At 39.1% G+C, this 144,179-nt stretch overlaps 5 protein-coding genes and 1 pseudogene across 13 annotated transcripts in view; 4 read left to right on the top strand and 2 right to left on the bottom strand.

Moving 5' to 3' along the window:
- Nucleotides 1-23,588, top strand: part of ubp1 (upstream binding protein 1) — a 27,735-nt gene extending 4,147 nt beyond the window's left edge. For 2 of the 4 annotated variants that reach the window (XM_088328501.1, XM_088328499.1), the window contains exons 2-16: nt 1-129; nt 3,586-3,662; nt 4,962-5,067; nt 5,135-5,241; nt 10,234-10,386; nt 10,483-10,593; nt 10,651-10,758; nt 13,360-13,481; nt 13,546-13,600; nt 13,660-13,753; nt 15,171-15,261; nt 15,339-15,457; nt 16,739-16,881; nt 20,392-20,443; nt 20,503-23,588. The exon at nt 1-129 is cut by the window's left edge and continues 23 nt beyond it. In XM_088328501.1, coding sequence (XP_088184627.1) covers nt 1-129; nt 3,586-3,662; nt 4,962-5,067; nt 5,135-5,241; nt 10,234-10,386; nt 10,483-10,593; nt 10,651-10,758; nt 13,360-13,481; nt 13,546-13,600; nt 13,660-13,753; nt 15,171-15,261; nt 15,339-15,457; nt 16,739-16,881; nt 20,392-20,443; nt 20,503-20,540 — 1,505 coding nt within the window. In that variant the 3' untranslated portion in view covers nt 20,541-23,588. Of the gene's footprint in view, nt 130-3,585; nt 3,663-4,961; nt 5,068-5,134; nt 5,242-10,233; nt 10,387-10,482; nt 10,594-10,650; nt 10,759-13,359; nt 13,482-13,545; nt 13,601-13,659; nt 13,754-15,170; nt 15,262-15,338; nt 15,458-16,738; nt 16,882-20,372; nt 20,444-20,502 lie in introns of all 4 variants that reach the window. The other 2 variants (XM_088328500.1, XM_088328502.1) reach the window with 2 other exon arrangements.
- On the top strand, nt 19,736-19,819 carry LOC148370755 (U2 spliceosomal RNA; annotated as a pseudogene).
- Nucleotides 23,589-24,591: 1,003 nt separating the features above from the next.
- pdcd6ip (programmed cell death 6 interacting protein) lies at nt 24,592-44,977 on the top strand. Of its 3 annotated transcripts, none has more exons than XM_088328493.1 (17): nt 24,592-24,940; nt 28,208-28,262; nt 28,347-28,416; nt 28,626-28,753; nt 30,811-30,964; nt 31,232-31,332; nt 32,702-32,833; nt 32,905-33,127; nt 33,981-34,104; nt 34,172-34,349; nt 36,936-37,047; nt 39,054-39,472; nt 40,903-41,037; nt 41,110-41,204; nt 41,278-41,395; nt 44,239-44,351; nt 44,422-44,977. In XM_088328493.1, exons 1-17 carry the CDS (start codon nt 24,735-24,737, stop codon nt 44,600-44,602), a joined length of 2,544 nt encoding a protein of 847 aa, XP_088184619.1. In that variant the 5' UTR covers nt 24,592-24,734; the 3' UTR covers nt 44,603-44,977. The 3 variants fall into 3 exon arrangements, with proteins under 3 accessions (XP_088184619.1, XP_088184617.1, XP_088184618.1); XM_088328491.1 differs by having other exon boundaries at nt 44,128-44,351; XM_088328492.1 differs by having other exon boundaries at nt 24,593-24,940; nt 32,717-32,833; nt 44,128-44,351.
- A 22,672-nt stretch (nt 44,978-67,649) lies between these two features.
- arpp21 (cAMP regulated phosphoprotein 21) lies at nt 67,650-92,442 on the top strand. 3 transcript variants are annotated; one of them, XM_088328494.1, is made up of 19 exons: nt 67,650-67,840; nt 73,686-73,775; nt 73,845-73,971; nt 75,276-75,338; nt 75,398-75,458; nt 75,826-75,964; nt 80,531-80,668; nt 80,746-80,845; nt 82,434-82,529; nt 82,606-82,643; nt 82,714-82,773; nt 84,167-84,354; nt 85,569-85,688; nt 85,775-85,875; nt 86,269-86,337; nt 86,413-86,589; nt 89,257-89,317; nt 90,864-90,943; nt 92,101-92,442. In XM_088328494.1, the coding sequence occupies exons 3-19, from the start codon at nt 73,852-73,854 to the stop codon at nt 92,200-92,202; spliced, it is 1,713 nt and encodes a 570-aa protein (XP_088184620.1). In that variant the 5' UTR covers nt 67,650-67,840; nt 73,686-73,775; nt 73,845-73,851; the 3' UTR covers nt 92,203-92,442. The 3 variants fall into 3 exon arrangements, with proteins under 3 accessions (XP_088184620.1, XP_088184622.1, XP_088184621.1); XM_088328496.1 differs by having other exon boundaries at nt 67,656-67,840; nt 90,867-90,943; XM_088328495.1 differs by having other exon boundaries at nt 67,657-67,840; nt 73,689-73,775.
- Nucleotides 92,443-96,049: 3,607 nt separating this feature from the next.
- On the bottom strand, nt 96,050-112,038 carry zftraf1 (zinc finger TRAF-type and ring finger containing 1). Its single transcript, XM_088328497.1, has 6 exons — nt 111,134-112,038; nt 106,471-106,565; nt 106,232-106,375; nt 105,952-106,163; nt 99,202-99,380; nt 96,050-97,442 (listed from the first exon to the last, which is right to left on the bottom strand). The coding sequence occupies exons 1-6, from the start codon at nt 111,374-111,376 to the stop codon at nt 97,233-97,235; spliced, it is 1,083 nt and encodes a 360-aa protein (XP_088184623.1). The 5' UTR covers nt 111,377-112,038; the 3' UTR covers nt 96,050-97,232.
- Nucleotides 112,039-114,189: 2,151 nt separating this feature from the next.
- dclk3 (doublecortin-like kinase 3) lies at nt 114,190-128,138 on the bottom strand. 2 transcript variants are annotated; one of them, XM_088328489.1, is made up of 8 exons: nt 128,014-128,138; nt 126,053-126,183; nt 125,849-125,980; nt 123,738-124,167; nt 122,059-122,543; nt 117,608-117,740; nt 117,382-117,549; nt 114,190-114,558 (listed from the first exon to the last, which is right to left on the bottom strand). In XM_088328489.1, exons 1-8 carry the CDS (start codon nt 128,072-128,074, stop codon nt 114,284-114,286), a joined length of 1,815 nt encoding a protein of 604 aa, XP_088184615.1. In that variant the 5' UTR covers nt 128,075-128,138; the 3' UTR covers nt 114,190-114,283. The 2 variants fall into 2 exon arrangements, with proteins under 2 accessions (XP_088184615.1, XP_088184616.1); XM_088328490.1 differs by having other exon boundaries at nt 122,404-122,543.
- Between the last annotated feature and the right edge of the window lie 16,041 nt (nt 128,139-144,179).

The raw sequence follows: 144,179 nt of genomic DNA, 5'->3' as shown, positions 1-144,179 counted from the left end.
TCAAGCAGGAAGACTCCAGCCTCCCCTCAGAGAGCGAGAGCAAGAACCCACCTTTCCAATATGTGCTGTGCGCTGCAACCTCGCCAGCTGTCAAGCTGCACGACGAGACACTCACGTACCTCAACCAAGGTCTCATACTATTTATGTTTAACAATTTTCTGTGTAAACGAAATGGGAGGGACAAAATTAGGCATGGAGGATAGCTGGTTCTTCAACTGTCGAGTCTATAAAGATATAAACCCATGGCTGACCAAAGAATTCAGGCAGAGGCAGGAATTGAAGTTTAAAAAGACTACTGCAGTAGGAGAACGATTCGCCAGCCGGAGCAACGTGGCCCGTTCGGCTGACCGGATCTTTCTGACCACTTCCGGTTTCAGTAGCTGCATTTATTGAAAAGTCACGCATGCGCATTACATCACATACCATAGAAAAAGACTGAAAAACGTGTGTGTGTGTGTGTGTGTGTGTGTGTGTGTGTGTGTGTGTGTGTGTGTGTGATTACTTGTGTATTAAAAAAATAGAAAAACAGGTTAAAAAAGTTAATTTCATAGCAAGTTAATTTGTAACATACAGGGATGTGATTTTTCCGCTAATTCGCGAAATTCCGCTTTTTTTATCTCCAAAAATAAAATTTTAAAATTTCCGATTTTTTAAGTGGTAAAAAATCCGATTTCGTCTCTACAGCATTCCATTTTAGTGTTTCCGTAACTGAAATGAAACGTATTTGCGATTGGTTGAAGTCTTCGTGTTGACCAATAAACGCGCTTGTTATAAAGGCATAGGAGTATGCCAATGTTCATTTCTCACACGTTTTTGCCGGGTGTTTAAAGAAAGATGTCCGTGACCGAACGCAAAGATGCTCCGCGAGTTAAAGAAATTGATAAGATCGTAAAAAACAAGTTTCGATGGGACTGGTTAGAGAAGGAATTATCTACAAATGTTGGAAAGAAGACTGTGACAAATTTGTTCAGCGACTTTATTCGGAAGATCGATCGTGCCGGGAAAGCGCTTTGCATTTGGTGCCATGATACCGTTGACTATGGTGGGAGAGGTTTCAAAGCTCTTGAAAGTCACGCAAAGAGCAAAAAACACGTGAAAGAACTCCAGTCAAGAACAACAAATTATTCCATCGCTGGAAGTTTCGGTGCCCAAACGAAAACTCCAAAACTTTACGGCCTCCATCCCTTATTGACATCACAATCGGAAGCGGTAATAGAGAGACGTGATCCACCCCAACAACCTGTACCAGTTGCTGATAGAGTCGTGAATTTTGAGGTAGGTGGTAAACTTTTCAAATTTATTTGACAGTTTTCCCCTTTTTTCGAAAATATTATAACGTAATAAAAATGGCCATAAATATTTAACAATTACAATAATAGATTTTCATGTGTACATTACACCAACACTTTACTGTAGGACAGACCTGGGCACTCCGGTCCTGGAGGGCCGCATGTTCTGCTTGATTTTTGAGGTTTCTCTGATCCAATACAGGTGATTCCAATCACCAGTATCGTTAACGAGCACTTGCTAGCTTGCTAACGAGGTTATAAGGCGCCCGCTTTGAGACTGGGAGGTCGGTGGTTCGCGCCCCGGCCGAGTCATTCCTAAGACTTAAAAAAAGTGGTCGGCGGCGCCCTCTGTTGGCTGCGGCTGCATCGGCTCGCTACAACGGGTCAGGTGCAATCGACATTTCGTTCTGTGTACATTGTTACACAGAATGACAATACAAGGAAATTATTATTATTATTATTATTATTATTATAATTTGTATCACCTGAGTTAAAGAAGAGCAAACTTCAAAATCTGGCAGGACGTGCGGCCCTCCAGGACCGGAGTGCCCAGGTCTGCTGAAGGGCCTATAATTATTGTATTTTCATTTATAGATAACATTTTCTGCTATAACAAAGACATTTGTGGTATGTTCTAATATGAGTTACTTTTCATTTGGTCATGATACAATTATTTGTTCATGAAATTTGAACTCTTCAACATGATTTATGTGTTAACTTAGTAATCACATTAGTTAGATATGATGATATTCTCAGTGATAGTTTTTAAAAGCAAAGGCAGTCCAATGTTTTTTAATGTGACTGATTTTGAGTTGACTTAAACTGTAATTTTATATGGGATAGTTCAATATACATTGAAAATTTATGCTGTTGTTTTGTCTATTTCTTTGTCATCTGAGTGCATTGAAAGTACTTAAAAACACGGAAAACCCATGAGCTCCGGGGGGCTTCGCCCCACTTGTCCCCCCACCAGGGCACTGCCCTGGACCTAGCTGGGTGCCCGCGGCCCCCAGACCCCCGGCTAATTTTCAGATAATTTCACTTTGGTCAAATCACATCCCTGAACATAGGAGCTTACTTTACACCCACCAATGACTGATAAAATCCGCCTTCTTAGTTATACAAATGCATCTATACTTATTATCACATGCCTTGGCTAAGAAAAAGATTCCACTCATTCTTATTAAGTATCAGTATCTTATCTGTTACATTAGTAGCAATTATTTCTATTGGGCCGATTGTCGTGATGGAATCATAGGCTATTGTCGCTTCGATAACTATCAGCCTGGTATTATTGTGTACAATGTTGTAAATCGTCTTCTGCGTGCTTGTTTGATTCATGATAGTAAAGTAAGTCCAAACAAAGAATGGGACGATGAGCAGATCCTTCTAAGGTTTTGATTACAGAATATTCCTGGTACGAATGGGTCACAGACAATGTCTGCAGACAGTGCAAGTAAAAAATTACTCACAATCATTCTTATTATAACAAGGCTGTCCATGAGCTTTAATAGGGTTCCCACTGATCCTTGAAAAGTCTTAAAAGGCGTTAATTTCATTTTTCTAAAAAAGGGCCTCAATTAGCATTAAAATGTCTAAATCCAATTTTCGAAAGTCTTAAAAATATGAGTAGATTATTAAGATTTCTGTTTTTTTTTTAACTAAAAAGAGTTACTAATATTTATCAATTGTCCGTTTTAATAGTTCAGTGATTTACTTTCGTGGCATTATCGCGTGACCACAATAACGGAACCATCAAAACAGTGTTGTGTTTTCAGTCTGGCCTTTCAGAGCAGACGCATGTCTTAGGTCTACCCACAATACACTTAGCAACTTTGGACCATGGGAAAATGTACATTTTTTCGCCATGCTAAAAACCGTGCCAAGTACTGTGTATGAGGCACGATGTATTGTGTGCAAGAAATATTTGTGTGTGGGTTTTTTTTTTTTTTTTTTGTCTACTATTTAAGAAGGCATTCAAAAACTCATTAACAGGGTTCCTACAGCTTAAGGTAAGTTAAACAAAACCTAAACTTCAAGGAAAAAGAAACTTGAGGTACTGCGATGTTGATGACCCTTTGTATAAAACCAGTCCTAGCAAGCATGATATGATAACATTCAAGGCCACTTCTGGCTACAATATAAAGCAAAACAGATAAAATGACAGTTGTATAAATGTAATTGAATATGATTACAACTAGGTAAAAAAATGACTGAAATAATTATAATAAAGTTATAAATGAATAAATTATACAATAATGACTAAATTGCCTGCATTTTTTTCCCCATTTTCCAGGCCAATCTTACGAGGTACGCATGCTGGACAACCGTAAACCTAGCGAGTTGCCCGAACTCACCAACAAGATGGTGAAGGTGAGGTCACGCCATTACTGTGGGCCCCTTTACATACAAGAATAATTTGTTCCCGGTCGCACTTGTATCCTGAATTTTCCCCATAAGAAATAACACAAAAGCAATTAATCTGTTGCCAACTGCCCAAATTGATGGTAAAGGTTCTGCATTTATATAGAGCTTTTTAAGTCACTGAAGACCTCGCAAAGCGCTTTACACTTACTCAGTCACACACATGCCCACACTCCAATTGCCAAGAGGCAGCCTTGCGAGGTGCCTACCTGCCTGTCGGGGGCATTAGGAGTTCAGTGTCTTGCCCAAGGACTCTTGGACGTTTAACTCTGAGGAATCAACACAGAAGTGCGATAAAGCAGCAAAATAATTATAGTTTCTTTTAATTTAATTTGACAGTACAGTTATTAAAAAATCCCATGATAAAGCACAGTACTTGTATTTGTTAAACAAATGCTTGAGCCTGTCAATTTTGATTTGTTGTTTGTTTTCAGTTTATGCAGCAATGAAGTATATAATAAATAAATAATTAAAGGTTTCGAATTTGCGGGTTTTGAGTATCACTCAACCTTTTTCTGAGACAACCTCGCAAAAAATGAGGCATTAGTGTAAAATCATGCTCAATACCAGTTGCATTTAAATTAAACTTTTATGTATGGATCTGACCATAAGAGTGACTGAGTAAATTTTTGTGATACAAACCATATGTATGTTTTAAAAAGGTTTAATGAGAATATATATTTAGCAGTTTTATCATGAAAGCTCCAAAATTGAATTTTTGGTATAAACACAAGCAAAATTCACATTTCCACAGAGGCGGAAAATATTCATTATACTTGCCATGAAAAAAATCAAAGTTAACTCTTGAACATAAAATACACCAATAAAATAGATAAGATGATAATAACAAAAAAGCGAGTTCAATATGAGCACTGCTAAGGAAGGTGTTTGTTGAGGGACTGAAGGCACTTACTGTACACTTGAAATTAAAGTTACTTTAACTTTAAAAGCCACAAAGACCAGATTTGGTGTGATTGAAAAAACAACAACACTAGAGAGCTCAGAATCGGGTCTGTATGGCAGGAAACCCATGTGCTAACCTGGACGAGCTGATCCTGGCAGTGAGCGGTCTCAAGCACTTGGCCCTTTAGTGATAACGTCTGAAAATTTTTGTTATTTGGATTTTCTCTCATGTGTCGGGCAAGATTTTTGCTCAGGAGACATTTCAAATTGATTGTATCTTGGGTAGCTCGTATATAGAGGGGCCACTGTGTTTTGTTTTATCAGTTTACAAGTGTTTGTGTTTAGAGCACAGTTCGAGTGGTGTTCCACGACCGACGGCTTCAGTACACCGAGCACCAGCAGCTGGAAGGTTGGAAATGGAATCGCCCCGGCGACCGTTTATTGGATATCGGTAAGATTGTCCTACTTGAGGAGCAACATGGCAGAAGTATGATTTTTTTTCATGTGTGTGCGGACAGACATTCCCATGTCGGTGGGCATCGTGGAGCCCAAGACGCACCCCTCCCAGCTCAACGCCGCAGAGTTCCTGTGGGACTTGAACAAGAGGGCGTCCGTATTTGTGCAGGTGAGTATTAGAGACCAATCCTGCCATATTTAGAAATACCGTATTTTCCGCACTATAGGGCGCACCGGGTTATAGGGCGCACCCCCAAAAAATAGTTTTTGGTCCTATATCTTCCATAGATAAGGCGCACCAGATTATAAGGCGCTACAATGGGAACGTCGACAAAACAGTCAGATGATTCAGTCCGACTGATTACCCCCTTAACATTCCCAAAGCTTGCAAAGAAGCAAATACGTGTCGTAGACACGTGCAGATGCGGTGTCCGTACGATGTCACTCAAATGCATCATTTCAAATATCATTCGGAAGGTTAAAGTCTTGGGATTCAAGAAATGCCAAACATTTTTTAGTTTCTATTTTCTTTTTCGCTCGCAACTTTACTGTGCATATGACAATAAACACTTGGAATTGAGTTTAATTCACTCAACTCATCACAGCAACATCAAGATCGTTCTAAAACAAGATACCGGGAAAATATAAAGCCGCATAGCTCACCTAAGTTCTCACGTTCAATAATGATACGCAATCATGGTCTTCTTACAACCGTGAGTGAAGTAAATCCAGGAGAGTAAATATTTTGCAAATACAGACTAATAAAACATGTTACTTTATGGAGTACTTTAGCAAGCTTGCTACGTCATTGCTAAACTCGGCCAATTGCAGGGTTTGTTTTGGCCATCTAGCCAATCCGAGGCTCCGAATAACTTCAGCCAATAGCGATCGATTTAACGGATGATTGACACATCTTTTTTCGGCCAATTGCAGGGTTTGTTTTGGCCCTCTAGCCAATCCGAGACTCTGAATAACTTCAGCCAATAGCGATCGATTCAACGGATGATTGATACATCTTTTTCGGCCAATTGCAGGATTTGTTTTGGCGCTCTAGCCAATCCGAGGCTCCGAATAACTTCAGCCAATAGTGATCGATTCAAATGATGATTGACACATTGGTTAGCCAATGAAACGCCGGTATATAAATCCCAGCATACACCGCGGACTACTCCACGTTCGGGGGAGAATCGAGTCGGCGGCTGTTGCGTAAGTTGCGAGACCTTGTGATTTAATGTTGATCCATAAATAAGACGCACTGTATTATAAGGCGCATGGTCAGCTTTTGAAAAAAATTAAGACTTTTAGGTGCGCCTTATAGTGCGGAAAATACGGTGATTGTAGATATAAATAAATAACTACACATATATGCCACTATAAAAAAATTATGTAATTCGTAAATACTAAAGGTTGAATATCGGACAGGCCGATTAGCGGGCGGTCCAATTGTCTGCACTGATATTTGGGCATTGAACGGATATCACTATCGCCATCCTTTTATTTATTCGACGGGCGGATTATTTAGGCTCAGATAGAGCTGAGCCTTTCTCTCGCTCTTTCCTGCCTTCTGTCTCACATGCTACCCACCCTGCGCCTTCTGATTGGATAGGTGACCGGGGGGGAGCCACTGAAGTAGGAAAAATAACATTAAAGCGGAGTAAATAAAGGCCGACATGCCTGTTAGTCAAGATCAATGCTAATATTGAAATTTTAAAAAGTCTTTGAAAACCGCATGTGTGATTACAAGATAGGGTAAAAAGTGTATTTAACTGGTTTTTATTGAAGCACGTTCAGGTGGAGACTGATATATTAGCTCTTATTATAACATTAGTTCATCAATTTAGCGTGTGTGTTTGTGATTGAGCAAGAGCATAAAAAGCACTCTATAGTGGAAGGCTGTGTGATTAGCTGTTACCACGACATTAGTTTGTCAATAGGGCTCTAAAACAGGAGTGCCCAAACTTTCTAATTGGCAAACTCCGATGAAATTTTGTTGCACTTTTTGTCTCAATACTAATAATCGGTATAGACCTCAGTAAAGCTTTACTAAATACATGACATAAAAGCTTCCTATTCATTTATTTATGCATTATGTATTTCATTGTTTTCTGTTTTTATTTTGTTTTGTATTTTGTCACCACAAAATGTTACTCAATTGAAAGATACGGTTCAAACTGGCTGATCTTTTCACCTAACGGTAAAACAACAAAAATAACCAAATAAAAAATGACAAAATATACATCAAAATGCACACACAAAAATGTAAATATGTAACAAAATAAATACCAAAATAAATAAATAATAAAATACATGACAAATTTCACGTCAAAATACACAACAAAATAAATACTGAAATAAAGAACAAACTACACATCAATATAAATGACAAAATCCATGACAAAATGAATAAAAAATGACAAAATATACAACAAATTACCATCATGGCAAACTTTCATGGTCTCATCGCCTAGGCGTATTTGTCGATGATCAATTTACAGGTGATTACTCATCCTGCGTCACTTCAAATTCTTGTTTTTGGTCCTTTGAGTTTGATTGTGTTTGCTAACTTTGTAGCAAGCATGAGTTGCAGAGCCCACTTTGATGTAATCTTTTGATGCTAAATCTATTGCACCCTGGTCATCTTAGAAGGGGAATTACTTACCTGTGTGGTCGCTTTTCAAGGTTTCTTATTTTCCTAATGCTAAGGTTTTTGAGTTTTTCCTTGCCTGCGTGTTTGTTTAGGATTAGGGGATGGTGTAATTGTAACCTGTGCAGTCCTTTTCAGACATTTTGTCATTAAGGGCTATACAAATAGATGTGACTTGACTTTACAAAATACACAGCAAAAAAATGCCAAAGTAAACACGAAAAAATAAATTACAAAATACACATCAAGATACACGAGGAACTTAAAATACTATACGTAGCCATAATACAATACAACTTTTACTTATATCTGTACATTCGAGGAAACTGTGCGGGTCAGATGTATCGACATTTCGTTCTGTATACACGTGTACTAGAATGACAATAAAGTAGATCTGAATCTGAATCTGAATCTGAATTAGAGCTAAGATTCATGGCCCGAGCCCGAACCCGAACCCGAGGCAATTTCGGGCCGGGTCGGGCCTGAAATGTCAGTCATACGGTCGGGTCGGGTCGGGTTCGGTCCTGCTTTTTTTTTTTTTTTTTTTTTTTTTTTTTTTTTTTTAATTAATTAATAATTATAAATATATGTTCATTAAAAATATATACTTAAACTATATATGGATACTAGACCAAGGAATACTTGTTATAAAATAAATAATTTGGATAAAACGGAGAAGGAGCTGTAATTGCTTTTAACGGAGCCAGAGCATGCTCTGTGCACGTGACGTGACGTGAATGCTGTCCTCTTAATAATCTTCCCCTCCGCAAATTCGCGTGATTTTGGCCTGGTATCCCCGATATGGAGTCGGACCAACAAGAAGTTAAGGATAAACTCAAGAGAGGAGAACTGACGAGGAAAACGCACTCTGGTAAGAGTTTTAATAAGCGTTTTATATAGAATACGATCGCTTTTGTCGGAAGTGTACATTGACGTTGGTGACATTTTCATCCGCGTTAAAAAACGCAATTTGCAGAATAAAATCACGCTTTATTGTTTAAATAAACGCGTTATATAGACTAGGATCTCCCAATTATTATAATTAGCTCGCTTTATTGTTTTAATAAGCGTTTTATATAGAATACGATCAGGGGGGGGGGGGGATTTGCATAGGAGTCGGAAAAGGGCACAACACGTCAACACCCCCTCAATGATAGTGCCGCGCTAAAATCTTAAGGACGTACTACTACTGCTGCTGTGGATTATGGCCCAATGATCAAGTCGTCAAAATGACGGACGCCCTTAAATGTTTTCGCTACCTCAAAAAAAAAAAACGTCAATGACAGATTGTCGCTTAATGTAACATCTGCAGTGCAGACACAGAAATATAAAAGATGTAAATGTTTATACAGTTTTATTTAACTTAGGCCTGGATGTTGTAACAAAAGGCAGAGTTTAATTTGTTATCATAAATCACCCCTCCTTATAAATAAAATATGTAATTTCGGGCCCCCTCGGGCCGGGCCAGCAAATCCAGTTAATTAGTCGGGCTCGGTCCGGGTCGGGTTTAATACCCCTCGGGCCTGCGTCGGGCTCGGGTGCTTTTTTTGGGCCCGATCTTACCTCTAATCTGAATCTTAATGAGAGAATACACACCTAAATAAATACTGAAATAAACAAACTACAAAATACAACACAAATAAATACAGAAAGAAAGAAATGACAAAATACACAGAAAAATGCATGATGAATCCTCAACTAAATAGACAACAAATCAATACTGAAATAAATGACAATAAATACCGAAATCAAAAAATTACAAACGGTAACACAAATTGCACAACTAAATTCACAACTAAATAATTACCAAAATAAATTAATGCCACATACACAACAAAATGCACCACAAAATACACAACTGATTAAATCCATCCATCCATTATGTGCACCGCTTATCCTCAGTAGGGTCGCGGGGCTGCTGGAGCCCATCCCAGCCGTCTTCGGGCAGTGGGCAGGAGACACCCTTAACTGGTTGCCAGCCAGTCCCAGGGCACACAGAGAAAGACAACACACTCGCTCATTCACACCTAGGTACAATTTGGACCTGTCTATTAACCTGACATGCATGTTTTTGGGAATGTGGCAGGAAACCCACGCAGGAGAACACGCAAACTCCACATGGGAAGGCTACGGTAGCTGGATTTGAACCCTGAACCTCCGCACCGTGGGGCTACGCGCTAACCACCCAGCCGCTGTGCCGCTATACAATTGAATAAATACGGAAATAAATAAGTAAATGCACAGCAGAATCCACCCAAAAATAAATCCTTAAATAGATAAATGACAAAATAAATACCAAAATAAATGACAAAATATATGACACAAGGCATAAACAAAGAATAAATGGCATTTTTGTTATATATGTATCTATTGTATTACATGATTTATTTCTGTGTCGATGGCATAGATTTGTGTATATTTTTCTATTTCTACAAATGGCACTATTGGTCCTCCATAGGTAAGAGCTATAGTGCATCAATTTCAACGGAGAGATGACGGACCGTTTTCTTTTGACAGGTTCACTGCATCAGCACTGAGTTCACGCCGCGCAAGCACGGCGGCGAGAAGGGTGTCCCCTTCAGGATCCAGATAGACACTTTTGCGCCGGGGGAGGCAGGCGACTACGCTGAGCACTTGCACTCGGCCTCCTGTCAAATCAAAGTTTTCAAGGTAGCGCCGCAAAAAAGTCTAGATGAGTGCTTGACTTTTGGCTGTTTTCGCTTTGATAATTCTTGTGCATCCTTAATCCTAAACAATTTATTTTAGCCTAAAGGTGCAGATCGCAAGCAGAAGACAGACCGTGAGAAGATGGAGAAGCGCAGCGCTCAAGAGAAGGAGAAGTACCAGCCTTCCTACGATACCACTATCCTGTCAGAGGTGAGACGGCGTCGTCGTAAGGCGCTGCGGCACCGGCTCACTTTCCGTTTCGTGCAGACGAGACTGGAGCCCATCATCGAGGAGGCCGGCGACCACGAGCTGAAAAAGTCCAGCAAGCGCACGCTGCCATCCGACTGTGGCGACTCTTTGGCCAAGAGAGGCAGCGTAAGTCCTTTTGATTGTTTGATATATTTATTGGATCTTGTTTTAGGCGCAGGAAACATAAAAACACGTGAAGGGTCCCAGCTTGGAGACCGGGTGGAAACATTAGTTGGCCTGGAGATGGGTGTGCGCCACTAGGATATACTTGCCCAAGACACACCACAGGAAATGGAACCAGCACACAAAAAACAGCATCAACAAATTACCAAACCGAAATAACAAAAACGAAAAACAGAGAATGATACAATAATATATAAATAAACATGTGACCAAAGGGAGTAGGCTGATGCCAAGCTTTTAAAGGCCTACCCCTATTCCATTTTTTTTCTCCCAGGGAAGACATAATCAAATCATAGCCATAACACAGCACCATTCCCCATAAGGGAATTTTGAAAAACAAATACAGTATTTGTATAAGTCGCATCAGCCAGAAAATGCATGAATACGAAAAAAAAGAAAAATAGTCGCATTTTGGCGGAATTTGTTTGAACCAAACCAACACCAAAGACATTCATGTCATCTTGAAAGGGAAAAAAGAAGCGCAACTGGCTGAATAAGTTCGTACCATATTAAAATACATCGTTACATGATTGACAAGCCTGTTAATATAGTAACGACGTAACATATAATCCAGATAACTCTAGCACAGAGGTGTGGAAACTTTTTGCCTCAAAAAGCCATAAAAGTGTGTGTGTGCGTGTCTGTGTGTTTGTTACAAAAGTCAATAAAAAACCTCTAACACGCTCTCCAGACAAAAGGTAATTCCTCAGCACATTTTATTTCAATGGGTTATGTTTGATCTGATCAAATCCATGAAATAATCATAATGCCAGGGCCTGTGTCCCATATGCATATAAATATACTACTTAAAATGGACTCAATTATATTCCTGGTTACGCTATGAGGAGAATGATAATGGAGGCTATATGTTCTGTGATGCGTGCACCCAGCGTGACAAAAAACTGGATTGCATGAATCATTTCGCAATACGAACTTTCAGAAAAACACATTGGATCGGCACAACGACAAGGAAAACTACAAATTAGCTATGGAAATTCCGTTGCTGCAATTGGACCTTGAGAAGGCATTACAACTGTGGCGGGACAGCAAACCACGAAGAGTATATGAACCGAAAAATCTGAAGTGATTAAAACTACATGAATATATAGACTAATATTTCAGCAATATTACTTTGTATAATGTACAATATTTTTGTGAACTGAAAAATCTAAAGTGATAACTACTTTGTATTACCAATTAAGTGTGATGATTAAAACTGAATAAATATATAGATTTATATATATTTATTTATATATTTGTCACCGATATACAATTTCAACCTCGATAACACTACATTTTGGGGACCCATAGATCTCTGTTGGGACCCATAGATTTTTGAGCATGCGAGTCCCCGGGACCCATCACTTTTCAGAGGTAAAATGAACACTGCAGATAAGTAGTATCTGGAGTATTAGTCGCACCCCTGGCCAAACAATGAAAAAAACTGTGACTTATAGTCTGGAAAAAACGGTAAATGACAAGGACTCACATTGGTCAGGACAAAATGCCAACAATGTTAAGGACAGAATAAAAAGATCGAGTTACCAAAAATGGTAAGGACTAAATACCAACAACGGCAAGTGAACAGACATAGATTACAGAGGCAACTAAAACCCTTGCAGTGCATACTGTGACCAGACCAGCTGTTTTTAGAGTAGTTTAAACCTTTGAATATTTTTGCTTTGTTTTAGTTGTAAATTCGGACTGTTCCAGAGTTTCACACCATGAACAAAGCCAGACATACAAAATCCTTAGTGCGTTGTACGAATACTGGGTATTTTAATAAGCTTTGAATAAGATTATAGCTGTATTATATTTGACAAGGTCCTGAAATTTCAACACCTTAGACTGCAGAAACAGCTCTTGGCATGATCCAGGAAACAATTCTTCCATTATAACTTTGTATTAAAAGGGCAGTATTATTTATTGCCTCTTAGTGGTGAAAAAAAAACCTTCATAAATTAAATTGTGAAAAAAAAATTCACATTTACATTTTTTGGAACTTACCTGAACCTCATTCAGGGGGTGTATTTTTGCTACGGGTAACCAAAAAGCTTGCTAACGGTTTGGCCCCCAAAAAAACAAGAACATAATTGTATTTATTTATTTATTTTTCATTAAATATTGATCGCCAGTGCATTTATTTGAAATCTACATTTTCAACTGGAGAAATATTTTATTCAAATTGTATTTTTATGCAGAAAATGTTCTTTTTTGGATAACTGTGGAAATATTAATATTAATTATTTTTTTGGTATTTACCAGGATTCTTGTAAAATTATTTCCCAAATGAATTAAATCAAACACAAACATTGGTTTAAGATTCCTAATTTTACAGTTAAAATTTATTTTAATCATTTTTCCCCAAAATTGGGTTCATTGCTTTTATTTTCTACTATTTATAAAGAAATGGGGACCATAGGAACATCCGTTTGAATTTTTTTCCAATTTTATACTTTTATACTAGTTTAAAAAAAGAAGTACATTATTTGGGAGTAGTCCTTTCTGACAAACACATGTTGGGATTGATTTGTGGGCCCCCAGTGTTCCCCATGGCCAGACAGCGCCTATGTGGCCCCCAACCCGGCAGCTACCCCTTCCTTTACATCCACGCCTCTCTCCACCTACGCCACCACAACCACTACCACCTCCTCGCTACCTGACAGGTAAGAAGCACCACCCACTTCCCCGCCGTGCATGAATGCACTCACGCTTTTGTCCCGCCCCCAGCGACTCGTCCTCGCCCAATCACCAGGCGGAATCCAGCGCCCACGTCAGTACAGAGGTTTGTCCGGCCATAAAATTTGTGTGTGAATGCGATTTTACATCGAGTCTTCCTTGCAGCAGCTGAGTCCTGCCGCGTCCATTCAGGACACCCAAAAATGGCTGCTGAAAAACCGATTCAACTCGTATGCTCGACTCTTCACTCACTTCTCAGGTAAGTATTAGAATTAGAATTGTTTTTCTTGTCAGTGAACATTGTTAATCATCAGATATTTTTTTACTACGCCCGTGTTTGTAAGTAGATGTAGGTTTACAAGCACAAACAGATGATGTAAGCTTATGATCTACAAGCAGTCACATTTATTTGAAAGTTTTGCTTGTAAGTCAAAAGACGCCAATAGTTTGCAAGCTTAAGAGCGCAACAGGAACTTTACTAATTATGGAGATAAAAAAAACCTTGCTCCTTATGCAATATATGCTCACGTTGCCTTAAACTACAACTTGACGATATTCATAGCTCAAAACACTTACCCTACATCATATAATAGATGGAAATATAATTCTCTTTATTGTCATTGATAACAACGTAGTGATCATTTTTTACAACGGGATTTTCACCACAGCTGTGCTTATAAGAAGATGTCAATTACAACCCCAAATAGATGATGTAAACTCATGAGCACAACTGCATGACGTACAAGCATTCTCTTTTTAGTTGGAAGACAGGAAGTTGTGCAGATGGCTATACAGATAAACATGACTTGACTTGAATTTAAAGTCAAAAGACGCTGGTGGTTTGCGAACTCCAACATAACAGGAACTTGACTAATTATGGAGATTAAAACATTGCTCCTAATACATTATATGTTTACGTCGCCTTGCGTTAAAAAAACTGATTTTTGTGATGACGCTCGTAACTCAAAACACTTGCTTGACATCATCCAATAGAATAAAATAGAATTATGTTGTTTGTCATGGTTTTCAATATAGTGTACATTGTTAACAAGAATTGGCATGGTCAAGGAGGTGTTGGCCAGGGTGAGAGGAGTCCGCAGTAATATTGTAAGCAATGTTATTATTAATGTCCTCTAGACTGGGCAGAGAAAAGCCTGTGACTTTTTAGGCTGTTTTGATGACTATCTGTAGGGTGGTCCTTGTAGACGGCCCTAAGCTGTATGTACCGTAGAAAATGGTGCAATGACATTAGCAGTAACTTTGTGCAAAAATAAGAAACGGCAATGTTCTCTGACAGGGCAGGGCTTAAGTTGTATGTACTTCAGAAAATGAGAAAAGAATGCCCTCACAGCAACGTTGTGCAAAAACAACAGCCATTAATGTTCTTCCAGTGTGGACAGAGGGCATCGATGACTTACTGTGTTTTGTTGATGACTCTGTATGGGGATACTTGTAGATTGAGTTATATGAACCTCAGAAAATAGTGGAATGACCTTAGCAGCAACGTTGTGCAAAACTAAGAGTCCTCTAGAGTGGGAATAGAGCAGCCTATCGTTTTATGGGCTGTGTTGAGGTCTTTTTCTGTTTGCACCGGTTACATGCAGAGCTCAGGAAGATGTTTCCGAAACATGTGGAAAGAAATGACTTATTTGTTATTTTGTTTCTGTTTTCTTTAGGTTCTGATTTGTTAAAGCTAACCCGGGACGACTTGGTCCAGATTTGTGGCCCCGCTGACGGGATTCGACTCTTCAACGCGCTCAAATCAAAGTGTGTCCTCTCATCCCACAGAGCTTCCTTCAAATTCTTTGAGTCTGATTAAGTAGTGAACTAATGCGTTTGTAAAGGTCGGTGCGTCCCCGGCTGACTGTGTACGTGTGCCAGGAGTCGCCTCAGCACAGCCCTCTGCTGGAGAGACATGCCAGAAGCGAAAACGGCGAACAGGGCAGCTCGCCCGCCTTGCACGGTAAGTTATTTTTTTGGAGCAATCTAACATTGTCCCAAAAAAAATATGTCAGAGAGATGAGCCGAAACAGGGATTTTAAAACTGGTGTAATGTGATCCTAACCTCTGGTTCCTGTTAACACAGGTGGCTGCTGAATTGTGTTACAGCTTGGCTTGCAATGTTCTTCTATGGAATACTGAGAGCAAGGAATTACAATAATAACGAGAGTAGATAAAAGCATGCCTCAGTACCTATGTGTTTGAGTCCGTCTATATTCTTTACCTGTTAAAAACCAATTGCTTGCAACATTCGTTTTGGGGAATCCGGAGAGCATGGAATTACAATCATCACAAAAGGGGAAAAAGCATGCATCAGCACCTACGTGTTTGTCCAAAAGAGAAATGGGCAGGGTCTGACTATTTTCTTCAACTGTTATGAACCAATCGCTTGCAGCATTTGTTTTGACGAATCCGAGAGCAAAGAATTACAACCATCTCGTGAAGATAAAATCATCCAACACCTCTGGATTTGCCTGGGAGAGAAATGATTGACTCTTGACTGTATTTTTCAAATGATAAAACTATGAATCCTCTGTAGTTTGCAATGCCAATTTTTAGCTATTCATGAAATACACATTTTTTTATGACAACTACTTAAAACTGAACAGACTCAGGTTGTATGCTCATTTTTGTATTGACAATGTTGAATGTTCTTTTGTTATTGAAGGTGCATTTGTGCCATTTGCAGAAAACCTGCAATAACAGCGTGTTTTTACATGTGTTTTCTTTTTAAGTGAAATTGTCTAAAAAACACTTTGGATGTAAAAATGGCGCTCATAAATGTTCTCAAAATCTCAAGATTCTCTATCCAATTTCAGAAATTCTGTTCAATGTTTGGCAGCTATGATAAAAAAATAATGATAATAATTAAAGACAAGCTCGTAGAAGTAGTCCAAAGGGCAAGGAATGGCATTAACTGAAACGAGAACAAACAAAAGCATGCATCAGCACCTCTGTGTTTAGCTGTCGATATTATTCAACTGATGAAATAAATTACTTACAACATTCTTTTTTGAGAATTAGGAAAACAGGGAATTATAATCATCTTAATAAAAGAAAAAAAGCATGAATCAGCACCTCCCTATCTGCCTGGGATATAAACGGATCATCTGTGGCTATATTTATCAGATGATAATAATCATAGTAAGATGGAAGCACATAAGAATGCCCAAGTTCTTGTAAAATTTTCCAATCCTTGTAATTCAGGCCAGATGATCAACACCTATTTTTTTTCCTCCCCCAGTATACCACGCTCTGTACCTCGAGGAGCTAACAGCAGCCGAGTTGATACGTAAGGTGGCCGGCGTTTGCGGCCTCCCTCTGGGGACCGTCAATCAGGTGTACAAGCAAGGACCTACCGGCATCCATATCCTGCTCAGCGACCAGGTACGTGTGGCGAAAAATGAAAGCTTGTGTTTGCTTTGTTTAGCCTGACACCTATTGGTAGATTTTATTCACCTCTACAGTGTTCTCCAGATTATAAAATTAAGTTCCCCTCTATGCAATAATTTAATTTGAAGTGTCCATCCATCCATCCATTTTCTGCTCTGGTTATCCTCCGTAGGGTCGCGGGGGTGCTGGAGCCAACCCATGAAATATGATTTATTATAATGTGATGAAAGATAAACAAAAAGAAATGTAAAAATTATATTTTTAAATGAATTCATATTAATACTGACGTTCCCTGACTTACGAACGAGATACGTTTCGGAGGCTCGTTTGTAAGTTGAATTTGCTCGTAAGTCGCACAAGTGCTATATTTTGCATGGAATTTTTTTTTTTGAGGCTTATAAAAATATGTTTAAGGGTACGAGAAGATGAGGGCTGCTCTGAATCTCCCTTGGAGGGTGTGGTGGAAGGTGGCCAAGAAAAGCGATCCAACGATGACTGCACGCTTTTTTTCTTCTTCTCGTCATAAATGATGCGGTAGCTCTGCATGGCATCATTCATTCGATTTGCGACCTTTGTGCAACGTTCAACATTTGGGTCTTGCTGCCCGAAGAGTGCGATAGCACTATCTATGAGCGAAAACCCCTCGGCCAAGAGTTTCGTGTCATCCAACATTTTCACTGCCGCATCAATTTTCCTTATAATCGTCACTTCCATCCTTACCATTTGTCAAAGCATTTCGCTTTTCACCGACCGTATTTGGATGGATACAAGAGATTCTATATTCAAAACGCTGACGTTCATAGCGAAGATACAGTACAGTATGATGAACTGGTAAGAGGAAGCGGATTTCTTCTTCGGGGTGGATGCTGGGTGACCTCTCACAGCGCCATCACACGCCAGTAGCGGCGGAAAGAAGTACTACAGTAATGTCCTGTACTCTGAAAAGGGTGCACACAATACAAAATCTAACTTGCACTAATGTCCGGATATTTTTTGACATCCTGAAAAAAAAATATCGTATCTGCTGGAATCCGTAAGTAGAATGTTTGTAAGTCGGGGAGCGTCTGTATTTCGTAGTGACAGTGTGTAATAATTCACCACTTGAGGTTGTTTTAGCTTAGAATTGAGCCAAAGCATGTGCATTGAAAAAGGAAACAGATCGGAAACCCGAAGAATACCACTAGGCAAAATCCGGAAACCTACTTCCATATTTTCTTATGTGAACAGGGACAGATTTAATCAAAGGTGCCGTTAAACCCCGCCAACAACGACAAAATATTGAGCACACCGGATTCAACCAGAGCAGCTGAAAAGAGCCGATAGCTGGAGTTGATCAGAGCTGATGTAAATGGGCAACTTTAGCAGATAGCGGAAAAGATACTATAAAGGCCAGTAAAAAAATTGCAAAAGCAAGCTAAAAAAATAGCGGCTAAAGGTAAGCCATCGCCTGTAGCCAATGAGCAAAGATCAGTGGCTAGTCTAAGACGCCTAAATTGTTGAACTCGGCGATGTCCTTCTGCATCGGCAGTTATGGAAGAAGAGTGACACTAGAGGACAAAGCAGGACCTGCAAACAATAACATTAGTGGCTAGCTGCGAACTTTAGCCTGCAGCAATGTAAGAGTTGCAAGAGAAGATGCCGGAAATCAGGATTCGGCGACTTTTGCTTGCTAGATCAGCTGTTGAAGGCAAGTAACACTGAAGGACAAACCAGGAGCAGCTAAAAGGGGTGGTTAATATGAGTGGCTAGAGAATGAAACTGAAACAAGTGGAAGATTTCTGAAAGACTGTACTCACCAACCATCATATTTTGGACTTAACTGTGTGCTAATGGCTGCTAAGTGCTTAAAGAATTACAAGGACAAGCTAGCTTTGCAAAATCCTCTTCTGGGCTTCTGTTGTTGCTATTTAGCTGCCTAACATGTCAGCTTCTTCAAGTGGTATGATATTACTATCTTTAAACCTTAATTCTTGTTTCTTTGATTCTACATGTTTTTTTGCTCATGATTTGAATTAAGTGTTTTATTTCAATTAATTACGTATTTCTACACCTCGAGGGGTCGTTATATAATACACACTGTCACTTTAAAAAAACAAATACCATAAATTCCAGACTGTAGAGCGCACCTGATTATAAGCCACACCCACCACTTTTTAGGTGTGTTGCCACTTTTGTACTTACACAAGCCGCACCTATGTATAAGCTGCTTGCGCCCGTATGAGAACTCATGACACAATCACAAGTTTAACCCAGATCATCATCATGAAAGTTCCACGATTGTAACTTCATAGATAGTGCACAAACCTAGAATATCAGTCGTCGTCATGAATGGAAAATGATACCCGTAATTAAGGTATGATGCAAACTTGTAAAGTCCGGGTCCCGTTGAAACTAATCCAAGGAAACAAAATGTATATTTCCAAAGTTAAGGGTGGGAAAATATATATCCACTATTGTCGGCTGCGACAACAGACAGATCTACCGGTAACTCAGCTTTACTCCAATTCCCATCAGCCTGCGTTTGATCCGCCCCTTCTTTTTCATTCGTCCGTAGAACACATAACAGAATAAATCTCTAAAATAAATACATTACAAAAATATACAGTTGCAAATACATATTATACATGGTTACACATATTTACGAAGAAAGATGGTACACCGAGAGAGTTTTCAAAGCTTTAATAATAATAATATAACTTTCATCCCAAACCGTGCTTTTGAAAGGTACCAACACGCTAGTTAGGATCACGCTCGCAATTTATCAAACGTACCTGTTAAATAAAAAAAAGCATCCCTAATTGTGAAATCCAAAAGCTGTACTGCAATTGCAAAATGCTAGGTCCTTAGCTTTTGCATTCCGGAGATGGAATAAGAGCTTGCTCTGTCCACTCCACGCATCGGCCCGGTATTGCAGTACCTCCGGGAACGGTGCATTCGCAATGATCGCAGCAAGGCTTTAGGGCTAGGACCTTAGCTTGGCCTTTTGGCTGAGAGTAAGTGTCCCGGCTCCTAGGCTTTGTAGCGTATTATGAACTGACCGATAACGGATAATGGATAATGAATAACGAAGATAGATCAATAACCCTTAAAAACCCCCAAAACCCCATTGTAGGTCGTTCTCAACTTCCTCCTCATAACTATAGCCATATAGGGCGTCTTCCTCTTTATCGGAACATACCTTAACTTTACAATGTATGCTTAAACGTAGAGGTTGCAGTTTTTCTTGGTGCACATATTCTACTGGTCTTAATCTTATATTTTAAACTCCAGCACCGCTGGTGGGCGCTAGAAAAATTCCATAAATTGGCCGCTTCACGGATCAAGTCGCAGGGCTGAACATTTGGGAAAAAAGTAGCGGCTTATAGTCCGAAATTTACGGTATGTAAAATGCGATTTTAAGTAAAAATTCTTATTTTCACTTAGTTTACAGATTTGAAAATACTTTTTTTCCCCCCAAGTATTAATATATCAACACAATTACTTAGAGTGCCGCTATGTCGATAGATGGTGTACAACTTGACGGATGAGAGCAGCTTCGTCATCAGCACCGTCAAAGGTGAGTTGTCCGTAGCTGTTGGCGAACAAGTGCTGACCCTCCATCTTCTCCAATCGCAGACGAGCAGGGCGAAGGACTCCACCTCGTCCTCAAGTAAGGCCAGGACCGCCCAACCTCCGTCTCCGCCCGCACTTTCTTTTTATTCGCTCCCCCCATCCTCACTGCTCTCAACCAGATGGACGGCCAAGAGAAGCGGCGTGTAAAAATGTTAGAATCTGACATGCGGGGGATGTGTCCACTGTTTCATATTGAAAACACAGAAAGGGGAAGAGAAAGAAAAGCTGGCTGGTTGGAGAGCTTTTTGTTTTTGTTTTTTTTAATGTATTTTGAGCAGGCCAGTATCAGACCCCGTTTTGATTGACGAGTGTGCAGGGGGGGGGGGTGTCTTAATGTTATCGACCAGCTGATTACGCCTGTTACCCGCCGCCCGCTTTGAGTTTTTTGTTTTCGACTGGGTAAATCCCAGAAAAAGGACCAAAAAAAATGCTTTTGGATAATGTCACCATTTATTTTGTTTGGTTTGTCGGTGGCGTCCTATGGACATCATGGCAGCTTCACGTCCATTCTTGTAGTGTTGTCCTTTAGTTATAATTTTTTAGCGAGAAAGCGCAAGCTTGAGTTGTTTGGAGAAGGAAATGATCATGTTGGCAAGGGGGGAGGACTAAAGTCTGATGATTATTTAAGTAGAAAAAAGATTTTCATCTCAAAGATAAAGAAGAGTAAGGACAAATATTCCATTTTATTTTCCCCAAATGGCTTTTTTTTGCCCTCCAACAAATATTTATATACAGGACTGTCTTGAAAATGCGAGAAAATCATGATAAAGTTGTTTATTTTCGCAATGCAAAAACACAAAAATCGTACTTTCTGGCTTCATTACATAGCCACTGAAATATTGTATACTGAATGTTCTGGACTATAAGGCACACAGAAAAATTATCATCTGCAAGAAATTAGAAATCTGGTAAGCCTTATAGACTGAAAATGCAGAAAATTAAATCTGAAACGCATATTTACAATAAAATGCTTCGACATACATATGGTAGCCATTTATGAATTAATCAAGTGTTTTAGTTGAGAAACCTGATTTCTTCATCCTTGCTCTTACTGAAGTTTTAATTTCACAAGAACTATTGTGCAGTGCGCCTTATACATGAAAAAAAATATATTTTAAAGGATTATTTTTAGGGGCACTTTATAGTCTGGGAAAATACAGTAAGTCTGATTATTTTATTATTGCTCATAGTCTACTAGTTTACTTTTTCCTAATATTTCAATATTTTCAGATTGGATATTTGGTATCCATTTCCTCTCGTTTATCGTAATTCCTTTCTCTCTGGACTTCCCCAAAAGTTTCATGATTGATTTTAAGGCTCATAATCTCACTCGAGTATTAAAATTGGATATCCAATCAAACCTTTCCCTTTGAAAATGTGTGAACAGTTTGAGTTATTTAACCTTAATAGCCACAAATACTCATCATTTACCCTGCTTTCACTAACTTTATAAGTATATATATTTATAAAATTAAAAATCTGTACTTCATAAACTCACTTGTTGAGTTTTGAATTTGTTTTTTTTTCTTTACAAGTGTGACAATTCTAAGACATTTAACCTTAAAGGTCCAAAATTTGAGTTTAACACTCCTTTCACTAAATAACTGTACTTTCTGGACTGTAAGGCGCATCAAATAGAACACCTTCAAAAATGGCCTCTTTTCAAACATTTATACATATATAAAACTCACCAGATTATGGTATAAGGCTTACTTTTTTCCGGGCATTTTTGTGGGTGTGCTATACAGTCCTAAAAGTACCGTATATATATATACGGATGGAAGTTCTTTAACCCAGCTTTATTACTAGATTACTGTATTTTCTGGACTAAAATGTGCAGTGGATTATAAAGCTCACCTTCAAAAATATTTTTCATATTTTAAGGCGCACTGGATTTCTGGCATAAATGTTTTTTTTTTTTTAGGTGCACCCCTACAGTTGGAAAAATACGAGTTATTTAACCCTAAGAGTAAAAAAGATGAGTTCTTTAACCCTGCTTTAATACTAAATTACTATATTTTCTCAATGTTAAAGCGCACCGAATTATAACACTTGGAATTTTAATAGCATTTTTTGGAGGTTTTGGGGGCGCCATACAGTCTGAATAATATCATATATAATATAATATATTTTGAGTTATTCGACCCTAAAATCCCAAATTTGGAATTCTTTAATCCTGCTTTAACACTAAATTTCTGTGTTTTCTGGACTATAAGGCGCAGCCGATTATAAAGCGCTCCTTTAAAAATATTCTCAAGAAATATTTTTCATAATATAAAGCTCCCTCGATTGTAAGGCGCACTTGAAAAATGTTATGGCTATTTTATGCTTTGTTTTAGTGTATTTTTCAAACTAAAGCGCACCTATCAAAAATTCGAGCTATCTAACCCTTCTTTCACACTAAAATCTGTATTTTCTGGACTTTATATCGCACCCGGTTGTAAGGCTTAACTTGGAATTTTTCTGGCATGTTTTTGGGGTGTTTTAGCCTTACAGTCTGGAAAATGCGATATATGAAAAAAATGTGAGTTATCTAACCCTTAAAGTCCTAAATTTAGTTGTTTAACCCTGCTTTCACTAACTTTTTCTCCAGTTTATTTTTTATCAACGCCCCTCTGTATAATAATTCAGTGTGAGCTTAAAACTCCTTGCACAAAGAAGAACTATTTTGTGTTTTTTGGGGGGAGCTCTTGAAATGTGTTAATGTGCATGTGTTGTTGTCCCACTTGTGTTCATTATATCATGTGGCGATGACGAACATTTTGCATGTGGAAGTTTGGAGTAGACTTCAGACATCCTGTCCTGTCCTACTTTTTTGAAGATGAGACCAAGCCTGCACTAAAAACTCAAACTGTGCGTGTAGTCTAGTGCTTCACATCCCCCCCCTTTTTTATTTGCCTTCTCTCATCCATCACAAAAGAAAAAAAAATAGTTATAATATTGGGAAAATAAGAGGAGATTGTGTTTGTGTGTTCAAGCCAGCAAGGTAACCACTTTTCATGTTCAGCCGAAACGTCTTTTGATTCTGATTGTGCTGGAGATGCGCACGACGTGCACACGTGCTGGGAATAAATGATTTCAGAATTGTTCGAGCTTCTCTTTTTTTTAACTTGTAGAACTAAAGGTCATAGACTGGACCCAGCTGGATTTTGAAGGTTCTATGATAAGATGCGGGACAGATGTATCAAACATTCAGAACACTACTTGGAAACATTGCTGGTAAATTACCGAATGAATGATACATTGAAACTCCAACTGAACACAAGAAGTGAATACTTTTCAATTATGTGGATAAGAATGAGATGCATTTATAACAGCTAAATGAATAATGTAATTATCAAAGCAATGGTGGAATGATAAAACTAATAATATCTGAAAAGGTATGCGATAGTAACAACACACTCAGTGACACATTTTATTAATCTTAACACTACTATAAAGTTTTTTTTCCCCCTTGGGACAAAATTATACCCAAAATACTTTACCAGTAATAAAATAATACTCATAGTCATAAATAGTACTGATGATTAGAATTGTATTTGTTTTTGATATCAGAACATTTATAGCTTTCAAAAATCGTCTCCAATCAAAACATTTGGAATACGTAATCATTATATATCTACAGTAGACATGAAATAAAATTCATAAAAAAACATATGCTCAAAAAGGGAGAACAACGTAAAAATCCCACTCCTTTTTCACATTAACAATAATAGTGATGTACAGTATACATTTACACAGCTTCCACAAATATTAAAAATGAAACATTTTCCAAACTAAATATTAAAAAACCTTAAGGGGATGAAATGTCCAAAGTTTAGACATGATATTAAAAATTGGAAGGAAAAAAAAAACATTTTAACGTAAAATCCGTCATACAGTATGTCTCTTTATATATATTTTCTCTATAACATAATGTAAGAGTACACCAAAGAAAAAAGCAGATACGGTTCAATAACTAGCTATGTGTATATTTTTATTCTCTCTAGTTTTTTTAAAACTTATTTTTTTGTCCACATAAACACCGCTATAATTTCCGTCCCACGCACTGAGTTTGCGCAGTGCGAGCCTCCCCCATCTTTATTACGTCACTCGTCGGAGCACCTAATCCCGGAAGTGACTCCGCTGGCTTGTTTTCTCGCGTTCAGTGGTCGCTCGGCGGAGCTCAACTCTCCTGTCCCCCCCCTTGAAATACAAATATATATATATATATATATATATATAACACCCATAAAATGGCAACTTTTATTTCTGTGCCGATGAAAAAGTCTTCGGAAGTGGACTTGGTCAAACCGCTGTCCAAATACGTGACGTCCACTTACCCGGCGGGCGAAGAGCAGGCGGAGTACATCCGAGCCGTGGAGGAACTCAATAAACTGCGGCGGAACGCGCTTGGAAGGCCGCTGGATAAACACGAGAGCTCCCTGGAGTGTTTATTAAGGTAAAACAAAAAATAACTGAGAATTTTTTGTCAGTTGTAAAGAAACATCCTCCATTTTCAACACTGTAATAATTAATCGCCGCACCCAGATGCATTAGCATTGTTAGCTTAGCTGGCTAAGCTAATTTAGCTAATGGCCCATAACTAATATCCGAATCAATCAATAATTTTTTCTGTGGAATAAAACTTTTTTTGTGTATACATACAAAAGAAAAGCGACTTAATATATATTACGGTCGTGTTGACTGCTTGCTGACCTCACGTGACCATAAATTTCACCAGTGGAAAAATTGAGTTCACCTGATTCAGATTACATGGTCAAGTCATGTTTATTTGTGACGCCCTTAATCACAAAGAGTCTCAAAGGGCTGCACAGACCACACATTTTTGCAAACCACAGAGTAATATTACACCATCCCCTGATTTTAAACCTACATGAGGGAAAGGAAAAACTCAAAAATCTCAACATGAGGAAAATGAAGAAACCTTGAGAAGGGACAGCGCATGAGGTAATCCCTCTTCCACGATAACCAGGCTGCAATGCAACATAAACATTTTTTATATAAGATAAAACCGGACTATTCTCTAATGGATAAATAATGATACCTGACGCATACAACTTTGTATCCAAGGGATACAATGATTTATTATTGAATATATGATAATTTAAAATAACATTGTATTTTTCTTAATTCAAAATATAGATCTTAAACAGAATTTTAATGGCATTTCAATTTTAAAAAATACAAATTACTTTTGAAGAAATAAAGCTCGTTCGTATTTTACCTTATTTAAAATGTGTATTTAAAGGCTGATGAAATCATAAATGCAAACACTTTTGAACCAGTTTTATAATTTCTCATTGACTATTTAATTTTATTTCATTCAAAATGGGAAAAACATAAACCTTTCAGTTATTGCTAATGAGATACATTTTATTTCAAAATAAAAGTATTTCACCTTCTCTTAAATAAAGTTTTTTAATTACATATTTTTATCATTTTCAGGATGAACTCATAAAATCATTGTTTTCTTTCAAAAGCACTATATTGTTACATTGTTAAAATCGACATTTTAATTGATTAAGAATAATAAATGTAAGCATTTATTTATATGACTGTATTTTTTTAAACTTTATATTATTGCTAACAATATGTGTATTTATAAATCCAAAATTTAAAAAAAAATCATCCTCTTCAATTAAATAATTAAATTACAAATTTCTAATTTTGGTGTTTTTCTTCAAGATAACAATATCATATCTATGTAAAAAACTTTCAGGAGTATTTGGTTTTTACATAAGCAATATTAATCAAGTAGAAAAGAAACGAGAAAAAGTTGTAATTGCATCAGAAAATAACGGCAATTAGAACATTAACATGTTGTCATCAACACAGCACAGGAAATCATCAACTGCGTTTTGACTAGTCACTGCTTAGTAATTGATGATAGAAGCACAATTGTTCCATAAATAAAGAATACATTTTTGGACATGTCAGTGGGTAAATTTCAGGTTCTAAAAGTATTTACTTCTTTCACTATACTTATCCTCTCACGTGTTATCATTCCTGTCCTACGGCTTAAAAATTCCGGGCTATGTCGTGCGACTTGTTATATGGATTCCTCTGACATGACTTGACAAGCTTATTTTTTAGCTTTAGGGGCTTTTTCTGTCTGTCATTTTTTTATTTGGATTAAAACCTACTTTAGCACAATGGGTATACAAAGTTAAGGAAAGGCTGTAAATGAGTTGCCATTGTGGATTGGGTCAGACTGCACGGTCCACAAAGTCAACTCATTACTGCAGAGTGTACTTTTACTCCTCTATATCACCGTGGCAACAAGAACCAGGAAGTGTGAGGGGCAGATAAGGAGGGTAGAGCATTTGTTTATATCACCATGGCAACCACTGTGCCACTCACTCCAGTTATTGTTTGCTCAGTCACACCTCATCTCACCCTCTCCTCTTTACAAGAAAGCAGAGATTTTATCTTGTTCTATCACAATTGCCGTAACCGCATCCTCAAATCAAATCCGCTCATCTCAATCTATTATCTCTGATTTATTTCCTATTCTTTTATTTGTGCACCGTTTTCGAAATAGTTATTTTTAGGTACATTTGAATAAGTATATAGATTCCAGTTATCAAAAAGTTCGGGTTGTACACATGCAGCTAGCTTTTTCAGCCGCTCTAGATCAGTGTTTTTCAACTAGTGTGCTGTGGAGAATTGTCCAATTTTATTATTGCAAAAAAAGCATGCCATTGGTCACTATATTTGCTTTCTTTTTGCTGGGTAATTCATTCATATCACTAGGTGGCAGCAGATTACTATTTTTCTTTTTATATCTTCAATATCTCCTCATGAAAGAGTACGTGGAAAATATATTTAATAGCTTGCCTTGTTAGATAAAGTTGCACTGTGTAAAAGTTATAAAGTATATCAAATAATGTAAGTCTTTCATACAATATTGTTGATTTTTATTATTTTCTTGTTTTGCTTTAAACATAATTCATAGTTAAATGTGTTGGTTTCACAAGCAGATAACTTTGCTAATTTTAAGCATTGTATTTCAGATAATTTAGAAAAAAAATATAATGAATATCGCAAAACTGCGAAAAACAGGTTTAAATGATGTAAAGTCCTAATTTACAGCAAAATCATTAACAAAAATGAATAACCTTTTTTTACCTCCTTAGTCATGGTGAGAACAAATTATTCAAAAAATATAATGTAAATCTAGATAATGGGGTAATCTAAGCTATGAAAAACAAACGTGGAAGTGAAATGAAAAAAAGTTTCCTTTGGCTCAAAGAAGTTTGAAAAACACTGTTCTAAATTATGATAGAAATATTCATATCTTTATCCCTATTTTTCATGATTTTGCTACTAAATGTTATTGCACTATTGTTCTGATGCACTTACAATGTTGCTTATAGGCCAGTCTACAAGCACTTTCTTGTAAACATTGCCTATCCATGCTGGTACCCTCTTGCTGCTGGTATCTTTTTTTTTTGTTTGTTTTTGTTTTTTGTCTTTTATTACATGATTATCCTGGAATTCCTTGCCTAATTTGGTTAAAATCAGTGACAAGACAAACAATTATAATTGGCAATTTATCACTTAACATAACATAAGCTGATTCCATTTCATAGCTCAACACAAGTCTATAATTGCAATTAAAAATGAAACATAAAATAAAAAATGCCGCGAGTAAGTTAGTATGAATCCTTTATAAGTTTAAACGTCACATTTTCTCTCTGTGCAGATATTACGACCAACTCTGTGCTGTTGAGCCCAAATTCCCTTTCAGTGAAAACCAGGTAATGGATATCTCTTCTTATTCCTCCCCCCTAATCAAACAATTAGTCATTTGTGAGTATGCATTTGCTATCCTTGTTCCTCAGCTCTGCTTAACCTTCACATGGAAAGACGCCTTCGATAAAGGCTCGCTGTTCGGCGGCTCCGTCAAGCTGGGTAAGCCCTTGACCACTATGATCTATCCTTTCTGTAACACAGTAAAAAGATGGAGAGACCTGGTCCAACAGGTCAGACGAGGTGGATTATTCATGTTTTTTGTCTGAACAGCAGGGTGTGTTTGTGTGTTTTATCACTGACACTTGTCAACAATGTATACATTTAGCAAGCAGAAAACTTAATGTTAACGCTAATGTCACATTTCGAAGCGTTGGCCAGCCTGGGATATGAGAAGACGTGCGTCCTGTTTAACGCGGCGGCGCTGGCCAGCCAAATCGCCGCCGAGCAGAATCTGGACAGCGACGAGGGACTTAAAAACGCCGCTAAATATTATCAGGTGATGTCACGGACTCCGCCCAACTTTGTTCAGTGAATACTTTGATACAATTAACTGCATCTATCAACGGGCAGAAAATGTAAATTGCTTGTCTGAAATAAATTACCTTAAAAATAAAATCATTTGCAATCACTAATGTAAATTGATAAATAACTGCCTGGCATATTACTAGCAGCGGATTTTAAATACTTTTATTAAATTATGGACCCAAAAAGGAATTTATGTGCTTTAAAGATTCCTGACTGGTTACGGATTATTCTCAAATTTGGTTTACCGTAATCCCTCGTTTGTTTCAAATTGTATCCGTGGCGGGCGAAATCCGTAATTTAGGAACCTTTTTGGGTTATTATACACTAAAATTATCATACGCTTAAATCAAAGAATGAACCCTTTTCACAGGCTCAAGTATCTGTTTACCAAATACGAGTATTGTATAGAAGTTTTTTCCTTGTTATAAAAATAGGTTCTGTACAGTCAAACAATAATAAGCAAGGGTGACTGTTCGCCCAATCAGAATGCAGAACACAATGCATTATACAAATCTGGGAACTAGAAAAACACTGAAAAGTAAAATGTGTTACTGCATGAGATATCCGTAAATACACATTTTGGTTGCATGTTTCCTTTTAATTGACAGGACAAGAAAATAGTGCCAAGAACACTACTAGCTGATGAGCTTAAATACTTTTGTTAAATCCTCACCCAAAAAAGGAATTTGAGTGCTTCAAACATTTATTTTTGGACAACAAAGTGTGACAGGTGAAGTCAAACTGTTAAGAAGCTAAAATACAAACTATGGTAAGCTCATTGTCCTTTGGCATCTTAGTTTTTCAGAACAAGCGACAACTAAACAGGAGTCGGGGGAACTGATGATTATGATAATGCAACAAACAAGTCACAATTGCATATTTCCCAAAGTAAAACAGCATTAGTAAATCAAATTCTCCTAGCACATTGTTTTTCTCTAGCCACTCAACTTCAGTGATAAGCGTACTGTAGAGTTAGCATGAAAATTTTAGCCAAATTCCAGCTAGCGGCTAAAAACATTGCAGCAATCACGCATAACAATGATGTATGTTGTCAGGGAAATCGAAAATTCAAAATATATATTAAACGACTATATTTATTCAGTGTTAAAGTTTTTCTTTTCACTTCACTTGTTCTTGATTTACATTTTCAAAATGGCTGAATGTTCACACAAGTATTAGTACAATTGGCATGTAACATATTACTGTGAATGCAATTCCCTTTTCTCACGGCAGAGGGCAATTGTAACGCTGAGGAGTCTCATTTCGGCCCCAAATCATCGAATTAGTGATAGTATTGGCAAGCTATCTGCTAGCCTAGATGGTAAGGCGCCCGCTTTGAGACTGGGAGGTCGGTGGTTCGCGCCCCGGCCGAGTCATTCCTAAGACTTAAAAAGTGGTCGGCGGCGCCCTCTGTTGGCTGCGGCTGCATCGGCTCGCTACAACGGGTCAGGTGCAATCGACATTTCGTTCTGTGTACATTGTTACACAGAATGACAATACAAGGAAATTATTATTATTAATTATTAGTCAAGCCATCCAGTCATTCTATTTTTTCCTTGCATGTAATTTTTTTCACAATTTATCGATGCTTTTATTCCAAAGGAGAAGCCCATAAACTTGATTTATAAGTTAAAACAAAAATGTTTTGTTTTATGTTACAGTATATGCATTGCTTCAAGTCAAGTCATTTTTATTTGTATAGCCCTTAATCACAATTAGTCTCTAAGGGCTTCACAAGGTATTACATTTAAGAAGTTTAGGTTATTCGTATGCTATAGAGTAGAAGTGAGTTTAAGCCTAGATTTAAACATTCCTATTCAAATATTGAACAAGATGATAAGATATAGCTTATTGTATTTTCGACACCGACTTCATCGCACGTCATGGGTACACCAACTCACCCCCATGTGACTACACCTCACCTTAAATGTGACTCTTTCAAAACGTCTTTCTGAAGCCTTTATTCGGTTTCTAATTCTGGTACCTTAAAATGTTTGCATCCTTACTAAATGACATTTTGCCTCACAGATGGCCAGCGGCGCCTTTGCCCACATCAAAGACACGGTTCTGTCGGCCCTCAACCGCGAACCCACCATGGACATCGCACCCGAAACAGTGGGAACCCTCAGCGTCATCATGCTGGCCCAGGCCCAGGAGGTTTTCTTCCTCAAAGCTACCACAGGTAAAACCCAATCAAGTAATTTGTCACTAGCGCCCATCAGGAAAACCACAAGCTCAGTGTCTTAATTTGCGCCGGCGTTTTTAATGAGCCTCTAGGGGACGTTTGTCATCACAATAAACAGCTTGGAGCCAGCTTGCGGCCCAGTTATGTCATCGGAGTTGCGCGTGATCGTATTTTCTCAAGACAGTGGCTAGCAGGGGGGATGTAGCAAGAATAGGTTCATTCCGGGACAGATGCGGCAATTAATGAGGCTCTCCTCGTTTTCAGACCGGATGAAAGACGCCATCATCGCCAAGCTTTCCAATCAGGCAGCGGACTTTTACGGCGATGCCTTCAAGCAGTGTCAGTACAAAGACAATCTGCCTAAGGTATGATCAACGTGCTCAGCCTGACCGCTAATGATAGACCAGAACAATTCCAATTGTTTTTTGGGTAAGAATTGGCTCAGTTTACTGCTGTGCTTAGCAAATCCTATGTTAATCAATTTTTCTATGGAAAGGCCGCTTTTATTTATTCTGAGGCCATCTGTGTTTTTTTTCTTCGTACTTATTAGGATTATGGAGTGTTATTTGACAAATTTAAATCAAACGAATATTCTCACATGTAAAAAATACGTTCATATTATTTTCAACAATTTCATACCCAATTTTGTTCATATTTTGTAATGTAACATTTAATGACTCAAAAATTGAAGCCTGCCCTCCATGACTGGAAAGTTCCCTCCATAGCTTAAATCTGTCAATCTAGCAGGACGTTGACAGCCTGGCCAATATTAATTACTTTAATCCCTTACTACTTTGTACTAGGTACCTCAAATATTCCGCGATCCATTATCCCAGATTGTAAATTACTGCGACCAATGGCCGGAGAGCCCATCTTTGTCGGGCTTTGACACTCCTTTTGCCGTTCTATCCACCAAAAAGTGAACTGTACTATTGGAGCCACAATAACAGAAGTATTAAAACGGTGAAGTGGTTTCAGTCGGGTCTTCAGAGCAAACGCATGTTTTAGGTCTACCCACAATACACATCACAACTTTGTAAGGAGATTTTTATTTTGGACCATGGGAAAGGGTACATTTAATGAGTGGTGGGTGGCTCTCGGACAAATGTTTTTCGCCCTGGCTAAAAGCTGTGCCAGGTAATGTGTACGTGGCACGATGTATTGTGTGCAAGAAATATTTAGTTTTTTTTGTTGTTTGTTTCAACTGTGTGGCTTTTTTGCCGGCTTTGTCTTAAATTTGATTTGCAAAGGCATTAAAAAGTCTTTAAAAGTCTTGAATTTACCTAGCCTTAAGCTGCAGAAACCCTGATTGGAATGTGTGACACTGCACTTTTCTAGCCTCTCTGGAAACATTTGTTTTTGGCTATCGCATCACCTTTTTTTAACTGGGTGTTTACCAGCTTTTGATCCATTTAACACAATGTGTTTATTTTTTTAAGCAAATGATAGAGTGATTCTAAAAGGAGCATGTATGTTTGGGCATCTTTGGGTCAGGTTTTGGCACCTCCTGCCAAAGGGTCAACCACTCACGGCTTGTTCTGTTTTCTCTCTCATTGTCTTCCTCTTCTTTCTGTACCCCTCGTAATGATGGCGTGTTCCCTTCCTCCCATCCTCCTTATTTCCTTCGTGTTTTAATTTTTTGCATCCCCTTGGCTGCTTTTGTTGTTTCGAATTGCTTTGGTACCGTGCATGTGTGTGTTTGTCCCGCTCTGTGGTTGCCATCTCCCTGGTCAGTATTTTTACTTTCAGGAAGTGCTGCCAGTGCTGGCGGCCAAGCACTGCATCATGCAGGCTAACGCCGAGCTCCACCAGAGCGTCCTGGCCAAGCAAAAGAAGCATTTTGGCGAGGAGATCGCTCGCTTGCAGGTAGAACGGGCGGCCTCTTTGAAATAAGACATTGTGAAGGATTTGAGTTTCACACTGTGTCTTCGTATCAGCATGCAGCCGAGATGGTGAAGACTGTGGCGGCGCGCTACGATGAGTACGTGAGCGTCAAGGACCTGACTGAGAAGATCAACCGATTGCTTACGGCCGCTAAGAAGGACAATGATTTTATCTACCACGACCGTGTCCCCGAAGTCAAGGACTTAGAGCCCATTGGGAAGGCCACGCTGGTTAAGGCCACCGCCATCGCGCCGCCGCTCAGCCAAAAGTTTGCAGGTACGACATGCACCAGACAATGGGGTTCTCTAGAACAGTTGCTCTCAATTAGTCTCACTTCAGGACCTACAAACCAAAGAACGGACAGAAATGTATTCCTCCAAAAAATGGATTAAAGGAAAGTGCAGTTGAAATCAAAGATGTTTATTTATGAAGAAAAAAATGACCAGCATAACAAAAACAACTGCAAGTTATTCCTTTCTCTTGTTATGAAATCCAAAATACTTCACTTCAGACTCAACATGTGATAACATTCAAAAAGAGGGCATCTATTGAGATGTACATATTCTGTGATTAAGGGCTATACAAAAAACATGACTTGACTATAATTTGAAAACAACTCCCAACTATTTTCTTTTAGCAGAGAAACATACCTCACTGAACCCAAACAATCAACACTGCACTTGGAGAGAAACATGTTTTTCTTCTGTTGCAGTTTTTATCTAAAAACTCAAAATAAATTCAACAAAAAGTGCAATTCAAGCACAGAAAAAGTAAGACACTTTTGTGATGTCCTCAGGTTTTGAAGTCATCTTCTGAAGGTTTTATCTGTGATAGAATGGTGTTTTGCTTTTTTATGTCACTTCGGGAGTGTGAAATTGGGTGGGTGAACTAATATTTGCAGAGCCTTATCACCCTGTTTTTTTCCCCTGAACATTCTTTTGTACTTGCAAAGGCCCGAGACCCACTGAAAACGGGTCCAAGACTCAATTTAGGGTTGCAACCGACTAGTTGAAAAACACTCCTTAGACCTAATGAAAACTGGTCCAAGACCCACTTGAGGGTTGCAACCCACCAGTTGACAAACACTGTCTGAGAACACTCTCCAAATGGATGTCATTGTGATTTTCAGACTTGTTTGAGAAGATGGTTCCTATGGCAGTCCAGCAATCTATGACCTTCTACAACCAGCGCAAATCGGACACGGTCAACAGAATGGTGGGAACCATGCGGGAGGCCACCAACCTCTGCAACGGGTAACAATTCTTATCACAGGGAACACATCACCGGAGACGCCCAGTTTCATAGTCAATGTTCCGTCAGGGTTCTCGCCTCCCTTAATCTGCCTGCTGCTTTGGAGGATCTCTCTGGTGATTCTGTCCCACCATCCATCGCCGAGAAGGCCCGTTCGATTGTGCAGCAGGGGGGGCTGCAGAGCATCGAGAAGCTCATCAAGGACTTGCCTGAGCTGCTCACTCGTAACAGGGAGATTCTGGACGAAGTAAGAAAGGAGGGGAAAGGAAAAATGTGTGAGCATCATTGCAAAGCATTGTTTACATCAGGGGTCTCCAACGTGGTGCCCGAAGGCACCAGGGTGCCCCTAAGGACAGTTGAGGTTCCTGCGGACCTGTTCTGATATATGAAATAGCTCATCAGTACTGGATCATTGTGATTTTCTAGTAAAACGATTTTTTTTTGTTAACAGTCTATTTGACCCTATTTTAAATAATTAACCGCGTAATAACATAGTCACAACATAGTAATAACATGAAATGTCGTTATTTTAGAAATTCAAATGAATAAATCCTAGTTCATGAGAAGTGTATTCATGTATTGATAATATTTTTAAGCAAATGACAGAGGAGAATTAAAATTTATTTATGTATTAAACAAATATATTAGTTCATTTTTTGATATATTTTATAGGAAATACAACAAACTAAATTCCAATTAATTTGGGTCATTTAAAACTGAAGCCTGTGTAAACATGGGAGGTGCAAGAGGCAGTGAAAGAAATGAAAGTGGGGAAGGCGCCTGGGTTCGATGGTTGTACTGCTGAATGCTTGAAAAAAGGTGGCATGGCTATGATTGACTGGTTAGTACGCTTGTTGAATGTATGCTTTTTAAGTGGTGTGGTTACTTTTGATTGGTGTAGTGCATTGTATAAGGCTAAAGGTAATAAGTATTACTGTAGCAATTCAATAGGTATCAGTTTGTTGTCTGTAAGCTGTATGGACGAGTCTTGATTAATAGAGTGAGAGGAAGTACGGATGAGGAGGTGGTGATGGAGGAGCAGAGTGGTTTCAGGAAAGGAAGAGGCTGTGTGGATCAGGCTTGACAGTACAGCAGGTGTGAGAGAAATATTTTCTAAAAGGTAAGGATGTTTATTTGGCTTCCATGGACTTGAAAAAGGCGTATGACAGAGTTGATAGAGAGGGGTTGCGGCAAGTGATGGTAATGTATGGAGTGGGTGGAAAGTTGTTGGAAGCATTGAAGAGTATGAGTATCTATGTTAAGAGGGGACTGTATGAGAGTGTTACTGTGTCGACTGTGTTGGATGGTGCAGACACTTGGATCCTGAACTCAGATTTGAGAAGGAAATTAAATGTTTTTGAGATGAAGTGTTTGAGGAGTATGTTAGAAGTGACATGATTAGATAGATTGAGAAATGAAATTGTGAGAGCCAGAACTGGAGTAGGAGTGGAACTGAGCAAACGTTTGGATAAGAGAGTCATCGGTTGGTTTGGACACATGGAGAGGATGGATGAGGAGCGAATGTTGAAGAGGAGCTACAGAGTAGAAGTAAATGGAAGGAGACCAAGAGGAAGGCCACGATTGACGTGTATGGATGGTGTTATGAGTGCACTGCAAGAAAGTGGTCTCAATGTAGTGGAAGCTCGAGCTCTTGTTGGTGATAGGAATGAGTGGAGAGGTGTTGTAAAAGGATAGTGGGATGTTTAGACATATTCTAAGGGATGGGCAGGGTACCTGTATGATTCGGTAGGGGTAGACCAATGAAAGTTGTCGGGCCCTGCTGTTGAAGAGTGTGTTGTGTCACCCTGACTTGCGTGACATGGCCGCTTTCTTGTGTCCCGTTTTATCTGGAGGGACGAACGCATGACCAACTTGGGTGCTGAGGTGCTTAACTTGTTTGGGCATTTGGGTTGGCCATGGTCCAAACATTTTTGTGTGTTTTTTTTTTTTTTTTTGCTTATTTCCCCCCCCCCCCCCTCTTTTTTAATTTTTGTATTTTTTTGTCTTGCTGTCGGTCACCCCTCTCGAGGGACATGACCAGGGTTGATAGAAATTCCAATCTAGGGGCAAACCAATGCATTTTTCTTTTTCAGCTTACTATCTGGCTAACCTTTTTTTCCGTTTTTTGGGTCAAATGATAAAATTAGCAAACCTATGTGAAAAAGTTTAACTTTTTTTTTTTTTTTTTTTTTTCCATCTTGCTTGACCTAGAAAAATAACTAAATTGGTATTTGAAATTGGGACCCTTGTGGAAGTGGAAGAATATGACGTGTGGAACATGGCTTCATGAAGTTAAGCTTCCGAGTGAAGGGACGATAAAACGCAAGAGTGAAGCAGCGCAGCAAAATGATCTCTACTTCAAATGCACGGCGACAGCTTGTTTGTCATTTTGTATGTATCCTGGCTCGGACAGATCACCGTGACCACGCATGTGCAAATCTTAGAAAGCTGTAATAATGCCAAATGGCGGAAATCCCCAGATCAGGATCTTCATTAAAAAACAGAAAACACTGATCTTTGGGCCAAGGACTGCGCGTCCGTCATCTCCGCCGCCAAGTCGCCATGCACACAAATCTGCAAACAGACGGCGGGATCCACTTGAAACGTGCTTCCAAGTTTGTCATCAAACTGGGAAAACGTCCAGCCTGGGAAATTTTTCCCAAAAAGCAGACGCCACTTTTGGATGCTGGGGAAAAAAGATAAAGCTGTCAAGTGCATTTAAAAAAGTTTTTAGCCGGGTACATGGGCAGAAATCTTCGCGTGAGTCTTGATGGTTTTGAAGAGTCTGTTGTAAATTCCCCATAAACTGGAAGCTTTTTGTATTATTTTCAAGGCGCTGAAAATGCTGGATGACGAGGAGACGACGGACAACGAATTGAGGGCCAAATTCAACCAACGCTGGAACCGCACCTCCTCTGGGGACCTCTACAAGCCTCTTCGCTCAGGTAAGACTGCTGCTTTAAATCTCTTCAAAGGGACATTGATTATTATTTAGCACCGTCTAAAGGTAAAAAGAAAAACTTAACTCATTAAAAGTATGCATTTTATTTTGAATTGTAACCCAAAAAAATAAATAACCTTTATACAAACATCTATTTTTTTTAAATTGGCTGAGAGATTTGTATTTTTGTTGGATCTGGCGATCGGATCTCTCTAAACGCATATTGCTGCGAGCGGGGGCGGTCAGAGCGCACTTTTGTTGGTCCTTATGGTTTTTGGTTTTGTTTGTTGTTGCTTTCGCTGTTATTCCCCCCGAAAATCAGCTGCACTCACATGACAGCGATCCATTGTCCCCAATCCCATATTGCTACAAGTGTGGAATGTGCTGCGTGGGGTGGCTGTTGTAGCGTGCCTAAAAATGAAATGTGATCCATTATGGGTATATCTGAGAGCAGACTGGCGGAGCTTATTTTTTCTTCCATTCGCTAAAGTGTGACATTATGCCTCACCTCTGTGGCGGATTTTTGCATATCCTCTGGTTTTGTGGTCCCCATTAGCCGCGATAAAAAAGGACAACAGTAGAGCTGCAACAACAAATCAATAAAATCAATTATTAAACGCGTTGGCAACGAGTTGCATCATCGAGTTCTGACGTGGCCCTGATGCTTGTAGTACTACTTTGGTCTGACGATGGGTGCCTCAAGACCAACAATGAACATATTCAACTTTTAAACAACACATTCAGCCACACTTTCACCATCCTATCAATCTATATAACGAAGCCATTATCCCCTAGTCCAGGGGTATCCAAACTTTTCAGAAAGCGAGCCAGATTTGATTAGCTGAAAATGTGTGAGGGCCAATCACATTTTCTCGACCATTTTTATTACAGTCCATTTTTAATAGTCTTTAATAAATGTACCTTTTGTGAAAGGTTTGTGGTGCTTAGCGATCAGTGTCACGACCTCGTAGTTTGCTTTTGTTGCATTTTCATTTGACTTGCAGGGTTGTTGTTTCTTTTTTTGTTATTTCTTCCTACCGATGCCAAGGAAGCCTTTAGTGTTACAACTCTTGCTGTTTTTTAATTTCCTTTATTGAATACCCCCCAGCATTCAGTCATTCAGAGACAGTCAGGTAGGTTCTAAACCTACAAAACAATAACATAATTTCTTTTAATTTCAAGTACCAAATAAAAAAGCAATTAAATGATATATACTTTAAAGCAACATTCACTATCCTCACTCCCCACAAACGTTTAACAGAACAACTACAAAATCCATAAATCACTGCACTGCGAAAGCGTGGTCATGCGACTGTACCGAGTCTTAACTATTGCGAATCGCAAAACTCATCTAAAACAGCGATCTCAAAGACTGCTGTATTAAAAGGCTTGAATAAAAAAAAAAACGCATGCTCACAAATATAATAACAGTCAAACTGGACCTTTCAAGAGCAGCAAGACCCAACAGCATAGACTGGTTTCCCCCACCCCCCTCATATGGTGCAATCTCAAGTTTTAACCTTGACATTTCAAGTTTCGGACAAGACCAAAACATATAAGACTGACTGGTTGCATCTGTTTCAAAAGTCTGTCCTTTAGTGTCTATTGTTAAGCTACTATACATACAAATAGACTTTTTTTATTGTTTTGTATTATAGAATGTTCTGTTGCCTTGTGTGCTATTTTTCTTTCAGTCCAAAATTTTTTTATTTTCACAAAGAGGATTTTTTTTAACAAGAGAATTAAAAATGCGATTTATAGATTAATCATAAGAGTAATCGACTGATTAATCGATGATTAAAATAATCGTTAGTTGCAGACCTTGATTACAGTATTCTTTTGGCAGTTGTAGTCATGTGAAAACTGGCATCTTGTCTTTTATTGAATGACCACTTCTTTAGCGGTTCCTTGCAGATTAGGGTTTTTCTTTTAACCCAAAACGGCAAAATAGAAACTTATTTATTGGAGCAAGCAGCCCTCACATTTGACTTCATCACTCTTCTTTGGCAGAGGGCGGCAATTTCCGCAACATCCTGGACAAGGCGGTGCAGGCGGACCAGGTGGTGAAAGACCGCTTCAACGCCCACTGCGTCATGATCGCACTTCTGTGCAAGCCAGAGAGCGAGCTGTGTGCTGCGCTGCCCTCCGCCAACCCCACCAAGACGCTGCAGGGCAGCGAAGTTGTGAACGTATTGCGCTCGCTGCTGGCCCAGCTGGAGCAGGTGAAGCGAGAGCGCGCGGCCCTGGAGTCGGACATCAAGAGCGTCACCTTCGACATGTCCTCCACCTTCCTCACGGCACTCGCCAAGGACGGCGCCATCAACGAGGAGCAATTGTCGGCAAGCCAGCTCGACCAACTCTACAGCGAGCACAACCGCAGCGTGATGGCCAGCCTCCGCCAGCAGGAAGAGCTTCTGGCGCAGATTCAGGTAATGCAAGCGTAGTTGGGAAGCTGTGGCTTGCTGTGCACATAAAGCTTTTCAATGCAGCTCGCCAAACCAAAATGGTTAAAAATATTGATTTAAAGAAAAAAAAAAACCTTTATCCCCATTATCAGAAGCACCGAAGTATTTGTAATATATAAAGCATATTATCTGAGGCGCACTGGATTATATGGCGCATAGAATTAAAACTACGGTAAAGAGCTACCTTATTTATTTGGGAATAATTGTTAAACATTTTACACACATACGATATATTGGTGCACTGATCGATCAGCAGAGTCTCTCGCATACTTCACAATCGATAAATTAGAAAAAAAAGAAAATTGGTCTCTCAGCTTAATTTGTTGAGAAATGCTTGATTCCACTTTGTTTTCTTTAGAGTGATGCCTGTTGGAGTACTTGAGAAATCGCAGATGCCAATACCGATACTGGTAGTACCATAGGTTTCCAATCAAAAGTGATTAATTTAAGGGGCTTGGCTGCACAATGGCATACGGCAAATACTTATGAGTTCTTTGTTTACTTGTGTCCAACAGGTTTAAACACAAGGTATTACTGTATTTGTGCAACAATTAATCAGACAAAAAGTATCTCTGCCCAAAATCGTGAAACAGGAACCCAACCAAGGTTTCAGCGGTGAGTGCGCCAAAACCTAACTACTAGCCCACTAGTGGCAAAGATAAATACAAAAAGGCATTCGATTACATCACATTATCACACTATTTCTACTCACGGTGCCAAAAATTAATGTTAAATAATAGAAATAAACAGTCGTCCTGAAAGATATAGACACAAATGTATTTCTTTGATGATGAATCAGACTTTGCGTTTATTTATATCTTCTAGGACACCATTGCCTAAAGGTAAACAGTTGGAAATCTTTTTATTTTTATTTTAACAGTTTAAAAAGCTTTATTAGCTACAAATTTAAATAATTTTCTTAAGGTATTTCTTTTAGTATGTGGCTATTTTAAAGCAGTTTTAAGGGGTCCGCTCATATGCAGGTTAGGTTTATATGCGATTATATGTGATACTTATAAACAAATATCAAACAACTGTATATATTCATAGATACATCCATAGATTTTTTTCTCTTGCATTGCCAAACTATTAAATCAAATCAACCTCGTGATCAGCTTTTTATTTTCCTCCTGGTTCGGCCCCTCTTGTAGATAATTTAACCCAAAGCGGCCTGCCACTCAAAAAGTTGACCCCCAAAAAGGTGAAAGCGTTAATATTCGCCACACTTGTACTTGTGACTTCTCGTCGTGGGTCTTGAAGCGTATTGCCGTTAAATCTGTCATCATAAACGTGAGCTTCCATTCTACAATTCATCACGTAGTTGATAGAGCATGAAAATAAATGCACGAGAAAGGTGACTTTGATCCACCTCTGTTTTTATGTATTTTTCTTAGACGTCGCATCAAGAGTTTAGCAGCCTGAAGCAGTCCAACACCGAGGCCAACCAGCGGGATGACGTCCTCAAGAAGCTGGCCTCAGCCCACGACAGTTACGTGGAGATCAGCGGCAACCTGCGAGAAGGCACCAAGGTTTTCCTGTCCCTCCCCATCCGTTTTTTCGGGTTACTGTGCAGCCTCCTTCATCCCTTCTCTCCTCCGCAGTTCTACAACGACCTGACTGAGATCCTACTCAAGTTCCAAAACAAGTGTTGCGACATCGTCTTTGCTCGCAAGACGGAGCGTGATGAGCTCCTCAAGTGAGTCGCTACGACATACTTTCAAGGCCATTCCGGTTCTTGATAACTTTTTTTTTTCTTCTTTTTTTATTAGGGAGCTGCAGCTGAGTATCGCCAGTGAGCCCAGCGCCCCCAACTTTAACGTCCCCTCTTACCAGAGTCAACCGCCAGCCACCGCTGGTGGTCCCACCCCTGCTCCCAGGACCATATTTGTAAGCTTGATGCTCTTTAGTCGCTTGCACGTCAGATATCAGGACGATTACGAAAACTTTTTCAAAAGTTGATGCACTCACTTTCTGAGGAAACACTGTACCTAACAAAGCTGATTATTTCTGCCTTCTTTTCCAACAGCCTTTTGCTAAAGTTTGAAGCTATGCATCTCTCTTTTCAACTGGTTTGGTGCACCCCTTTCTCTGAATACCATCATTTACACATCTTGGCTCCTTTTATACTCTTCTTCTTTTTCTCTTGCCTTGTAACCGATAGTTTAAGCCATTTTAGCAAAACAAACCAAGCCACAGAGATTTAACTCATTCAATGCCAGAAGTTAAATATGAAGTGGGGGGGTTAGCCAATTTGACATGTTGGCTCCTTTTTGAAGGCCTACAGCTATATAGCTATATAGGCATATCAAAAGAAAGCGCGTATACTCATCTTTTATTACAAAAATGTATGTTTCTAGCTTTTACTATTGTTTAGTAAACGCTATTTGCAAACTCATAGGTTTCTTGAAAATACTTGTTTCCAAGAAAACCCCTGAGAAAAAGGGCTTTTTGTCAAACGGATAGACGGACAGACCTTTATTGACCTCAGGGGCAAAATTGTTTTCACAGGACCTGCAAGATAAACAAAAAACGAGGACAAATATGAACAATACACAGAACATCACACATGCACATGGCTGAAAGGTGATTACAAACAGTTAAGTGCAACAATAGCAGAAGGGACAAAGCTTTTACTGAAACATACCCGATTCCCCCTTCGAGTTCTGTACCTGCGACCCGGGGGCAACAGGCAGAAGTGACTATATAGCAGATGATCTGAGTCCCGAGTAATTGTCCTGGCCATACATGTGATGGCTCTACTGCTAAGGTGTGAGAGGTCGGTGATGAATATATGTAATGACTGTATATATATATGTAATAACTTGTGAAGCCCTTTGAGACTATTTGTGATTAAGGGCTATACAAATAAAAATGACTTGACTTGACGGTCAGATTCATGTTTTTTGTCGTCTGTACGGGTAATCTTAGTGATTTTGTTTCTGTTGGTAATCGAGAGCACTTTGAAATAACCGAGGCTGCATTAGAGAAGGATGGTTTGAATGATACTTGTGTATAACTAAGAGAAGATGTGGAGTGACAGAGAGAGCACAGAGTTTGCGAAGGATGTGGAGTCTTTGCTGGGAGTGCTTATGGACATCGTTGACATGTTGTTTGAAAGTGAGTTTATTGTCCAATGTGAGTCCTAAATATTTTAAGTGTATATGTTCACTGGTATGTTGTTTATAGTAGTAAGTGCCAGGTCTAGGGAATGTTGTTGGGTGTTCTAGAGTAATTCATTTATCTTGTCTACATTCAGATTAAGAAAGTTGTCAGTGCACTGCATGGTGAAATGGGTGACGGGTTGTAAGTTATGGAGTTACTGTCCTTGAGGGGTGAAAGAATGTCAGTGTCGTCAGAGTATTTTAAGTATATAGGTAGGATAGAGTGAAGAATGAGTTTTTCCAGGCACATCATGATAATGGACTTCCATCACAGCAGCAGAACTACTACCCCCAGCAATAAAATCCCCTGTTATTATCATGATGTGCAATTGGTCTGTAGTGATTCAAGTCAGATGGGCGAGGCTTTTTGGGAACTGGCATTATTATAGAGGTTTTCCAGGCTTTTGAGAATGGATGCGGTCCTGATAGAGTCCTGAAAGATGTAGTGCAGGATTCCTGACAGCTCCAAGGCACATAGTTTCAGCACTCAGGCTTGGATGCCCTCAGGATGCATTTCAAGCAGAACTTTCACTTTGGTGCTTTTTTTGCATTTGTGATACCTCCAATATCTTATCAATGCATTTAATAAAAAAAATAGGTCTGTTACTTGCAAAATAACATTTTATAGCAAGAGCCTATGCATGAACTTTTCAGCGCCTAAAGTTTCTGGTGACGTGATCACACATGGTCACTCAGGGGCCGCCCACAAACTCAATCACCGGATAGAGGAAACAACACAAAGAAGTGGGGGCTCCTCAATGTGTGGACAAAGATCTGATCATAGCCATTCCTGACACATTTAGTTGTGATTTATCATACTGAAATTATTCCCAGAGACTTGGTACTTATTTATTAGCAGAGCCAAAGCCTTTACAGTAGTTTATTAAAATAAAATAGAAAACGTATTTTTCCTTTTTGGCACTTGGGGCCAATGCTTCTGTAAACATATTTTTATGTTATGGCACTGAATAAGTTAATAACACCTTATTTTCTGTACTATGAATATAGCACCTGATTTAATGGCACACTCTCAAAATATTCCTTAAACATTTATCATACAGCATAGCTATGTAACTATGCATTTCTGATTTTGTTTCTAGTTTTTCTGGTCTATAAGAACGACCTGATTACAAGGCACACGTATCAATTTCTGGCAAATATAATGTTTTCTTAGGTGCGCCTTAAAGGCCAGAGAAAATAGTATGTATACATACTATTTTTTGATAGGCAGGCAGATGAGAAGAAAACAGGAGTAGGGGGGAATTTATGATTATGGTGCTGTAGTCCGTGCAATCTAATGCCACAAATAGATACAGTTGTATATATTGAAGTGCACCTTTTAGTCCGGTGTGCCTTATAGTCCAGAACGCACAGTAATAATCATAAATGATGGAACTCTCATCTCTAATATTTTCTAAAACCAAACGATCAGTACCTCACCTGTCTCTGTTTTTGCAGAACCCGGCACCTCCGCCGACCCCTCAGACCCCCCAGCAGGGCCCAGCCAAATCCCAGCCTCCCGCTCGGCCCCCACCACCTGTGTTGACTCCCCCTGTCTTGACTCCGCAGGCCGCCCCAGCAGCCACACCCCCAGCTAGCGCTTCTATCAACAACCCGCCACCAGTGGCGCCACCCTCCGCAGCGCAGGGACCCCCTTACCCGGCCTACCAGGGCTACCCGCAGTAAGTTCTCCTTGATCGACCCCTCCTCCTTGTTTTTTTTTGCCCCCTTAAGACTGGCGTTTCCTCTTAGGTACTTCCAGATGCCGATGGGCTACAACCCGTACGCTTACGGCCAGTACAACGTGCCCTACATGCCCTACCAGGCGGCCCCCGGTCAGCCTGGCTACCCAGTTGCCCCCCCGACGGCACAGGGCTACCCGGGCTACCCCCAGCAGCCCTCACAGCAGCAGAACTACTACCCCCAGCAATAAAATCCCCTGTTATCCCCGGCAATAGCGGCTTACACTGTACTCCTCCGTTTCAGGAACTTTTTCTACATATTTTCTTTTCCTCCGAGCACTTTTCCTGACTCGCTTTGATTGACTTGCTAACCCGACTGCGCTGGAGGACTCTCGGGCGAGGCTTTGTGTACACACCCACAAGATTCTCTTTTCTTTATCAGCTTTTTTTGTAATTAATCCGTAGCCACCTTGCACATGCCGTTTTTGTTGTTGTTTTCTAATCCCTCTCAAATGCAGGCAACATTAACGTTGTTAGCCTTCACCTACAAGCTGTATCACCCGAGAGGGGGCACTGTTATTATTCGAGATGAATATATGTATAAATCAATATGACTGGCTCACTGAGGGAAAGTCCTGGTCTTTGAATGAGGAAAAAAACGTACATGCAAATTTGATTGGTTGGTTTAAGATACCACATGGTGGCAGTGTTTTCAACTATGCCTTTTGCCATCCTTTTTTAATTTTTTTTAAGCCTCTGAGTGCCTGGCAGGAAGGTAGAGGGGAGCTTCAAAATGGCATGCAAATTTGCGTTCCTGTGAGGTCTCAATCACATTACGCCCGGCGCCGCAGGTTATCTTCACATATTCAATTACTGTCAAGGAAGGCTAATGATGCTCTCCTATCTCACAGGGTGTGTATGTGTGTTTTGATTGAGTGAGGATTCAGTGTTTCCCATAAAATGTTGTGAGACCCTGCTCGGTGGACAGTCTAGGTAAGGGGTTATTACCCAGATTATTGGCAGTAGGGTTAAATTGATAGTCAACCACTGGAAAAAATTACTGTGCTAAAAAAAAAAAAAATCACAATACCCCGCTACAGTGATTTATTTTCAATCAAGTCCACGGACACCGGGTTGGAGACCCCTGGTTTAGGGGGCATGCTTCCCGAAACAAAATTTTGTACATTTTCCGTTTTGGTGCATTTTTAGTGCAAACGAAGCTAGATCTATGATTGAATCATTAATACACTAGTTATGAAAGGCAATGACACAGCAAACAATTCACACCCACAAAGCATGGTAAACGCGACAGAAAAAACTCATCCAATTAGACTAGAAATAACTAGTGTTGTTCGGATTCAGATCCTGTTCTATATTAAGATATGTCCGTGTGTAACCAAAACCAATCACCAATATGAGTTTTAAATTTGATTCAATTTAATACTTTTATTGGTGTTGTGGTGAATTAAAGTATAAAAACAATCAGTATGGCTGCTTTTCCGATTGCTGTAATGACAGGATGCTGGTTCTTCAATTGTATACAATACGATGATGTAAAGCTCAAAGTATGAGCTACAGTTTGGGACCGTGTCCACTAAAAGCATTTTCTTGCACTCAGCGATGAATTCCAATTCCTTGCAATGGCAGCGCCACAGTTTTATGCTCTGTTGAAAACGCTTGCGACGAGGTGCTGGGCAGGATTTCTGTGGAGTGCACTTTGCGTTAAACTTTTGAGGCCGCCGAGAGTTAAAAATGTTCAACTTGACTCAGCTGTCTAACCAGAGTGCAGGTGGGGCTGGACAAACACTGCATCATCCACTGGGGGTGCTTTTGCACGGGGGAAGGGCCAGACTGAGATATGTAGCACAAATGCTACACCTTGGCGTTTCTGATCAGTCTAAAAGTCAATTTCATTAATTTTGCATTTGTATACATTTTTAAATGTTTTTATTTTTCATATCAGAAATTCATGACACTTTTTCAGCCTGCTAGAATCTTCCTATCTCTGGGGAAACACTGGATGATGGTTCTCTAAGTTTGTTTTTATATTTTATATAATCACCTTTTGGGCAGCACGTGGATGAGTGGATTGCCCGTTTGTGGCACAGTTCTGAGGTCATGGGATCAAATTCAGCTACCAGCCTTCCTGTACGGAGTTTGTATGTTCTCCCCGTGCTTGCGTGGGTATCCTCCCACATTCCAAAAAAATGAATGTCATGTTAATTGGCCGGTCTAAATTGTCCCTAGATGTGACTGAGCGAGTAAGTTGTCTGTGTGTGCCCTGCGACTGGGTGGCAACCAGTTCGGGGTGTCCCCTGGCCACTGCCCGAGGACGGCTGGGATGGGCTCAAGCACCTTCGCGACCCTACTGAGGATAAGTGGTGCAGATAATGGATGGATAATCACCTTTTGTGAGAGCAAGTGTGTGTGTTTTGCTCAGCGATGGCAGCCATTTTTAGGCAAGCGAATGTGGCAGATGGCCTTGCAGCAGGACGTCTGGATAGATGTGTCGCCGTGCTGGCAGGGAGCTGCTGCTGGTCGCTTGCCCGTAACCACACTCACTTATTTTGGTCTTTCTCCCTCGCATGTTTTTATTTTTCTGCCTCGTTTTTCACACCACTTTCTACTCATCTACTCTGCACATTTTTTGGTCTTCGTCAGGTTGTCCTTAGTCTGAGGACTTCTAGCGATGCTGTACATATCCAAACTTATAGGTTTTATTTCTGTCCAGGATCCACCAACATTTTGGTACTAAGAAATTCTTTGCCCAAAATTACGTAATTTTAATTCCAGTTCCAGGTGAATAAAAAAATAAAACAAGGGAAATAAATACTCCAAAGGAATAATATTCTCTTGGTGCGAGCTGTGTGAAGCTGGCTTTCACTCGGGAACGAGCACATGAGAAGCAGGTGGAGGTCAGTAAAAGAGCTTTGTTTAAGCTTAACCTACAAGAATTTTTCTCAAGTTGTTGTTTCTTGTACATTTCTAATTAACCGCTAGCTGGAGTTTAGCTATTGTTTACATTCTTAGACATCTATGTCGTGACTTATAGTTTATGTTACGGATGTACTGAATATTTGGCACTGAAAGACAAAAATACAAGCACCTTGAACTACATTGTGATGTCATGTCAAAAGTGAGGCGAGCTCTGGGAACCTAGCTTTCACTTGGGGGTGAGTTTGAGCAGGACACCGATTTTTCATTTTGCAAACAAAAGGAGACGGTCCAAACAAGAGCTTTCTCAAACGTTTATTGGAATTTTCTCCCAATTTAATGTGACCCTTCACTCCTATATCATGTCAACCGCTAGCCAATTTTTGGCTAATGTCTAACGGTCTACTTCTAAAGTGTTAACATACTACAGTCGATTGGCCAGGGCATAGCTACCTGCGAAAAGAATTTAATACTATGATCCTTTTACTCAAGCTAATATGCTAGTGTGACTTGTTTGTTGCATTAGACTGCACCATCTCACACAACACTCATCATCAGTTCCTTTCTATTCCTGTTTTCCTGTCCCTATTCTTTCTTCTGCCATTTCAAAGCTTAAGTACCCCTAAAATGTGTCATTTTAAAAGAGGAGTGTTTACTTTATCACTGTTTTTTTGCATTAGACTGCAGCAACTACCGCACCACCAACATCATCAGTTCCCTCCTACTTCAGTTTTCCAATTACTTCTTATGTCCATTAAAAGCTAAAATTTCACCAAAATATGTTCTTGGGAAAAAAGTAAAGGGTTTTTTAAAACATTTAGTTTGGTATTCGTTGGTCCATCCTGTCTCCTTTCAGGTCCACCTTTACCCGATTTATTTATTTATTTATTTATTTATTTTTGGTTTGAACAAATTTATTGACACTAAAAACAGAAAACAATCATGACAATCTCAACAGCAATTAAGCACATTCACAATATTATCAATTAAGCACATTCACAATATTATATTGCGTTCTTCCGTCTCCATGACAACGATGGATTGAAATCATTCCGCCGCTGACGCTGCGTTTTAACAAGACGTTCTACCTACACCGGTGCAGGTGTCACATTTTAATTGCTAGCAAAAGCCGCCGACAGCTATTAATTAGCCGCCGCTTAACGGCTCACAGAAGCGCCGCCGCTGCCTTGTTGGCGCCTTTTCAAAGCGGGTTTTTTTTTACTTTGCCGTGTAAAAAAACAAAAGTTGGTTTCTTACTTTGCTTTTCATAGAAAGTGTCTTCTAAGCTACTAGCACAATCCCACTAATTTGAAGCCTAAAACAACAAAGTAGAAATCAGGGTTCGTATGGGTGCTAGAAAGCCTTGAAAATTATTGTATTTGAGTGTTGTGTTTTGAAGTTTAAAAGTCTGAATCAATAAACAATCCATAAATGAAGAAAAATTAAAGTAAATTAAAAACAAGTGTACTTTAAAATGACGCCAACATGCTAGCTCATGTGGCTTTGCTTGGCTATAGAGTGCTTCGAGGTCCTAAGATTACCCACAATGCATTGCTGGCGCCCATTTTGGAAGTCCACAAAGCTTTTCACTTCATTGTTATTGTTCAGCGAACCAGTTAGATTCTACATTGTAATGCCGAATACGTGCGTTATTGTTGGCCGTTGTAGCCGAGGGGAAAAGGGTGGGAAGGGCTTCTTTAGACTTCCGAAGTGTGTTTACGATCAGGGAATTGAAGCTCAGGAGAAAAGTGAACGGCGAAGACGAATGTGGCTGGCAGCTATCAACCGGTCGAATTTGCCAAAGCTTGACTGTGTTCGTGTTTGTTCTGATCACTTTCTGACAGGTAAATTGAATTATTTATGATGTAGAAATAAATTTTAAAAAGGTTATGGGACATGTGTACTTCATGACAACAGCTCGACGACCCCAAACTACTTTTATAACATATATGTGAGGTATTTCGCCGAAAACGACATTTAAAAACCGAACAAAACTCCGTTTCTCATTCGTACACTATTTTGGTGGAGACATTCAACGCGGTTTCAGGGAAAGAGAGTCTCCTTTCCTCAGTCAACTCGCGTCAATAGAGTATTTAAAGCCCCCGAAAGCTAAGCTAACTTAGCCACCGGTGCGCCGTTCGGAGAAGCGTTGCCTTTCCCGGGTTGTTCAACATAGAACAAAAGGGAAGCAACATGAGAACAACATTCCCCTAAACCTGCAACACAGTTGCAATGGGCACACAGAATCAATGATGACTTGTCAACAATGATCCATGGTTGTAAACTTGTAAACTTGACTGAGACAAACTCTGAGAATGTAGAACTTTCCCTTTCACAATCTTGTTTTCATCACCTTCGCTTGTGTGCACAGACACATCCCGAACCCAACCAGACACAAATCTGTCGTAGGCTTCCATACTTTTGTAATTTTGAAAATCCTTCAGTTCACAAAAGGGACTTGGGTGGAAAATGAGATAGTTAACAAGTTCGATGTAAGTCACACACTGCAACAAATCGGGATCAAACTTCCAGTCCTTGTTTTTAATTTTGTAGGGATCCAATTTTCCAATAAAATGCAACTTCGCAGCGTACCGCTCGCGTGCTTGCTTGTCTAAACTCTCCGCGTAGTTTTCCATAGTGTTGATGGACAAAATCCGTACACAAACGAAGCTAGTTGAGTAAATAAATAGACAAACTGAGTAAATATTTGCTCCTCTCGCTATCACCGCTTGTAATCGACAGACTTCCAAGATGGCGGCACGAAGCCGTGTTACTATTTTTAGCACAAAGCGCGGAGCCCTCTATTGCATTTCTTTTTCCTGTGTGATTAACAGCAGCGGGCATTTGTTTGTATGTCATGTGGGGACCCCCAAGTGGACAAGCTCAAAGATGCTGAGAGACTTCAGTTCTATTGAACGATGGCTAGAAAACAGAAAATACAAACTACGGCTACAATATGGAACAAATCCATGCATAGCATGCTGCAAGGTATGGTAGAAAAACAATTCTTACAGGGGCTGGACTAGTAGAGAACGACAGGGGGTGAAAGAGAACAAAAAAGAGAAGTTGAAGAAAAAGAGAGAGAGGGAAAGATAAATAAAGAGAACTACAGCTTCAGTATCTTTGTGAGTGATGACAAGTGAATGTATTTTAAACTCCATCTCATTTTTCTCTTGTGCTTTTCTCGGCGTTGTCTGGATCAAATCCCTTCTCTGGCTTGATCCGGCCCACAGGCCCCAACGTTTACATCCTTGTAGGAAGGCTTTGTAAAAAAATTGCATTAGGGGATAGAAAATGTAATTCTGTAAAATCGCACCGTTTCACAAAAAAGTGACATCACCCCAACAAGTGGAGGTGTGTCAAGTAAAGGAACAAAAACATTCTTAGACTGGCAAAAAATACTTGGATATCTTTTTAATTACTGGATGCAAATCTCGATATTTTTTTTGTTTGTTTGTTTGTTTGTTTGTTTTTGTCTTAGTCTATAGACCCTTTTAATTGTTTGTAAGCGTTGTGATGTAACCAGTGGGCAGGGCTTGGGCTGGAGCCAAAACAATACTTGCGCTGGTCAGAAGACTGAAAAAAGGCTCTTGTAGCTCCTAGTTCTTGTCATTTTATGTATTTGTGTGCCAGAACCGGAAAAAAAAAACGTTAACGATTGTGAATTGAAGTTCTACAGGATTCCAGTGGACGCTCCTGATCAAAGTAAAGTAAAAGTTGTGGTTAAATGCATTCAAGCGAAAAGATTGGTATGAAGCACTCCTCAAAAATGCTTGCGTTTGCAGCACACATGAAGTAAGCTAAGACAAATTCAACATTTATGATTGTGCCTTTCAAGTCCAAAATGCTTATTACACTGTCAAAATATCTTATTTTCTTAGCTTTAGCTAACTATTAGCGTGTAGCCTAAATGCCAATGGTAAGCTTGTAAACACTGCTTGGTTTGAGAATAGAAACAGGCATGTATCACAATCGGAAACACAATCATTTATTGGATACATTTGATTATTCATGAAATTTTTGTTTTTATTTTAATGAGAAGCATCTCTTGATGGCATTTAGAGCATTTTTGATGAGTGCCTCGGTCCAACCTTTTCCCTAAAATGGATTTAACCACATCTCTCTTTCTTTGAACTGGGATGTCCGCTGGGACCCTGCAAAACTTCATTTTACGACCACAAACGTTTTTTCTCAGATTCTGGCACACAATTCAAGTCGTGTTTATTTGTGACACCCTTAATCACAAGGAGTCTCAAAGGGCTGCACAGACTACACACAAACCACAGACTATGATTACACCATACCCTGATCCAAAACCTACATGAGGGCAAGGAAAAACTCACAAACCTCAACATGAGGAAAATTAAGAAACTTTGAGAAGGGACCGCACATGAGGTAATCCCCCACACAACATGATGACAATAGGCAACTATAACAGGATTCTTTTCCTCGGTCTTCTGACCAACACAAATTTACAAACAAATGAAAGGGTCTATTATCAAACCACTTAGCCCACTACTGTCCCCCTCTGTTGACTCATTGAACAGCTAATTTCTGAACGCTGGATACTGATCACAGGGAAGCACCCACTTCAAAATATATATTTTTTCTCACAATTTTAAAGCAATATGAACTAGTGTTGTCTACTTATGTTATATTTCATAGTAGAGCCGCCCAAGGCATGAGCGAGCTAAGCAGCTGCTTAGGGCCCCAAACAGCGGTTGACTAATTTGGTGCCATATTTGTCTGCCTTGACACTTTTGTGTATCTACAACAAAAATACTACAAAATAACTGAAACTAAATATATTTACAGTGCTTGAAAACAGAGACTCCATAAATTATTTTGCCTTAATTCTGACAAGAAAAAAATTGTATAGAAATACTACCAAAATACTTCTGCAGTAATACAACCAAAATTACTTTCTAAATAGAATAAAACTTCGAAAATACTACTATGGCAATACGACAAAAAAGAACTAAAGTAATACTAAACTCATATAACTTCTGCAATTCAACAAAAATACTACAGAAAAACTGAGAAAAATACTGGTATGGAAATACTAAAAAATAAAACTAAAGTTATACTAAAAAATACTACAGATATGCAACAAAAATATCAAAATACAACAAAAAATACTACAGAAATACTACAAAAAAACTACTGCAGAAATACTACCAAACTAAAACAACAATAATACCACATAAATACTAAAATCATAAAGCTTCTGGAATACTACAAGAATACTATGGATGTACAACAACAAAAATCTACTGTTGAAATACAACAAAAATACTTAAAAAGAACTACTGCAGAAATACTACAAAACTGAATATCAAGTTTAGTGCTTAAAACAGGAACCCAATTGCTTCAATATTGATCGTTTTGAATCCAAATTGATGAGACATAGCTATTACAAAGAAATATAACATGTGAATGTCAGTATGTATATTTATTCCCAGGTAAAAAAAACATGGATCTTTTTCCAAGATCCGCTTTTTGGCCACATTTTTGCTCACAGTGCGGCTCCAAATAGTTGCCCATCCCTGAAAGAACGTGGAATGTGTTATAGTAGATATGTAAATGATCAAGTCATAAGGCGCCCCAAAGTCTGATTTAGCTTCGGTACCCATGATGGCTCGATCCGGGCCCGTTTCCTTGCAAGTTCAACACAATCGAAAAGTCTTTGGCCCTGTAAGTTATTTTCTACGAAGCAGGATCGTCACATCATTTGAAGCGAAACCCTTCTGGCCGTAATCGCAAAAATCACCCCGTCTTCACACACCAAAGCGCGAAAAAGTGGTGTTAATTTACAGCGCGTTATCATTTACTTCCCCACCGAAAGCAGCCCCCTGGGCGCGCCCTCACAGGACCCACCCGCCGGAAATAGCTTTGATTGACAGGTACAGAAACGCAGTTACTATAACAACTACCTCCCGGCTCTCATGAGCGCGCACCCCCTTCCTAGCATCTTACCACCTCGCCCTTTTTTTCATTCTCCCTGCGCACCCCCTCCTCTCCTCTCCATCCTTACTCAAAGTGTGTGTGGGTGTCGGGGGAGGGAAGAGATTATGGAGAAGAGGAGAAAAAATATAGATGGATCTATTCTTTTCATTTGGCACCTCCCGTTGAATCTAACCTGTGTGGGTGAGCTGAGAAAAGGGGTGCGCGAGGAAGGAGAGTGGGAAGATGAAACGAGCGCTTACACAACGAGAAGGAAAAAAAAACCTTTTGTGTGTTGCCTTTTTTTGTCAGGTGTCAAGTGGATCCCAATTGTGTAAGCACTTCCACGATTACCTATTTGTGGTTTCCTTGTTTTTTTTGTGGAAATGCTTTGTGAATTGGCTTTTTAATTGGGTAACTGCACTGGCGAGACTCCGCGGACAATGACGCACCCCCACTTTTGGGAGTGACCTGTATCTTCTCCCTGGAATCATCATTTCCTAGGTGATAAGAGTGCACCCCCAACCTTAATTGCATAACCCCACTGCCGCACCTTCATTTTTTTGGGAGTATCCATTCAAGGGCACCCCTCTCTCCCACGTGAATTAGTCCTTTCCTTGACACACCTCCACTTTTGGGGTGATGGTTCAAGCGCACTTCCTCTCCCTCCTAAAACCATCATTTCCCAGATAATGAGAGCGCACCCCCGACCTTATTTGCGTAACCACAATGGCGCACAACTATTTTTTGGAGTGACCAAATAACACGAGCCCCCTCCCGACTGGAATAAGCACACCATCACATTTTGAATTAGAATTGTCTTTATTGTCATTGATATCAACGATGTGAAACATTGTATGCAACAAATTTTGCCTTGGCACTCTGCAGGGTAAAACGTCATATAAAGATCCATCCATCCATCCATCCATCCATCCATCCATCCATTATCTGCACCGCTTATCCTCAGTCGGGTCGCGGGGTGCTGGAGCCCATCCCAGCCATCTTCAGGCAGTGGGCAGGGACACCCTGAACTGGTTGCCAGCCAGTCACAGGGTACATAGAGACAGCCAACCATTCGCTCGCTCATTCACACCTAGGGACAATTTGAACCGGCCAATTAACCTGAAATGCATGTTTTTCGGAATGTGGGAGGAAACCGGAGTGCCCAGAGGAAACCCATGCGAGCACGGGGAGAACATGCAAACTCCACACAGGAGGTTCGATCTCATGACCTTAGAACTGTGCTGCACACGCACTAACCACTGTGCCGCCGTGCTGCCACACATTTTAACAGTAAGATAACTTTAGCAGCAGTCATTTTGAAAATAAAAAAAAATATATATATATACAGTATATATATATATATATATATATATATATATATATATATATGTATATATATATATATAATTCACAAAGAATATATATAGGGTAGGGCAGGTGAGTTGTTAGCACGTCCGCGGCATAGTTATGAGTTCATGGCTTCAAATCCAGCTTTAGCGGCCTTCCTGTGCGGAGTTTGCATATTCTCCCCGCACTTGCGTGGTTTTCATCCCCTCCCGGAACTCCGGTTTCCTCCCATGGTCCAATGTCAGGTTCATTGGCCAGTCCAAAATGTCCCTAGGTGTGACTGAGCGAGTGATTTGTACACTGTATGTCTCTGTGTGCCCTGCACCTGGCTGGCAAGCAGTTCAGGGTGTCCCCTGCCCACTGCAGGAAGTCAGCTGGGATGGGCTCCAGCACCCCCGCAACCCTACTGATTATTTTTCACAGTTTAATTTGGCAACATCAAAAAGAGAAATAAACCCAAAATTGTTGCAAGATATGTTTTCGCAGTTTTGTGCGTTCGTTTATTATTGTGATGGCCCTGAGGAAAAAGCAGGTCCCTGAGCCTGTTTGTCCAAGCTTCTAGGGACCTGTAGCGCCTACCAAAGGGCAACAGGTTAAATAAATGGTAGACGGAGGATGGGAATCGTCTTTTATAATGTTAATGGTTTTGCTACAGTATCGCAAGCCAGCATTGTCTTCTAGACTGGGCAGAGAGCAGCTGACAATTGTTTGAGCTGTGTTGATTACTCTGTTTTTTTATTTCCACTTCCGTGCTCCCAGCATACCATACAGTAATGCTGTTTGCCAGGATGCTCTCCAGAGCGGCTATGTAGAAGGACACCAGCAACATCTGTTCCAGGTTATTCCTCCTAAGGACCTAAGTAGGTGAAGTCGCTGCTGGGCCTATTGAAGCGCATCCCCACTCTTACCTGGAATACTGACATCCTTGAAGTTTTTTTTAGGTGACTCACTGCTTTAAAAACTTCCCGTCACACTTCAGGTCAATGATAATAAGAGTGCAGCCCCAACTTTAACTGCGTAACCATACTGGCGACTGTCAAAGCGCATCCTCTCTCTCAATGAGAATTATATCCCAAGCACACCTTCACTTTTTTTATTGTCTAATTCAAGTGTAAGTCCAACCTAGAATATTGAGTTCCTTCAAAGTTTTTAAATGAATCACCACTTAACCTCACCGTCACACTTTCTGTCAAAGACGATAACCCCAAACCCAACTTTAATTGCGTAACCTCGCTGGCCCACCTCCACTTTTTGGAGTGACCATTCAAGCGCACCCCCTCTTCCACCTGGACTAATCTAGTTTAAGTCAAGTCATGTTTATTTGTATAACCCTTAATTACAAAGAGTCTCAAAGGGCTGCACAGGTTATTGCAAACCACAGACTATTATGACATCGTCCCCTGATCTAAAACCTTCATGAGGGCAAGGAAAAACTCCAAAATCTCAACATGAGGAAAATGAAGAAACCTTGAGAAGGGACGGCACATGAGGTAATCCCCCTTCCTGGATGACCGGTGTTGGGAATTAAATATCAAAATGTATCGTTTACAAAATTGTTCGAATTAGTTATCTGACTCCATTAACCAAACACAACCTACATTCACCCAACAATTTACGCGCTCGTTTCTTGATGGAAAAGATGAACAAGAGAGCCGACATTTTCATATGGGGGCAGATTTCATTTCTTTAACAATTTAACTAAGTGTACTCCATAGAAACGGACGAATTAGTGTCGCTAGAATCTCTGGGAAGCCTTCTCTGAAGTCCTCTAGCCTTTCTTCTCCCTTGGCCATCATCTCCCCGCACAATGGTGCGCCGACTCCTCCCATGGGTGCGCCAACGAAGCCCAACGTGAGCTTCACAATCTCGGAGACCCCTAAACCTAGCCTTAGAAAAATGTGTAAAATACAATGTTTAGTTTTTCAGATTGTAATCAAATTTCTCCCTTTATGAGAGTCACCAATTCAAACACACCCCTCACACATTTAATAACCATTTTCTTGATACACCTCAACTGTTTTGGTGTGACCAACTCATCCACACCCCTTCTCCCACCTGGACTAATCATTTCCTTTATGCACCCTTTTTGCTTTGCAGCCACCAATTCAAGTGCACCCTCTCGTGCCTGAATTCATAATTTCCTTTATGCTCTTCCACTTTTTCCATCGACCAACCCAAGCGCACCCCTTCTCCCACCTGAAATAACAATTTCCTTGACACACCTCTACTTTTAGAGTGACAATTCATGCGCACCCCCTCGCTCCTGTAATCATAATTTCCTTGACGCTCTTCCTCTTTTCCGGTCGACCATTTAAGAGCAGCCCCTCTCACAATTGCTTGAATGCATTCTAAAGTAATTATCCAATTTAACCATCTCACTATCACACCTCCCTCAAAGATAACAAGAGTGCAACCCCACCCTTTCAACTCTTCATTGTAACGAATTTGATGAGAAATCTTCAACTTTCCGGCGGTGTCTTCACAACTCTTCAACCGCACCGGCGCACCTTCCAACTCCAAATTCGCTTGTTAGGCGCTTTCCGGGCACCTCCTGCCACCCAACTTTTTTTCGTGGCATCGTTAAATTTCCTTTTGAGACTTTGGCAGCTGTGAGAACACAAACGCACCCCCATCCAGAGGTCCTGACAGGTGCGCCATTGTTATGGCATGTCCGACTGTTGCAGCTTGTTTGCCTCAGACCTCTCTCGCCCTACGATGACTCACGCCTGACAAGCTAGAGAGGGAGGGGGTCATCAACTAGTGGGAGGGGGGCCAAGTAGTCTTCCTCCGCGTCCCAAATAGCGAGAGGGCAAAGGGGAGGTGAAGTCACTCGTCCACACTATCTTTAGCAAGTATGAGTGTGTGAGAGGAAGCATGAAGAGAGATATGTGTGAGCACATTCTATGCGTTTCGGTAGTAGGAGTGAGAGAGAGTGGGAATGGAAAAGACCATGTGACTTTATTTGGCCTAAAATAAGTGTGAGAGAGTGTGTGTTTCAATTAAGAGTGTGGGAGAGGAAGCATTAAAGACAGATTTGTGTGTGCACATCTCTTGTGTTTCGAAAGTGTGTGAGTTACTTGAAAAGGTCGTTGCACAGCATCAAAATGACTTTGTGTCGGAAAATAATCTCCTTGAAACTGTCCAGTCAGCATTTAGGGCAAATCACTCCACGGAGACAGCCCTGGCTAAAGTAACCAATGATCTCCTCTTAGCAATAGATTACAGTGCCTCGTCAATACTACTCCTGCTGGATCTCAGTGCTGCTTTTCATACTGTGGACCACAACCTATTGCTTGTTCGTCTGGAAAAATGCTTCGGTATCTCAGGAACTGTACTCTCGTGGTTTAGGTCCTACCTGTAGACAGGCGCAATGTCTTAACTACTGCAATCTGACCTCTAAACATTCTGATGACCCCTGTGGCGTTCCACAGGGCTCTGTACTTGGCCCCCTTTGTTATTGGTATTTATATGCTTCTGCCTGGTGATATTATCCGCAAGTATAATATTACTTTCCCTTGCTATGCAGATGACACTCAACTGTATTTGCCACTTGATACAACTGGTGAGTTAATTTGTAGAAATCCGAAGGCCTGCCTTACTGAGATACAAATATAGATGTCACTTAATTTTTTGCACCTTAACCCAGAAAGAACTGAAATGTTGATTGTTGGTCCAGGTCATTGTCGTGATTTGTTCTCAAACACTGTCCTTAACCTAGACAAATGTAATATCACCCGTAGTGACTCGGTCAAAATTCCAGGTGTCATATTTGATCCTAATCTGTCGTTTCAGCTACACGTGAAAAATATTACTAGAATAGCTTTCTTCCACCTCCGTAATATTTCGAAAATCTGTTCGATGCTGTCCCAATCAGATGCAGAGGTTCTAATTCATGCGTTTATCACTTCTCGGCTTGATTACTGTAATGTATTGCTTTCTGGTCTCCCGATGTCTAGCATCAAAAGATTGCAGCTGGTTCAGAATGCGGCAGCGAGACTCTTGACTAAGACAAAAACGTTTGAGCATATTACTCCTGTATTGGCCAACTTGTACTGGCTTCCAGTCCACTTAAGATGTGACTTTAAGGTTCTCTTATTCACACACAAATGTTTGCATGGACTTGCGTCCTCTTATCTCTCAGATTTGGTTTCCCCCTATTTTCCTGCACGGAGCCTCCACTCTGAAAATGCCGATCTACTTGTGACTCCGAGAGCCAAGAAGTCTGCAGGCTTGAGAGCGTTCTCCATCCGGGCCCCGGTGTTATGGAACGCCCTGCCTCAGGAAATAAGATCTGCGACCTCAGTGGAAGTTTTTAAGTCTAGACTTACGACCCACTTCTATTCAATAGCTTATGACTGATGCCCACCTCATACTTTTCTGTTCCTTTCTTTTTTCAACTGCCTTGCTGGTGGTGCTACGAGGGAGAAGGACGATTTCAGATGAGTCCGCGGACCAGCGTCTGACCTGAAGCATGTCAACGCTTGTATCGACCCGCCGGCAGAGATGGTCGTTGCTGTTACGGACTTTCCGGACAAATTTCAACATGTTACCTATTGTTTTCTTTTGATGTTCACTTTGTTTTGTGTACTGTTACTCAATCCTAAATCAATTGCAGCCTGGTCATCCTGGAAGAGAGATTACCACTTGTGGGGACATTCTCAAGGTTTATTTTTTCCTCATGTTGAGGTTTTGAGTTTTTCCTTGCCCGCATGTTGGTTTAAGATCAGGGGATGGTGTAATTGTAACCTGTGCAGTCCTTTGAGAGATCTTGTGATTAAGGGCTATACAAATAAATGTTTACTTTACTGACGTGAGAGAGAATGAGAAAGGGTAAGACAATGTGACTTTGTTTTGGGTAAAATATGTGTGAGAGTGTGTATGTTTCAAGTAAGAGTGTGTGAGAAGAAATATGATGGAAATATGTGTTTGTCAATAGTATTTGTGAAAGAAAATGAAAAAGGAAGAGACAATGTGAATTTATGTGGCCTAAAATATGTGTGAGAATATGTGTGTTTCAAGTAAGAGTGTGTAAGAAGAAATATGATGGAAATATGTGTTTGTCAATAGTATTTGTGAAAGAAAATGAGAAAGGAAGAGACAATGTGAATTTATGTGGCCTAAAATATGTGTGAGAATATGTGTGTTTCAAGTAAGAGTGTGTGAGAGGAAGCATGACAAAGAGATTTGTGTGTGCACATCCCGTGTGTTTTCAATAGTACGTGTGAGAGTGAGTGAGAAATGAGGAGACGATGTGACTTTGTTTGGGGTAACATATGTGTGAGAGTGTGTGTGTGTGTGTGTGTGTGTCTCAAGTAAGAGTGTGGGAGAGGAAGCATAAGTGAGAAATATGAGTGTGCACTTCCTGAATGTTTCTATAGTATATGTGAGAAATAATGAGATAGGGAGATACTATGTGACTTTGTTTCGGGTAAATAATGTGAGGGTGTGTGTGTTTCAAGTGAAAGTGTGTGAGGGGAAGCATGAGAGAGAGATATGCGTGTGCACATCTCGTGTGTTTCCAAAGTATGTGTGAGAGAGAATGAGAGAGAAAGAGACAATGTGAATTCATGTGGCCTAAAATAAGTGTGAGAGTGTGTGTGTTTCAAGTAAGGGTGTGTAAGAGGAAGCATGATAAAGAGATATGTATTCTGCACATCCCACGTCTTTCAATAGTATGTGTGAGAGTGAGTCAGAAAGGCAGAGACAATGTGATGTTGTTTGGGGTAAAATATTTGTGAGACTGTGTGTGTTTCAAAGAAAGAGTGTGTGAGAGGAAGCATGATAAAGAGATATGTCTGTGTGCATCCCACATCTTTCAATAGTATGTGTTAGAGTGAGAGAGAAAGGAAGAGACAATGTGACTTTATTTGGGGTAAAATATGTGTGAGAGTATGATGTATGATGCAAGACTCCAAATGGGAGAGCAGTTTTAATGATGGTTAAAAAGAGTGAGAGCAATAAGGTCCGTATAATACTGAGAGAGCGTTTGTGTGAGTGTTTTTCATTATGTTTCTTTTTCCCCAAAGACAAATTTCTTCCGTGAAAGGGTTTGTGTGAGAGATGGTGTGTAAGATATAAGACTAATGAGGGAGCAATTTCAATGAGGGTTAAAAAGTGTAAGCGCAAGAACGTCCGTGTAATTGTGAGACAGCATTTGTGTGAGAGTTTATGTGTCTGTGTGTTTATGAGAATCCCTCCCCCCCCTCCTCCCTTTCACGAAAAGCGGCGAGGCTTAGAAAATGTGTTTGTCTATTTTTGCGTGGAAGGTTGTGTTTTTGTGTGAGAGGAGCAAGTGGCACGTCAAGTTCCCATCACTAACCCCGTGTGAAATAAAAAAGTGTCTCATATTCAAGCTCCTCTCTCAAAAATAACTTTGTTGCGCTTCACCTGACGCGCCTTTCAGGTGCGTTTGATTTATGGCAACCTGTTTGCAGGACAAGCGCGGTACGTTCGTTAATAAGTCCGGCGTCGACCGAAAGAGTTTAAGAGTGACCAATTTGGAGGGCGGAGTGGGGAGTGTGGTGGGGTGGATGGCTGGAGGGTCGGTTTGGCTGTAGAGACGTGGTATCTAAGAGCGCCGTCTCCACGGAAACAGTTGCCATGGCAGCTGCAGAGATCTCGCCTCATTAGCAACAAATATAAATAGCGGCGCGGCGGCAGGGGAGAAAAGAAGCGCAGAAAAGAAATGAAAAGAAGAGAACCAATCAGAAGTTTAGGAAGCCCCCACCTCCCTTACAACACCCCCCTTGGACATCACTGACGCACCCCGGGGCTAAAATTAGCGCACTTGTCGTCGGTACCGGTCAGGAAACTGAACCTGCCATAAGAATTCACGCTTGGTGACCTCATAAATAGCTCTTTTTGTCTTCTAGATGACGTTTTTATTTAATTATTTCTTAAACGTTTTATCTTTGAAATTTTTTAATACATTCCTTTTTTTTCTTAAATCAAGGTCAGTAATCAGGTGCCTAGCGATGACGTCATACTATTTGAACGTTGTCGTGTTCGTCGAATGGCTCATTCTCGCGTTCACGTGTTAAATATTCATAAGCAGATCTTCATAAATATTCATGAGCTCGTTAATATTCATGAGTTTAACTTGTTGCGGTGTCATATTTGGGTCTCGCGCAAGTCACTGACTAGTTACATTACTTATATGTTAGTTATGCTAACGTACACACATTATATTATATTATATTAATATATATATATATATATATATATATATACGATCTGAGAGTGCCGGTCTTCTGGTGATCCCAAGAGCAAAGAAGTGTTCTGCTGGTTCGAGAGCGTTCTCCATCCGGGCACCGGTGCTGTGGAATGCTCTTCCCCCTGAGATCCGATCTGCAACCTCAGTGGAAATGTTTAAATCAAAACTTAAAACTCACTTCTACTCCATAGCATATGAATAACATACTCTTCTCGTCGGCTGAAAAATAGTCTGTGTAATATAGTGTAATAATCTGTGAAGCCCTTTGAGACTCTTCGTGATTTAGGGCTATACAAATAAAAATGACTTGACTTGATATATATATATATATATATATATATATATATATATAGCGATGCTAACAATCCAAAGCTGTTTAGCATACCGTAGTTGTTAAGAGATGTCTTTGGTACTGAATTTTGGCTAGTGTTAACACGATTAGCTTCACCTATAAAACCTACATTTTTAAAGTTTTTTTTGACATTATCATTTTTTGTGTGTGTGTATATATATATATATATATATATATATATATATATGCTAAACAGCTTTGGATTGTTAGCATCGCTTTTGATACCGAGAAAAATAGAAGCGAAGGGTCAGTTTAGCTAAGTACAATTTAGAAACTGTAACACCTGTAAAAATAACCTGAGATGTACGCTCGCACTTATTTGGGTTAGCATTAGGATTCACCTCATTGGCCTAGCATTAAATGAAATAAATTTATAAATGAAATTAGCTGAATGGAAAAATGTATCAATTCCATAGCAAATGTTAGCTTAGCATAGAAACAAAGAAGAAATGTAGCACCTTTGTGATGACAAGCCTTCTTTGAGTACAGCATTAACCAAAACACAGGAAATGTAGCATTTTAACAAAGATAGTATCCCAGCTAAGCTGACTAGTCTCAGTTGGTGAACATCACTCTTGATAGCATAAACAGTAAAAATAAAGCAAGGTCTTATGAATTAAAATTAGTTTGGGTAAGCACACAGGATAAACTGTAAAGCCTTTAACCCTAACCCTTATTCGGGTTAGCATTACCATAGACCTTGTTAGCCTAGCTTGAAAATTACAAACTTCAGCTATGTGGCAAAACTTGCATTGCATTGTAATTTAGAGACATATGCCAATTAAGCCAAGTCTTTAGATGTTTATCATCACCTTTGATGAGCAGTAAAAATGATGCAACGATTTAGCTTAGCTAAGCATAAATTACTACTGTACCTCTTCTAACGGTTAGCTAAGATGGGAGCTAGCCCTTAATTTGAGGCGTGTTCAGGAGAGTGATCAGACATGTAGTCTCTTGATAATCGCTTGCCGCGCACTGCTGAACGTTTTGTAATCGCTCACTGTGATTGCCTTACTGATCCAAAATGGCCGACGACAGTACAATGGATTTCGTTCTACAGCTTGCTTTGAGCGAGTTGGCTGATATGAGCGACAGTTCGCATATTGACACAGTTAAGGTTATCCTAAACGCAGTGGAAGGGTCATACCTGTCTTGCATTGTTCACAAACATTACCAGGCAATGTAAGACGATATATTACATCGCCAACAGCACTCGTCAGGGTGAGATCCTCCATCTTCTGCACTGTCGACGCCATGTTGGAAATCAAAGTAAGCGGTCTTTCTCCCGTGATTACTTGGGCACGCGAGCGCTCAATAATCACTGGCCGTTCAGAAGCTAGCGATAGCTCGCGATAGCAATCACTCACTCTCCTGAACACGCCTTTGGTTCTCATTACCATTAACCTTGTTAGCTTAGCATGGAAAGTAAGACATACATGACCCTCACTTCAGAAACAAAATTAGCTAAACCTTCAAAAACAGATAGTCTACGTGGCATAGATTAGCATTACAAAACAAGTAAGAAATGTAGCGTCCTTGTAACAATGAGCTATCTAAGCTATGTCCATTGACTGAAAGTTATTCTGCATTCGCGGTGATCAAGTATAAGAAGAGGAAGTGACGCAAGGCAAAAAAACAAAACGCTAACGTCACGGCGCCCTTTGATGTAACCTGAGCGTGGCTCGCATCGGCGGCTAGCGTCTGTCTCCTAGCATGCCTGCCATACTTTGCGCAACAGCTGTGCCCGACTGTGTACGCATACCAGACCCTAAATAATCACTGAGCTCTTTGATCTGCTCTCCCTTGCCTACTGATGACCGTTTTATTTTGAAACGTTTAGAGAAAATGAGCGAGATGATGTATTTTAAATTATTTTCAAAATAAAGCTTAATCATAGTTTGTGCTAATTAGTAGTATTTTAAAAAATGTCTTTCAACCAGCGGATATTAATTAGCGCCAATTTAAAGGAACTACAAATGAAACTAAAACAAATGTACTGTATATACGTTCGAAGGGGCCACTGGGCGGCGGTAATGAGCAGAGTGCGTTATTTAAAGAAAACAAGCAGAATGTTGATACAAAAACATACATTTTTTTTAAAGTTCTATCATAGATTGTGCTCAATTTCCTCCCACGTTCCAAAAACATACATTTCTGGTGAATTGGCCGGTCCAAATTGTCCCTAGGTGTGAATGAGCGAATGAGTTGTCTGTCCCTGTGTGCCCTGCGATTGGCTGGCAACCAGTTCAGGGTGTCCCCTGCCCACTGCCCGATGATTGCTGGGATGGGCACCAGCACCCCCTGCGACCCTAATGAGGATAAGCGGTATGGCTAATGAGATGAGATAACCACTATACTTATTAAATTAGATTATTAAAAAATAAATCAAATCTAGAAATAAAATTTGCCAAGTATAAACATTGCCAAATGTATTATTTGCATAGCAAAGCTAGGCTTAGGATTATAAACAAAAGACAAAATATAGACCCTTTGTAACAATAATCTAACATTGTGTACAGCATTATCAAAAACACAGCAAATGTAGCCTCTATTAGCTATTGGCTGAAATAGCTAGCCCTTATTAATGTTAACATTACCGATGACCTTGTCAGTTTAGCATTAAAAGTACATATTATTGGCTAAGTAAAATATTTTTTAAAAGTATCAAGTACCTGAAAAAGCCTTACAGCTAAGCATTGTACGTTTCATCCCCTTTAATAGCACAAACACTCAAACTAAATTAACAAATTATCTTAGCTAAGCACAAATTAGAAACTGTACTGCTTTTAACAATTAACTAAGATGTAAGCTAGCCCTTATTCAGGATAGCATTACCTTGTTAGCTTACCATGAAAGGTACAAACTTTAGAATGTAGCACACATTTCAGAAACAAAATTAACTAAGTATATCAAAATGTATTGGCTACATCGCAATGCTAAGCTTAGCATTACAAACAAAACTAGAAATGCAGTAACAACGCGCTAAAAATCCTTCAGCTCATCTGGCATGGCGGCTAACTGGAAGCGCTCCTGCCTTAGTGGTAGCGGTAAACAAGTGTCCAAGGAGGGAAGTGACGCAAAACAAAATCCACTTGCTAACGTCACTACGCCTGTTTATATAACTGTGCCGCGGCTAGCGTTGACAGCTAGCTTCTGTCTCCTAGCATGCCTGCCATACTTTGCGCAACAGCTGTGCCCGACTGTGTATACAATTTCACTTCTCATTATTTTTCTTTATTCTTTCTTTCTTTATTTCTTTCTTTCTTTTCTCAAGTCTTTCTTTCTCTTCTTCTTTCCTTTTTCTCCCTTTCTCTCTATTTCCCTCTTTCTCTCTCTCTTTTTTCTCTCACTTTCCTTATCACTTCCTTACTCTGTCTCCCTTGTTCTCTCTCTTTTTTATCTCTGTCCTTCATTCTCTCCATTTTCTCTTTCTCTTTTTTCCTCTCTCTATTTCCTATCTCTTTAACTTAAATCTACTTGTCTGGCCCCTGTGAGTTTTTTTCTAGCATGTGGCCCCATCACAAATGAGCTTGACACCTCGTTCTAAACTTTTGCATGGCACTCACCTCAGAAACCAAATTAGCTTAGTAAAACATTTTAAAATGTATCAACCACATGTCAAAGCTTAACTTATCTTAGTATTGAGCTGTATGACAGCTAGTCTCAGATGTTTTGCATTGCCTTTGATTGAAAAAAAAACAGTAAAAAAAGAAAGGGAACAAGTTACCTAAGATAAGCATAAAGTATGAACTACAACACCTCTAACAATTAGCTAGGACGTGAGGTAGACCTTATTCAGGATAGCATTACCATTGACCTTGTAGCATGGAAAGTGCAAACTTTATAATGTGGCACTCCCCTCTAAAACAAAATTAAAAGTATTTGAAAATATATCGTCTTAACTTATAATAATAATAATAATAATTTCCTTGTATTGTCATTCTGTGTAACAATGCACACAGAACGAAATGTCGATTGCACCTGACCCGTTGTAGCGAGCCGATGCAGCCGCAGCCAACATAGCATTGTGATTAAGAGACACATGCTAGCTAAGCTAACTAGTCTCAGTTGTTTAGTATTGCTTCTGATAGCATAAACAGAAGCCGCATTGGGTTCAAAGATGTGGCTAAGGGGCCAATGTGAGAGACATATAGAGTTTTTTCATTTATGAATAAATATTTGTTAAGACATATTGTTGTTATATTTCTTTGTACTTGTTTTTAAAGAGATTGGTTTCATCAAATTGGTTTTGAAACATTCACAATTATAGCAAAAAAACATATTAGTCCCTGTTTTAAATACTGCATTCAATTTTTAGTTTTGTAGAAATTGCTGAAGTGTTGAGTTTTTTTCTGGTATTTCTGTAGTATTTTTGTAGTTTCACTGTAGATTTATTTTTGTAGTAGAATTTTGTAGTATTTCCATAGGAGTATTATGTAGCATTATTGTAGTAGTATTTGTTTTGTATTTCTATGGTAATTTATTTCTCTTCAGAATGAAAGCAAAATAATATATTAGGTCCCTGTTTTGAAGCTTTAATTTGATATTTAGTTTGGAGTAACTTTGTAGTATTACCATAGTAGTTTTTTTGTGGTAGACACACAAAAAGACAATGGGACAAAAAATGTTTGAGTAGTACTTCATCAAACTAGTATAGTCAAGTCAAGTCAACTCACATTTATTTATATAGCCCTTAATCACAAAAAGGACTGCACAGGATTACAATTACAAAATTACACAATTACCTGATCTTAAACCAGCATGTATACATGTTATCATTAGCATTTGACCCTTTTCGTCTGGTGGGCCGGGTGAAAAAGCATGCCGATGTCGCCTTACCTTGGACTTTGCATGAAAGGTACAAACTTTTGCATGGTCTTTAGGATCTTCCAACCAAAATCAATCAGAGTTAAATATCATAGAAATATTACAAAAAACTATTCAAAATACAAGAAAAATACTACAGAGATACTACAAAATGCTACTAAAAATACAAGACAAATACTACAGAGGCACTACAAAATACAACCAAAATACTTCTAAAATATAACAAAAATACTACTGAAATACTACTACAGAAATGCTATAACAGAGCACAACTACTTCAAAAATGATACAAAAATACTACTGCAGAAATGCAAAAATACTGCCACAGAAATACTACAAAATACTACATAAATACTACAACAGAAATAGAACAGAAATACCACAGTAATACTACCAAAACAGTACAGACATATAACACAAATAATACAGAAATACTACTACAGAAATGCTAGACATACAACAAAAATAATTCTTCAATACTGTATGTCCATAATACAAAAATACCATACGGAAATACTACTACAGAAATACTAGAAAAAATAGTACTACAGAAATACTACAAAAAAAAAACTTTTTTTTTTCTTTTTATATTTTAACGAAAAATAACCGCTGAGTCACGCCCCTCAAGTCACGTGACTTTTTTCTTTCTCTCTTATTTTCTCGGCTGCCGGTAAAGAGAACAGGTGAGCCTTCGAGTTTTGCTGGTCACTGAGGCGAAGGAGGAGGGGCTGTACATTTTTAGCCCCGCCCACCCATATTGCACTTGCACCCCTCCCGAGCCTAAAAGAGGTGAGCAAATAGCGGAGGAAAGGCAGCCCGCCGTACATTCGCTCACAAACGGACGAAAAGAGAGCCTCGCCACCCTTCCAGGTAAGATTTTATTCCACCCCTTCGCTTCTGTGTCACCCCTGTCCCTGAAAAATCATCATTTAGTCGAATTACGTTCCATTTTTTTAACGTTAATGAAAGCTGTCAATCAAATGGGATTCTCGTTTTGATTTTTTTTTTGTGAAGCCGGCTTACTGAGCATGCGCAAACAACGGCTTCGGTTTTTTTCCACGACAATGTCGTTTATAAATATTTTTTTCATTTTGTTGTTGTAATTTAGTATTTTGTTGATTTGGGGAGTTAGTACGACAGCCGGCGTTACCCCCCTCCTGAGGGGTAAAAATAGAAAAATGGCCCTCCACCCACCACCCCCCCGTTGTCAAGCAGTTCAACAGGAAAACGAGACTCGTTTTCTTTACCGTTTTTGTGCTCTATTTTTTTAAATTCTGTCCTTTTTATTAGTTATTTAACTGCCTACTATTATGTTGAATGGGGTCCGTGTCGCCGCTGTCGCAGACCGCAATATCATGACAAGTTTTGCTTTAAAAAATGAATAAAATTACTTTTTCTGTCAGCGTGACTATAATATTTGTAAATAGTCTCCTTTTTTGGTATATACATAGTTGATTTAATTTGTATTGTATCCTAGTTTTTAAGTGTCTTTTATCAACATTGTACACCGAAATTTTCAATTGCATATTTAGTTTGATGATAATAAAGACAATCTTGAATCGATAAAGGAAATGAAAGGGGAAAAGTGAAAGTTTTCATTTAACATTTTGTTATTTTTACGACGATGTAAGTACAAAGGGGCAGCAGTAGCTCAGGAGGTAGAGCGATCGTTTTAGGATTAAGGGATCCCAGTTCGAATCCCGGCTTGTTCGTGTTACATGTCGAAGTGTCCTTGGGTAAGACATTGAACCCCCAATTACCCCCAATAAGCAGGTTAGCGCCTTACAGGGCGGCACAGATCACGGCCGCTATTGGGAAATGTGAAGCACAATGTAAAGCGCTTTGGGAAGTCATTGACTTGAAAAGCGCTATATAAATGCAGATCATTTCATTTCATTTCATTACAAAGGGTAATCAATTGATCAAAAATGGGGAGAAATAATCAAAGTTTTCTTATTTTTATGTATATGGTAAATGGTCAGCATTTACATAGCGCTTTTCAAGTAAATGAAGACCTCCCAAAGCGCTTTACAATGTGCTTTACACTTACCCATTCACACACACACCAATAGCGGCCATGCAGCCATGCAAGGCGCGGGCCTGCTTATTGGGGGCATTAGGGATTCAGGGTCTTGCCCAAGGACACTTCGACATATAACACGGAGTAGCCGGGAATCAAACCTGCGATCTCTTGATCCCAAGACGAGCGCTCTACCTCCTGAGTATAAATGCTATCAATTGATCAAAAATAGGGTAAAAAAAACAACATTTTCTGATTAGAGATAGGGGTGGGGTCAACATTTTCTGTTATTTGTTCCCTTTTTTATTTCAATGTGACTGGAAAAGAAATAAATTGTTTAAAAAAATAGAAAAAAATAACATTTTCATTTTTTACGTCAATGTGAGTATAAATGACATAAATTGATCAAGAAATAAGGAAAAAATGAACATTTTATGTTTTTTTTTTCCATTATTTTATATGACAATGTGAGTATAAAGGAAATCAATTGATTCAAAAAAATAGGCGAAAAACTAAGGGTTTCTTATCAAAAAGTAGAGGGAAAAAATAAATGTTTTCTGTTATATTTTCTATTTTATTTTTGATGTCAATGTGACTATTAAAGAAATAAATTGATTAAAAAAAGGAAAAAAATGAACCTTTTATTTTATTATTTTTGTCAATGAGAGTACAAACGCTACCAATTGATCAAAAATAGGGAAAAAAATACCAATTGATCAAAAATAGGGAAAAAATTAATGTTGTTTGTAATTTTTTTAACGATTTTCAATGTGAGTATAAATGAAATCAATTCAGCAAAAAAATAGGGAAAAAAGAAGAGAAAGAAAAAAACGATTTCATAGAGAAGTTATGCAGTGAAAAAAGTTTCACATATTTGTCAGTCGCACAATATATTATGCATTAATTTACTCTAGCACAATATAAATACAAAAAATTAAAGAAATACGAAGAAAAGAAAAAAGGTCGATATTAGCACAATTAAAAAATTACGACTAAAGAAAATCCAAAAAACAAGAATGTTTTAGTCACATCAATTTAATAGCATAATACAAATGTGTGTTCCTCAAAATATACTAATTCGACCATGCAAAATATAAATCGACACAACTGAAAATACATTAATAAATTAGAAACCATAATAAATAATAAACTGGTAAACAATAACAAAGTTTCGTAATTTTGTAAGTCACTCATTATATTTAACCTTGCATACTAGAAATCAACACAATAAAAGAAATCTTTGTAAATTAGGAAAAAAGGTTTCACGGTAGAAACCATTTTAACTAGAAGGAATCATAGTAAAAAAAACGATGTTCCCATTCTTTACAATCATTAAAAACAATTATGTATTGTTTAATAGTTATCGACAATCCAGAGATTTAAGCACATTAGGAATCCGAGTGAAATAAAATAACTAACAGAAATTTATTTCAAATTGCTATCTTGCGAAATAGAAATTAACACGACAACTACAAAATAAAATAAAAAATCAGTAGTGTTTATTTCTTTTAGTTCTTGACAATGAACACCATTTTTCACATTGGTAATCAAAGTGATGCCTGACAAAAATCAACAAGAAATTATTACAGACAGCTTTGTCAGTAACATCAGTTTGAGCACAATATAGAAACAATTTCAAAAATAAAATGAAGATACAGGGTTGAATGAATAAATTTAATTTTAAAAATCTGTAATGTTTTGTTTGAATATTTTTATAGCCATCATTCTGATTTCTAAACTTGCAGAATAGAAATCAACATGACCACTACTGCTAAAATAGTTAGAAAAATATGTATGCCCAGTTCAGATAGTATCAGTAGAGCACCCCTCTTGCGGTTAATGATCCTAAAAATAAAAAAGTCACAAAATTATTCTTCTTGCTAATTTTCACACAATAAAAATCTTCAAGTTGGTCCTAAAGTAGTGCTTGGACCAGGGGTGGGCAAACTATGGCCTGCGGGCCACATGCAGGGCTTTTTCATCAGGTCCGCCAAACAAAATTGGTAAAAATGTAATGAAAGTATATTTATTTGTAAATAAAGTAGTACTAATCAAAATTGTTGTTTAATTTGTGTCATTGTTGTCCATATTGTGTGCCTTCTCCAGGAATACAACAAAAATACTACAAAACCAAATATCAAATTTAGTGCTGAAAACAGGCACCTAGATTATTTTGCCTTCATTTCGAAAATAAAGAAATGCTACAGACATATTACTAAAATATTACGACAGAAATATTATAACAGAAATAAAACAAAAATACTAATACAGAAATATTATGACAGAAAAAGTACAAAAAAAATCACTGCAGGAATACAACAAAATACTGCAAAAATAAAACTACAGTAATACTACAAAATATTACAGAAAGACTAAAAAATACAGGAATGCTTCCAAAATCAGACTGCGGAAACACTGCAAAAATACTATTACAGAAAAATGTCAACAGAATTAAAACAAATTACTACTGCAGGGATATTACGACAAAAATGCACTGCAGGAATACTACAAAATACCCCAAAAAAATAAAACTACAGTGAAACTATAGAAATACCTAAAAAATCAGACTGGAGAAATGCTACAAAAATACTACACACATACTACAAAGAACCAAATACTTGAAAAATCAGACATCAGAAATACTAAGAAAATACTACTACATAAATACTATGACAGAAATAATACAAAAAAATACTACAGATGTACTACAAATTTTATACTGTAGAAATACTACAGAACACTGGTTACTTATATTTTTTGCATTATTGTGGGCGTTTCAAGACCTATTTGACTATTCTATTAAAAAAAAACATTAATAAAAATAGCATGTAGATAGATGTCTTTATGTATATTTAATCAAAATGAAAAAATTGAATAAACCCCCCAGCCGGCCATCCATCCTGTGAAAATGATGGTGTCGCCCCTTCTCTGCCATCTCATTGTGGTTTTCTAGGAAATGTGATTTCTACTTGGCATGAGAAATCATGATAGGAGATCAATTCTTCCAAAATTATTATTAAAATGAAGGCACGATTTATATATGGTAATCACTCGGTGTCCTTATTCAAGGCAAACGTTTCCGAAACCAATTTAAGCTTCCAATAATTACAAAGTAAGAGTACAGTAACAACATAAAAATAACATGAGGAGTTATTTTGAAAATGTGTGTCAAACTAGTAGCCCTATTTGCTAATACTGTAAGTAACAAAAATAGTAGCTCTTGGCTTGTGTTAAAATAACAACAAATATGAATACAAACCTGAAATCATACATAAGATAAAAATCAAACTTAAAATAATATAATATTAAATATAAAAAACAACGTATAAACAGATACAAAATTAAATGTATTATAAGAAAATGTAAAATAAAAAATCTAAATTAAAATAGTATTCTAAATAATGTAATAAAAACAAATCTAAATTCAGTATCTTATGAAATAAAAGACAAGATAATATTTATTAATATAACGTCAAATACAAATTTGTAAAATATATTCTAAAATGTAAATTAATATATTATAAAAAATACAATATAATAATAAATATAAATCTAATAATCTAATATAAAAAAATCAAATATAAAATACAATGTAAAATCCTTTTTAAAATATAAAATATAATATATCTTATAATATGAAATAAAAATATAATTAATTGAAAATATATGATCAAATTTAAAAACATCTAATACAAAATGGTACAATATTAAAAAAAATCACATCCATCCACCCATTTTTTGTGGCGCTTACCTCAGCAGTGTCGCGGGGGTGCTGGAGCCAAACCCAGCTATGTTCGGGCCGTGAGCAGGGGACAGCCTGAACTTACTAAAATATATAAATATATAAAATCTTAAATAAAAAAAGTAAAATAATATAAAATCGAAAATATTATATCAATTAAAATCTAAAATTATAGTACAAAAAATATGTAATTTTAAAAATGTAATCAAATAACAAATGCACAATATAAAATCTTGTATACAAATCTTTTAAAATAATATAGTCTCATCTCATCTCATCAGCCATACCGCTTATCCTCATTAGGGTCGCGGGGGGGCTGGAGCCCATCCCAGCCATCTCCGGGCAGTGGGCAGGGATAGCATCTAATTTAAAATCAAATTGATTCAAATAAAATGTAAATTATAGTATAAAATGAATACAATTCTTGAGTGCACTGACTTGCCATATTAGTAGGCGACTAGTCCAGAGTGTACCTAATATTCCGTCCACTCTCTACGATTATCCACTCTTATTTTTCTTTATTTTCTTCTAATCAGCAAAAAAACTTATAGCGCCAAAACCACCCATCCCTTATTCCCCGTCCCAGCATCCTCCTGGCTCATTATCAAGTCTCAGGTGTCAACGGCAGGATAAAACGTTCCCCTGAGGGTCGTCGAAAGGCGGAACCCTTTTTTCTTCTGGAATTTTCCCAGGGAATATTTTGGCCGCAGCAGCTGCTGCTAAGAAAAGATGTAAATACGCACACGAGCATTTCCTGTAATAGGATTTGAGGACCAATTAGATGGCAGGAGAATCTCACATGGACGCACACACACAAAAAGCCACGTCTTTATGCAGCTGCAGCAGTCCAATGTGTGTGTGTGCACATGCACGACCAATAAAATCTTTTTCCTCCTCGCACAGCCTTTTTATTATTATTTTGTTCTTTCTTCTGCCGCCCTCTGTGTGAAAAGAAGGAGGAGGATAATTGCATTTCTGGTGGCTACCCTCGTGGGATCATGGGATATATGACCTCATCATTCACCTGCCAGCACTGAGCTAAGGTGTGCACGCACGCATTGAGAATCTGTTGATTGCAAAGTGCATGGAGTCATTTTTGACGATTTTTGCAGAAGTACGATGGAAACTGCGGCGGTGGTAGAAGACCACGCCCACAACGTGGCCTCCTGTGATGTTATTGGTGGCTCCTCCACCAACCGGGAGGACGACAAGATTCTTTGTCACCAGAAAAAGGTCAAGGTAAGCGGAGAAAAAACCATCAGCCTCGGAGCCAGAACTCATCTATGCTGTGTTTGTACAGGGCCTTGAAATCCTTGAAAATGTTTAAAAATGTAATATTTTGTTTTCAAGGATTGAAAAGTGCTTGTAATTGCTTAAAAAATATTGCAGTGTTTCCAACAAATTCTCTTAAAAATGACGCTGACACTGCTATCTGGTGTTTCGGCTTTGCCATTGCATTTCTTCTTCCCTTGTGATTAGCTACACCTGGCAAGAGTTTGAACGGCATTGTCCTTTGAAGCGTCAAGAGGACAGAATGAAACTACAGTAATACTACAGAAATACTTCAAAAATCAGACTGCAGAAATACTACAAAAATACTACAACAGAAATATTACAACAAAAATAATACAAAAAGGCTACTACAGAAATGTTATGACTGAAATACTACAACACATATGGTTGGTTAGTTGGTTGGATCCCTTAAGCACTAGGGTCGTAGGGGCACTATTTTCCTTTGTGTGTGTCCTGGGCAAATACAGCCTTGTTGTGCCCATCCCTCTCCAGGCCAATATGTTTCCACCCGATCTCAAATCGGTGACCTTTCGCATGTTAGGCAAATGTGCTAACCACTTCTGCAGGAATACTAAAAAATACTACAAAAATAAAACTACAGTAAAAGCAAAAAATAAAACTACAGTAATACTAGAAAATACAGAAACACTTAAAAAAATCTGACTTCAGAAATACTACAAATTTACTACTACAGAAATATTACGACAGAAATAATACAAAAATGCTAGTTATACTACAACAAAAATACAACAAAGTACTACTGCAGAAAATACTACAAAAACCCTACTGCACGTATTTTACAAAATACTACAAAAATAACACTGCAATAATACGTGTGCTTGAAATTTAATCTTATGTTATCAAGGATTCAAAAGTGCTTGAATTATGAATCAATATTGAACATTTATTATAGGCCATAAAAAAAGGCAGTATTTCCCAGTGGTAAACTGAGAAGATCTTCCTGCAACTTAATTTTTTTAGTTTGTCTCACTGATGGGCGATTGTCTCAAAAACAAATGTATTCATGATTTACTCAAGATCTAAAAAAATATGTCTTGATAAATGCACATGCAAGATATATAATCACATTTGTAAATCATAGATACATTTGTGCCTCTTTAAACTACATGATTTTTTTCTTTAAAGGTACTGGAGAAATTGCAAAATTGGTTTTGAAAGTCCTTAAATAGTGCTTAAATTTGGCCATGAAAAAGCTGTGCAAACCCTGCCTGTGCCGCTTTTTTCTGTAGGCGAAATTAATGCGAGGCGTGGCCGTATGTGACGACACCCTCCCTGAAGAAGAGCCGCTTCAGGTGAGTCATCCGTCTTCCTTTACCCCCGGCATTGTCATCACTTCCTGTCGGCACCACAGGTAAAGGTAGACGGAGCTTCCAATCAGGATGAATTTGAGAAGAGCGGAGATGTTCCCAAAGGTGAGCGCTGGATGACAATTTTATACCTGTTTACCTCAGGCACTTGCCACCTTATTATTGATTGCAAATGCCCTTATTAAGTACAAACACAATACGGCATCTATTTAGTCGCAGCAAGACAGACAATGAAGAATAAAAACCAAGATCATTTGTGTTACAACTTTATTTACCAAGTAAACAACACAAATAATTATTTCAGTTTTTCTCTTGGTCCTTTACTAGACTACAGAAATACTACAAAAATACGACAGAAACTTTACAAAAATAGTACTGCAGAAGTGCTATAAGAATACTACAAAAATACTAGAGCAGAATATTACTACCTGTTATGTTGTTTTTATCACTTAAATGGCAATACTTTGTGCAGAGAGCAACGTGGAGTACCGCGACTCGACAGGCGTGGACCTCCAGCGCTTCATTGTGGACATCCTCAACAGCAACCCACGAGACCGCATGATGCTCCTCAAGCTGGAGCAGGACATGGTGGCCTTCATCACGGGAGATCGGTACACAACTTTCTGCTCGTTACGATACCTAAAAAACAGCAATACTCTATAAGTATCGGCCCGACAGCAAAATTAAAAAAAACTGTAAATTGGTTATATGGCAACACTACTTAATAGAAATGTTCAAAGCATGTACTGTATGTTCCTCATTAGAATCTATATTGTTTTTTTTTATATGGAAGTAGTATCACAACTTGTCTCAGCCACAAGTGGGTAGAGTAGCCAAAAAATGTACTCAAGTAAAAGTACTGTTACCTCAGAATAAATATTACTCAAGTAGAAGTAAAAGTAGCCATCCAAATACATGAGTAAAGGTTAAAAGGTACTTGGTGAAAGAATTACTCAAGTACTGAGTAACTATAGTAATGTCATTTTATTGATTCTTTTAAAACAACAAATCAGATTATCAAATTCGATCCAATCAAAAAATAATACATTTAATTTAAAAGTAGATTAAAATAATCAATGTAAATTCAAGTGCTTTAATAAACAATAAAATAGTAGAATAGAATAGTAATAGTAGAAATCAGATAAATAAATTAAGCACATGCAGCGCCAAGTAGCAGATTTAAAGCCCCAATACTTATCTTGACAGGCTCTGCAAGCAGAACAAGAAGCTAGCCCATGAACTCAAACAAAGGAGACATTGCATATTGTAGCTAGTGTTTGGCACCCTTTTTAGGGGAACGTGCTTTTGATGTGAGGCCAGGGCTGCTCCTCCTCTTCTGTGTTTTAATATTCTATTGCTAAGCGACATTTTCAATCTGTTTCATCCTAAACAAAATTTCCCCCACTCAAGTTGAATATGGTCACGTGAAGAGGCGGCTACATTTGTTTGGTTAAACATAATAGAGCCTGCCAGAGGTCTCCGTCAGAATAGCGGAGACACACAGTTGCGTACTCACGTGGAGGGGATTTATTAAGTAACGAAGTAACGACTTTGATGTTCTTCACATATTTACTCAAGTAAAAGTATAGGGATTTAAAAATACTCCTAGAAGTACAAAATTTCCCCAAACTTACTCAAGTAAATGTAACTGAGTGATTGTACTCCGTTACTTCCCACCTCTGCTCTCAACCTCCTCTTAATGCGAGTGAGGCACTGTAGAGCTTAGTTTGTTAGACAGATTCAGTGTATCTCTCTATCCACCCTGGTTATATCCCTCGAGAGGGGTGACCGACATTAAAGTAGATATATATATATATATATATATATATATATATATATATTATATATATATTAATAGAAGTAGAAGCACATCTTTGTCGTGTTTCCTCTTTACCTCTCCGTAAGGTGCACGGGGGACTGTAGAGCTCGGCCAAGATAGGATTCGAAGCATTTACGGCCTAATTTTTTTTTTTTTTACATTAAAAGTAGCACAACTGGCCATTTATCCTCTCTACCTCTTCATAATGTGAGTGAGATACCCATCATTAGTCACATGGCTCAGGGTATTTAGCGATGACGTTGAGTTTTGGTTTTTAGGATGTTTTTATTTGATTTTTTTTTTGGACAATTTTATCAAGATCGACAACTGCCCCACCCAATCTGCAAACTTGCGTCCTAATGGCAACACAATATGCTTCTTTTCTGTCATCGACAGACACAGTGTAGTGTACCGTATTTTCCGCACTATATGGCGCACCATGTTATAAGGCGCACCTTCAATGAATGATATATTTTAAAACTTATGCCATACATAAGACGCACCCCATTATAAGGCGCTATAAGTGCATGCTGGTTTAAGATCAGGTAATTGTGCAATTTTGTAATTGTAATCCTGTGCAGTCCTTCGAGACATTTTTGGGATTAAGGGCTATTTACGGTAAATAAATGTGACGACTTGACTACAGTAGAGAATGTAGTTACGTTATGCAACCTCTAGATGTTGCCACGCTCAAGGGAATGTCAACAAAATATTCAAAAAGGTCGAACTTTATTAACAAACAAGCTTTCCACAACTCCATTCACTCCCAAAATAAATAAACAGCCGTTTTATTTTCTCTGAGGTAAAGCATTTTCGTGACACATCTTTAACATCTTTGAACAACATCGACATATCATTTTATTTTTTGTCCATTTAGTCAACACGCAAAGAAAAAAACGTCTGATACTGTTATTTTAAATGAAACGTTAGTGCAATCGCAATAAAGTGACACTCGTAATGTGCAAAAACAACGAGTGCAAAGCAATAACATAATAACTGTAAAATGTAAAACGTAAACACACAAAAGAAAAACAAAGATCACTCTATAAGCTCCTCATCGACGAATCCCTCGAATTCTTCTTCTGCTGTGTTCGAATTGACCATATCTCAGTGAATGGGCCATCCAACACGTCCGGTGTTTTTTGTGCCAGCGCTGTTGCCTTCATACGTATAGTTATCGTACTGACACTTCTGCTTGCCGCTCTTTGTTGAACAACCCACTGTTCAAGTTTCTCCTCTAACTCTGGCCATCTTGCTTTATTGCCACGGAAACTTTGTTGAGTTTTCCTTACTTGGCGGAGCTTATCTTCATCCTTTCTCCACTTCCGTACCATCGATTCATTTAAGTTTAACTCTCTCGCTGCCGCTCTATTGCCGTGTTGTGCTGCGTGACTGATCGCTTTGAGTTTAAACTCGGCGTTGTACGCGTGTCTCTTAACAGGAGCCATTTTTTATACAAATGCACGTATGAAAGAGAATCTCTCTCTCTCTCTCGCTCTCTCGCTCTCTCGCTCTCTCGCTCTGTCAAACGTGACATTCTGAATAATTCTGCGTTTGTTTAAGGTAAATTGTGCTTTACATCTTCACCAGTCAAAACCCTGGATTCAGACAAATACTGTATTTGTTGAATATGAATTAAGCAGTTTAATGGGGAAGCCATTTTGCCACTTAGTAAACAAATACAACACGAGCCCCGGCAACTACCAATCGTTTAATATTTCCCAGTATGCACAGCGCGAAAAATGGAGTCGGCGGCTGTTTCTCGTAGTTGCGAGACCTTGCGAATTTAATATTGAGCCATATATAAGGCGCACTGTGTTATAAGGCGCATGGTCAGCTTTTGAAAAAAAATAAGACTTTTAGGTGCGCCTTATAGTGCGGAAAATACGGTACATATTTAAATGTTTTGCACACCTTTAGCAAATCATCAGAGCACTAATGCAACATTGAACTTGCAGAATTAGTGTGTTAGGGAAGGAGGATTTTGCATCTCTTAAAAAGCTTAATGCAGAAATAAACTTTGTTTCCAAATAAAACATGGCCAGCACAAGGGGGTATTACCAGGATGCTGAATTTTTACTCATGGAGATATTCTCCCTGCTGTATAAATGGTAAATTGCTTGCATTTATATAGAGCTTTTCAAGTCAATGAAGACCTCCCAAAGCACTTTACAATGTGCTTCACACTTAACCATTCACACTCACACACCAATAGCGGCCATGCAGCTATAGACTCGTATCCAAGCCAAATTTACAGCTATAAGTTCAAATACTGAAATCAGGGGTTCAGCTTTGTTTAGTGGGTTAGTGTTTTGGTTGGAGGTCGGGTTAGGGTTCATAGCTTTTCACTTTAGCTGTAGCTCAACTGGTAACCTATTTGATTTCCACACACATACGTTTGTGCGTTCAATCACCAGTCAAGCCAGTACTAATTCTAGGTTTGGGGGCCTAGTGTTGAAGCCATGGTTAGTTGGTTAGTGTTTTAGCTACGGTTTTGGTTGGAGCAAGGGTTAGGGTTTTTGTTGGAATTAGGGTTAGGGTTTTGGTTGGAGCAAGTGTTAGGATTTGGAGCATTTCATATTACTGGTAGCTCAACTGGTAAGCTACCTAAATTTCTGCAAACGGGGTAGTGGCTTCCATCCCCAGGCACGGCAGTACAAATTGTGGGGTTAGGGTTTTGGTTGCAAATGGGGTTAGGGATTTTGTTACTCCGACAAAAATCTTAATCCTAGAATATGTACTGCCTTGACTGTGAATCAAACCCAGAACCCTGTGAGTGTAATACAGGCGTCTTACAATTTGAGCTACGGGTTCTAAACCCTTACCCTAGCTCAAACCTAAACCATAACCCTTGCACCCACAATTCCTGTGTGTGGAAGACAGGCAATGTATCCGTTTAATTCAGGATCATTAAAATAATGTAACATATCAAGAAAGTCCATGGAAATGCCTTAAAACCCATTATTTTTTTATATGCTAGACAGGAGAAGTGCCAGATCTATGGGGATCATCTTACCCTGGTAGTTAGCTTGGTCAGAATCAGCCTACCTATAGAGAATAACTCACGACAGCAACTAAGCCGAGCTAAATTGAGCCTGCTTCATGCAGCCGATGTGAGGCTAGATTGAGCACAAACATAATCCAGGCTTAATCCCTTATCTTGGTTTTGTGCAAACCCCCAAGGACTATATGTGTGTGGTGCCTCCTGCAGATCACAGAAACACGATGTAGGTCGATATTTTTTTGGGGTGTACTGGAGCAATTTTCCCCCACGCTGTTCTCCCCTTTTTAAGACTTAGTGATTTTTCATGCCTGAGTATCAGATCAATTGTATCATTTGGAATCTCTCTGATTTTAGCATGTTCAAAAAGTTCCCGCACATGTCTTCGTACCACCGCATGCTAGTGCACCGCGTAGCCGCCTTCTTCGGCATGGAGCACAACGTGGACCAGACGGGAAAGTCCGTCATCATCAACCGCACCAGCAACACACGCATGTAAACACATTTGTCGTCCACGGCCAATCAAACCGGACCGTTGTCGTTATTGTCTTTTTTTTTTTCTCTCCTCTCAGACCGGAGCAGAGTTTCTTGGATCAGGTACAGGAGGACAAAGCTTCTGAGATCCAACACTGGAAAAGCATTCTGAAAAGGGACGCCAGCACGGATGAGCAGGTGGCCTCAAAGTTTTTGAACAGATTTCTTTCCTTTTGCAAAGACAATTTCAAACTACACTTGGAAAATTTGTCATGGTATCAATTGTTGTCCAACAAATCGGCTCTAATTTTGTCAAAATATATATTAATTTTGGTACCAATATTTTTTTTTCATTGAATGTATAAAAAACATTTATTTCTATTGAGTTTTAATATTTTAAATGTACAAATACATTTTATTTGTAATTGTATTCATCTAAATATTCTATTTTTTCATATTTTTCCTTGCTTTACGAAACTATATATATTTGTTTTTACCTTATTTTTAATTAAATACCGTCATATATATAATATATGACATTTATATTTTATATATATATGGATGGCAGCACGGCGGCGCAGTGGTTAGCGTGTGTGCGGCACAGTTCTAAGGTCTTGGGAACCTCCTGTTTAGGTTCAAATCCAGCTACCAGACTTACTGTGCGGAGTTTGTATGTTCTCCCCGTGCTTGCATGGGTTTCCTCCGGGCACTCCGGTTTCCTCCCACATTCCAAAGACATGCATTTCAGGTGGATTGGCCGGTCCAAAATTGTCCCAAGGTGTGAATGAGCGAGCGATTTGTCTGTCCCTGTGTGCCCTGCGATTGGCTGGCAACCAGTTCAGGTTGTCCCCTGCCCGCTGTCCGATGATTGCTGGGATGGGCTCCAGCACCCCCGCGACCCTACTGAGGATAAGCGGTGCAGTTAATGAGATGAGATGAGTTATATATGGATATGTGTGTGAGGGCGGCAGGGCACTGAGTGGTTAGCACATCGGCAGCACAGTTCTTAAGTCATGGGATCAAATCCACCTGCAAGCTGGTTTCCTCCGGGCATTCCGGTTTCCTCCCACATTCCAAAAACATGCATTTCAGGTGAATTGGCCAGTCCAAATTGTCCCTAGGCTGGCAACCGGTTCAGGGTGTCCCCTGCCCACTGCCCAAAGAGGGCTGGGATGGGCTCCAGCACCCCTGCGACCCTACTGAGGATAAGCGGTGTGTGTGTGTGTGTGTGTGTGTGTGTGTTTATATCAACCTAATTTTTAATATTTTCAATTTAATGTATAAAAATATAGATTTTTGTTCCTTTTTTCATAACGTTGAGATTTTAAAATGTTATGTATGTAAATATAAAGTCCTTTGATTTGTAATTGTATTTCTATAAATATATAGAAATTTTATTTGTAATACTTTGGATTTAATGTTTAAAAATATATATATTTTAATTTTATTTGTAATATTATTCTTGCATACATATTTTAATGAGTATTTTTTCTAAAATGTTTAATTTTCGGTGTAAATTTATACTCATTTTATTTTTAATACTTTTAATTTTCTATGTTTAGTAATTTTATTTTTAAGATTTTTAAATATATAAAATATAATTTAGGATTGCCTTTTAAAAATGTTTTATTTGAAATTTATTGGGTATAAATATATATTAATCTTTTTAATTTTTTGTTTCAATTTGTAGGGGAAAAAATGTTTACAACATTTTTTATTTTATGTAATATTTCCAATATCACATTTTTGCTGGGCTCCTCTCACGTTATTCCTTTTTCCTCTCTAGTCGCGCCGCTCGAACCTGCGCCACAAGCAAAGCAAATCGATGGAGGAGCGAGAGGAAGACTACCAAAGAATACGAGAGAGGATTTTCGGCCAGGAGGTGAGACGCTCTCACAACTAAAAACTCAGATTTTTTTTTTTACTTAAACAAACCGTCTTTTTTTCCCCCTACACAGCATGCCTGCACACTGGACGGCGGCCATCTTGAGAGCAGGTAACACCCCCCCCCCCCCCCCCCCTCGTCAACTTTAATCCATCATTAACGTGAATGCGATTGCATGCAGGTCCCCCCCGGAGGACTCTAACCCTTTTGCCGAGACCCAAAGGAGACGGCAGCTCTTCAGGTAGGGACATTTATCATATTAATTGGCTCAGAGTAATTGCAGAGCATCGCCAATAAAGGACACGCTCACCTTGGCTGTACAGGATTTTTTTTTCCCCAGCTATTTTTTTTTTTGACAACTTTACTTCCTTGCTGTGAATTTTAATTGGGTTGGAGGCTGCAGAAGAGTTATTACTTCCATTATTGTTATTTCACCTTAAAAACTAGGCTAGGGTTTAAACTCATTTTATTTTGGGGTCACATAGAAGAAAAAAAAATCATAAGGGCCTGGCTAGTACATTAAAAAAGTCACTGAAGTAAAAGAAAGAGGGAGAAAAAAAGGGTGAATGGTAGAGAGATAAACGAGAAAGAGAAACAATAGGAGAAAGAGATAGAAAAAGAGTGAGAAAGAAAAAAACAAAGAATAAAAAGAGGGAAAAATAGAAAGAGAGAGAGGGGGGAACAATAGAAAGATGAAGAGATAAGTAGAGATAAAGATAGTTAGAAAATTATGAAAGAAAAAGATGGAGAAAGACAGAAATAGAATAAAAAGAGAGAAAGAGGAAGAGAATGAGAAAGAGGTAAAGAGAAAACATGGGAGGGAGAAGAAGAGAAAGAGACAAAGTGCAAAAGAAAAAAAGAGCAAGAGAGAGCTAGTTGAAGAGAGAGACAGAAAGAAATGAGAAAGAGAAATAGAGATAAAGAAAGAGACAAAGAGCTTGAGGAAAAAAGGGAGAGTGAGAGAAAGTGAGAAAAAGGATAGTGAATGGGAGAGAGAATAGGGAGAGCGCCATTAAACACATTTTAAACACCCAAAAGCTCTAGCGAAGCACCTTGAACAATTTCCTTGGGTGAGCAGTGGGCATGGGCAGAGCTACGCACACGTCGCGTGTACTCCTCCTTTCTAAGCACTGTCTGCACTAAAGGTAAATACGTTGGTATCCTCGTTTGCAGTATTTTGTGTCACTTTAACAAAAGGGCTTTGCTTGCCCCTTGTCTTGAAACCATTATTCATCATAAAAACGAGCCTCAACACTCTTAAGTAACCGCGGGAGGGTGACAAATTTTAAGTAGTATATTCATATTGATAATGGGATACAGGCTCTGGCATTATTATTTTGTAGATTTTATCAGATCATTAAACATCACAGTGTGAAATAAAATGCGCTGAATATTTAGCTGTTTTGTTGAATTTTGTCTTCAAATCTGTGGGTGGTGTGGCTCTTCTCCCAAAAATATTTTTGATTTTATGGCTCTTTGGGTCGAAAAGGTTCCTGACCCCTGGGTTAAGGCTAGCTTAAGGGTTTTGGTACTGCAGCTTTAATAAAGCACTTCACATAAAATACAGGAAACCAAATAACATTTTATAAATCAATAGCGTTTGAACGCCAAAGGCGTCCATTTTGTGCCGGCAGAGGAAGCCGCGACAGCTCGGGCTCCAGCTGGACGGGCAGCAGCGAGACGGACTGTCGCTATGGCACTGAGCCGCCACCGTGGAGCAGCACCGACTCCGATTCGTCCTCCTACCATTGGACCGCCCCTGTCCCCAAGCCCTGCCCAACCCAATCAGCCAATCCTGGCTGGGAGCCCCGTGGCGCGACAGGTGCAAACACCATTTTTTTTTTCCTTTTTCTTTTTCCGGCGCTGCCGACACCTCCGACTTGTCCCAGACGCCGCATGCTAATCACATCTGCCGCCGCAAACTAATTAACGCAAAAAGAGTCCCGATGAACATTTTTGCACCTCCGCTCGTATTCGCACCCTTGGAAATCGCACAAACATGTTCGTTTTTTCTTTTCGGGGGGATGAAAGTTCATTTTTTAATGAGTTAAGTGACAAAATACAAAAAAAGAAAAGAAAACTGGGCAAAAGCTTTTTTAAACAAGTGTATTTCTAAAATGAAAGTAACTAATTAAATGCCAGTGTTGGGCTTGGGAACTAGTTATAGTTATTCACTACTTCTTTCCAAAAGGAACTTAGTGACTGAATTACTCTATAGTAAAAGTATCAATTTACCAGGGAACGTAACTATTTCTATTAACTAGCGAACCATATGTAGGACATTGCAAAATATTCTTCTTTCAACTTTTTAGGACACCTTAAACGACGCACCCCAGCTTTAAATAAGCGTACACCCAAACTTTTTTTATTTATTTATTTTTTACAGCATACCGTTATTATTTTATTTTCCTTAAATGAAAGAAAGCGCTGCTTTGTAACCTGCACTCACTGCTTCCTCGTGCCAAACCATGGAGTCATCTTCTTGAATTGCTCAAAGTAAGCCATGGCGGGCATGGAAAAATCCATTCCGGTCGAAACTGTCGCTGCCTCAAGATTTCCGTCCTTGTAGGTAGACAGCGGCTTATGCTCTGTCGCCATCTCCTGCTAGCTTGTTGTGGCGTATCTCCATCTGGTCATGAATCGTGCTTCGCAAACGTGAAAGAACAGTCACGCTTTTCTCGAGGACACATTTCTGTTTCAATAGCGTACAAACAGGAGATGTCGACCGAGCGTACGCCTTAGCTAGCTTACTCACACCAGCACCACGATTGTCTATTATTTCCTGCTTCCTTCAATTGGCATCAGCGTTAGGGCAAGGTTTAGGCCAGTGCTTCTCAATTATTTTCTGTCATAAGATGTCGTCATAAAGGGTTAGTATGTCAAAAAAAACCCACAAGGGCTTAGAATTTCATAAAAAAACACGTAGTATGTTGAAACACCACAAACTGGGTTAGTACAGTGCTTCTCAATTATCTCTAAAATCATCTCTAAAAACCAAATGTTTTAGTTTTAAACCACCTTTCCCTCCCCTGCCAGGTTCCATTTCTCTTTACCGGATTTCTGAGCCCCCTGCCATGGCCGAGGCTCCAAACACCCCAGCCTACTTTCTGGAGAACAACATCCCGCCGGGGAGCATCCTGGTCAACCCACATACCGGTAGGGGGTGCGCACACAAACACACAAAAAAACAACGGCGTTAATTGGCCTCCATTTTGAAAGCAAAATGGCCATTCATGTTTCAGGCCAGCCTTTCCTGAACCCTGATGGAAGCCCTGTGGTCTACAATCCGCCCGCTGCTCAGCAGCCAATGAGGAGCCAGATTGCACAGCAGCCACCACAGCAGGTACATATAAGGCAGTGGTGTCAAACGTACGGCCCGCAGGCCAGATCAGGCCCACCAAGGGTTTTAATTCAGCCAAAGCCAGGTGCCACTGCCAAGACAACTGGACTTTTTTTTTCTTTTTTTCTCTGATTCTTTACTTCTTTCTATCTTCTCTTTCACTTTTTTGCTCTCTTCGCTCTCTCCTCTTTCTGTCCCCTTCTTTCTCAGTCTCTTTGCCCTCTTCTGTGTCTCATTTTTCCTTCTCTCGTCCTCTTTGATCTACTAGTCCTGCCCCTTTGAGAACGATTTTTTTCTACCATGTGGCCCCCGAGCTAAAAGGAGATTGATCTTCCTGATACAAAGACTGGCTAGGGGGGAGGAAACTTTTGAAACCAATCGAATTGTTTGTCGCAGGTGTACTCGACAGTCTCCTACACGGCCCCACAGATGTTACCGTTGGCCCCCTCGCAGCCATATCCCCCCGTACGTAGCCCCGCCCCACTTCTTGTTACCCCGACCTTGAATACATGTTAACCTCCACCATGTTTTCTCCCCCAGGTGGAAGAACTGTCGCAGCAGTTTGCTCACGTGACAGTCGGTTGCCAGTCATCAGGGGAAGCCCCGCCCCTTTATCCTCCTAATCCAGGATATGTCTTCTCTGCCCCGCCCCCACCGGCGCCCCCTGCTGGGCCTCAAATTGCGAACCCACATGGATACTGCCAGCCCTCGCCACAGGTAAAGGAAAATCATCTACAAATTATTATCAATATTTCCATATTTATCTAATCAAGTTTAATAACTTTCGTTAATTTATGCATAAAATGATTATAGTACAATTGTTTTCTAATTTTAAAAAAAATGCATTTGTTAGACTTGTTCAAAATAATGTTCAAATATTTTTTTTAAAACAATTTGTTAAGAAAAATCTAAAAAATAAAAAACTTGATAAAAATATTATACATTTTGAATAGTAAATATTGACAAAATGTAGATTTGAATAAAAAAGTGTAAACAACTATGTGATAATATTTATTTTAAAATTGTTTTTGAAAAAATGGGAAATATTTTTGGGGATATCATGAAATTTACAAACATTAAATATTTTAAAAATATCTATCTATCTATCTACCTTGGTCATATCCCTCGAGGGGTGACCGACAGCAAGAAAAACACATAAAATAACAAAAAAAATAAAAAGGGGAAAAAAAATAGCAAAAAAACACACATTTTTGGACCACGGCCAACCCAAATGCCCAAACACCCAAACAAGTTAGGCAACTCAGCACCCAAGTTGGTCATGCTTTTGTCCCTCCAGATGAAATGGGACACAAGAAAGCGGCCATGTCACTCGGGTCAGGGTGACACAACACACTCTTCTGTTCAACAGCAGGGCCCGACAGCTTTCACTGGTTTACCCCTGCCGCATCATACGGGTGCCCAGCCCATCCTTAAGAACGCGTCCACAATCCCACTATCCTTTCACAACACCGCTCCACTCAATCCTATTACCAACAAGAGCTCTAGCTTCCATTATATTTAGACCTCTTTCCTCCAGTGCACTCATAACACCATCCATCCACGTCAATCTCGGCCTTCCTCTTGGTCTCCTTCCATTTACTTCTGCTCTGTAGATCCTCTTCACTATTCGCTCCTCATCCATCCTCTCCATGTGTCCAAACCAACCGAGTACTCTCTTATCCACACGCTTGCTCAGTTCCACTACTACTTCAGGTCTGTCTCTCACAATTTCATTTCTGAATCTATCCAGTCTTGTCACTCTTAACATACTCCTCAAACACTTCATCTCAAAAACATCTAATTTCCTTCTCAAATCTGCGTTCAGGCTCCAAGTGTCTGCACCATTCAACACAGTCGACACAATCACACTCTTATACAGTCCCCTCTTAACATCCATACTCATACTCTTGTTGTTCATCACTCTCCTCAGAGCATCCAAAACCTTGCTTCTTTGATTCACTCTGTGCAATACCTCGCACTCCATTCCACCAACTGCAGCCACATCACAACCTAAGTACCTAAAGCTTTCAACGTCTTTCAGCACCTGTCCATTCAACCTTATTTACAACGCCCATACCCACTCCATCTCGTGAACACTTCATCAACTTACTCTTCCCAACATTCACACATAAATTATGCCTATCACACACTCTTCCAAACTCCGTTACCAACCTTCTCAATGTTTCCTCAGAATCAGCCACAAGCGCTGTGTCATCTGCAAACAACAACTGACTTACCTGCCACACCGTTCCACTGTTATCCATCATCTCTACACCTCTGCCGAATACTCTTTAAAAATATAAGTAAACAATTTCCTTAAAATTAGGTTGTTACATTCAAAGTAGATTTTTAAATATTGCATTGGCAAATAAAGAAAATATTTTTAGAAAATGAAGTACTACATTCAAATCTATATTTTAAAATATTGCATATTAAAATTTGAAGATTATACTACCAAAACAAGTTTATTTACAAAATTGAATAATTTTCAAAAATACATTTGAGGAAAATCAAAAAATTGATTTTGTAATACATTTATAGAGTTTACATATTGCGTATCCAAAAAATCAGATTAAAAAACTTATTTCCGAATAAAATCATTATACTTACATATTTTTTTTAATATATTTTAAGGAAAAAGTCTAAACATTTTATGTCGCGATATTATATATTATATATATTTGGAAATATTGCAAATGCAACTCTGAAAATAGAATATTTAAATATTTAAATTTTTTTTTTTTTTTTTATATTTTAATAAAGCGTAACATTCAATGTTGTAATACATTAAAAATAAATGAAAATATTGCATGTACAATTCTTGAAATCATTATATTTGAAAACGAATCATAATCAAATTTACATAACTTGAAAATATATTTTCCTAATGAAATTTACAAAAAATAAATCAATAAAATAATATCGAGAGCGAGAGAGATTTAACAATATTGCACATAAAAATGATAAATTTACAAAATCAAATTTTAAGTTGAATAGATTTTCAATCGTTTCAATAAAATGTCATAAGAATTTGCTGAAAATATTTGTATTATAATTGTTTAAACATTTTGAGCACAAAAAAATAAAAAATAAAATATCAAAACATCAAATTCACGTTTCTATATATTTTAAAATAATATTGCATGTAAAAAAAAAAATTGGGGGCAAAGGATACAGTACATTTAATTAAAATATACAGAATCTTTTTTATAATAAAAATCTTTTTGCCACATAAAAATGATCCCAAATGACGTTTGCATACCTTTTTTAAAGCGACATCTTTTGGGATGCAAGAAAAAACATAAATACCATAGTAAGTTTTTGAATAAATAAAATGAATCCTATTGTTATAATAATAACAAAATGCCCTCCATTGTTTTGCAGGTGCCTGCCTTCTACTACAGCCAGTTCCCTACCTCCTCTCCACACCCGGTCAAAGACCCAGGTAAGAACTAACGTAATACCACAGATACACTACAAAAATAGTAGAAAATAACTACGAATTTCAAAATCTAATTTAGCCCTTAAAAACGGGGACATAACATGTTTTTTTTTTTTTTTGCTTTCATCCTGAAAAGAAAAAAATACTTTACAAATACTGCAATAGTACTACTACAGTAACAATGTATGAAAGGCTACTACAGAAATGCTAGAAAATGAGTGTAAAACAGAATATGAAATGTAGTGCTTAAAAACAGGGACCTAATAAACAAATTTGCTTTCAGGCCGAAAAGAAAAAAATACTATAGAATCAATACTGCAGTACAAAAATGCAACAGAAATAATACAAGAAAATACTGCAAAGATACAGTAATAGTACAGAAATACTATGATTGAAATGTTACGACAGAAATACTGCAGAAATATTCTGTGTGAAAAGCTCAACTACAGGAATACTACAAGGATACTACAATTTCTACAATTAAAATACTACAGAAATACTCTTCTGGGATTACTTCAGCGCTTAAAAACAGGAACCTAAGGTATTATTTTGCTTCAGTCTGAAAAGAAAAAAAATACAATGGTACAGTAACATTACAGTACAAAAATGTTACAACACAAATACTACAAAAAACAACAGTAATATCAGGTAATACTAAAGAAAAAACTACTATGGAAATACTGCAATCATAATATAGTAATACTTAAGGAATAGGACAAAAATACAATGGAAATATTACAACATAAAATGCTAAAAGAGTACAGTTATACTACAAAACTAAATATCAAGTTTAGTGCTTAAAAAAGCATCTAATCTATTTTGTTTAAAAAGAGTTTCAAAACAAATTTGAAGAAGCTAATTTCATTCAAATCAGTTATTAAAATACATTTCTGAATGTATGTTTATTTATTTATGAATGAGAAATATAGGACGGGCCTCTTGGCCTAATTTTTTGACACAATGCGGCCCATGACTTTAAATGGTTGCCCACCCCTGGGTAAGAATAACCCCTAACATCCCACTTGAACCCCACTTGAATGATATCTGGACCTACCCGAACCCCACTTAAACCATACCTGAACTCCACCTAAACCATACCTGGGCTTACCTGGACCTCACTTGAACCAACTTCAACCTCGTCTGAACCCCACTTAACCACCCACCCCCCGCCTCCACTGAATTCCGCTTGAACCTCATCTGAACCCCACTTGAGCTCTACCTCAACCCCTTATGAATCCCATTTACACCATACCTGCGCTCCCCCTTAAATCCACCGGAACCTCACTTGACCCCTGTCTGAAATTCCACGTGAACCCCGCACTCCATGAGTTTTAGAGGAGGGGGCCGCTACACTGTCTGAGATACAGTCGTGAGGGTCTCACAGTGAACCGGTCTCTTTCCCTGATGCTCAAGCTCATCCGTACCAATACAGCCACCCAGATACATGAAAAATATTTCATCTATATCATGTAGCGAGTCAAATAACCCCTCCCTCGCATAAAACACCCCCCTCCATTAATGATGTTTTGCCCCCCCCCTGTCTTTGTAGCAGGTTACGCCCCTGCAGTGGCCGTCCCACAGCAGCAGTCGTACACGGCCGTTCCACCGCAACACTGTAGCATTCTTCAGGTAAAAACATCCTTAAAGGGGCAATGTGTTTGATGTTAGGGACCCTAGTGGTGTCAAAATACAACACTATTGATTCAAATCAGCATTGATTAGCATCCATCTAGCTACTACAGAAGCCCCAATGTCCATTTACAGAATTAGCTTGTCCGAGTGCACTTAAAGGAAAATTAACACACACAGCTGAGCCCCAAGTCCCATGATCCAGGCATTTTCCACTTTTTCCCATTTTATTCTCTAGCCGGCGGCAGGCTATGGCTTGCCGTTAGCTGCCGTTATCGTTTGCTGCTTCTGAATTGTCCTTCGATGTCACTTGCCCTCTACTGCTGCTCATGCAATCAAACGACATTGATTCCATGATTTAGGTATTTGCGACTTTTTCCCACGGTTTCTTTCTCTAGCCACTCATGTTCGCCTTTTGGCTGCAGCTCACTACTAGCTATTGCTATTGTTAGCTGTTTCTTCTTTGTCGTTTAGTAACACTTGCCTTACACAGGTGCTCATGCATGCAAAGACTGCAGTTAATTCTGTCATTCTACTGTTTCTTTCTCTAGCCGTTTTTATTGGTCATTTGGCTACCTGGCCAAAACTCACTGCTAGCTGCTGCGTTTGTTAGCTGCTCTTCCTTCATCCTTTACTGTCACTCACTTTAATAAAACATGCAAGCCAATGTTGCAGAGTTTCATAATTTGAGAGTCTGGGGCCCATCTTCCATTTTCTTTCTCTAGCCACTCATGGTGCAGGCTATGACTAGGTACTATTGTTACTGTTAGTTTCTCCTGCTTTGCCCATCAGTGTTAGGAATTCGCAAGAGAACATTACTGAGCTTCGTAATCGAGGCATCTTCCACCTTTTTAATCTACCATTCCATTCTCTAGCCACTGGGCTGCAGGGTATGGCTCACTGCTAGCCACTTTTGTTCTTATCTACTGCTACCAGCCTAATGGCTTCTCCCACTAGATCTGACCAACTCCAGCCATTAGCTCTTTTCAGTCGCTCCAGGTGTATCCAACTCATCCAGGCTGGAATTTATTGAATAGTCTTCCAAATGTATCTTTTGGATTTTTTTTGTCACATTAGCTCCGTCCTTAGCCACAACTGTCAATTATTACACACAGCCGGGTGATTTTTTTTTTTTTGATTGTGCGCCTCTCCCGCAGGGCGGCGTCCCCGTCTACCAAGCCGGTAAAATGGGCGAGAACGGCTGCTGTTGCGTGGTAGCGCCAGCGCCCCCCCACTGCGGTCCAGCCTGGACTGCATAAGCTGATGGAAAAAAAAAAAAAAAAAAACTTCCCGTATGTTTGGACAGCGAGCACTTGACCGTTAACGCACAGTACCAAAGTTTCATAGACACTAAGTATTGAGTTGTTTATACGATACACCAAATTGAGTTTTATATTGTTATATAAATACATATATATATATATATATATATATGTGAGTTTGTGAGTGATGGCAAAAATTGCACTGTGTGAATATATTCAATAAAAACACAAAATACACATGTACTGCTTCCTCGTTTGGTTTCTATCCTTCACACAAACACGTCACATTTTTTAGGACTCTTTAGTCCCACCTGCTCTTTAAAGGTTGCTTTGTTTACGTATGGACTTGCTAATATGCTGTTAACGGTATACCGTACCACAGGAATACTTAACATTTAAGTACAATATAAAAAATACTATTACTGTAATACTACAAATATATCTACGGCAATACTACAAAAGCACTACAGTAAAACTACAAAAATTCAATATAAATACAACTACGGAAATATTAGAAAAACAGAGAAATTACACACATCTACAGTAACACTATGAAACCAATACCTTACAACAGAGATATACTATTTTGCTTTAAAGGGGCTAGTAATAATTAGTGCCTCCTAGTGGTACAAAAAAACTTCCATTCGGGGTATAAAACAGCATTGATTTGACTAGGAAAAAATTCAACTTATATTCACCGTTCACGGATCCCTTTAACCACCAGGTGTGTCTCGGGCAAGTACACCATGGCGGCACCCATGCCTCTCCAGGCCGTTTTTCAGGGTAGGGGTTTGCTCCCACACATGAAACATACTAGGTCTCCATGGTGACCCGTAGCAGGAGAAGACTCCATCAATTTTTCGCCAGCGGCGCATGACGATACCAGACCCTAAATAGCAATGTTAATTGTTTTTTTTTTTTTTTTTTTTTTAAATCATAGGTCGAAAATTTGGACTCGGGTCGCCACCATGTTTGTCCGGAATCCAGCCGCCACGCAGTGCTCTGCGGCCCCAGACAACACAGGGCCATCGAGTGTTCAAATATTAGGAGTGTTTCAAAACCTTTTGATGAAACTAATCTACAGTATATTAAATAATATATGCAGGTCATTCTTTCTACTGGGTGCCATTTCAGCATGGTAACTCGAAAAAAACCAAAATGTTTTCAACATGTCAACTAAAAGAGATATGTATTGGTCCAGCACAGGATAGAACATTTTTTTTTACAAATTACTTCACACAAGACAGCATAAATGTCCACTCCGTTCCAGGACATTCTCATCTCTAATGATGCAGAGTTACGGTGATATTTACATGTGTGGAGATCTAAAATGTCCCTCAGTTCATCCTTTTAAAATCTGTATACATAGACGAGCAATATATTGAAGGAAGACGTGTTCAGTTTCATAGAAACAGTGATGGGGTTTGGGGGATTTTATTCTTAACTTAGCCATAACTACTAATGTGCAAAAAAGAAGCTAGTAAACAATGATTACTGTCAAAGGTTTTTACGTGTTTGCTAACCATATTTTTAAATTAATCCCGTAGTATACGATAAGAAAACATTGAAAAAAGGTCCATTAGAGAGTGGTACTTACTTTTCTCCTTGTATGTTTTCCCTTCAAAAATATTGTTATATCAGAGTAATAAATGTATCCTGCATACATATCAGTGTGTTATATGGTAGAGGGCAGTTCCGCATACAAGAAAATCTTTCAATAATAAGTATAAAGCCGTTTTTACAAAAAACATCGTTTTATGTCACCGGGAAGCAAATGGCACTGGAAAACAGGAATGACTCATGAATAACTATCCATCCATTATCTGCACAGCTTGTCCTCAGCAGGGTCGCAGGGGTGCTGGAGCCCATCCCAGCCATCTTCGGGCAGTGGGCAGGGGACACCCTGAACTGGTTGCCAGCCAGTCACAGGGCACACAGGGACAGACAATTTGGACCGGCCAATTAACCTGACGTGCATGTTTTTTGGAATGTGGGAGGAAACCCACGCAAGCACGGCGAGAACATGCTAACTCCAGACCGGAAGGTCCCATCCCATGACCTCAGAACTGTACCGCACACGCGCCAACCACTGCGCTGCACCTCATAACTAACCAATCATAAAAAAATATTTGCCTTTGAAAAGATATACAATTCAAAAACTAATGTTGCCTTAAATTAGTTTATTAACGTATCTATTAAAAATGAACATTTTGTTGTAAAAAATGAAAACAAAAACTGATATTGTAATAAATAAAAAAAATAATAGTTTTATATGAAGATTTTGTTTTTAATATTTATTTGAACAAAATTAAAAATATAAATGTAAACGTGTCATTCCATTATTGTATTAAATGTTTTGTTGTAAAAAAAATGAAAAGATATTAAAACATATTTCAATAAAATACAAATCTTACTGATGTTAAAAAATAGAATATAAAAATGTAATTCATTTTATATGGTTAATAATACTTTGTTGTGAAAAAAAAATAAATCAAGAAATACATCAAAGCTCACATTAACATATAACAAAGAAAAATTAAGTATAACAATGTAAACTTTTATTTTATTTAAGTTATTAACCCCACTCTGCCCTTTGCTCCCTTACACTATCTTAACCCTAACCCTTAACACAAGCCCCAATTCTCTCCCCTAACCATGACCGCGTATCTCTTACCCCAAACCTAATTCCTCTACCTTAATCCTAAAATTAGCCCTAGAGCCAAACCCATAACCCTCTACGCTAATCCCCTTACCTAGCTCCAAACCCTCTGCCTTAACCCTATCCCACTACCCTAACCCTTAACCCTAATCTTATCCCTCTACCCTAACTCTCAACCTATATTCACCCTAACCCAACCCCTAATTCTCTAACATAACCATAACCCCCTAACCCTAATGCTTTACCCTAACCACGAAGACTTAATTCGACCATATAACCCTAACCCTTTAATGTTTTGTTAAAAAAAGACATATTTTTTGTTTTTTAATTATTTTATTAATATTATTTTATATTTTATTACTTGTTCTATTATGCTCAAATTTCCAAACAAAATTGTTTCAATTTGTGATTAAAGATCTTTATTTGTAAACATTTCAGTAGTGTAGATTATATCAACATGAGACACAGGTGTTAGCTGCTATTGTAAGTTTGTAACCACAGCTTGCGTCGTATTCTACTTTTTTAATCCCCAATGGTTTCCTTCTTTAGCCACTCCTGCTCGTCATTAGACTGCAGGCTATGACTTGTTAGTACATTTAGTTCCTAGAAATGTTGTTTCTGTATAACATACCAATTCAAAACTGACATTTTGTACACCTGTCTCATACAATAAAAAAATAAGTAGCGCTCTGTAAAAATCCCCCCAATGACTTACCTGCCCTTTTCTTCTCTCTCTCTCTGTGTGTGTGTCAAGTGGGAGAAATTTCCCATTTGGAGCCAGTGAAACGCATCCATCATCCCGACCGGGTTTTCAAATTAAATCCAGATTTCATAACGCCGCTGCCATGCCTTCAATTATACATGCGGTTGAGGGAGGAGGGTCATAAATTTATGAGCCCCATCCCTCTTGGTCTATTTTTGGTTTTGGATGACTTTCACACAAAAGCAGGTTGATGAGCTTTAATACTATTCTTAATAAAAGGCACATGTACAGCCGTAGTGAGATGAGAGTCCGACCGAGCTTTAAATCACCCCCCCCCCACCCCCCGTTAAAATTACAGCAAGGGGGCGGGGCATTTTCTGTCTGCTTTACAATAAATTCTATTTAGTAACACGCGCTCCTTCAAGTAACGTCCTGCAGAGGGAAGGACCCCCCTCGACAAGCCTCCACACACACTCAAAATATCCTTGTTATAAAGTCTTTTTATGCACAAAATAATTGTAGTAAATGCACAATATCTTTTAGTATTTTGAAAACATTTTGAATGAAAAAAAAAATTTAAAGTTGAAAGTTGAGGGGAAAAATGACAAAGTAGAAGTCAATATATTTTAAAGTACATTTTTGGTGGTTACAAAATAAGCACATACAGTAAATATCAAATAATGTAAAAAAAAAAAGAAAAAAAGAAAAAAAATGCATTTTTTAGGATTTTAAGAATTTCAAATTTTTTCAGTTTGAATTTGTGAGAATAAAAGAGACAAAAGGTGAGGTGAAAATTGATTTGCCCTCCTGTCAATATAGGTAAAAGTTAATCATGTATAGGGGAGAGGTTAGATAAGAAAAACATTAGCAAATACAGTAAATGTCAAATTATCTTGACGTAGCCCACTCTCCCCCTAACACTTAACCCTAAGCCAAACCCCAGCCCTCCACCCTAACCCCCTAGTCTAACCCTAAACTCCCTAACCCTCTAGCTTAATCCCTAACCCACTATTCTTATTTTTCACTAAACTTCATCCCTTTACGCTAACACTCAATCTTAAGGCATAACGCAATCCCTAATTCTCTACCCTAACCCCGAACACTCAACCCTAACCTCTCCCCTCTCCTAAGCAAACCCCTAATTCATTATCCTGACCATAACCCCTTACCTTTAACTCTTTACCCTAACCTCATCCCTCTACCCTAACTGTCAACCTCAACCCCCACTATCAACTGAAAACAACCCCTTTTTCCCAACCCTAACGCTCTACCCTGACTCTAACCCTTGGTTTTGGTTTAAGCAAACTAAAATTTCTGCAACATTGCGTGAAAAAAAAAGGGGAAATTCTATTTTCAGATTTTGGGGTTTTTTATTTACTCTTATGCACCCCATCAAGTTATTAATTCAACCATTTTCATATGCTGTGAGGTAGGGCGGATTTTTTCTTTCCTTTATGCGCAAAAAACATCAAATCCAAATCTCACACCAAAAACACAAAATACCAAAAACAAACAAAGTTAAATGTGATTAAATATAAATAAAAAGAGTCCCACTCCTCCACCAATCGCAGTCGAGCGGAAACCGCTTTTCACATTTGGTGCCCCCTGTTGCCGTTTCCTACGGGGGGTCTTCTCACCTTTTCGATTGTGCGCTCGCTTCAGCGTTTACGGCAGCTGGAAGATGAAGAGGCGCAGGTTGATCTTTTTGGCGGCCAGCAGTCGGTTGCACTCCACCGCATCGCAGATGGGAAGCGGCACGTAGTCTGTTTCGGGCTCCTCGTTGCTGAAGGCGTAGTGATGGATTACCGGATTGATGCGAGCGTCGCTGTAAGGGCCCTTGAGAAGCAGGAACGAGCACTCCAGGGCAGAGTTCACCTGAGGGGAGAACCACATTTACAGCAGGAAGAATCACACTAAAGGTCTCCTTTTCTCGGGTTAAGAAACATTTATCACTCAAAAATGCTTTTTTTCAGTTAAAGGCACTAGAATTCCTTTAAATGCTTGGTTTTTTTTTTTTCAACAGAGGGACAGTGATATTTGACCTCTAGATGTCGCTGCATTGTGCAGTGCAAACAAAAACGAGTGAACAAAGAATACAAACAAGGGAGGTTCAAAAAGACCAAACCTCACCATTTTTTTTCATTTTTATACCCACAAAAGTAAAAAAACAAAAACAAGTAAAAGGAAAAAAGAAAAAAAGGAAGCAAAAAAATAAAGACAAGGGTTAAAGGGAAAATACCTAACGTCTCTATCCCTCAACCTTATTTCAAAACCATAAAATAAGTTTAAACCCCTTATTTGAAGCCCAAACCCTAGCTACTAGTCCTACTTCTAAGCCTGTTTAGAATTGTAACCCTAGCTTTAAACCCAATTTGGAAGCCTAAATTTAGTTTCGAACTCTAATATGGAGTTCAAACCTTAGATCCTAACCCCACAGATACACCTAACTGTAACCTTCGCCCTATCCCTATTTCAGAACCCTAAATTCAGTCTAATGGGTGTGGATCCTTTAGGCACTATGGTCATACGGGCACCATTTCCTGTAGTGTGCCTGGGGCAAGTACAGCCTGGTGGCGCCCATCCCTCTCCAGGCCAACAAAGGTTTCCACCCGGTCTCGAACCGGGGACCTTTCACATGTTAAGGCGAATAGCCTTAACTTTAGTTTCCAACCCTGGCCCCAATCACATTTTGGAACCATAAAGAAGGTTGGGCGGCATTAGCTCAGGAGGTAGAGCGCTCGTCTTGGGATCAAAAGGTTGCAGGTTCGATTCCCGGCGAAGTGTCCCTGGGCAAGACACTGTATCCTAATGCCCCCAATAAGCAGGTAGGCGCCTTGCATGGCTGACTCCCTCCCTATTGATGTGTGAGTGTAAAACACATTGTAAAGCACTTTGGGAGGTCTTCATTGACTTGAAAAGCGCTTTATAAATCCAGACCATTTACCAGTTAAAACCCTCATTTAAAGCCCAAACCCTCTTAACCCTAACCCAACACCTTACATGGCAAACATTTCAAGCACTTACAAGCGCTTCACTTAAAAATTCAAACTTTGAAAACACAACCTTAAAATTCAAGCGTTTTCAAGTATTTCAAGCCCCAGTATGATCCCTGTAATGCGTGTGTGAACACGTTATGATGTTGCCGTCAAAACCAGTTGATGACCTTGGAATCAACCTTATAACAACTCCACGACTTCACTCCCTCTCAGGTGGACGTGAAATCATTTTGACAGCATTACCCGAATTGTTCTTTTTGTGTCTCACCTTCAGTGTTGGGAATTAGGACCATTAACATTAATGGAATTATTTGTTTTACCCCGTTACAGTGCCGCTACCGTTACGGTCGTTACGTACGTGTAGGTGCGTCTTTACGTAAGCTTTATTACTTACATAAGTTTTGTATGTTTATGTTGGTTTTTGTGTGTTTAGGTCCGTTTTTGTGCATGTTAATGTACGTTGTTGTGTTTTTACGTACTAATGTGTTTTTATGTACGTTTAATGTGCATAGTACATTTTGTGTGTTTAAACACGTTTTTGTGTGCGTTTGCATACGAACGTTTTTGTGCTTGTTTTTGGAAGAAGTAATGAGTAACTATAACTACTTTTTCTAAATAACGCTCCCAATCCTGCTCACCTTGCTCTTGAGTATAAGTTGAAAGGAGAGCGTTCTCTTGCAGGAAAGGTTAGGGTTTCTCTCAGAGTCGTTGACGCGAGCCTTCAGGACCCAAGTCTGGTTAAGGAGGGTGAAGCGAGGCGTCTCGTAGTAAAGTCGAGTGATGAAGTCGTCCGTGCGGTAAGAGCGGAATTGCACCTCTAACATATACGGGCAAAAAAAGAAAGGGCGAGGTCAACAGGAGGGAAAAGACTCACTTCCAAACAGGACACGACGATAAGTCACGTGACACATGCCTTGGAGAAGGAAAAAATAAAATACTCGATCTTATCAAGTGGTGTTATCTTAGCTCAGGGGTCTGCAACCCTGTGTTGATGGAGGCAAATAGGTTCAAAACAAAACCTCAAATGTTTGGAGCCATAAAAAATCAAAAGCATTATATGAGCCTTATTAGGGAGGCAGCACATACTGTTTAGGTATACTGTGTTTCTGTAGTAGTATTTGAGTAGTAGGCACACAAAACCACAATGGGGACAATGTTATATATATATATATTTATTTATTTATTTATTTCTACTGGAGCCATATCCCCCTAGAGCAGACCTGTGCACTCCGGTCCTGGAGGGCCATACGTCCTGCCAGATTTTGAAGTTTGCTCTTCTTTAACTCAGGTGATACAAATTATAACCTCGATAGCAAGCTAGCAAGTGCTCGTTAACGATACTGGTGATTGGAATCACCTGTATTGGATCAGAGAAACCTCAAAAATCATGCAGAACATACGGTCCTCCAGGACCGGAGTGCCCAGGTCTGCCCTAGAGGGAGGTGGCTGGAGTCAGAAACACGTTCATATTTCTGACTCTCCCGAATGACACAGAGGAGGGGATTCCCAGTCCCCTTGCTCAACCCAACTGATGTGCTGGGAGTCATTAGGTGACCAAACCCCCCAATTCCAACCCCTAATGCCGAGCGCCAAGCAGGGAGGCAATGAGTACCAATGTTGTAAGTCTTAGGTATGACTCGGCCGAGGCTTGAACCAGCGACCTCCCAGTCTCGGGGTGGGCGCCCTACCCCCAAGGCCACCGAGCTGGTAGTATTTGAGTAGTAGGCACACAAAACCACAATGGGGACAATGTTAGCACCCAAAAACAGTTTATAAAGTACTTTTGCTACGATATTTTTTATCATTATATTTTTACCTTTCTTGTTGGGTCGGAAAGATGAAAAAAAACTGCCGGGCCGCATGTGGACCACGGGCCATAGTTTGCCTACCTCCAGTATACAGTAATCCCTCGGTTATCGTGGTTAATGGGAAGCAGAACCACCAGTGAAAAGTGAAAATCTGCCCCATAATTAGGCCCCTAAAGATCAAACTTAGCTCGAGATTATGTCCTTGCTGACTGAGAGTATACGAGTAACAAAATAACAACTAGAGAATGAATTGCCTTTATTGTCATTAAACAAAAGTACAACAAAATTGGAGGACTTTTCCTTTCAGCGCAAGAAAGCGATACAGAGAGCGGCTGGCTAACAGCACGCTGGCAACAGGTAACCAAGATTTCAGCCAGGTCTCTGCGATGATCAAATCCAACCATCATAATTGTAGCGGTTTCCCATAAGTTGTTGCTCCCGGTCATCCGTTTCATGGGTAATGGATCTAGCGTTGGTGAGATACAGGCTAAGCAGGGTGGCTTAAGAGAGTTGTTACCCTAGCCGTACCAGTAGGCTGGACCTGTGGCCTTGCTATCGCCTCAGTCCCTTCCCAGACCAGATAACAAACGACGGAGCACCGGCTGATGATTACCATTCATTGAGCTCTTCTGACTTTCCTTAGAGTCCGATTTAATTGGCAAATTTATCTTCAATGCAAAGCTACAATGCTAAAGCTACAAGCTGCTGCAATGTTTCCCAGTTTGTTGAGGGTGGACACATTGACACGTGAAGCCACCCTCGCTGTTTGTGCCAGCCTATCACACAGGCAGGCACGCCCACCGAATGCACAAAGCTTTCCCTAACCTGCCCCTGTGATAGCATTTGCTGATTGCTGTCTGCCCTGAACATGTTCACGTACATCAATGTCAATAAAGAAAATTAAATTCAAAATTGGCAAAGCAGTGAACCAGCAATAACCGAAGAGTGTATTAATAACGGTTTTCTGTATATCTATTAGAAAATGTTAAGGTTTGTGTCATGTTTGTCCTACATCATTTTCCTTTATCAAACATTTTAGAAAAACTTCCAGGGACCACAAAAGAGCTGCATTCAGCTACACCTTAGTAGCTTGAGTAACAAAGAAACAAGTTATTATTCAATAATACATACTTGGGAATTAGGACCAAGCACTCCAATGCAAAAGTAGAAATGAAACACAACCAAGTTGTGCTATTACTACTATAAAAATCACAAGATATTATAATGACGCACATAAATGCTTAGAATATTATCTTGGCCAAGCTCTCCAGTGCCTCACACACATTATAAAAAGTAAGCGAGGGGACACAACCTGTTTGTGCAAACACCATATTTTCCGGATTAAAAGATGAACTAGATTATCATGTCACACACGTCTTGACTAAGATTTCATTCTTAGTAAGTGGCATTAACTTAGTTGTAAACGTTAGTTCTTTTAATTAATAAAGCTTTTTTTAACCACTAGGAGACGCAAAATAACAAAATGTCCCCTAACATGATCAATTGATTTTTTTATGTATAGGAAAGATGTAAAAAATGGGAAAAAGCAAAGAAATAACAAAAAACAAATGAAAAAAGGAAAGGGAAAGAAGAAGGGAACTTGGCTAACAAAGAAAAAGCTTAGCAAGGAAAAAAAAAGGAAAATGAGCAAAATATATGACAATTTCCCTATATCTGGGAGCCATAACCATTGAAGTGGCCAAAACATTACAATATAAAATCAAATGGTACTAATAAACCATGCACTATCTTCCCAAATTCATTACAGCCTCAATTTTATATTATCACTTAATATTTCCCAATTGGAGAGGGACCACATCTCATTTTATTGTAATTTTGTTTATTTCCTTCTTCTGCCCATAAAAATGGGTCCCAAAAAAGTTGCTTCTAAGGAAAGGAAAAGTGGAAAAATTGACAAAGATCAAGTCCGAGAAGGAAAGAATTGCGAAATACAAAAACATCGTCCGACTGAGTGCATTTAGTGTTAGGGTTAGGGACTTCAACCACGTGACTCTTGATAAGACACTGCCCTCTTTCGTCCAGTATGTGAACTGCAAGACCAGGGGAAATAGGACTATTGACCTTCTGTATGCGAATATAAAAAATGCATACAGCGCTAAACCACTGCCTGCCCTTGGAAAAGGAGACCACAACCTCATTCTGCTTAAACCACAGTACAAACCAAGAGTGAGGAGGCTACCAACAACCACACGCTCATTTAGAAAATGGTCCACCGAGGCAGAGCAGGCTCTGAGAGACTGCTTTGGATGTACGGACTGGGATGTCCTGCTAGGGTCCAGCAGTGGGGACATTGAGGAGATGGCAAACTGCACTACTGACTACATTAAGTTCTGCATGGACAATGTTGTTCCTATAAAGACTGTACGCTGCTATGCCAACAACAAGCCCTGGATCACGAGAGACATCAAGTGCCTTCTGAACCAAAAGAAGAGGGCCTTTAAAAATGGTGATCATCAGGAGCTAAAACGAGTACAGAAGGAGCTCAAAGTCCAGCTCCGGAAAGGGAAGGAGCAGTACAGGAGGAAGTTGGAGAAAAAGCTGCTGAACAACAACATGAAGGAGGTGTGGGAAGGGATGAAAACAATTACTGGCTGCAGCACCAAGCAGGGAGTGGCTGTGGATATAGATGTGGGGCGAGTCAACCAGTTGAACAACTTTTTCAACAGGTTTGACCACTCCGCCTCATCCTCACCCCTGAGTTGTGCAGCTGTCCTTCCCCCTCCCCCTCTGGACACTAGCATGGAAGACATCCCCCCACTAAAAATAACTTCAGCCCAGGTGTGTGGGGAGCTGAGAAGGCTACGAACCAGCAAGGCAGCTGGTCCGGATGGAATATCCCCCCGACTGCTGAAAGCCTGTGCGTCTGAGCTGGGAGACCCTCTACAGCGCATCTTCAACCTGAGCCTTGAACAGGGGAGGGTCCCTCAGCTGTGGAAAACATCCTGCATCATCCCAGTCCCAAAGAAATCAAGACCAGAGGAACTCAACGACTTCAGGCCAGTCGCCCTGACATCACATGTGATGAAGACCATGGAGCGGCTGCTGCTGCACCACCTGAGGCTACAGGTCCGTCACGCCATCGACCCACTGCAATTTGCTTACCAGGAGAAGGTGGGAGTGGAGGATGCTATATTATACATGTTACACCGATCCCTCTCTCACCTGGATAGGGCGAAGGGGGCTGTGAGGATTACATTTTTGGACTTCTCTAGTGCCTTCAATACCATACAGCCTCTGCTACTGAGTAGGAAATTGACAGAGATGGGAGTTAGCTCACACCTTGTAGAATGGATTACTGACTACCTGACAGGCAGACCGCAGTATGTGAAACAGGGGGGCTGTACATCGGACACCGTGGTTAGCAGCACAGGATCTCCGCAGGGGACCGTTCTCTCTCCGTTCCTATTCATTCTATATACATCGGACTTTAAGTACAACTCTGAGTCCTGCCATGTGCAAAAGTTTGCCGATGACACTGCGATCGTGGAATGTATCAGAAACGGGCAGGAGGAGGAGTACAGGAAATTGATTCAGGACTTTGTCCGATGGAGCGACGCAAACCACCTGCACCTAAACACCACCAAGACCAGAGAGATGGTGGTGGACTTCAGGAGAACCAGAACTCACCCGGTTCCTGTAACCATCAAGGGAGAATGTGTAGAATTTGTCCAGACCTACAAATACCTGGGTGTGCAGCTGGACAACAAACTGGACTGGACTGCCAACACAGAAGCTCTATGTAGGAAAGGGCAAAGCCGACTTTACTTCCTCAGAAGGCTGGCCTCCTTCAACATCTGCAAAAAGCTCCTGAAAATATTCTATGAGACAGTAGTGGCAAGCGCCCTCTTCTATGCGGCAGCGTGTTGGGGAGGCAGCGTCAAGAAGAAGGATGCCTCTCGTCTCAATAAACTGGCTAGGAAAGCGAGCTCTGTTGTGGGCAAAGAGCTGGACAGCCTAACAACAGCAGCTGAGAGACAGGCACTGAAAAAGCTGAGGTCAATCATGGACAATCCATCGCATCCGCTTCACAGCATTATCTCCGGACAGAAGAGCAGTTTCAGTGACAGACTACGGACAGACTGAAGAGATCTTTTCTTCCTCATGCCATGAGGCTCTTTAACTCCACCCGGCAGAGTAAAGGCCCACATTAAACCACACCACCTACATTGGATCTTACTGCATTATGTGTTCTGTGTAGCACTTTTTAGTTAATCTATATAACATGCTAAAGTGGGCATTTGCACGTCACACTGGGTATTTGTATATTGTTTTCTTTTGGCTTTATTATTGTATTGTTCTCAGCTCAGGGATGCTGCTGGAAATGTGAATTTCCCTTAGGGGATGAATAAAGTATCTATCTATCTATCTATCTATCTATTTGAAGCACTGCTTTGAAGATGCAGTAAATGGTTTAAAAATGTTATATATCTAGCTTTTTTACAAGTATATTGAGCTATGTTGTCCACACAAGTAATTATGGTTGTTTCATATATTTAATATATTACTCCACGATTATTTTCATAATCATTCTTAATGTTTTTTATTTTATATATTATTTTGTGTAAAATTTTTGAAGATATTTGAGAACAGTGGAATGTTTTTATCTGAGCTTTCCTTGGGGAAAGCCTGAATTTAGGCCAAGCTTTTCCAAACCCTCTCTGTCAGCATGCGTAGATTGTGCTCAATTAGAAATAAGAAATGTGAACAATTGATTTGAACTAAGAACCGACCGATATGGGGTTTTCAAGGCCGAGACCGGTTATTAGATTAAGAGGAGGCCGATGACTGATATTTGGCGCCGATATTGGTTTGCTGTAAAAGGTTCAAATTTACATAGGAAATTTTCAATAAAGCAAAAATAAACAAAGAATATTGTTATAAATTCAAACAAAACACCAATAGCTTTCTGAAACATTTAACAGTAAAACAAATTAGAATTTCAACACAATTAACACTAAAACAAAACACTAACTACTGTTTTAGAGCCAGATTGATGAACTAATGTTATGGTCACAACTAATCCCTCAGCCTTCCACTCTTGCTCTCTCAATCACAAACACACACGCTTCATTGAGGAACTAATGTTATGATAAAAGCTAATATATCAGTCTCCACCTTAAGGTGCTTCCTAAAAGAAGTTAACCACCTTTTTACACCATATCTGAATCACACACACTTCTGCCATCGACTTTTAAAAATCTCAATATTATCAGCAAACTTGACTTGCAGGCATGTTGGGGGGACACAGGAGTTAGCAGAGCTGCAGCTGTTAAATCCGCTCGAACATTTTTTTTACCTCCCTTAGTGGCTCCGCCCCCGGTCGCTTATCCACTTGCTTATCCCATCAGAAGGCGCAGGTGGGTAGCGTGTAATACAGAAGGAAGGAGAGAGGGAAAGAAAGGCTCGGCTGTATGTGAGCCTACGTAATGGGCCCGGCGAATAAATGAAAATGCAAATACCGGTATCCGTCAAATTCCCCAATTTCGGTGCCAATAATCGTCCTAACCAATAATCGGTCAAGCTCTAAATTGAACACATTTAATATTTGGTTTGGCTTACCTGTGAATCCGATCTCCTCATAGCAGAGGAGGCTGAATATGCATTTGTAGAGCTTCATGTCTTTTTGGTGGTTGAGGTCCATCTCTCCCAGGATATTCATCAGTTCCATGCCCGTCTTGGTGGGATGGGAGCACTCACCCTGGTGGTCCGGCACCTCATGGTAGGGGCCCTGCCACGGGCACCCAATGCGCTTGTACTTGCACTCCGTTAACCTGGGGAGAGAGAAGGGGGAAAAAGTTAGCCGGAACCGCTCCAAGTTTTTTCTGCATTCATTGCTCACCTGTCCTGGCACTCGTCCCTTTGATGTCTCTCTAGACTGGACCTGGGGAACTGTTTAAGACAGAAGTTGCAGTCGGTAGGGAGCTCGCTGACCGCCTTCTCTACTGCCAGGTTCCGGCAGCACAGGGCCTTGCTGATCTCGCACCTTAGGAGCGCAAACGTTAGCATAGTTGCAAAGATTATCATCCTGACTTGCTGGTGCCACCAAGCGGGGGGGGGGGGCCTTCGCCGCAGCCCTACCTGCAATTGGGACAGGTGGCTTGCTCTTCCTTGAGGCGGGAGTCAGCCAGCAGGTGAATGAAGCAGCCGCCACACATCAGATGACCATTGGTACACTGAATTGTGACATTAAAGAGACAGTGTGAAATAATTCACCATAATCTGCAGCCTGAAGGCTAGCGTGAGTGGCTAGAGGAGGAAACAATGGGGAAAAAATGCAAAGAATCACAAGACTTTGTGACCTATACGCGCAGGTAGCAGCTGTACATCAAGTAGCTGTTAACAATAAAGATACCAGTTAGTGGCGAGCCATTGCCTGCAGCCTAGTGGCTAAGATGAGAGACTTTAGAAAGAAAGAGTGGTGAAAAGGTTTGTCTGATTCACTGGTTTTGGCGACCTTCCCTTCCATGAAAAGTTTGGAAGGCGAGTGACCCTGAAGAAGAAAGCAGCAACAGCTGAAGACAACGGCTAGCAGTGAGCTGTAGCCTGCAGCCAAGTGGCTGACCCAAGTTGAAGAGTGGGAGAAAATTTGCTAACTCAAGGACACAACAAACTATACACACAGATGCTAATAACATGAGCGTGTAGCAGTGAACCACAGCTCGCAGCTAAGTGGCTAACATGAGAGACTAAAGAAGGAAACAGTGGAAACTTATGTCCAAATGACAAGATTTTGTGATTTTCGCTTGCATGAGCATCTGTTGGGAAGCGAGTGACACTGAAATACGAAGCTTTACAGCAAACAACAAGAATAGTGGGTAGCAGCGTCCCATAGCCTGCAGCCGAGTGGCAAACATGAAAGACTAGATAAGGAAACGTTTCAACAGACAAAGCAAGCTGTATTTACACAATTTCCTTTAATAAACAATTATTTTGTACAAATGCATTTACGTTTTTTTTTCGTCTTTTCAATATTGTATCTATATTAACTCTTAAAAAAACTAGTGGTACAACAAGACATTTTTAAACCTTTTAATTTACATTTTTCAAATATTTTTAAGTAATCATAAAAATGTATGAGGGTTGTTTTTACTTGGATACAAATAACAATTATTTTATCTTTATTATTTTTTAAATCATTTTAAGAATTCCAAACGAAATATTGTTTACTTCTTTTTTAAAGAAATAAGCAAAGTTAACCTTTTTTTAATCGTGTGGGCTTTTCATTTTTTAGTTTCTTTCCACGGAAAGCCAAATCATGACATATTTTTCATCTTTTATGATTTTCTTAAATCCCCAGTGTGTAATATTTGACCACTAGAGGGCACTGTATTGTCCAATGCGAAGTAAACAAACAAAAGCATAGCAGCAAGTTGCTAGACGAACATTTCGACCACCTTAGGTGGAAAAAAATTCTAATCTGTTTTTTATATGAAAAGGAACATTGGTATAATTCATGGATTTTTGCCTAGTATTCAAATGAATGTTGTTTCTGAATGAAAGGCACTACTTATTGTACACTGCCCGTTTAAGGAAAGCTAAATGAGGATTTCTTTTTCATCTTTTCCAATTTAAGGCCAAATTAGGATTTTGTTAAGTTTTTTCTTCAGAAATGCATCACTTTTAGTAATAGTATTTGGATTTTGTTTTAAAAACATTTTTTATTTTATTCATGATCAAAACTCGTTTGTTACCTTACATCGGATTATAATGTGCACAAGTTATTTTTAATGGCAGTGTGTAAAATTTGACCACTAGACTGTGTATTGTCTGTGCAGCCCTTTGAGATTTCTAGTGAATAAGGGCGTCACAAATAAACACGACTTGACTAGATGTCGCTGAATGGCGTAGAGGTGGGCAACCATTTTGAGTCAGGGGCCGCATTGGGTTAAATAATCCTGGACCCTTATCTAATTTTTTCATTTATTTGGTAGTATTTTCATGTTTTTTGGGTATGTTTGTTTGTATGACTGTAATAATTTTGTAGTATTTTCATAGATTTCTTTCAGTTAATCTGTAACATTTGTCGAAAAAATACTATATTTCATTTTTGTGGTTATTCTGTCATATTTCTGTAATCATATTTTTGTAGTATTTGTTGTGTGTTATGGTATTACAGTAATGGAATTTCTGTAGTATTTCTCTAAAAGTATTTTTGCAGTATTTCCATGGTAGTAATTTTGTAATATTTCTTAAGTGTACAAAATACTACTCAAATACAGCTTTGAAAATACTACAAAAATACTACAAAAATACCACTACATAATACTATAATGCAAAACATTACTCGAGGAAAATTACAGAAGTACTACTACGAAACTGAAATACTGCAAACTACAGAAATACTACAAAAATTGTACTATGAAAATAAGACCAAAATATGTCAAAAATCAAACTACAGTCCCACAGTGCAAGTTAGGATTTTGTTTTATCTTTAAGCATTTTAAAATAAAAATTGTTTCATTTCTTTTGTAATTTTAAAGGAATCAAAACGGGATATTTTTCCTTTTTCCTTACTACTTTTTATTTTTTAAACTAAGTTAGGAGTTCCAGATTTACTCATTTTTAAGGAAAGCTAAGGTTGGGATTTCTTTTCACCTTTTAGGATTTCTAACATTTTACAAGGCAAGCTAAGTCAGGATTTTTTTTTTTTTTGAAAGCCAAATCAGGATTTTTTTTTCGTCTTTTCCACCTACCTAATGTGTTCAGCCCCAAACAGCTTTGCTCAAAAATAAGATAGGCGCAGTGGAAAATAAAGCATAGGGTCTCTTTGAAATCAGTTGGGCTTTGTTAATACTTACTTGATAGAGAAAATATTTCATTTAACTCTTTAAGGACGACTCAAACAAAACATTGCAGCATATAGGGGAGGGACAAAAAAATGCCCCATCTATATATTGTGATTTCATTTTTTGCGATTTTTAAAGTCAACCTTTCTTCCCAGAATCGATTTTTGCGACGTCATATCCGAGACGTAAAAACGTGGGAGAGCATTGCATAAATTTTGTCATTTATTACCTTAACGCATCACCTTGGACAGCAATCTTTAACTGGAGCGCTCAGCGTTTTGAAAAAAATATAGATAGATAGATAGATAGATAGATAGATAGATACTTTATATGTTGAATTTGAAGGATCTTGATTTTAACGTCATAGGTTACACTGGTGCTTTTTTTGTTTAGAGGCTCCATTTTATTTTATCATCCTACAGTGTTAACTGTAAATAGGATCATTAAAAGACCACATTTGTGTTACTTAGACATTTCAGTTGATGACATTTTGTGGCTGTAAACCAGTTTCATTGTACATGTTATGTTTTCATTGATGTCAGCTACCGGATTAGACTGATTTGCATTGATTGAACATCATTTATTGTCAGAGAAGTGTATGATTTAAGTTGCTAATTCTTTTAAGAAAATGAAATCGCAATCATCAATTACATTGAATTGCAATACTTTTAGAATCGCAATTATTGAGAATCGTGATATAAATCAAATACAAACTAATCACACCCTAAGCTTTAGGGCCAAATTGGGATTTTGTTCCATCCATCCATCCATTATCTGCACCGCTTATCCTCAGTAGGGTCGCGGGGGTGCTGGAGCCCATCCCAGCTATCTTCGGGCAGTGGGCAGGGGACACCCTGAACTGGTTGCCAGCCAGTCGCAGGGCACACAAGGACAGACAATTTGTTCGCTCATTCACACCTAGGGACAGTTAGGACCGGCCAATTAACCAGACATGCATGTTTTTGGGAATGTGGGAGGAAACCGGAGAGTCTGGAGGAAACCAACGCAAGCATGGGGAAAACATGCAAACTCCACAAAGGAATGTTCGATCTCATTAACTCAGAACTGTGCCGCACATGCGCTAACCACTGCGCCGCCATGCTGCCCGGATTTTGTTCCATTTGTATTTTTTAAGAAATACATCACTTTTAGTAGTAGTATCCTGATTTTTTCCATTTATTTTTACTATATATAATTTAAATCTAGTTTAAAACTGATTTCATAGATTACACCAGGTTCAAATGTGCATGGAGTTATTTTTAAAGGACAGTATTCCATGGCTTTAAATGAACTTTAAGTGTATATTAAGTGCAATATTCTGGTTATGTAGTTTTTATTTTAGGTGTTCATGACCTGTTTCTGTAACAGTTGTGTCAAAGTATTTTGTATGCAGAAGAATAATTTCATTTTAGTACTGAAGGTTTTTTTACATTGCACTTTATTTTCACTAGATTAAAAATTCAATAATTTTGAGCAGTTTTCATTTGTAATGTTGACTTTTTACAGTTTTATGTGCAATATCTTGATGGTGTAGAGGCAAAAAACTTTATATATATTATTTTACTCGTGATTCTTTATATTTTATATTTTGACCAACTGGAGTGTAAACTGTTTTCATCTTAGCAATACAATAATAATAAAAGTGATTCTGATTTTGCTGCTTGTGCTTGCACATGAAATTAAATTGTATGCATGGTTGACTTTGGGGTGGGCTTCAAAGACAGTTGCTAGGGAGGGGGCTTGGGCAGAGAGTGGGGACTACTTTCATTTGAGAATAGCTTTAGTTGAAGGTTATTGCAAAATCAGGTGAAAAACTTTTGAGGACGAGAAAGGGGGTTTGTAGAAGCCTGCTTAGGGGACCGTGTTGCATTTTCAGAAATCCAACATCATCAGGTTTCCCATTTTTAAATGGGAGAAGGTCTAAAGTGGGGTGTGCATGTTTGTGAAACGTTTACCTGAAAAACAGACACCTCGGGCAAGTCTAGGCACACGGTGCAGCGGAGAACCGAGTAAAGTCTCTCCTCCAGTTTCCCGGACTCGCCATCTGGCACTTTGGTCTTCTTCTTGGGGGGCTCGTCCTCAGGCCGGGTCCCGATCTCCTCCGGTCCCAGACCGATCCCTTTCCCTGCCAAAGGCGCCTCGGGTGCTCCGGAGCCACCGGGCAGGCACAACATATCGTTGTCTTCCATTACGGACATCCAAACCGGTTCAGAACTTCTTTCGTATAACCAACCACCCCCCCTCCCTCACTATAGTTAGCTGTGATGCTAACAGCTAGCTAGCTACCTGGCTAGCTACCTGGCTGGCTACCATCCACGTTAACGCTAAGGAACTCAAACCAAATGTTCTTTATTGTTTTGAGCGAATTTTCAGCTTTTTTAAGACTCGGAACCGATCAAATGTCAACAGAGGGTGGAGGGGAAGGACTTACGGTGCGGCTAGCTAGTTGACACAGAGCCCTCCAGTAGGCTGGGGAGGACAGCCGGAACAAGAACTCAGCTGTTTCTTTGAAGGGGGGGGGGGTCTCTCTTTGTTTTTTTTAGGGTTTGGTTGGGGGGGGGGTCTCCCTTCCCTTCTCCAGTCTCGGTTTGGCTGCCCCCCCAAGTCCAAAGTGTCCTATCCGGTTCTTGTTGTCCCTTCGTCCCTCGGCTTCACGCGGCCATTTTGTCCCCCCCTCTCTTGTTTTATTGGTTGCTATTCTACCACTCCGTGTCAAAGTGGGGCTTATTAAAAAAATCAAATGACATTATTTATAATTTTATTAACGTTATATTTGCTGAAAATGGCCGCTTTTAAGCTCGTCTCCCCCCTCGCTTCCTTAGTGTCGAATCGGTAAACGGCGAAATGTTTTGTTGTGATGACTTGGGGGTATTTAAAGAGTTGGAAGTGCGCATGCGCAGTGTAAGAAAGAGGGCTTTGAAAAGCTGCATAAAGTTGTGTCAGGTGACTTCTTTTAAAAGCCGTTTCCGAGTACGTCGGCGATTACGACGAGGTTATAAGGAGCTTTGATGACCCCCCTCCCCCCCAAAAAATTAAATAAATAAATAAACACATCGTGGCTTGTTGGGACTTGTGACGGGATTTCTTATGCGAATCGCGGTATTTTGAATGGTTTACCGTGTTTTTACAAGTACAAGTTGTGTAGATAAAAGTTCGGGGGGAAATTTTCTCCTTAAATTTACCAAATTTGGACCCGTTTGATTTGTTTTGGGAAATAAAATTACTAGTTTTACTTGGCAGTATACTAAAATAACCACCCAGCCATCGGCACCGCGCAGCCCCGTGGCGCTGAGCTCCAGGCCTCGATTCCAGAGAGCGCAGCCTACCCGTGCAGAGTTTGCATGTTCTCCCCGCGCCTGCGTAGATTTCCTCCGGGCACCCCGGTTTCCTTTCACATTCCAAAAAACATGCATGTCAGGATAATTGGCCAGTGTTATGCCGAGAAATGCATCCCTGCCGAGATTTGCATCTCACGCTACTATAACCTACCATAACCTTGTTTTATCTCCATTTTATATCACTTTTCGGGAATGTAATGGCGAACATATAACAAAAACCACTTCGTCTTCATTTTTTTGGTAATGTTATACAACTTAAACCATTCAGTCTTTGTATTTGTTGTGAGATAAAACGAGGTAAAAGTGGTTATAGTAGCGAGGGGATACATATCTCGGCAGGGATGCATTTCTCGGCATAACACCGGTCAGAATTGTCCTTAGGTGTGAATGAGCGAGTGAGTTGTCTGTCTTTGTGTGGCCTGGCTGGCAACCAGTTCCAGGTGTCCCATGCCCACTGCCTGGAGATAGCTGGGGTGGGCTCAAGCCAAATTTGGCCTGCAGTGAGATTACGATTGGCCCGCGAGATCATATCAAATGTGCATTAGAGCTGGCCCGCGGTATATACTATGCCGCTAATACTACAAATCCCACAATGCTTTGCTAGTATTTTGGCGTGCAGTAAAACCCGGCAAGCGCTCGTTATTTCCGTTCACAGTCATTCATCCATGCTCCGGTTGCATCAGACAAATTAATGATTTCCCCCTCCACAAAATGACCAAACGAAAGATAAACAATATGACTTTTCAAGACAGGTGGGAGGCAAATCTAAGAAAAGATGCCAGCTTAGAACAATGTGCTGAGTAAATCAGAGCAGAGCAAACTGAGCTTGAATATGTTTCTTATGCACTTTGTCTACTGCATGGTCTGTCAATAGTTGAAATGTTAGATTTTTATCGAATTACATTAATTTTGGTTCTGTTGTTGTTGGCTTTGAAAATGATTGACATAAAAAAGGAACTTGAAAGGATAAGGGGAGAGACATACTACTTTACTTATATAAATAAGGAATGAATACCACTGTGTCTTTTATTTCAAATGTAGTTTCTCATATTTTTGTAATATCAAGCTTTGGTTGTTCAAAATTCTGTGTTCAAGCAAAACAAAACTTTGTTTCCATATGAAAAGGTTAAGCATTACATATCAGTTGCAGATAATTTTTCAATAAATATTGACTTTGGCCCGTGACTTTACTTCTCTGCTTAATTTTGACCCTCTGTGAATTTGAGTTTGACCCCTGCTCTACCGCATTATGTAGTAAGCCAGGCAGTACGAGCGAGAGAAGCTTTGCCAATTTTCTTCTTTACCTACGTGGTTTATCTTACAAACAACATTACTAGTTCTACTTGACAACAAATACGCAGCTCACTAAAAAAACTTTGTTTGTTTTGGGAGACCATATACACGTCTATCGTGTTATGTAGAATAATACAACCAGAAGTAAAGCTGAGGAAACTAAAGCTTTGCCACTTTTTAAATTGATCAAATTTGGACTTCAATAATACTTTTTAAGAACAAAATTGCAACTTATAATTGAAAACCAATAATTGGGGAGGATTTTATTTTTTCTTCTTAAATTTACAAAATTTGGGCGTGCATGATTTTTCTTTTTTTAGAATGAAATACCTGTTTTTACTTGACAGCAAATATACGGCATAATAAAATAAGGAAAAAAATATATATATATTCTTTTTATGGTACCGGTACAACGAAAGGAAAGTGACGTCCCAGCCGACTGACACTGGCAATATTTGACTTCCCAACAACCATTTATAACGCGTTGCTGGTCTGAATTGTTGAGGTCGTCGGTTCTGAGGATTTTCCCCTCACAGTTTTTCGACTTGACATTAACCCAGGCCGAACTTTCTCTCTTTGGATCGGTTCTGGTCCGGCTGGTTCTTCCTGCGTCCAGCGCCTGACCTCGAGCGCTCTCTGCTGGCAATTCTTCACCATTGTTCTCAGCCAAGGATGTTGCAACGTATGGACTGCTGTCATTCTGGAGACCGGGTCGGCTCGGAGAAGGCTCGAGACCAGATTTTTGGCTTCTAAGGAACACAATAAGAAGCTTTGTTTGCTAATATATATATATATGTGTATATAGAGCCATTCAAAAGTTTGGGGTAAAATGTCCGTATTTATGAAGGAAAACGCACAGTATTTTTAAATGAAAGTAACGTAAAACCAATAAGATGACTATTTAGCTGCAAACGTGGGGTTTTAAATGTGAACGATTTTATACATTTGACTATAAAGGATTTTATACGATTGACTACAAATTACATTTAATGCAAAAGATATTCACTGAAGGGGCTGTGGTTCAATGACAGGGCAGGCTGTTCTAAATGCATAATATTTTGTCTAGTTCTGTTGATAAAAGGACGCGTGAGTGTGCTGACACAGAATGTTCCAGACATCAAGACGCTCGTCTATGAGATTGTGAAGCCCACGTTGGGCTTCCTTGGCACGCCCATGGGAGGAGCCGGCACACCATTATGCGGGGAGAAGATGGCCAATAGGAAAACGCTTCAGAAGAAGGCTTCCCACAGACTCCAACGTCGCTTCTTCAGCCATCTCCGATGAAATTCACTTAGTTATTCTGTTAGGGAAACAAAATCTGCCCCCGTGTGGAAATATTGGCTTCCTGATTATTTTTCCCTCAAGAAACCAGCGTGCATAAATTGTAGGAGGAATGCAGGTTGTGTTTGGTTAATGGAGTCAGATAACTAATTCGAACAATTTGGTAAACGGTACATGTTGATAATTAAATTCCAACAAATGTAACATCTACATTGGGTTAGGCCTAACTCAAACCTGAACACCAACCCTATGTGTATAAATGCTCATGTCCCGAAACCGCCACTCCGGTGTTCTAATAGTACTTTGTTTTTTCTAATTGTGTCAAAGGCTAACGGATGAGTAGAAAACCCTTGTGCAATCATGCTAGAACAGCTCAAAATTGGCTGGTTAAATAAGCTATAAAACTGAACATCTTTTGAGCTAATCAAGTATCCGGAGCATCACAATTGACAAAGTAAATAAAACTTTAGAATGGCCAGAATTTTTTTTTTGTGTGTAAAATTTGACCGTCTATTCTTGTTCTAGAAGTCTATTCCATGCGAGAAATTTCAAAGAAACTGAAGATTTTCGTCAATGGTATGTACTACTCTTCTTAGAGAACAGCACTAACAAATATCTCTTTGTTCCCAGCTTTCTATCTGGCTATTTTGATGACTTTTTATTCTTTTAGCCATCTATCTAGCTCCCTATTAGTTTTTGTAACCTGTTTACCTTTATAGATATCTATCCAGCTACCCTTTTACCTATGTATCAAGCCATCTAGCCTTCAGTGTTCTCGTTTGCCCGCGTCCCTGCGTCCTAGATGCATAATTTTTGCTGGGGACGCATAGTGTCAAATCAACGTGCGTCCCCGGGGTGCAACTTTTTTGACACCAAATTGTCATTACTACCCGATACTTTTTTTTAACAAAGATTTACCGCACTCAACTTTTCGTCAAGCAGATATGCCATTGTTGTTTTGGTCTCGCGGTTCGAGATTTCGTCTGCACGCCGATCTCGGCAAACGAGATCTCGTTGCTTCGAGCTTACGTCATTGTTGTGGTGGTTGTTGTCGAGTGAAAGAGAGGTATGCCTCCGAAAAAAAAGTATTAGGTGAAAATCAACACAAAATTGGTCATTTCTTCAGTGTCAATAATAAGTCGAAACGTAATACAGAAAGTGATAACAACGGCCTATAATTCCGGCACGAAAAAACGGCGGAGAAATTCTTCGGAAGATCGCGGAGGGAAAGAAAACACGTGTGTTGAAGCGAACGATTCGACGAAAGAAAAACAATACTAGCAAGAAAAGGACTTTTCGGCCAAAATGGACTAAATTATATTCCTGGTTACGCTATAAGGGGGATGATAATGGATTGGACCTTGAGAAGGCATTACAACTGTGGCGGGACAGCAAACCACGAAGAATATACGAAGTGAAAAATCTGAAGTGATAACTGCTTTGTATTACCAATTAACTGTGATAATTAAAACTGCATGAATATATAGACCAATATTTCAGCAATATTATTTTGTATAATGTACAATATTGTTGTGAAGTGAAAAATCTTGAAGTGATAACTGATTTGTACTACCAATAAACTGTGATGATTAAAACTTAATAAGTATATAGATTTATATTAAATATTTGTCGCCGATTTACAAATTAAACCTCGATAACACTACATTTTGGGGACCCATAGATCTCTGTTGGGACCCATGGATTTTTGAGCATGCGAGTCCCCGGGACCCATCACTTTTCGGATGGGTCCCGAACACTGAGCCTTTTACATTTTTTTGCATGCTATCTAGCAAACATTTTACCTTTTTTGCTAGTTAGCAAGCTAAATTTTGGTCTCCTTTCTAGCTAGCTATCTAGCTTTGTTTTTAGCTGCTAATCTGACAATTTAGACGACTTTTAACTGTTTTATCTATCTAGCTCCCTTTTAGTTTTTTTTTCTTTTTTCTTTTTTTTTACCTATTAGCCCCTCTAGCTAACTATCGAGCTACCTTTTTGGCTATTTAGCAAGCCATCTAGTTAAGTTGCAATTTTAGAAATTCATATCAAACCCTTTGTGCTAATTCGTAACAAAAAGTAGAAAAAAGACAAGCGGGAGGCACAACCAAGCAAGAAGACAAGTACTTTTAGAGTCTGTAGTTTGTAGTTTGAAGGAAGTGATAAATAAGGGCAAAAGAACACAGACAATGGACAATGAATTTGATAAATAAAAGTGTGACAAAGTTGTCTGGGTGATCCCAAACTTTTGAACCTTGGCATTTCTGTGTTGCATTATTCGTCAGTATAATTCTGACCTTCTGAAATGGCGTCCCAATAAGGGTCCAAAAAAGTCAGCCGTCCCTGTTTGATAAGCTCAAAAAGTTCCTCCTGGTCTCGGTTTGGACTCCGAAAGGGTGCGAAACCGCACAGGAGGATGTACAGAACCACACCCAGCGCCCACATGTCCACCTCCACGCCGTAACCTGCCGGGTCATTCCAGTACTTGATTCGGGAATTGTTTCGAGAGGCGCAAAGTTTTACCTGTCTCGTAGAGGATTTCGGGGGCCACGTAAGTTGGGGTCCCGCATACAGTGAAAACGGGTTCGGTCACCACCATGGCCAGGCCGAAGTCAGCCAGCTTTAGTCGGGTCACGCCCGGTTCGGTGTGGACGATCTGGGAGATCGGAAAGTTTTACATTCACATGTTTAGCAAGTTTGAATAGAAAATGTTAAAATGCATTTACAAACATCTATATATTTTATTTTTTCTACTCTTATTCTGAACATATTTTCCTGCCACTGTCATTACACTATTTTTAAAAGTGTTATTTTCGACAACTTAGGGCAGTCTACAAGCACTACATTGTAAATACTTGCCTACCTGTTGACATATTATTTTTTGATATTTGTATGACATGTTTATGGTGGAATGCTACATCTAATCCAAACAATGTACACTACATTTATGAGAGTAAAGAAAATTCTAATTCTAATTGGGTAGCAAGTCACAAACCCTTAAGAAAGAATAATGTTCAATTTCTATTATTTGATTTGAATTTGGTTAATTCATTGTATTTTATTACTCATTTTATGACTCATTCCATTAAATTAAACTTTGATAAATTATTAATTTTGAGTGTATTCTGATTACATTATATTAACTAAAGTTAATAGATTGTGATTCCAGTTTTCATATATTGATCCAATTAATAATGTATTATTTCGTTTTAATTGATTATTGTTATTCTTTACTATTTGATTTGCATGTGTTATGTTTTGAATTAATTAATTGGCTATTTGATTGATGTAATTTTTTATTATATCAATATAGATTTTGATTATTTAATACATTTGATTTTTATTTAAATTTCTATTGCTTTAATAATACAAATTTTAAATAATCTATTAATTAATTTCTATTTTAATTTAACGAGTTTTATTTGAACTCTTATTGAATAAACGATCATGTAATTAAAAGTGATAATATTTAATTGGAATTTAATATTATTGCTTTTTGTATTACTCAATTTCAGTAAAATAAAAAATAAAATATATATTTTTTTAAATGGAAAAATTAAAATGTATATTTAATGTGAATACAAATTTTCAGAATCATTTTTTTTTAAATTTCTATTAATTTTAATGAGTTTACTTTATGGTCCACTGTGTCAAAAGCAGCACTAAGGTCCAGCAGCAGCAAAAGTGATGAAGCGCCAGAATCCATTGCCAGTAGGAGATCATTGGTTACCTTAACCAGAGCTGTCTCAGTAGAGTGGTTAGCCCTGAATCCTGATTGCATTAATTCAAAAAGATTGTTCTCGGATATGAAATCATTCAGCTGCTGTGCCACTACTTTTTCAAGTACTTTAGAAAGAAACGGTAGGTTTGACACAGGTCTGTAATTACATAAGCTTTCTGGATCAAGGTTGGGTCGTTTCAGTGTAGGTTTAATAACAGCGGAGTTAAAAGCCGCTGGAACTACACCTGAGGAGAGTGATATGTTTGTAATACAGTGGAACCTCGGTTCTCGAGCATAATCCGTTCCAGAACCCTGTTCGAAAACCGATTTGTTCAATCACCGAAATCGTTTTTCCCATTAAAAGTAATGTAAAATCATTTTAATCCGTTCCAACACCCTGAATGTTTACCATGAACGTAAACATGAAGCTAACCCAGGCTAATCGTACGTTCGCGTTAGCGTAATCTTCCGTACGAAGGATTACGCTAACATGAACGTGTAAGAATAAAAAAACGATTATGAATAGGATTTCTTACCTTTGTGGTCGACGGTGGGGAGAGAAAAATCCTCAAAAGTTTTTCAACCTCTTCCAAAACTTGCGGCTGTTGCTTGCTTATAGCGCTAACTTCCTTAGCCGCATCACTCGATTTCACAGCCTCCTTATTCTTTACTATCGTACTGATAGTAGATTTAGCCATGCTGTATTCACTAGCAAGATCGGAAATTTGTACACCTCTTTCATATTTAGCTATTATGTCTTTCTTAAAGGCAATAGTTGTAAGAACAACTTGTCTTTTTTCACCTGTCCTGCTTGCACCGACCTTCTTCGGAGGCATAATTAGGGGCTAAAACACCCGTACGACGCTCAGCATTGCACCCTAGCGTACCGGCGTTCGAACTCCGATTTTTTTGACCGAACAGCGAAGCAAGAATTTCTCGAAATTTATGGTCGACACCGGTTTGTCTGAACTGAGAGGCGTTCGAAAACCGAGGTTCCACTGTATTTAGAACTGAAGGTCCAAGGACCCCAAAAAGACCTTTAATAAGCGAACCTGGAAGCGGGTCGAACAGGCAAGTCGTCGATTTGGCCGTATTCACCACCTGTTTATCGAGTGACCTTTCACCACTTTTGCTGCTGCTGGACCTCAGTGCTGCTTTTGACACAGTGGACCATAATATCTTACTAGAACGGTTGGAAAAATTGATTGGTCTCTCAGGAACCGTCCTCTCATGGTTCAGATCCTACCTCTCAGATAGGACGCACTGTGTTAAATATGGCAAAATGACATCTGAGCTCTTTAGTGTTACCTGTGGTGTTCCGCAGGGTTCAGTGCTTGGCCCCCTTCTTTTCAGCATTTACATGATTCCATTAGGTGATATTATTCGCAAGTATAATATCAGTTTCCACTGCTACGCAGATGACACTCAACTATATCTTCCGTTGGAGGAATCTGCCACACTAAATTGTGGAAATTTGGAGGCCTGCCTCACTGAGATAAAAGAGTGGATGTCACTCAATTTCTTGCGACTTAACTCTGAAAAGACCGAAATGTTAGTTATTGGTCCATCTAAATGCCGCGACTTATTCTCAAAAACTGCTGTGAACATTGACAAATGTTACATTGACAAATGTCACATCACACAGAGTGACTCAGTTAAAAATTTAGGTGTCATATTTGACCCCGATCTGTCCTTTCAAACACATGTGAAGAAAATTACTAAAACCGCTTTCTTCCATCTTCGTAATATTGCTAAAATTTGTCCTATACTGTCTCAGTCGGATGGGGAGATTATAATTCACGCGTTTGGTACCTCCCGTCTTGATTACTGTAATGCACTACTCTCCGGTCTCCCGAAGTCCAGAATCAAGAGTCTTCAGCTGGTACAAAATGCCACAGCAAGACTTTTAACTAGGACAAAAAAGTCCGATCACATCACGCCGATTTTGGCTAACCTGCATTGGCTCCCTGTTAGCCTAAGATGTGATTTCAAGGTACTCTTAGTATTATACAAAATCATACATGGACTTGCTCCCTCATATCTTTCAGATCTGATTTCCCCCTATGTTCCGGTTCGAAGCCTTCGTTCTGAGAGCGCCGGTCTTCTGGTGATCCCAAGAGCCAAGAAGTGTTCCGCTGGTTCGAGAGCGTTCTACACCGGTGCTGTGGAATGCTCTTCCTCCTGAGATCCGATCTGCAACCTCAGTGGAAATGTTTAAATCTAAGCTTAAGACTCACTTCTACGCTATAGCATATGAATAACCTATACTTTTCGTGGAATATATCTCTGTATTATTTGTGATTGCAACATCCTTTGCTGTCTGGTAATCCTGGAAGGGGGATACCATATGTGCGGTCCCTTCTTTAGGTTTCTTCATTTTCTTCATGTTGAGGTTTTTTTGAGTTTTTTCCTGCCCTCATGTTGGTTCCAGATCAGGGGATGGTGTAATAATAGTCTGAAAATAATAACCTGTGAAGCCCTTTGAGACTCTTTGTGATTAAGGGCTATACAAATAAAAATGACTTGACTTGACTTGACTTATTTAAATTTTGTTTTACTTATTCCATGACAAATTTGAATCTTTTTTTTTTTACTTTCTTTTAATTCTTTTGTATTTTGATTTTTATCGTTAGTTTAAATTACCATTTTTTAATTACTTGATTTTAGTTGAATATTATTTTTATTACTCATTGGATTAATTTAAAATTTGATGAATCAATCAATTCATTTTGGTTATAATTTAATTTAGTTTATTTTATTCTTTTCATTATTGATTAAATGATCATTTTAATTTATTATTTTCATCATTTGAATGAAATTGTTTAATTTTATTTTCCCCATCAATTTAAAATTTGAATGAATAATAAGTTAATTTTGATTTTAGTTTAAATAGTTTTTTAAAATCTTAATTAATTGATGAAGTTAAAATTGGATTTTTAAATTATTATTGTTTTGTTTATCATTAATTTGATTCGAATTACTTAGTACATTATTAGTATAATTAGTATGTAACATTTTAAAGTGCTAAGCAGATGCAAAGTGAGGCACGCAAATCTCTTGCCTCACGACAGAGGGCGATAGTGAGAACAATGATTCTGATTCCGGCCCCAAAAAACAAAATTAGTGATACCATGAACAAGCTAACAGGAAGACAGACACCAACCTTTCTGCACGCCACTACTGGCTTATATATGCTAATAAATAGGTACATCTCAAATCAATATGCTAACAAAAATTGTTAGTATGCACCAACCAGCAGATTCTCTGGTTTGACGTCGCGGTGCACCACGCTCCTCCGGTGAATATACTTTAGCGCCTCGCTAACATCGGCCACCATCACCGCGGCCTCCCCCTCGCCGAAGCAGCCACGCCGGCTAATGGCCTCGAACAGGTCGCCGCCGCAAGCTAATTCCATGACCAAGTAAGCCCTGGTGGGGGTGCGGTGGTGCGCTAGCAGCCGCACGATTCTAGCATGCCTCAAGCTAGCTAGAAGGCTCACCTCGTTTTGTAGCATGTGCTCCCGGCCAATTAGCCGTGAGCGCTCCAACATTTTCACAGCTAGCTTGTGACCGTCTGTACGGCGCCAACACTCGCGCACCTTCGCAAAATTTCCGTCGCCTAGAAGTCGCCCCAACGTGTAGAGGCGTTCTACTTCGGATTCCGAGACCTCGCTGCCCTCCGAACGCAGGTCCGAAAAGTCTTTCGAGATACCGGGTAGGGTTTTCCTGTCTGGGTGAGCTGAAAAGGTTAGCATTAGCATTAGGTAAAGGTGTTTGAAGCAAGCACACAATTTGCAATAGCTTCAATTCTGAGCTAGCATTAGCATTTGATGAAGACATTTCAATAAAGCACAACACCTGATATAGCTTGAAGTCTGAGCTAGCATTAGCATTTGCTTTAGATATTTGAAGCAACCGCAATTGCAATAGCTTCAAGTCCTACCTAGAATTAGCATTGGCTCAAGCTATTTGAAGCAAGCATACATTCGCAATAGCTTTTAAGTCTGAGCTAGCATTATCATTGGATTAAGACATTTTTTCACAACCAAGACATTCGCCATGGCCCAAGTCTGAACTAGCATTAACGATTCGCAAAATTTGCTAAACAATTAAGAAAAAGTGTTCACACGCATATATTCTTAATCCTTTGTGAAAACAGCATTTATCGGAAGGAAATGCTGTTTTTCACAGAAACCAAACACGACTCTGCTCGTGATGAACATTTTTTGGTCTCGGTCAGTGCCGGTGACGTCCATAGACGTCAATAGCGCCAAGTCCGAACTAGCAACAACGGTTGGCTAAAAATAAAATAAAAACATACTAAGACTGCTCACATGCACATACTGTTTATCTTCTGCGAGGAACAGCATTTATCGGGAACAAATGAAAGTCATATTTTGAATCAGTGGTGTCTGAACTAGCATTAACGATTCGCAAAAAGAAAAAGAAAAGAAAAACGTGCTAACAGCATGCATATATTCCTTATCCTCTGTGCAAACCACCACATATCGGAAAGAAACTCCTGTTTTGAATCACAGGAATGAAACATGAATTTGCCAGTGATTAAAAAAGATAATATTTGCTCATATTTTGCTAACCCTGGACCCTTTTACCCTATCCCTTCAACCCTAACCCTGACTACCTAACCTTAACCCCAACCATAACATTATTTAACTTCTTAAACTTTACCCCCAAAACCTTGAGCCCTAAGCCTATTACTTTAACCCCTAACCCTCTAATGCTCTAATCCAAACCCACTAACCCTGATCTTAAAACTTAACCCTTTTACACTAACCCTCTAACCTTTTTGCAGTCTTTGAAGCCCTTTGAGACTTTCTGTGATTATGGGCTGGACAAATAAATATGTCTTGATTTGACTTGACTGAATCAATCCAAAAATGGAGAGCGATTATTAACAGCAAACTCTTCCCACCTTGTTTACCGCCAACAGGGGGCAGCAGAGCTCGCCCCGAGAGCGGGTCTATCCAATCGGGACTTGGCCGCTTGGATTTTCCCGCCAAGCAATTTTCACAGAGAGGAGGCAAAGCAGGAGGCGGGGCTTCCTTTACCGGCCCGCCTCTCCCTCGGATTTTTTGCAGATGATTGGGTAAGTAGACGGGTTTTCCCGCGTGGGCGGGGTCCTGGTGTTCCGTCCCCTCGCTGTAGCCGCTGTCCGCCTTACCAGCTTGATGGGGAAGGGGGCGGAGCTTCTTCTGCCAGGCCAAAAGCGCCTCGGCCCGGAAGTGAGGCTGATCTGGGAAAAGTTCCTCAAGCGCCTCCTGCAAACTGCTCAGAAAAGGGCGGCCTTTGGATAGCGCCAAAAGCGCCGCCTCGCCGTGGAAAAAGTCGCCCACGCTCTTTACCTGAACAGGAAAATTATGAATTAAGGTTTGTTTATGTATATTCCATTTAGTTGTGTACCACCATTTTCCAAGATAAGAGGAATTATCATTTCATATTTCATTTCAATAAGCTTAAAAAACCTTTAAGACTTGAAGAATTCGACACACAAAAAACATACCTGTCAACCTCCACAGCTCCATGCCTGTACAAACTGTCGTATTTTTCCTTACAATATACAGTACATCTTGGAATGATGCATGATGGGAAATCCCTAGGCGACAGACGCATGCACTCGCTTCGTTTGCAACAAAAACAACCATACCGAGATAGAAGCTACCGCGGCGAACTCGTTAGACTTCATTGATTTGCCGTTACGTGATAGTCGGTGTTTACCCATAATTGACAAATTTGCGTTTTTCCGTACAGATTTTCTTGTACGTTGTACACGTCTTAAAATGCATAATAAACGTACTTTGTACGGAAAATAGTACAAGTTGACAGGTATGTAAAACAATCGGAATTTGTTTTTCTAATAAATTCATTATGATTTAAATTTGTATTGATTAATATTTTCTTTTTTTTTGTCAATAATTAATGATGATTATAATTTTATCGATTGATTACAATAATATATATCTTCACTTGATCTTAATTGGTTAATTATGGTTAATTGTTATGGTTCAGCGCCTGCAGTCCCTCCCCTTTCTCCAAGAGATAGCAGCATTGCCCTGTTTTCCAGTCTTCCGCTACACTCCCCTGTCCAGGTGCTCCCCATCTGCTAAAAAGCCACTCTCTGCCATAAATACTCCGGTCTCCCACCCCATGTGGCTGGACCGTCATTGAACTAATCTCAAGATATTCCCTCTCCATGACAAACTCTTCATTCCAAGAGGTATATCTCCAGGTATTTTCCTCAAAACTTCTCCCAAAAGACCACCTCCCCAAATTTCTCTTCCAAGATTCCCTCCCAAGAGTTCTCTCCTCTGCAGTCCTTGTTAAACCCTCCCTTCTCAGTAGCAAGTCTCGTTTTTCGCTACCGATTAAACGCCCCCCTGCGGTCTGATCAAATCCCCATTTTTTTTCCGTCTCCTTGTGTCCTGCAGTTGGGTCTGACAAACGTCTGGCCTTATTTAAAATTAGATTCCTAGTTTCATTTTAAGTTTTTGTCATTTTTAATCTTTGTAAAATTTAAACATTTTAAAACGTAAAATAAATGTAAACATGTAAAAAATGTAAACAATTACAACATTTAACCACTATTTCTAAATGTAAAAGAAAATTATACAAAATGTAATAATGGCTAAAATTGTAACATTTTTATATAATGTGAGAGTTAAAATGTTAAAGAAAAATCTAATATTGTAACTAACATTTTTATGTTTGCTTTTGAATTTATAATTAAATGTTTAAAATGGTAAATAAAATACCAATTTTGAAACAATAAACAAAAAGCAAAAAATGTATTAGTAACAACCGATATGTTAAAAAAGTTGACAAAATTTAATATCAAATTTAAAGATACGAATTGATTTTTGGTTTTATTTTCGACTACCTTTTCTGTGTAAATTTCATGAAGTTGTTTTTATACAAAACAAATCCATTTGTTGCTTGTTTTTACCCAAATCAACCCAGTGTGTTCCTTCGAATTGCCTCAGGTACAAAATGCTTCATTTTCTGACCCAAATAATTTTCTTCACCAACCTCTCGAGCATAAGCGGTGAAGAGTCTTGTGACCCGGCATCGGTGCCATCGAGGGAACCCGAGCGCTTCCGAGATGTCCAATAGGAGCTGCTCGAAGGAGACCACGCCTCTTCGGTTCAAAAGCACCGTCACCTTGGAAACATACATCTTTTAAAAATTACTTCTGAGCCACATGCTTCTTCACTAAGAAGAAAAACCAAACACCTTTCGTGGCCCGCTGTGCCCGGGCCGAACCATCGTGACCAAACGGGGTCTTTCGGGGCTTTTTTCTGCGTGACGTCCGTGGAAAAGGGGAGGGGCATGCCAATGGGGCCCAGCGTTTAAGGCTGGTTTTTCTGCGTAAAAAACACAGAGCAGGAGTGTCAAACTCATTTTAGGTTGGGAGCAACATGGTAGCAAAAAACTCCCATGGGAATCAAACTAGTAGATTACACACACAGAGAGAGAGTGAGAGAGAGAGAGAGAGAGAGAGAGAGAGAGAGAGAGAGAGAGAGACAAAGAACTGGAGAGAGAACAAAAGGGAGAGCAAGAGAGAGAACAAAATAAGGCTAGGGGGACAGAATGAATAAGAGGGAAAAAGAGAATAAGGGAGAACAAGAGAGAGAGAGACAAAGTAAAAAGGGAATAAAAAAAGAGAGGGAAAAGGGATTAAGAGAGGGAAAACAGAGAGTAAACGAAAGGGAGAAGAGACAGTGAAAACAGAGAGCAAGAAAAAAGAAAGGAAAAGAGAAAGAGAGGAAGAGAGAGACAAAGAGACACACATTTAGAGAAGATAAATAGATAGATAAAGAAAACAAAGATAGAGGGAATTAAAGACAGAAAAAAGAAAGAAGTAAAAAGTGAGACACAGAGATAAAGAGAGGGAAAACAGAGTGTAAACGAAAGGGAGAAGAGACAGTGAAAAACACGGAGAGAAAAAAAGAAAGGAAAAGAAAGAGGGAGACAAAGAGATACACATTTAGGGAAAGAGAGAGTGTGACCGAGAGAAAAGGATAGAAGGAGAGAGAAAAAAAGAGTAAAATTTTTTTGCGAGTTGAGCTCTGTCAACATCAAGTAGACATATTTCAAAGTGCAGCTCATTTTTCTCTTGTGCTTCTCTGGGTGTTGTCTCGCGGGCCGGATAAAAACCCTTGGTGGGCCTGATCCGACCGGCGGGCCACATGTTTGACACTCGTGACATAGAGAATTGCATTCATGAAAAATACGATTTGTTTTGTTCTCTTTTCTTATACACTAAGTGATAGTGGTGATATTTGAGAGACTCCCTTCGGTTTCTAAATCAATTATTTATGCTTCCTTGAGAACAAAAAACTTTCTCGACCTGGATATTTACATTATTAATGACATCTTTCATTTTCTTTGAACTCAAACTGTGTGTATTTGTATTTTTTACGCGTTCTTATCCCCAAACACACCAAAACATTCCCCTTTATATAAAGGTGGGGTGCATAGTTTGAGGTGTCCTTAAAGAGTAAAAAATTGAATATTTTCTCTTTTAAGTATGTGTTAATGTTGCCCATTGAACTCACAAATATCACTTTCAGCAAGTTCTGTTGCATCTGCCTTTTTCCCATCTACCTTTTCTTCTCCCGGGCTCGATTTCCCGTCATACATTTCTTGAGTCCCATAAAGGTACAGCATTACCCAAAAATGGAATTGAATGAATGAATTTCCAATTACAAAACATCTTGAATTTTACAGTCAATGTTAACCATTGTTTAAATAATTCAAATAGTAAAGGGTACCATATTAACAATGCCCCTAAGTTCAAATAGCCTTTGTATTATCTTTTTCACCGCGCCTATCTGCTTTTGTCTTGCTTTTATCATCGGTGTTCTGGCCACTTGATGAAAGGAGGGCATGGGGGAAGGAGATTAATTTCACGTGCCAGCAGTTTTCTTTTATTCTAGGATGAAAATGGTGAAAATGAGAAGCGTACTGTTTCAAATACAGTCCAAATGCCAACCAAAACCCCCAAAATGATGAAAAACGAAGAGTTCATCCGAATGCGCCCAAGAGAGACGTGGACGCGCCACAGAAGCAGCTTGAAAGATACTGCGATAATCATTTCAGCCAGAATATAGGGTCAGCAAGTAGAATATTTTGAAATCGCATACCCTACCTTAAAAAATTGACACAAAATCAGTTGGGGGCAAAAAATTCACCTGTAGCCCTCCATTTCCTCGCTTTGGCGCAACCGATCAGAGCTTTGGCAGGTGGTGCCATTTCCGAACAAGATTGGACTGGAACAACTTCTGAGTGCAGGAGAGAGAGAAAAAAAACGGCTGAAAATGACGTCACTAGCTGAATATGACCTCATCCGGCGTTACACAGTTGCCGGGGTGATTTGTCAGGTTACCGTCGTGGAAGAAAAAGTGTGGTTCACAAGTAATTCAGAATAAAAAAAGGAATGGACGCTAAAATGCTGTGAGATCATAAAAAACATCAAATAATACGGTGATTAACACGAATATATTCATCAATTACACAAAATAACTCAATTTTTACTTTATTATCGCAAAACGACGCTTATAAGAAAAATATGTGTATTATTTTGAAAAGTACTTAAGGAAATCTACCATTCCACTTTTGCCGCTTGTTAAAACCGCGAGCCTACGCTCAAAACTTAACATTAAGTGTTATCACCCCAGTTATGGGGGTATTTTCCAAATTCATGCTTTTTAAAAAATTAACACATTTATTACTTAACACTGGGTGGTCTTTTTTTTTAATTCAATCTTCCCCTGACCCCCCACCACATTGCTGTTCCGTTTCCAAGGTTCCTGTTCATAATGGATTAGGAGTTCTTTTATTTTCTTCCCGGATATACATCCGGTTCTTTGATCATTCGACTTTATCTTAATCACTTGAATGGTGACTCGTTGAATTACATTTGTTTTTTATTTTACTGTATTTTTAAGTTGTTGTTTTTTGGGTAATGTGATATTGTATCATCATTTATTTTATACATGTATTGTTTGCTTGAAAAAATATTTGATATATTTTAAATATCAAAATTTTCTTGTCGAAGCAAAAATATTGTATTGCTTTTGCTGCAGTGCTGTTTGGCCACTAGATGAGGCAAATGCATCAAAACAAACTCAGCTTATTGTAACTTGGTTTTATAAATATTTCGTCTCAGTTTTTCTCAATTGATTTAGGAGGTTTTTTTTGCTCGACTAAGAACTCCCAAAAGTAATTAATTATTTCTCACAACACTGTATCTCTAGTGCACATTCAAAAAGCAGCTTCTCGTTTTTTGTACAAGTGCCAGATGTGTTTTAGTACATCCATGCGCTTGGTTTGGTACAATTCTCTGCTGTTTCCTTCATCATCAGTTTTATCTGTCATGTTGGTCACAACGGATTATCATGGGTCACTATTCAAGTCAAGTCATGTTTATCTGCATAGTCCTTAAATACAAAGAGTCTCAATGGGCTGCATAGACCACAGATTATTGCAAACTACAGACTATTATTACACCAGCCCCTGATCTAAAACCTAAATGAGGGCAAGGAAAAACTCAAAAACCTCAGCATGAAGAAAATGAAGAAACCTTGAGAAGGGACCGGACATGAGGTACAGTGCATCCGGAAAGTATTCACAGTGCTTCACTTTTTCCACATTTTGTTATGTTACAGCCTCATTCCAAATTGTATTAATTTAATCTCTTATCTCAAAATTCTACACAAAATACTCCATTATGATAATGTGAAAAAGTTTTTTTTTTTTTTAACTTTTTTGAATTTATTAAAAATAGAAAACTAAGAAATCACATTTACATAAGTATTCACAGCCTTTGCCATGAAGCTCAAAATTGAGCTCAGGTGCATCTTTTTTCCACTGATCATCCTTGAGATCTTTCTACAGCTTAATTGGAGTCCACCTCCAGTAAATTCAGTTGATTGGACATGATTTGGAAAGGCACACACCTGTCTATATAAGGTCCCACAGTTGAGTGTGCATGTCCAAGCACAAACGCCAAGCATGAAGTCAAAAGTACTGTCTGTAGACCTGCGAGACAGGATTGTCTTGAGGCACAAATCTGGGGAAGGATACAGAATAAATTCTGCTGCTTTGAAGGTCCCAATGAGCACAGTGGCCTCCATTATTCGTAAATGGAAGACATTTGGAACCACCAGGACTCTTCCTAGAGCTGGCCGGCCTTCTAAACTGAGCGATCGGGGAAGAAGGGCCTTAGTCAGGGAGGTGACCAAGAACCCGATGGTCACTCTGTCAGAGCTCCAGCGTTCCTCTGTGGAGAGAGGAGAGCCTTCTAGAAGGAAAACCATCCCTGCAGCAATCCACCAATCAGGCCTGTATGGTAGAGTGGCCAGACGAAAGCCACTCCTTAGTAAAAGGAACATGGAAGCCCATCTGGAATTTCCCAAAAAGCACCTGAATGACTTCTGACCATGAGAAACAAGAATCTCTGGTCTGATGAGACAAAGATTGAACTCTTTGGTGTGAATGCCAGGCGCCATGTTTGGAGGAAACCAGGCACCGCTCATCACCAGGCCAATACCATCCCTACAGTGAAGCATGGTGGTGGCAGCATCATGCTGTGGGGATGTTTTTCAGCAGCAGGAACTGGCAGACTAGTCAGGATAGAAGGAAAAATGAATGCAGCAATATATAGAGATATCCTGGATGAAAACCTGCTCCAGAGCGCTCTTGACCTCAGGCTGGGGCGAAGGTTCATTTTTCAGCAGGACAACGCCCCAAAGCACACAGCCAAGATCTCAAAAGATTGGCTTCAGAACCACTCCGTGAATGTCCTGGAGTGGCCCAGCCAGAGTCCAGACTTGAATCCGATCGAACATCTCTGGAGAGATCTGAAAATGGCTGTGCACAAACGTCTCCCATCCAACCTGATTGAGATTGAGACTTATTGCAAAGAAGAATGGGCAAAACTGCCTAAAGATAGGTGTGCTAAACTTGTGGGATAATATTCAAAAAGACTTGAGGCTGTATTTGCTGCCAAAGGTGGATCAACAAAGTATTAAGCAAAGGCTGTGAATACTTATGTAAATGTGATTTCTTAGTTTTCTATTTTTAATAAATTCAAAAAAAGTAAAAAAAAAAACGTTTTCACATTGTCATAATGGAGTATTTTGTGTAGAATTTTGAGATAAGAGATTAAATTAATAGAATTTGGAATGAACCTGTAACATAACAAAATGTGGAAAAAGTGAAGCGCTGTGAATACTTTCCGGATGCACTGTATTCCCCCTTCCAGGATGACCAGGCTTCATTGGATGTTGCAGTAACAAATAATACCCCGATATTGACAACATGATATATGGGTCATTCATAAACTATAGAATAAAAGTGTGTTATAAGCCTAGATTTGTCATGATTACTGATTCGGGGCACTTGCGGCTGCCCCGGTGGCGCCAACAGCCCTGGTCGCTGATTGACTCCTTGCCACTTTTTAAACCCCCCGACTCCCTGTTACCGGCGTCCGATTGTTGCGAACCTTCAGCTCCCGCTAAGGCAAGCCTTCCGATCCTGACTCCCTGTTTTTTTGGCTCTCGTACGTTTCCCGGCTTCGACCTATTTCCGTTTGATCACGTCTCTGCTCCTGCGCCCGACAAACCGACTTGCTTTCCCGTCTTCGACACCGCTATCGCTCGCCAGAGAAGTGCCACTTCCGCGTCCCGAGCGACCTGCTCCCCACAACCAACGATCACTGGATCGTGGGTGCCAGCTTTCGTCTCCTTCTCAATAAAACTAAGAAACTAACGCAATTGGGTTCTGTCTCCGTTCCTGGTGCCTGACAAGATTTAAACAGTTCCACTCAGGTTGCAGATCGAATTTTAGGGTGAAGAGCATTCCACAGCACCAGGGCCCAAATGGAGAACCCTCTCGAGCCTGCGGATCTCTTCTTGGCTCTTGGGATCACTAATTGTGATTAAGGGCTATACAAATAAACATGACTTGACCTGCCCACCAAATGAAAATTGGATGTAGTAATGCTATGCTCTTTCGGCTCTGCTCACTCCTCAGATTGTTTTTGTTGCCGTAATCCATATATTTCAGTTTATTATGTAACGTTATGCACGAAAAGTTTTTTAAAAAGTGGGGACAAATAAAGAAAAAAAAGAAAAAAATTAAATAAGGAAAAACGATGAAAATTTAAAAATGGAAAAAAGAGGAAAAAAAGAAATCTATGAAAAATAAACAAAAAGCAAGTGAAAAGAAACAATGAGTGCTGTGCAAAACAATTTGGGGGTAATAATAGTTTGGCAAGCATTTGATAAATCCCGCCTGAGACTCATGTCTGGTGTAGGTTTTATGCAATGACATTTTACATTTTGTGTTATGTATTTCTTTTTCCACACAGGCGAGGCAACATCACAGGGATGGCAGAGGACCCATTTTCTCCCATGAACAGGAGATGGCTATTTGTACCATAGTTGTAGAATACAATGCCATAAGACTACATAACAGATAAAGATAAAGATTGCAATCATGGAGAACAACGTCCTGTTAAATATCCAGTCAACATTTTGTCGAACCTCCAAGTGAAGTTGTGCCAATTGTCTTATGTTCACATTCATAATATTTTCTATTCTTTGCTGGCTTTTGATTTCTGTATTCTGATGACACATACAGTGTTCATTTTACCTCTGAAAAGTGATGGGTCCCCGGGACTCGCATGCTCAAAAATCTATGGGTCCCAACAGAGATCTTTGGGCCCCCAAAATATATATATATATGTTATCGAGGTTGAAATTGTAAATCGGCGACAAATATATAATATAAATCTATATATTCATTCAGTTTTAATCATCACAGTTTATTGGTAATACAAATCAGTTGTCATTTCAAGATTTTTCAGTTCACAACAATATTGTACATTATACAAAATAATATTGCTGAAATAACGATACGAATCTATATTTTCATTCAGTTTTGATGATCACAGTTAATTGGTAACACAAAGCAGTTATCACTTCAGATTTTTCAGTTCACAAAAATATTGTACATTATTCAAAATAATATTGCCAAAATATTAATCTATATTTTCATTCAGTTTTAATCATCACAGTTAATTGGTAATACAAAGCAGTTATCACTTCAGATTTTTCAGTTCATATATTCTTCCTGGTTTGCTGTCCCGCCACAGTTGTAATGCCATCTCAGGGTCCAATCCATTATCATCCTCCTCATAGCGTCACCAGTAATATAATTTGGTCCATTTTGGCAGCCTTCCACCAAAACTGGGTTAACTGTTACATTGAGAACATAACTAATTAATTTGAGTTATCTGCACACAATGAAACAAGGACTCGTCATTTTGACAGACATTTAATTTTGGACCAACGACTAAGGATTTTGCTCAAAAAAATGGCTTTTGCTGTTAATCCATGGTATTTTTCTACTTGTTCAATGTGTTATGAGAAATGACCAACTCTTCTGAGGATTTTAAGTCTGATCTGGAGAAACGTACAGAAGTAATTTAGAAAAACTGTAAAGCAGTAAGGAGAGAAATCAGCGATGACGACCGCCTCCAACGGTCAAAAGTGGTGTTACAAGATGTCAATTCAACACGACGAGCAAATCCTAAACATAGAGGCTTCCAATCGAGCGCACTTAGTTTTCCACGGCCTTTTTACATACATAGAAAGTAGTGAAAATAATGAAAATGAAATACAATAGTATCGATTGATATAATAATGACATGTTTGGTACTGTTAAGCAGTGAAAACTAGAGAGAAAAAGTGCTCAAAGTAGTAAAAACTTGTGAAAAGTATGTAAAATATAAAAGCAGTGGCAAATGGTGAAAAGAATAGTAAAAGTTCTTAAAAGTAGTGAAAAACAGTGGTAGTCCTGGAAAAGGCACCGAACAAGTCATGACAAATGTTAAAAGGTTTAAAAGATCTGAAAGTATTGAAAAATAGTTAAAATTATGAAAACAGTGAAAAGAATGAAATGAATACACAAAGTCGTGAAAAATAGCGGAAAGTGAGAAAAAAGTACTGGAAAGAAATGAAACATTAAAAAGTAACATAAAATGTACTAAAATTAAAGATAAATATGAACAGGCAACTTAACCTAAGGCAACACATTCCTCAATTTATAACGTACTACATTTTATGTATTATGTACGAGGATGTGCATGGAGGCAAGTGTAATATCTCAAGTGTCATAAACGCATCACTGAAAAACACTGGAAACACAAATCAAAACATTTACAAATCTAAATTTAAAAAAAAAGATAAAATACAAAACAATGTAAGCTTTTATTTACTCAACAAATTTAAATCCAGCAACACAGAATCCATTAAAAAAAGTTTAATAAAGCTATTATTATTATCATTATCATTATTGTTATTATGGAACCATGTGTGAGCTCAGCGTGGACCATTTTCACCTTTCACCTGGTCCCTCTGGACCACATGTAATTTTTTTTCCAGACTCGTGTTTCACACCTGTCCATGTCAAACAGAGTACGAACCAAGGTTACATTCACGAGTTGCCATGTGCAGGGGTGATAAGAAAAAAAGGATCTAACATAAAATAAATAAACCCCAGTGAGAAGAATCAGTTCAGAAACTGAATGAAAAAAAGATTTAACAAACAGGAAAATATTAAATAAATAAAATAACAGATACACACAGAAATACAAATCTAAATAAATAACACAGTCAAATAATAATAGACAAAAAAGTTTAAAAAATACTAACAAAAAACTAAATTTTATATATATATATATATATATATATATATATATATATATATATATATATATATATATATATATATACTGGACTGTCTCAGAAAATTAGAATATTGTGATAAAGTTCTTTATTTTCTGTAATGCAATTAAAAAAACAAAAATGTCATACATTCTGGATTCATTACACATCAACTGAACTATTTCAAGCCTTTTATTATTTTAATATTGCTGAATTTGGCTTACAGCTTAAGAAAACTCAAAAATCCTATCTCAAAATATTAGAATATCATGAAAAAGTATACAAGTAGGCTATTCAACTAATCACCTGAATCATCTAAATAACTCGAAACACCTTGCGAGGGTTTCCTGAGCCTTAAAAACACTCAGCTTGGTTCAGTAAACTAAATCACAAGTAGGCTTGAAATAGTTCAGTCGGTGCGCAGAGAGCTGGGTAGCGGCCAAGGGAGGGGTCCTTGGCGCGACCATCCCCGGCTACAGAAACTGGCTTTTGGGACATGGAACGTTACCTCTCTGGCAGGGAAGGAGCCCGAGTTGGTGCGTGAGGTTGAGAAATTCCGACTAGACATAGTCGGACTCACCTCCACGCACGGCTTAGGCTCTGGTACCAGTCCTCTCGAGAGGGGTTGGACTCTCTTTCACTCTGGAGTTGCACGTGGTGAGAGGCGCAGAGCCGGTGTGGGCATATTAGTTGCTCCACGGCTCGGCGCCTGTACGTTGGGGTTCACCCCAGTAGACGAGAGGGTGGCCTCCCTCCGCCTTCGGGTGGGGGGACGGGTCCTGACTGTTGTTTGTGCTTATGCACCAAATAGCAGTTCAGAGTACCCACCCTTCTTGGAATCCTTAGAGGGTGTGCTTGAGAGCGCGCCCCCAGGGGACTCCCTCATACTGCTGGGAGACTTCAACGCTCACGTGGGCAATGACAGTGAGACCTGGAGGGGCGTGATTGGGAAGACCGGCCCCCCTGACCTGAACCCGAGTGGTGTTTCGTTATTGGACTTCTGTGCCCGTCATGGTTTGTCCATAATGAACACCATGTTCAGACATAAGGGTGTCAATATGTGCACTTGGCACCAGGACACCCTAGGCCGTAGCTCGATGATCGACTTTGTCGTCGTTTCGTCGGACCTGCGGCCGCATGTTCTGGACACTCGGGTGAAGAGAGGGGCGGAGCTGTCAACTGATCACCACCTGGTTGCCGAAGCAAAAACTCGGGCATGGGAGGAGTTTGGCGAGGCCATGGAAGCCAACTTCCGTACGGCTTCGAGGAAATCCTGGTCCACCATCCGGCGTCTTAGGAGGGGGAAGCGGTGTGCCATCGACACTGTGTATAGTACCAATGGGGCGCTGCTGACCTCGACCCGGGACGTTGTGAATCGGTGGGCGGAGTACTTCGAAGACCTCCTCAATCCCGCCGACACGTCTTCCTCTGGGGAAGCAGAGCCTGAGGACTCTGGGTTGGGCTCTCGTATCACTGGGGTTGAAGTCACCGAGGTGGTCAAAAAACTCCTCGGTGGCTGGGCCCCGGGGGTCGATGAGATCCGCCCAGAGTTCATTAGGGCTCTGGATGTTGTGGGCGTGTCATGGTTGACACGCCTCTGCAACATCGCGTGGACATCGGGGACAGTGCCTCTGGACTGGCAGACTGGGGTGGTGGTTCCCGTCTTTAAGAAGGGGGACCGGAGAGTGTGTTCCAACTACAGGGGAATCACACTTCTCAGCCTCCCTGGCAAGGTCTATTCAGGGGTACTGGAGAGGAGGGTCCCCAGGAAGTCAAATCTCTGATTCAGGAGAAACAGTGGGGTTTTCGTCCTGGCCGTGGAACACTGGACCAGCTCTATACACTCTGCAGGGTCTTTGAGGGTGCATGGGAGTTTGCCTGTCCGGTCTACATGTGTTTTGTGGACTTGGAAAAGGCATTCGACCGTGTTCCTCGGGAGGCCTTGTGGAGGGTGCTTCGGGAGTATGGGGTACCGCACAGTCTTATCCGGGCTGTGCGGTCCCTTTATGCCCGGTGCCAGAGTCTGGTCCGCATTGCAGGCAGTAAGTCGGATTCGTTCCCGGTGAGGGTTGGGCTCTGCCAGGGCTGCCCTTTGTCACCGATTCTGTTCATAACTTTTATGGACAATTTCTAGGCGCAGCCTTGGCGGGGATGGAGTCCGGTTTGGGGGCCTCAGCATTGCATCACTGCTTTTTGCAGAAGACGTGGTGCTGTTGGCTTCCTCAGGCCGTGATCTTCAGCTCTCACTGGAGCGATTCGCAGCCGAGTGTGAAGCGGCCGGGATGAGGATCAGCACCTTCAAGTCCGAGGCCATGGTACTCAGTCGGAAAAGGGTTATATGCTCCCTCCGGGTCGGGGAGGAGGTCTTGCCCCAAGTGGAGGAGTTCAAGTATCTTGGGGTCTTGTTCACGAGTGCGGGTAGGATGGAACAGAAGATCGACAGACGGGTCGGTGCAGCGTCTGCCGTCATTCGGACCCTGTACCGGTCCGTCGTGGTGAAGAGGGAGCTGAGCCGAAAGGCAAAGCTCTCAATCTACCGGTCGATCTACGTTCCTACCCTCACCTATGGTCATGAACTTTGGGTCATGACCGAAAGAACACGATCCCGGATACAAGTGAGTTTCCTCCGCAGGGTGGCTGGGTTCTCCCTTAGAGATAAGGTGAGAAGCTCAGTCATCCGGGAGGGACTCGGTGTAGAGCCACTGCTCCTCCGCGTTGAGAGGAGCCAGTTGAGGTGGCTCGGGCATCTAATAAAGATGCCTCCTGGACGCCTCCCTCGGCATGTCCCACCGGCAGGAGGCCCCGGGGGCGACCCAGGTCGCGTTGGAGAGACTATGTCTCTCAGCTGGGTTGGGAACGCCTCGGCGTCCTGTCGGATGAGCTGGAGGAGGTGGCTGGGGATAGGGAGGTCTGGGCTTCCCTTCTAACGCTGCTGCCCCCGCGACCCGACCTCGGATAAGCGACAGACAATGGATGGATGGATGGATGGATAAAGAAATGGTAAAAAGAACAATAGAAATGAAGAAATAAAAAGAAATGGAAAAAAAAGGTTTTAAAATTTGTAAAAACAAAGGATATAATAAATACCCAAACAAACAATGATACAAAACAAAGAAATGATAACAATAATTATGATAAAGAAATCAAACATAAAATAATTTTGTGAGAAATGATCATTATTAAGACTGCTTAACGGCCATATTTGCACGGATAAAATACATGTATATAGTTTAATTCTACATTATAACGACAGAGAAAAGAACTCACGTCCGACCTGGTCGAAGTCCACAGAGAGAGAGAGGGACGTTTATTTTGCGTCAGAGAGATCAGTGCACACAAGAACATGATTTCAAAATAAAAGAATACAAGATTGATAAACGTACAAGAGCTATAATTACACTCATTATTGAAACGTTACTTTATGTGTGTGTGTCTGTGTATGAGAAACATTGTTTTTATATTTAGAAATATAAAAACAAGCTAATTACCTTGAGACAGAAATTCAAGAGATTTACATTGAAACCCTGACATTTTCCCCCCCTGTTGTTAATATCGAAGAATTTAAGAAATAGATTGGTAATTACACGGAGAGGCAAAAAACCTTCGTTTTTCATGAGCATGGCAACCGTTAAGATCCCCACGCCCCCCTGGCGTGGTGTTGGAAATTCGTGTGGTAGCTGAGATGACAACGGCCTCGATGCGGACGTGTTTAGGAGACACAGCTGATGGCGAAAGGACTGACTGAACTACGTCCCTGGTCAGCAGGGGTCACTATCGCCTGTGTGGATGAGAAAAACATAAATGAATACCGTAGAACTGAATATTCAGGGAAAGCTATAGATGGTAAAAAGGATAGAGGGACTTAAAAAGAAAATTTTTATTAATAGTTTATGCTATCCCTATTGCTTCCCCCCTGTTGAGAGACTTTTGTGGCTCAATTTAAATTAAAAAAAAAAACAACAAATTCATTTAGAGATTCGTATATTTTCTTATGTTGTCTTTATATTTATTATAAGTGAAAATCAAAATCCCCACTATAAGTGGCCCTATCCATTTTGACCATTATATCCCAAAACTCCAACTCGAAGATAAACAATTTATTTTTTAAATTGTTAGTTCAAAATTTCACTAAATCCAGTCACTGAATCAATTTAACCATTTTTAAAAGAAACATTTCATTCAGTGACTGAAATAGCTTCAGCTACGTTATTAATGTTTTCTAGTCTCGAATTTTCTTTTCTGTGTTAATTTGTCGTCATTTTCAAATTTCTTTCAAAATTTTGATTATTTAAAATGGTTCAAATGACCTGCATCATTTTATTGAGAGTAATCTATTATTGAATATGAGATAAACTAAGGAAAAAATCTTTTTACGTATTACGCCTCTTTTGAATTTGTCCATTTACGAACGAGAAGATGGACACTAAAATTATGGACGGTTTCCAGTCGTCTTCTTTGCTTTACTCGTCCTTGCTTTATTAGGAGCAAAACTACACGTCTTAAAGTTATTACCCTTTTGCTATTTGCATATTCAACAAGAAATGATTAGTTTGGTTACTCAAATATTCTTTCTTTTTAAACTATTCTGTATAATTATCTCGTATTATACGCTCAGTGTTTTCATTTCCCCATGTACCTGTGTCCTAGACGCATCATTTATGCTGGGGACGCAACTTTTTTCTTACATTTATCATTATCCTTACTCTTTAACAAAGATTTACTGCATTACAAACTTTTCATCGTTATTTTGGTTTCGTGGTATGAGTTCTATTTTTCCTCACATTGATCTTAGCTAACGAGATCTCGTCGCTTCAAGATTAGGTCATTGTTGTTGGTAATTGTTGTTGAGCGAAGGTTAAGTCAATCTTTTTTTATCAGATAAGCGGCTTTTTTTTCCCTGTTCAATTCATTAAAGAGAGCTTGCTTTTAAACGGCTCATTTGCTTTGATGATTGATATCACGAATTATGTTGTACTAAGATGTTAAGGAAAGAAGGAAGTACAGAAAGTAGAAAAATGGAAAAAGACAAGCCTGTGGTAATTCGCCATTACCATCAAAGATTAAATGCAGAAAATAAATTAATAATTCGATGATCAAAACTGAATGAATACGCAGATATCTACTATATTTGTCACCGATTCATAACTTTGGTCTTTGTATCACTAAATATTAGGGGTTCATAGTTCCCTGCCCGGATCTATAAATCTTTTAGCAAGCTAGTACACGGAATTCAAAATCCCTTAGGGGCAAAATAAACTCCGTACACTACAATATCTCTATTAATCTATTCTTTACATCTATCACATTATCATTATTGATAGTTCAGGTTAAAAAAAATTCATATCGGGTCAGATGCAATCGACATTTCGTTCTGTGTACATTGTTACACAGAATGACAATACAAGGAAATTATTATTATTATTATTATTATATATATATATATATATATATATATATATATATATATATATATATATATATATGTATATATATGTTATATGCACAGTGGCGCAGTGGCCAGCACGTGTGCGGCACAGTACTAAGGACCTGGGAACCCCCTGTGTGTGTGTTCAAATTGTCCCTAAATGTGAATGAGTGAGTGAAATGTCTATCTTTGTGTGCCCTGCAATTGGCTTGCAACCAGTTCAGGGTGTCCTCCAATCGCTGCTCAATGATCGCTGGGATGGACTCCAGCACTCCCCCTACCCGACTGAGGACAAGCGGTGCAGCTGATGAGATGAGATTTACCTATCATGCTTATGGTTCATAACGGCCGCATATGAACACAAAACATTTTCTGGTTCTCACCTGTAACGCCCTTAGTGTTGACATATTCCTTTAATATCATCAAAAATGTTTTTCACTTACCATTCTTCATCCCATGTAATATCTTCATCATCGTTATAAGTGCTACCTTTCCTAATCGTTCTTTCTCCCATTTTCTCCTCAGCGGGTTGTTGAGTCCAAATGAGACAAGAACCCAAATTCTAAAACTCAAAAACATTGTTAGTGCAACACTTTTGCTGTAAAACCAAAATGTATCTTTCCTCCTTTGTAGTATATTCACGATAGTTCCCTAGTAATATTTCCATAGTCTATAATATTTCTTATCGTGGCAACGAAATAGTGTAGTGTTTGTATAGTATTACTATAGTATTTTTGTGGTAGAATTTATATGATTAATTCGTTTACCCCTGTGCTCAGCATCTTTTTCTATAATACAATTTGTATATATTGTGTGGTATGTATCTTCTTCTAAAGCAAAACAATATGTTATGTCTATGTTTATTTGCCTTCAATTAGATATTCATCCTTTCAATAATTCTCTTTTATTTTTATAGTTTATCTATAAAAATACTGTCACATGTTTTGCACAATGCTGACAACTTTTATCTCACTACGATGACTATTTTTCACCAAATGCATATTACACAAACCTCAACTGTATGTAACATCTTACATGCAAATAGATTTGTGTAAATATTGTATTAATTATAACTAACTAACCTTATCTTCTCTGTTCCTTTACCTCACTCTGAAGATGGATTGTCATGCCAAATTCCATTGTCAGTCACAATGTTAACCCATTTTGTAACTATGTCAGTAAAGGTATATTCTATTCTATTATAAATGGTTTGCATTTATACAGTGCTTTTCAAGACCATGAGTAACTCCAAAAACATCACATAATGTGTTGTTTTTCACTTTTTTCGCAAGTTTTCCATACCCAATTTTCAGAAAATTATTTTATTTAAGTAACTTTTCCCTTTTAAATTGCTTCCTTTTCCTACTTGTATTCTCCTTGCTCTTCTCCTTAATGATTTACCCAACTCTCATCTTTCTGTATTTGTAACTTCCCTACCTGCTTTGCCAACAATTCATTCTCAACATAACATTTTTTTCTTCTGCACCTTCTAACACTAGCTTTTTAGCTTACTAGTTTAATGGGAAATTGACGTATAACCATCTCACTTAATTTTAGTTTTTTTTTTTTCTTCAAACCAATTAAATGTACTCTTTTAGCTTCACCTATTTAATGTGAAAATGACGTGTATTGATCTACAACGAGTCATTCTATTCATTTGTATTCCACTCAAAAGAAATTATTATTCGCTCTTTTTCAATAATTTTGTACAAAAATGCTTTTATCTCAAATCAATCTCTTCCAATTCACTCAATTGGAATTTTCCTCGTCTTTACAGTCCTTAATTTTCCAATTTTGAACTGAAAACCGGAATATTCTAACTTTATTTTTGTTATTGTATCTTTTCCAAGTGTTATTCTGGCATTAACTTCATTTAACGCATCTAAAATAACTCAAACATAATTATTCCAAACTTTTCACTCCTGAATTTATCGTTTTCCGATTGAAAAAACAAAAAAAATTTGGACCGAAAAAATGTTTTTGGGGGAACCCGATAGGCCAGCGGCCATTATTTTGCACACCCTTAGCGTGAAACGCCGATTTTCCAAAAAAACGAACGGTTTTATTCTTAAAAAAAAAAGGTTTCTGTCGTTAATGTGCACTTCATTTGCGTCGCTTTTTTTTTATTGAAACGTTACTTTATGTGTGTGTGTGTATGAGAAACATTGTTTTTATATTTAGTAATATAAAAACAAGCTAATTACCTTGAGACAGAAATTCAAGAGATTTACATTGAAACCCTGACAAATTTAAAAAAATAACTAATGTAAATAGCAATACAAATTAAAAAGTAAAAATGAAGATTTAAGATAATAAAATAATGAAAAAAAGAAAGAATAATTAAATACTATATATTTTTTTCTATATATGAGCAAATGATAGTAATCCATACATGGTTGGTTGGATCCTTTAACCACGAGTGTCGTAGGGGTATTACAGTATTTGTTTTAAATAAGTTAGGATCCGCAGGTTCGAGAGCCTTCTCCATTCGGGCCCAGTTGCTGTGGAATGCTCTTCCCCCTGAGATTCGATGTGCAACCTCAGTGCAACCTCAGTGGAAATGTTTAAATCTAAGCTTAAAACACACTTCTATTCTATAGCATAAATAACCTATATTCTATGTTGATAATATCTGTTTAGTATTTGTTCTTGCAACATTGCAGCCCGGTCATCCTGGAAGGGGGAATTACCTCACGTGCGGTCCCTTCTCAAGGTTCTTCATTTTCCTCATGTTGAGGTTTTGAGTTTTTCCTTCCCCTCGTTTAGGTTTTAGATCAGGGGATGGTGTAATAATAGTCTGTGGTTTGCCATAATCTGTGGTATGTACAGCCCTTTGAGATTCCTCGTGATTAAGGGCATCACAAATAAACAGGACTTGACTTGACAAAATATCAGAAAAAGATAAATAAATTATAACCATTTAAAAAACAAAAATAGAGTACAAAATATTTTAACAGATTATTAAAAACATAAAATGAATAAGTTGACAAATAATAAATAAATCATTAAAGAAAAGAGACAAACATAATTCAACAAATTTATTTGAAACAATGAAAAAAAATAACAACAAATAATCAAAAACAGTAATGATAATAAAAAAGAAATAATTACAAATAAACAACAATAATAGATTAAAACTATTTATGAAGATTCACATTGAAGACGATGAATAAATCAGATTTACTTGTGCAAACGTGTAAAATACAATACAAGCACCCCCAAAAAGTAAAGCATTCTTAAAACGCGAATTTCCATATATATGGACAGGATAGGCTTAAATATGATTGAAAAAACACTGGATAAAAGTTTGTTACAAAGTAGAACAAAACAAAAAATGTGAACCACGCAGCGTCGGGAATACTCCACTGCCTCGAAGTGGTTCAGTCCATTTGATTACTAGCACCGTTCTCCCCCTTCTTCTTGCTCCTCTATTCCTCGGCTACTGTCACTTTCAGCATAGCAGCGTCTGTGGGGCCTCCGGTGTATTACGGTGAGAGAATGTTAAACATTGGTTATGTTGAGCAACTATTTTACCACCCAATACCATATGACTTTGTTATCATCAACCAATACTAGTCCTCATTTCAACTGCATTTAATCAAATGCAAGTTACATTCGACACTAAATAGCCCTTGATTGCCGCTACAAATGAGAGGTACACCTCCATTTAGACAGCCAATCGTATCAAAGTTGGACTTTAATTCTGAATTATTTTCATTTATTTTGTATTAATCCTGAGTTCGAAGCCAAACTGTTGGTAAGAGGTTGGAACGGGAAATGTCGCGTGATGTCTTCCCACAACGGGCGAGCCCGTCTTGGCAAGTCAACTTGTATGTACAAGCATTACAAAAAAAAAAAGAAAAAGTCACACACAAAGGACGCGTAAAGGTTACCAGAGGCCAAAAAAAAACAGAAGCTGCAGGACAAAAAATGAGTTGTAGTAACTCCAACTTGGCTTTTCTCTTAAGAAAGACGAAAGAAAGAATAAAGTAATGTATGAATAGAACATAACATAAATAATAACATCGTAATAAACTATAATAAGACAAGTTTATATTCAAAAGCGGCACATGAAAGAGTCATATGACTTGTCTAGTCAAGTCAAGTCAAGTCATTTTTATTTGTATAGCCCTTAATCACAATTTGTCTCTAAGGGCTTCACAAGTTATTGCATATAAGATTAGGATACTCGTATGCTATA

This window comes from Urocampus carinirostris, chromosome 2 (assembly GCF_059441175.1).
Source record: "Urocampus carinirostris isolate Australia breed hairy pipefish chromosome 2, RoL_Ucar_1.0, whole genome shotgun sequence".
NCBI lineage: Eukaryota > Metazoa > Chordata > Actinopteri > Syngnathiformes > Syngnathidae > Urocampus > Urocampus carinirostris.
The sequence above is the reverse complement of the archived record's forward strand: the minus strand, read 5'-3'. Positions and strand labels throughout refer to the sequence as shown.

Coding starts and splice junctions, on each gene's coding strand:
- pdcd6ip (XM_088328491.1), top strand. CDS start 24,735: ATGGCAACTTTTATTTCTGTGCCGATGAAAAAGTCTTCGGAAGTGGAC. Junction 39,473..40,902: donor AGCTTCTGGCGCAGATTCAG/GTAATGCAAGCG, acceptor TATTTTTCTTAG/ACGTCGCATCAAGAGTTTAG. Junction 44,352..44,421: donor GCCTACCAGGGCTACCCGCA/GTAAGTTCTCCT, acceptor GTTTCCTCTTAG/GTACTTCCAGATGCCGATGG.
- arpp21 (XM_088328494.1), top strand. CDS start 73,852: ATGGAAACTGCGGCGGTGGTAGAAGACCACGCCCACAACGTGGCCTCC. Junction 75,459..75,825: donor GAGCGGAGATGTTCCCAAAG/GTGAGCGCTGGA, acceptor TACTTTGTGCAG/AGAGCAACGTGGAGTACCGC. Junction 80,846..82,433: donor ACGCCAGCACGGATGAGCAG/GTGGCCTCAAAG, acceptor TTTCCTCTCTAG/TCGCGCCGCTCGAACCTGCG.
- zftraf1 (XM_088328497.1), bottom strand. CDS start 111,376: ATGTCCGTAATGGAAGACAACGATATGTTGTGCCTGCCCGGTGGCTCC. Junction 106,566..111,133: donor CCGAGGTGTCTGTTTTTCAG/GTAAACGTTTCA, acceptor GTCACAATTCAG/TGTACCAATGGTCATCTGAT. Junction 97,443..99,201: donor AACTTATACTCAAGAGCAAG/GTGAGCAGGATT, acceptor TTCTCCCCTCAG/GTGAACTCTGCCCTGGAGTG.
- dclk3 (XM_088328489.1), bottom strand. CDS start 128,074: ATGGCACCACCTGCCAAAGCTCTGATCGGTTGCGCCAAAGCGAGGAAA. Junction 126,184..128,013: donor GAGGAAATGGAGGGCTACAG/GTGAATTTTTTG, acceptor TTTTTTACGCAG/AAAAACCAGCCTTAAACGCT. Junction 117,741..122,058: donor TCAAACCAGAGAATCTGCTG/GTTGGTGCATAC, acceptor CCGATCTCCCAG/ATCGTCCACACCGAACCGGG.